The sequence below is a fragment of the Argopecten irradians genome, chromosome 1 (assembly GCF_041381155.1).
Source record: "Argopecten irradians isolate NY chromosome 1, Ai_NY, whole genome shotgun sequence".
NCBI classification, from domain to species: domain Eukaryota; kingdom Metazoa; phylum Mollusca; class Bivalvia; order Pectinida; family Pectinidae; genus Argopecten; species Argopecten irradians.
Window position 1 is genome coordinate 32662381 of NC_091134.1, and position 144179 is coordinate 32806559.

General features: G+C 35.9%; 4 protein-coding genes across 19 annotated transcripts; 1 reads left to right on the plus strand and 3 right to left on the minus strand.

The window, feature by feature from the left end:
- Positions 1 to 11283: 11283 nt before the first annotated feature.
- On the minus strand, positions 11284 to 11921 carry LOC138322882 (uncharacterized). Its single transcript, XM_069267123.1, has 3 exons — positions 11828 to 11921; positions 11536 to 11713; positions 11284 to 11455 (listed from the first exon to the last, which is right to left on the minus strand). Exons 1-3 carry the CDS (start codon positions 11919 to 11921, stop codon positions 11284 to 11286), a joined length of 444 nt encoding a protein of 147 aa, XP_069123224.1.
- A 4555-nt stretch (positions 11922 to 16476) lies between these two features.
- On the plus strand, positions 16477 to 81930 carry LOC138324628 (phosphatidylinositol-binding clathrin assembly protein LAP-like). Of its 14 annotated transcripts, none has more exons than XM_069269670.1 (25): positions 16477 to 16768; positions 38859 to 39001; positions 40396 to 40471; positions 45384 to 45486; positions 46024 to 46063; positions 46945 to 47001; positions 47523 to 47634; positions 50272 to 50378; positions 54924 to 54965; positions 55904 to 55927; positions 58138 to 58223; positions 58651 to 58768; positions 59217 to 59231; positions 63254 to 63292; positions 65583 to 65898; positions 67682 to 67753; positions 71337 to 71510; positions 72904 to 72936; positions 73478 to 73519; positions 73940 to 73990; positions 76233 to 76386; positions 76900 to 77029; positions 77143 to 77193; positions 77332 to 77557; positions 77917 to 81930. In XM_069269670.1, the coding sequence occupies exons 1-24, from the start codon at positions 16639 to 16641 to the stop codon at positions 77533 to 77535; spliced, it is 2319 nt and encodes a 772-aa protein (XP_069125771.1). In that variant the 5' UTR covers positions 16477 to 16638; the 3' UTR covers positions 77536 to 77557; positions 77917 to 81930. The 14 variants fall into 14 exon arrangements, with proteins under 14 accessions (XP_069125771.1, XP_069125772.1, XP_069125770.1 ...); XM_069269689.1 differs by lacking the exons at positions 55904 to 55927; positions 71337 to 71510 and adding exons at positions 56738 to 56791; positions 69486 to 69515 and having other exon boundaries at positions 16478 to 16768; XM_069269671.1 differs by lacking the exons at positions 55904 to 55927; positions 63254 to 63292 and adding an exon at positions 56738 to 56791.
- A 301-nt stretch (positions 81931 to 82231) lies between these two features.
- On the minus strand, positions 82232 to 93443 carry LOC138324708 (NADH dehydrogenase [ubiquinone] 1 alpha subcomplex assembly factor 4-like). The gene is made up of 3 exons (XM_069269769.1): positions 93249 to 93443; positions 83569 to 83666; positions 82232 to 82953 (listed from the first exon to the last, which is right to left on the minus strand). The coding sequence occupies exons 1-3, from the start codon at positions 93403 to 93405 to the stop codon at positions 82399 to 82401; spliced, it is 810 nt and encodes a 269-aa protein (XP_069125870.1). The 5' UTR covers positions 93406 to 93443; the 3' UTR covers positions 82232 to 82398.
- A 3277-nt stretch (positions 93444 to 96720) lies between these two features.
- Positions 96721 to 135129, minus strand: LOC138324709 (serine/threonine-protein kinase LATS2-like). Of its 3 annotated transcripts, XM_069269786.1 has the most exons (7): positions 134971 to 135129; positions 133672 to 134452; positions 111197 to 111242; positions 107482 to 110232; positions 103721 to 103903; positions 102601 to 102707; positions 96721 to 100467 (listed from the first exon to the last, which is right to left on the minus strand). In XM_069269786.1, the coding sequence occupies exons 2-7, from the start codon at positions 134089 to 134091 to the stop codon at positions 99997 to 99999; spliced, it is 3978 nt and encodes a 1325-aa protein (XP_069125887.1). In that variant the 5' UTR covers positions 134092 to 134452; positions 134971 to 135129; the 3' UTR covers positions 96721 to 99996. The 3 variants fall into 3 exon arrangements, with proteins under 3 accessions (XP_069125887.1, XP_069125908.1, XP_069125898.1); XM_069269807.1 differs by lacking the exons at positions 133672 to 134452; positions 134971 to 135129 and adding an exon at positions 122205 to 122911; XM_069269797.1 differs by lacking the exons at positions 133672 to 134452; positions 134971 to 135129 and adding an exon at positions 116518 to 117098.
- Between the last annotated feature and the right edge of the window lie 9050 nt (positions 135130 to 144179).

Here is a 144179-nt window from a genome sequence, read left to right on the forward strand (position 1 = left end):
AAGATTTTCAAAATTTCATTAAAAACAGTGACATGATATTAAAATGCTGGAAAAATCTCAAATACTAGTTTTTGTTCGTTCGTTTTTTGTTTGTTTATCTTAAAGGTTTACTACTTTTCAAAATCGACTTTTAATTTTTAAATGGGAATGAAAAACGAGATTGATAATTTTGTAGATTTGCAAAAGCTATAAGCTTTCTTTTTATACTACACTTATCATCACCCACTGAACAATTTTATTAAAATAAATCAAATGTTAATTTTTATTATGCGGGTCGTCTTATGTTTCTCCCGCCGTCCGAATTTCCGAGCGTTAGTGGACTCAATCTAGTAAAATTTCGATGTGCACTCACCTAACATAGTTTGCTATGGTGGCTGATTTGTGTCATTTTAGCATTTTAGAAAAAAAACACGCGAAAAAGCGAAAATCCAACGTTCCTTTTTAGCTTTTTCGCACTTTTTCCAAAGCGAAAAAATGCAAAGCGAAAAAGCGAAAAAACGAAAAAGCGAAAATCCAATCCATCGCTTTTTCAGGGTTTTATTTTGGCTTTTTCGCTTTTTCTTGTTAGAAATACGTGAAAAGCGAATTTTCGGTTTTTCGGTTTTTCAAATTTTCGCTTTCGGAAACTTGCTACATATTAATGATCGATCACAAACACATCTTTTCAGTTCCACGTATTTTTATCTATCGCTTTTTCAGGGTTTTATTTTGGCTTTTTCGCTTTTTCTTGTTAGAAATACGTGAAAAGCGAATTTTCGGTTTTTCGGTTTTTCAAATTTTCGCTTTCGGAAACTTGCTACATATTAATGATCGATCACAAACACATCTTTTCAGTTCCACGTATTTTTATCTACTTTAGATTTAAAATAAAGGGGAATAACTCGTATACAGTAAGACAATACCGCCCTTAGAAATACCACTAGAGTAATTTACTTAGCAACATGTGTTTGTATCTATGCTGTCTCTAGACTGTGAACATTGTTTATAGATGACAATCTTACTGTACAATGACAATTACATGTAGAGTTTGTTTGATATATAATTGTCTTTTAACTCTCGCCGTAGATGGTATGAATAAAAGAACACAAGCATGCATAGACATGATGTATTGAATGTATTGTTCTGTCTTGACCTGATAAGAAACAATATATAGTAATGCTGTCTGGACTGTGAACATTGTTTTATTGTGTCAACTTTGATATTGAACTTGGTTTTTTTATCATGATCATTATGACGTTACAATATAGAAAAAAATCAAAACTTCATCCAGTAGTTGCAGCTATGTTTGCTAGCAAAAAATTAAATATATTCTATAGTTTCTAAAGACTCTGTTAATGTCTTCGTGTATAGAAGTTTGCTCTATTGTTTTGGCTGCTTTTACATTGCTTGAGTCAAGAGAAATTTATTTCAGAGTTGTTCACCTGCTCGGGCCTCACTCAGTACCTTTAGCCATATTTGAAAATAATATATAGCCTAAGTACTATCGTTGTTTCTCAAAAGCCCAAAAGAAAGTAACAGCAACATCATCATCAGTCAACAACTAATAAATTTCAACAACGACACAATTATCTGCATATCTATAAGATAAGTCTGCTAATGATAAGATATCAAATGGAGAAAAGTCAGGCATTTTATCTGCACTTTCTGCTTAACTTCTGGATAACTATAATATAGATATGTTCCTTGCGTAATTATGTACTAAAGAAACTTAACACGTTTCAATTTCAAAAGGAAGTGCTTGTTGGATGTTTATACATATATACATGTACATGTTGGATGATACTGATGCATCATGGTCCCGTCATCAGGTGAATCCTCCTTCTTTCCTCATTGATGCCACCTCAGCCTTTCTATAGAGCCGACTATCAATCTTATCCTCTCTACCTACACAGCCACATTGATGCCACCTCGGCATTTCTACAGAGCCGCCTATCAACCTTATCCTGACCTCTTTTACTGCCATATTGATGCACCTCAGTCTTTCTACATATCCGCCCTATCAATCTTATCCTCTCTTCCTACACAGCAACATTGATGCCACCTCAGCCTCTCTACAGAGCCGCCTATCAATCTTATCCTGACTTCGTTTACGGCCACATAGATGCCACCTCAGCCTTTCAATAGAGCCGCCCTATCAATCTTATCCTCTCTTCTTACACGACCACATTGAAGCCACCTCAGCCCTCTACAGATCCGCCCTATCAATCTTATCCTCTCTTCTTACACAGTCACATTGATGCCACCTCAGCCTTTCTACAGATCCGCTCTATCAATCTTATCCTCTCTTCTTACACGGTCACATTGATGCCACCTCAGTCTTTCTACAGATCCGCTCTATCAATCTTATCCTCTCTTCTTACACGGTCACATTGATGCCACCTCAGCCTTTCTACAGATCCGCTCTTTCAATCTTATCCTCTCTTCCTACACAGCTACATTAATGCCACCTCAGCCTTTCTACAGATCCGCCCTATCAATCTTATCCTCTCTTCCTACACAGCTACATTAATGCCACCTCAGCCTTTCTACAGATCCGCCCTATCAATCTTATCCTCTCTTCTTACACAGCTACATTGATGTCACCTCAGCCTTTCTACAGATCCGCCCTATCAATCTTATCCTCTCTTCTTACACAGTCACATTGATGTCACCTCAGCCTTTCTATAGAGCCGCTCTATCAATCTTATCCTCTCTTCTTACACGGTCACATTGATGCCACCTCAGCCTTTCTACAGATCCGCCCTATCAATCTTATCCTCTCTTCTTACACGGTCACATTGATGCCACCTCAGCCTTTCTACAGATCCGCCCTATCAATCTTATCCTCTCTTCTTACACGGTCACATTGATGCCACCTCAGTCTTTCTACAGATCCGCTCTATCAATCTTATCCTCTCTTCTTACACGGTCACATTGATGCCACCTCAGCCTTTCTACAGATCCGCCCTATCAATCTTATCCTCTCTTCTTACACGGTCACATTGATGCCACCTCAGCCTTTCTACAGATCCGCCCTATCAATCTTATCCTCTCTTCTTACACGGTCACATTGATGCCACCTCAGCCTTTCTACAGATCCGCCCTATCAATCTTATCCTCTCTTCTTACACGGTCACATTGATGCCACCTCAGCCTTTCTACAGATCCGCCCTATCAATCTTATCCTCTCTTCTTACACGGTCACATTGATGCCACCTCAGCCTTTCTACAGATCCGCCCTATCAATCTTATCCTCTCTTCTTACACGGTCACATTGATGCCACCTCAGCCTCTCTACAGATCCGCCCTATCAATCTTATCCTCTCTTCCTACACAGCCACATTGGTGTTACCTCAGCCTTTCTACAGATCCGCCCTATCAATCTTATCCTCTCTTCTTACACAGTCACATTGATGTCACCTCAGCCTTTCTATAGAGCCGCTCTATCAATCTTATCCTCTCTTCCTACACAGCCACATTGATGCCACCTCAGCCTTTCTACAGATCCGCCCTATCAATCTTATCCTCTCTTCTTACACGGTCACATTGATGCCACCTCAGCCTTTCTACAGATCCGCCCTATCAATCTTATCCTCTCTTCTTACACGGTCACATTGATGCCACCTCAGCCTTTCTACAGATCCGCCCTATCAATCTTATCCTCTCTTCCTACACAGCCACATTGATGCCACCTCAGCCTTTCTATAGAGCCGCTCTTTCAATCTTATCCTCTCTTCCTACACAGCCACATTGATGCCACCTCAGCTTTCTACAGATCCGCCCTATCAATCTTATCCTCTCTTCCTACACAGCCACATTGATGCCACCTCAGCCTTTCTATAGAGCCGCCCTATCAATCTTATCCTCTCTTCTTACACAGCCACATTGATATCACCTCAGCCTTTCTACAGATCCGCCCTATCAATCTTATCCTCTCTTCCTACACAGCAACATTGATGTCACCTCAGCCTTTCTACAGATCCGCCCTATCAATCTTATCCTCTCTTCCTACACAGCTACATTGATGTCACCTCAGCCTTTCTACAGATCCGCCCTATCAATCTTATCCTCTCTTCCTACACAGCTACATTGATGTCACCTCAGCCTTTCTACAGATCCGCCCTATCAATCTTATCCTCTCTTCCTACACAGCCACATTGATGCCACCTAAGCCTTTCTATAGAGCCGCTCTTTCAATCTTATCCTCTCTTCCTACACAGCCACATTGATGCCACCTCAGCCTTTCTACAGATCCGCCCTATCAATCTTATCCTCTCTTCTTACACGGTCACATTGATGCCACCTCAGCCTTTCTACAGATCCGCCCTATCAATCTTATCCTCTCTTCCTACACAGCCACATTGATGCCATCTCAGTCTTTCTACAGATCCGCCCTATCAATCTTATCCTCTCTTCCTACACAGCCACATTGATGCCACCTCAGCCTTTCTATAGAGCCGCTCTTTCAATCTTATCCTCTCTTCCTACACAGCCACATTGATGCCACCTCAGCCTTTCTACAGATCCGCCCTATCAATCTTATCCTCTCTTCTTACACGGTAACATTGATGCCACCTCAGTCTTTCTACAGATCCGCCCTATCAATCTTATCCTCTCTTCTTACACGGTCACATTGATGCCACCTCAGCCTTTCTACAGATCCGCCCTATCAATCTTATCCTCTCTTCTTACACGGTCACATTGATGCCACCTCAGCCTTTCTACAGATCCGCCCTATCAATCTTATCCTCTCTTCTTACACGGTCACATTGATGCCACCTCAGCCTTTCTACAGATCCGCCCTATCAATCTTATCCTCTCTTCCTACACAGCCACATTGATGCCACCTCAGCCTTTCTATAGAGCCGCTCTTTCAATCTTATCCTCTCTTCCTACACAGCCACATTAATGCCACCTCAGCCTTTCTATAGAGCCGCCTATCAATCTTATCCTCTCTTCTTACACAGCCACATTGATGCCACCTCAGCCTTTCTACAGATCCGCCCTATCAATCTTATCCTCTCTTCCTACACAGCCACATTGATGCCACCTCAGCCTTTCTACAGATCCGCCCTATCAATCTTATCCTCTCTTCTTACACAGCCACATTGATATCACCTCAGCCTTTCTACAGAGCCTTCCTATCAATCTTATCCTCTCTTCTTACACAGCCACATTAATGCCACCTCAGCCTTTCTACAGATCCGCCCTATCAATCTTATCCTCTCTTCCTACACAGCCACATTGATGCCACCTCAGCCTTTCTACAGAGCCTTCCTATCAATCTTATCCTCTCTTCCTACACAGCCACATTAATGCCACCTCAGCCTTTCTACAGATCCGCCCTATCAATCTTATCCTCTCTTCCTACACAGCCACATTGATGCCACCTCAGCCTTTCTACAGATCCGCCCTATCAATCTTATCCTCTCTTCTTACACGGTCACATTGATGCCACCTCAGCCTTTCTACAGATCCGCCCTATCAATCTTATCCTCTCTTCTTACACGGTCACATTGATGTCACCTCAGCCTTTCTACAGATCCGCCCTATCAATCTTATCCTCTCTTCCTACACAGCCACATTGATGCCACCTCAGCCTTTCTATAGAGCCGCCCTATCAATCTTATCCTCTCTTCCTACACAGCCACATTGATGCCACCTCAGCCTTTCTACAGATCCGCCCTATCAATCTTATCCTCTCTTCCTACACAGCCACATTGATGCCATCTCAGTCTTTCTACAGATCCGCCCTATCAATCTTATCCTCTCTTCCTACACAGCCACATTGATGCCACCTCAGCCTTTCTATAGAGCCGCTCTTTCAATCTTATCCTCTCTTCCTACACAGCCACATTGATGCTACCTCAGCCTTTCTACAGATCCGCCCTATCAATCTTATCCTCTCTTCTTACACGGTCACATTGATGCCACCTCAGCCTTTCTACAGATCCGCCCTATCAATCTTATCCTCTCTTCTTACACGACCACATTGATGTCACCTCAGCCTTTCTACAGATCCGCCCTATCAATCTTATCCTCTCTTCCTACACAGCTACATTAATGCCACCTCAGCCTTTCTACAGATCCGCCCTATCAAATCCTCTCTTCTTACACAGCCACATTTATCACCTCAGCCTTTCTACAGAGCCTTCCTAGCAATCTTATCTCTATTCCTTCACAGCCACATTAATGCCATCTCAGTCTTTCTACAGATCCGCCCTATCAATCTTATCCTCTCTTCCTACACAGCCACATTGATGCCACCTCAGCCTTTCTATAGAGCCGCTCTTTCAATCTTATCCTCTCTTCCTACACAGCCACATTGATGCCACCTCAGCCTTTCTACAGATCCGCCCTATCAATCTTATCCTCTCTTCTTACACAGCCACATTGATATCACCTCAGCCTTTCTACAGATCCGCCCTATCAATCTTATCCTCTCTTCTTACACAGCCACATTAATGCCACCTCAGCCTTTCTACAGATCCGCCCTATCAATCTTATCCTCTCTTCTTACACAGCCACATTGATATCACCTCAGCCTTTCTACAGAGCCTTCCTAGCAATCTTATCCTCTATTCCTTCACAGCCACATTAATGCCACCTCAGCCTTTCTACAGATCCGCCCTATCAATCTTATCCTCTCTTCTTACACAGCCACATTGATATCACCTCAGCCTTTCTACAGATCCGCCCTATCAATCTTATCCTCTCTTCCTACACAGCAACATTGATGCCACCTCAGCCTTTCTACAGATCCGCCCTATCAATCTTATCCTCTCTTCCTACACAGCACATTGATGCCACCTCAGCCTTTCTACAGATCCGCCCTATCAATCTTATCCTCTCTTCCTACACAGCCATATTGATGCCACCTCAGCCTTTCTACAGATCCGCCCTATCAATCTTATCCTCTCTTCCTACACAGCACATTGCACAGCCTTTAGAGCCGCCTATCAATCTATCCTCTCTTCTACACAGACATTGATGCCACCTCAGCCTTTCTACAGATCCGCCCTATCAATCTTATCCTCTCTTCCTACACAGCCACATTGATGCCACCTCAGCCTTTCTACAGATCCGCCCTATCAATCTTATCCTCTCTTCCTACACAGCACATTGATGATCAGCCTTTCTACAGACCGCTATCATCTTATCTCTCCATTGATGCACCTCAGCTTTCTACAGATCCGCCCTATCAATCTTATCCTCTCTTCCTATCACCTCTATCAATCTTATCCTCTCTTCCTACACAGACATTGATGCCACCTCAGCCTTTCTACAGATCCGCCTATCAATCTTATCCTCTCTTCCTACACAGCCACATTGATGCCACCTCAGCCTTTCTACAGATCCGCCCTATCAATCTTATCCTCTCTTCTACACAGTCACATTGATGCCACCTCAGCCTTTCTACAGAGCCCAATATCCTCTAAGCCATCTCAGCCTTTCATAGACCCTATCATCTTATCTCTCTTCTACACACACATTGATGCCACCTCAGCCTTTCTACAGATCCGCCTATCAATCTTATCCTCTCTTCCTACACAGCCACATTGATGCCACCTCAGCCTTTCTACACCGCCTATCAATCTTATCCTCTCTTCCTACACAGCCATATGCTCAGCCTACAATGATTCCACCTTCTAGTTACAGATCCTATCATCTTACTCACACGTCCTAGCATCACTTTCACCTACTTCTCACACAACCACTTGGCCTACCTACCTTTCTACAGCCAGATCGCTCGATCAATCTTATCCTCTCTTCTTACACAGCCACATTGATGCCACCTCAGCCTTTCTACAGATCCGCCCTATCAATCTTATCCTCTATTCTCACACAGCCACATTGCTGCCACCTCAGCCTTGCTACAGATCCGCTCGATCAATCTTATCCTCTCTTCTAACACAGCCACATTGATGCCATCTCAGTCTTTCTACAGAATCTTAACCTCTCTTTTTACACAGCCACATTGATGCCACCTCAGTCTTTCTACAGATCCGCTCGATCAATCTTATCCTCTCTACCTACACGGCCACATTGATGCCGCCCTATCCATCTTATCCTCCCCTGTACCTGTTATGCCGATGGTCGGTAGTAGACTGTCCTACAAAACCACAGCAACCACTTACAATCCTCCCATGAATACACCAAATTCTCCCATACCTACTGGTGCAATACTCACATGCAATACTCTCGTGTCGGCTGAGGCTGTATTACATGGCTACCCATGTAAAACAAATTCGTGAAATTGGTGAAATTTTAACATTATTCACTTTTTTTCAGAAACTGGGCTGAATTAACAATAAAAAAACATAAACAACATAATTTGTGTTTAGATATCACACAATTTTCACGTCAGGTTTTTTTTTCAGAATGGCGGGATATCATCATTGCAAAATTGTAATAAAAACGTCGAGATATGAAATAAGAATACTCGTTTATATGTGGACATGAACGATATGGCGAGCCCCGGGTTTACAACATTTTGTGACCCTCTGGAAGAATATCCATATCCTTTATATGCACATATGAAAGAGATTTGCAATTCTCCATTATCGCTGCTGACAGTATGTCACCATATTGTATGTATCGTTGATACAGTCCTCCCTCCCATGGCACTGTCACCTCCACCATCAGCCTGCTTGGAAAACACAGAACAAATCACTTTGCATAGCCTTTGATTAGTAACTGCTAGATTTGTGGACACTTCATCATACGGCCATTCAGATCCGCCTTCCACTGTACCCACTCCACTGCACTCGCACTCCACTGCCTTCCACACTGCCATTCCCACTCTGATCTCCAACCTTGACGAAATTGATGAATTTCAGGCCGCATTTGTCCTTCTCTGGTCTCTTTCAGTATAGAGAAACCGCCAGGTGTACCGTCCATCTGCTACAGACTTTACCTCTGACGCTCCATACGCCAAATGTCATTTCATTACAATTTCTTTTAGCAGACGTTTTCCCAATTCAGCGAACTTACAATGTGGTGTCTTCTTGTGAATGTCACCATGAGTCCAATGCTTGGTGATTAGAAATTCACACCCTCCTTTAGAAATATAAGAACAATGTCGTCCTCATTATCAAAATAATTAATAATGTTTGCATGTCATTAAAGACATGGGCATTATTATCAAAAGATTAAGAAAAACTCAAATAGAAGTCTAGCAGGTTTTTGTTCTGCTTATTGTCAGGAACGATAAATGATAACCAGGAAATCATAGGCCGGTTATCTGACGTCAGTCACTTGTATGTGAATAATTGGATGTTATGCTTCGGAAGCATGTCAATTTTCAAACTAGCAGTTTGGGTTCAGATCTGGCATATTTCGGAGTGAAAGAACTAACTGAAAAATCGGATCAATGTTTAATATTCATTTGATTGCATAATGACCTTTAACGCAAAATTTCATCATAAGAAATATGTAAAGAGCTAATGAAGTTTTAATATTTCTATCATGAATTAAAATGAGAAACTCAAACTTTCTAATGGTGGTAATCGTGTGGAGTAAGTAACAACTGTACTGTGTCTTGCGAGCTCTGAGACAATAATCTACAACAGACTAACGCATTTGTTTTACCAGGAACCTACAATCTGCTACAGGAATCAAAGAATCGTGTTAAAAAGGAAGGAAAATTCTGAACTCCTTACTAAATATCGGTCTTGATCCACTTACGAGTGCCCAAATTTTTAAGGAGGATAGTCACGCCTAGTGTGATTAATGGATGCAAGGATCAAGCCAGCTTTCTATTGAGGGATTGCACCAATGCAGAATTAGATGAGTATGAGTGGAATAATCTGATGTTGGCAGTGGCAAAGGTCATCAAGCTATGTGTTGATAGTTCTCTCATTTTGTTTTGTTTAAATCATTACTATTCAGTTGTTGTGGTCTCTTATGAAAGAGGAAATACAGAATATCTATCTATTTGTCTCTTCTTTTGTAAGTTTTCGGCTTCTTGACCATCCTCATTTTATTGGTTTTCTGTGATACATTTCCACACAAACGAACTGTAGTCATAGAATTAATTTTAAAACTAAAGGATCAACTGCCTGTCTGATTTGAATACAATTTTGAGTTTGTGTTAATACCTAAGGACTGTGCATATGTTATGTGTCCCTTTTGGTTCCAAAATTCCCGAGTCCCGATATATTTGGAGGTAATTAATTCCTTTTTAGCGTAGATAACTTACAAACAAAGTACAAATTCATTATATAGTTTTGTAGAAAAAAAAATGTTGTTTGTAGTTGCTACGATCATCAGATTCATAAATTATGCAAATGTGGAAATTTTGTCAACTTTACTATAGTCCAGGGGTGTAGAGATCGTAGGTGATCCGAACCCATGGAGTATCGTGGATGACTTAAAGCATAAAAACAAGAAAGTTTAAAGCGCCATAATTCTAAAATGTAATTTAATCGTGTATTATAGCTGTTGATTATTGACTTTTTCGTATTATTATTGTAATAATTCTAATAATTTTGTGACTGTGTAGATAAGTATTTGCCTGTAGGGATCGCGATTTATATATCATGGTTTGCAGATTTCATTCGAGAGCTTCTATTATACTGGCATATGTTTTTCGATAATGGTATCTTATAAATCCACGAAAAATTAAATCCCAATGATCACCAACAATACACGAAGGAGCGGTAGTAATTCATGGACTGTGAAAGCTGCGTTTTTCAACAATAGATCATCCTTGATAATTCCGGGGGTTACTATCACTGTCGTGGATATAACGACAGTGAAAGTAACCCCTGGAACACCGAGAGATGACAATATATCATCGAAACTCTTTATGCAATACATAAGATTAAATTCTAACCAAAGACGGGAGTTTTTCTTGGTCCTTGATTAGAACGTTTCTCTGTTGGTTCTTGTCCATTTTGAGTTAAAAGATGCTTATTTGACTTTAGTAACTAAGTCCAGTTGAAAACTAGGCATCTTTGGAACAACCGTCGTAAATATGAGAACTCGAGAAGAAGACTTACGAGCGCAATACATGTAAGCCCAAATCTTTTCGCATTGGTAATTTCAGTCGATTTATAAAAGCACAAACATTAAGTTAATGACTGAGAAAATCACTATCTCCTTGATAGTGCATGGTAAATATACTAGTACTTTACCGAACGATCTACTGAAATGGCTAGTTTAAACTTATCTAACCATTCATCGGCACACTTTTTTTCGAACCATTGTTGAATAGCAAAACGATAAAACTCAAAATAATTTATAGACTTTTATTAAAACGAAAATAAATATATAAATAAAAAATAAAAGTTATTTTACAAGTCATGTTCTGCGTGATTTCTTTGTGCATTTTGCTTTCTTCTCTGCTCTTTTCCTTTCCCTGTTCTTCCTTTCCCTGTTCTTCCTTTCCCTGTCTTTTCCTTTCCCTGTTCTTCCTTTCCCTGTTCTTCCTTTCCCTGTTCTTCCTTGCCCGCTCTTGCTGCTTCCATCGCGGCTTTGTTAAGTGGGGCAGACGTCTGGGAGGAAGATTTCCGGACGGGAGCGATGTTTGAGAGTATATAGCGTACTGACTACCACACTCTGGGAAGACCGGATGAGGGTGAGGGTTCTGACATAGTGACAACAAAAGCAACGCCTCCGTTCCCTTTCTTGGGAACGATGCCCTCAGCTTTCAGTTGCATGAGAACCGTTTGTGAATCTTGCGCGTGCTCTTTCCCTATCCCTCCTCCTTCGTCTTCTCCTTTCAGCTCTTCTTAAAGTGTCAACCTTTCTCTGATATTTCTTCGAAGTTCTGACAATGCAGGTCTCTCTTCTTCCGTAGCACATCTGAATGATTTTGCCAGCCGTCTCAGATCTTTCCTCGTGCCTGTTATTTCCTTCTGCCTCCTATTCTTAGTGATAGCCTTCTTTTGTTGTTTTCTCTCTTCTGCACCATATCTATCAAGACCCACATTATACATTATTGATGTCATGCCTTCGATCTTCCTATCGACTCCTGCCAAAGATGCGTTATAGATCTTAAAGGGACAATTCAGTCTAAGAGAACATTAAAATTTGTATATATATCGGGAAAAATCCAGTTCTAATGGAAATTAGATCAGTCGGTTTTACTGTAATATGCCTGAAAAGCCCATAGTTGTGACATGTGTGTAGATGTTCAAACTCGCTCGCTGTCCGCCATTACACATTGTGGTCGAACTTCTTGTATGCCGAACCCTGTCCCTTGCTCGTAGAGTAATGCAACTTTTGTCTAGAACTGCTCAAATTGCTCTGAGAGGAGTGTGTTTACCTTATTAGGTGAATTGTCTTGCCTAAAAATCATTTTATCACCTTTTCAGTGGTTATGTAGTTTATTTGTTTAACACGCGTGACTTTGGCTCGGGTATAGGTACAGCGTCCATGTTGTACCTGCTTAATCGTATTGATCAACGATTTGATATTTCAACGATATTAATTAAAATACTAAACAATGACGTGGAATTTGTCAATATTTTATGTTATATGTTTCATAAGAAATGTAGAACAATGCATTTATTTATGCCATATTTTGCTTCTTGCTTATGTAAAAGAATTAGCCTAAGTGAATTGTCCCAAAGAAATTATAATTAGTTTGGCGTCAATTGTTTGTGTATCACCGGAGACTATACTGAATATATATATATATATTTATAAATATATATATTACTGGGTTCGAAATTGTAGATCTATACTTCATAACAACTTATAACTGTTTTAGATGGATGATCTGAAAAAAAAATATTAATCAATGTTATTCAATGTGATTGTATATCAATGGACTTTCACTAAACAGTTTGATGCAGTTGCACATACAGTAGTGGGCCTTTAAAGAGTCACGCTGAAGGATAAACTGTCTGACTGGAGAGAGGATTCATCGGGAGTTCCACAGGGGGTCTGTTTTAGGGCCGACACTGTAAGTTGCGTTAAATATGCGTTAATTTCTACGATTTTTTGCTTAATATCCAAGCTACATGTAGCAATGGATACAACTAGATCAACTTCACTAGCCAAGGGTATTCAATATGATACTTTCCCTGAAACTGAATTAGCGAAGTTGAATCTAGATCCGAATTTGTACTGTACCGGTTTGAAATGAACTAATTACAATGTAGCAGACACAAAACGAACAAAAGAGAAAGGGAGAAAACTCGAAACGTCTTTCAAAATGTGATACAATATGATTTTCCGTGGGAGATAACTCCTATGACTTTAGCGATTTAAGATACCACCTATCAGTGATTTTGATATATCAGAGTTACTTCCCTTTGTATGATTTTAAAAAAAATATCCTCTGACTGCCTCGACTAAAGAGTGAGAGTTTTTTTTGTCTAAGACATGTCTTAAAAAGATGAATAAAACTAACATCCGCGATACTTCAAATTGATCTTAAACGTGAACGATAAGGTAGCAAGCGGTAATTTATGGTAGATATTGTATAACCAGTTACTAATCTGATTGAAATACAAATCTTAATCACACACTTGAGGATCAGTGCGTTATTATCTTGCGAAATACATCTGGATCCGAACAAATCTACATTCCGCTAAGTTAATAGTTTTTAACAACACTCTATATTATGACGAAAGTACACAGAGATAATTACCATTTTCATTGAAATGACGCATTCTAATATTGCAACACTTAAATTTCGAAATCATTTCATATGTTTAGTTATATTTTGGTAACTTTTTCGTGAAGAACAATCAGAAAAGAAGAAGGCAAAACTCAAGTACCTAACATATGAATTTATTCACAGAATTATGAAAAAATAACAATCATTAACTTATTTTCCCGGTAAGTATTACTGCAATTAATGACTATTAATCATTAACCCCTGAAGACACATTTAGGCACTTCTAAATCAAAGACGAAGAACAGTCCATTATGAAATTACAGGGGTGAATGAGTTGAAGATTTTGTCGTTGGTTTGCTGACATTCGTCTGCCTTGTTTTCTCCGTGTGTTTAATGAATCGTGTTTAAATTTCAAGGCACGGGAGAAAGTCTTTGGGTTATGTTATAAATAAAAATGACCTTTTTTATATGATGATATTTTTATTCGTGATTTCATTCAATACAATATACAAATACACTAAATGGACTCTCAAACACATGCGCGCACACTTAAAAAAACCATACACTCATATATTTAACACATTCACATGCATACAATAGCTACTAAATATGAAGTTTAAATTTCTAGTACATAAGGGTAAAAATGATACAAATTAGGAGTTTGGAGGCGAGGGGAAAAAACAATTATATTGCACTGAATATTAATGAAAGGAATCAAAGACAGGATCAGAAGAAAAAGAAAAGAGTGATAGAGTTATAAAGAAATAAAAAGAAATATGAAAAAAAGGTTGAAAGAGTCAGGGTAGGAGATGGAGACGGAGGAACAATTATTACTGTATAAATTTTAAAAAAAAATGCAATTTCGGCTTTGTGCAAGGAACGGAGGGGGATTGGGGAAAAAATATAAATATGGATTTTAAAAAGTTTAATAAAGTAAATATGTGACAAAGTGCAATTATAACTTGATTAGTTTTTTTCCATTTTCTCCATTCATTTTCAAATTTAAGTTTTACTTTTTCATCTTTACTAGTTTCTATTTGAAATACATTTTTTAATATTTAAAAAAGACTATTATCAGTCATGGTCATCTACATAGCGATGTCATGCCTAGTAGGCGGGGAAAAATCGGAGTATCCGGAAAATGCTACCGATCTACAGCGAGTACTGGAAACTGTCTCACGTTGGCGGTACATCTCGGTTAACGTAGTCCCAGTAGCATTGATAATGAGCGATAGGCTGTGGTGTCGACTAAATACATGTACAAATGTACATTCACTAATAAAACAAAACAGATCTCGCAATCACAAGGAGACTCAAAGCTTGTTTACCGCGGTATCCTAAAAATAGACTTATCACAAACACACGCCAAACATACAAATCAAATTACCAACGTGTGAATAGAACTTATAACAAATATAAAACATACGGTCATCATATTGGTGATTCGCTTAAAAATCTACTGCACATGCCCCATAAATTTTGAACTTGTAAGTACGTTCTCGCCATTTATTAAAATGCATAAAACGCCTGTGAAATCGTCGTCATCGTCGCCAACATCGTCGTCGTTATCATCATCATCGTCATCATTGGCATAATGATATAGTTTTTTATGTCTTTAATTCAGATGATCTTATTGTAAGGCCAAAACAAAAAATATGTTTGTTTACAGGGTTACATTGGCAAAAAATTAGAGTCGGTCGGTCGGAAGTTTTTTTTTATTCGCCCTAAAACGATGGCCGAAACCGGAGTCTGAGATCGAAATCCCGACTTTAAAAAAAATCGTAGAAAAGTGGGAAAAAATTAAGGTCGGGGGTAAAAAAATAAAGGTCGGTCGGGTAACCCTAAACAAACATATTTGTTTTTTGACCTAATGATGCTGTTGGAATGGTAGTGGCGGCGGCGGCGTTGGTGGCGACGACGAATATCAAAGAAGAAGAAGAAAAAGAAGAAAGAAATAGAGGAGGATGATGATTATGATGATGATGATGATGATGATGATGATGATGATGATAAAATGATGACGGTGATGGTGTTGGCGGATGCCGGATGATGGTGGCGGGTAGTGGTGGCGGCGACAACGACGCCGATAGTGATGGTGGTGAATTGTGGTACATGTACGTTGTGGCGCCGACTACGACGATAATGATGACGATAATGGTGATGTTGATACTGATGGTGATGATGACGATGATGGTTATGATGGGTGGCATATGGTGGTGGTGATCGATGGTCACGTGGCGGCGGTAACGACGACGGCGTTGTTGAGTTGTGGTAATGGTTGTGCATGGCGACGACGGCTTATTGATGACGACAACGGCGACGTTATTGATGACGACGAGAACAACGATGCTGATGATAAATGATAATGACGACGACGGCGGCGGCGATGCTGCTGCTGCTTATGATGATGATTGCAAGTTTTATAATTTTAACGTTAGACACAGCTAATAAATGCATTATGTATTAGAATGATGAAAACATGAAAGAGGGGAGGGTTTTTAATGGGAACTGTAATTTAAGGCACTATGGGTGCATCGCCTGCAACTCTGCATATAAGTAGAATTAATTTTCTAAAACTAGACTAGGCCTATATCTACCAAAGTAAGATAAAAAATTCATGAATGTGAATAAATCTGAAGGATGCCAAAAAAGCGAAGGCTTATGTAATGCAGATACTGATATTTAACTGATATAACTGATATAACAGTTTAGAGGGGAAAGATGACAGTGCTTAAGCATTTGTGCGGAATGCATGTACTGTAGTTATTTTCTAAAGATCAAAACATAAATTCAAGCCAATGAAATTCCACGTTTTAACCAAACCGATATTTACTGCATCAAAAACGTCTGCCTAGTTTCTATTTGGAATGTATGCTAATTCATGCTAGCCGAACTGATTTTTGACAGTGAAATGAATGGTCCCTGTCACGTGACAATTGATGTTATTCAGCTCGGCCATCTTGGATTATTGGAAGACTCATCCACCCCTTTCCTCGGTATCGGAGGAGCGTCTATCACCCTTTTAGGGGTCAGAACTGACCCGTAACTGTTCTACTCCGACTGACATAACATAGACGACTTTCAAAATGTCCGGACAAAGCATCATGGACCGCATGACAGCGGCCAGACACAGCATAGCCGGGCAGGGGCTGGCCAAGGTGGTTTGTAAAGCTACCACCGAGGAGGTTATGGGCCCTAAGAAGAAGCATCTTGACTGTAAGTACATACTTGGATTTTATTATAATTGTTCGAGAATAAAGTTGAATTATTTATGAATCCAGTTGTAATTTAATGATAGCTGTTCTATATGCCGGAAGAGCGCATGCACTATCTCGCCGATGGGGTGTTGCAACGTTGTCGTGTTCGAAAACCAGGCTGCCCATGGCCTTATAAAATTATTGCGACATCGCCACCGGCACATGGAATCGTGTCGAGATTTCGCGATTACATGGTTACCAGACTTTGGTGTATCCAATGATGGTATTTGTTTATAAACTAAAATTATTCTTGGCTTATTGTGACATGTAACATGGTGCGTGACAACAGCCTACAGGGGCCTGTGTAATGTGAAACCGGCGAAAAGGGGGAGGGTCTTTAATCGAAACTCGTTTGATAGTTTTTTAACGTGACTTTGACGTAACGGCTACTAGGCTTTCATTTATGAATAAGATTGATATAGGCCTATATGTAGATGGAATTTTGGTAGATGGTATTTTGTTAGATGGAATGCATTAACGGAAGGCAATCGATCTCCAAAGTGAACTTTGTCAAAATTGGAAAATAAATGTTTTATTGATAAAATATGCATGTTCAATGAAATGGTGGGATGAGTCAAGGGGCATGCCATATGTTTGGTTTTGATAAGAATTTCTGTCTTTTAATAGGTAAAGAAATGATGATCATCTTTATTATCCCAATGAAATTATCTTTTAATTTACACTGTACACAATGTAATGTATTATTCAATTCACTATACTAATACATTACTATCTGACAAAGGTCAATTTTTGTGAATAAATTTGATTTTGGAGAAAGTTAATGACAAATGATTGGTAAAGACTATACAATCAAGGCGGTCTAGAAGCAAAAAATATATATAGTAATCCAGGAGACGAACTTAACATCAATACATAATTTCACAGAACACAATTAATTGCTCGTGAATTTTTAAGTTTACTTTGTTAAATAAGATATCATCTAGCTAGTGGTGGCAGACATATTACCACAAGCCCTCAACCTCGGTGTCACGAGTTTGAATCTCATGTGAGGCAGTTGACCGATACAGATACTGACCGCAGGTCAATGGTTTTTCTCCGGGTACCTTTGCTTTCCTTTACTATCAAACCTTGCACATCATTAAATGACCCTGATTGATAATAGGATGTTAACTAATAATATAAATAATGTTGATCTGATAATTGATTAAAAAAATTGATACCATTAATCAAATGAGATATCAATTTTGGTAATTGAATTGGAGTATAAACAAATGATGGACCAGTTAATGGTAATAAAAATGAAGTTTGTACAAGAATCCTAGTTTGAACTTTATAAGCCTAATTTTGCTTTTTAAGATATATATTTTGAAATTTCTTTCCCGAATTGGTTAACCATCGTAAACTTGTTGTAATCATCAATGCAGTGATATCTGTTTAACATTAGGTAATTTGTTGATAACCTTCTAAACTCCTAGTTATCTATGTATATACATTGTACACATATTATAAATAAGCGTATGTATAATGCTGATTGCACTGTAGCCTATAAATAAGCGTATGTATAATGCTGATTGCACTGTAGCCTATAGATCTGTATGTATGTCAAAATAGATTCTACAATACAAAAAATCATATGTAAGGTTAACCATGATCAGTAACAAGTCTCCAAGGATCGTATCACATTCACTGAAACAACACTTAACATGTTAAATATACATGCAGTGTGCTCATCAAGTAACAAGAACTGTTGAATCTTAGATACCGATAGCACAGGTTTGGAAAAATATCACTTTAAAATTTATTGGCCCTATTGACAGTGGTCACCATTTTTAGCTCACCTGGTCCAAAGGACCAAGGTGAACTTAGGCCATACCATGGCGTCCGGCGTCCGTCATCTGTCGTCCGGCGTCCGTCCATCCGTCAACAATCGACTTCTTCTCCATAACTGCTGGTCAGAATTCAACAGATTTGACTGATGGCATCCTTATGGGTAACTGACTGAAAATTGCACAAATGATACATAGGGCTGATCCCCCAGGGGCCTGAGGGGTGGGGCCAAAAGGGGTCAATTTGGCTATTTCCGTTTAAATAACTTCTTCTCTGAAACTAAGCATGGGATAGCACCAATAATGCAATGGTAGTATCCTTATAGGATGGGGACTCAAAATTGTACAAATGATGGGGCTGACCCCCAGGGGCCTAAGGGGCGGGGTCAAAAGGGTTCAATTTGGCTATTTCCATATAAACGACTTCTTCTCTGAAACTAAGTATGCGATAGCACTCATAATGCAATGGTAGCTTTTTATAGGGTGGGGATTCAAAATTGTACAAATGGTGGGGCTGACCCCTTGGGGGCCAGAGAGGCGGGGTCAAAAGGGTTCAATTTGGGCTATTTCCATATAAACAACTTTTTCTCTGAAACTAAGTATGGGATAGCACCCATAATGCAATGGTAGCATCCTTATAGGGTGGAGATTCAAAATTGTACAAATTTTGGGGCTAACCCCCTGGGGGCTTGAGGGGCAGGGTCAAAAGGGGTCAATTTGGCTATTTCCAACCCACTTTTCTGAAACTAAGCATGGGATAGCACTCATAATGTAATTGTAGCATTCTTATAGGGCGAGGATTCAAAATTGTACAAATGATGGGGCTGACTCCCCTGGGGTCTGAGGGGCGGGGTCAAAAGGGCTCAATTTGGCTATTTCCATATAAACAACTTTTTCTCTGAAACTAAGTATGGGATAGCACTCATAATGCAATGGTAGCATTCTTATAGGGTAGGGATTCAAAATTGTACAAATGATGGGGCTGACCCCCTGGGGGCCTGAGGGGCCAGGTCAAAAGGGGTCAATTTGGCTATTTCCATATAAACCCCTTCTTCTCTGATACTAACCATGGGATAGCACTTATAATGCAATGGTAGCATCCTTATAGGGTGGGGATTCAAAATTGTACAAATAATGGGGCTGACCCCCTGGGGGCCTGATAGGCGGGGTCAAAAGGGGTCAATTTGGCTTTACCATATTAACAACTTTTTGTAACTAAGCATGGAATAGCACTCATAATGCAATGGTAGCATCCTTATAGGGTGGGGATTCAAAATTGTAAAAATGATAGGGCTTACCCCCTGGGGCCATAGGCTACTATTTTCATATAAATCACTTCTTCTCTGAAACTATGTATTGAATAACATATATATTCGTATGGTATTTATAGCATCATTATATGGTTGGGATCCAAAATTAAACAAATCATGGGGTCAATTTGTCTTTGTGATTTTTTAATCACTAATTACAGAATTACCAGTACTCAAAAAAAAAAATAAAAAACCAGGTGAGCGATACAGGCCCTGCGGACCTTTTGTTTCTTGTAAAGTGAAAACATCTTTTTCATTTATTGCCTATTTCAATTGATGGTTTGAAAACAAATACAGCTGTCTTAAAACAATTAATGAGGCTGAAATTTCCTTTTACCTGCATCTCATTAACTTACCTGCAATTTTATAACCCTGTATAAATTCCCTTTCCCACCCAAACATGCATCTTAATTTGTTACGTTTATCACAAATGCAGGCAAGCTTATTAGCATAATGTGCAAGGTACCAGTCAACTGAAGCTTGCATTTGTTACCAACAGTTTCTACCTATACATGTATAGGTATACCTATACCGTATATCTCATCTAAGTAAATGATTAGAGGTCAAGGTCATGCAGGCGTGGCAGCCATATAATGCACCTGAGCCGAATGTAATTTAATAAAGATAGCAACAACAATTTTACAGGTGTCTTATTTAGTTTATATCTGTTTGAAGTTGTACATGTGGTTGTCCACTGGTATAGATCCTTTCACACAGTACCACTAGTGCACTGTACTAGTTGTAATGCTTACAGATGCTTCCACAGTAAAGTTTAAAAACTTTGTCATTTGAGGAAGTTCAAATTTCTGGTGAATAATGAGGAGTCCAGACTTACAGAGGGCTTTGTGACATCTCATTACACAAGAAACTTGTATGTTACATCAAGTTGTGCAAATTTGTTATATTTAAAGAAAATTTTAAAAATTCATGTCCACGAAAAGGTGGACTACAAATGCATACTGCAGAACCAGGAGTAAGGTCGCTACAGGTGATGATCCATCAACATGTGGACAGGTTCTATAAAACATCAGTAAACATACCGCATTCGACTCGATAAATACCCTGTCCCTATAAAATGCCCTTTCTCTTTTTGAGGCCTCATTCTTCAATACAGACTGAAACTATAAAAATCATGTATTTGATTTCTTTTGTAATGTTCAATTATTTTGTGTAAAAAAAAAAAAAAAAAACCCAGCCCAAATATAATTCTATTAAGCATCCCTTCATTTTTCAATTTTTATCCTCCAAGAGGACTTATTGGATTGAATATATGGTATTTGTTAAATGCAGTATCCAGATCTTTAGGTTACTCAAGTAAAATTGGTTCTCGATCATGAATATAAAACATGAAGAAAGGATGTTTATAAGAAAACGCTAAAAGAGCCCATATGCACTCTGCAAATTGATACTGTGTACAGGTTTAAATGTAGAGATAAGGAAATTGCTTTTGTAAGATTTATACAAATATTGATGGTATATTATTGTAATGAGAACTCCCAGAAAAAATTTAAGTGTGACAAGTCTATAAATATAAGTAAATCATGCTAGGGCTACCATGGAAAAAGCAATATGTTTAAAGTGGTTTTTGTATGTATTTACATATAAATACAAGTCTATTCATTGAGCCACTAGAGATATACCCTCCAGCTATTTGTGAATGTACAGGTGAGTAGATGAGTTGTTTATGGGAAAAACACACATTCAATTATACATCAAAATATAGATACATACTATAAAGCATATTTGTTCATCATGTGTACAGGGATATTTACATGTCTCATACTTTATGGTTATGTTAACGGTCATGACTGACTTCAAGATTAATTGGGAATATGCTTTTCCTATTTGCCTGTCAAAAAATTGAGACATATCATGACTTTAACGTTGCAATTTTCTGATTGTCTTCCCAACCATCAATCCTCAACTTGATGATATTTCAGATTAGCAATTATGTTTCCAATGAAAATGATTTTGTTTCAAAATCCGATTGTCCTTGCATCATCAAATAATTCTTTTTAAAGTTTAAACATACAAGACTTTTTCTATAGATATTACAATTGTCACATTGATGTACCATCACAGGACATCATAATTGAACTCCGCAAGACTCAAACTTGGCTGGCTTTCTATAAGCAGGAGACTTTGCCCACTGAGTGGTATAATTATATTAACCTGCAGTTTATTGAACTGTGAATGCCTGGATGCTACACACAGATCTTGTCTTCCCTAGAAAACTGATGTCATGAAATGGATTGGGTTGCCGGCTACTGGCAATATATAGTTTTAATGGGCTGAAGTGAACTGTTGTGTAAAGCAGGCTTTGAGCACTGAAGATTATCGTTAATTAAAGGCCCCCAGTATGTGGTAAGGTGTTATTGATGGACAAAACAAACAGCCACTGGAACCAACATTGATACAGATAAAGCGGAACAAAATCTAATGATTGGGCTATAGTATTGGGTATTTGGTAGTATGAAAGTAGTAGCTCACACACACACACACACATATATATATAAGATTGATTTTTGTGGTATAGAGATTTTCTGTTAGCTGCAGCGGAAGACATCGGAAGCTTTATTGATCACAGGGAGCTATGGTTTTCTATCAAAGGTGTGGGACATAGATTCATTGGTACAGTATGTACACAAAATCGAATCGAAGTGCTGGATATTGGTAGTGGAATTTAAAAGCTTTTCAACATAAAAAAATAGCACCAATAAAAATTAACTTATATTGTTATTTGTGAACTATAACATTTATATGTAGGTATTCTGTTTGACAGACAACCAGTGCTGTATCATGGGACCTCACTATAGACATGGAGCCCTGTTAGAACCATAAACACAGAGCTCTGTCATAACCATAGACATGGAGCCCTGTTATAACCATAGACATGGAGCCCTGTTATAACCATAGACATGGAGCCCTGTTATAACCATAGACATGGAGCCATGTTATAACCATAGACATGGAGCCCTGTTATAACCATAGACATGGAGCCCTGTTATAACCATAGACATGGAGCCCTGTTATAAACATAGACATGGAGCCCTGTTTTAACCATAAACACATAGCTCTGTCATAACCATAGACATGGAGCCCTGTTATAACCATAGACATGGAGCCCTGTTATAAACATAGACATGGAGCCCTGTTATAACCATAGACATGGAGCCCTGTTATAACCATAGACATAGAGCCCTGTTATAACCATAAACACAGAGCTCTGTCATAACCATAGACATAGAGCCCTGTTATAACCATAGACATGGAGCCCTGTTATAACCATATACATAGAGTCCTGTTATAACCATAGACATGGAGCCCTGTTATAACCATAGACATGGAGCCCTGTTATAACCATAGACATGGAGCCCTGTTATAACCGTAGACATGGAGCCCTGTTATAACCATAGACATGGAGCCCTGTTATAACCATAGACATGGAGCCCTGGTATAGCCAAAGACATGGGGTTCTGTTATAACCATAGACATGGAGCCTTGTTATAACCATAGACATGGAGCCATGTTATAACCATAGACATGGAGCTCTGTTATAACCATAGACTTGGAGCTCTGTTATATCCATATAGATGGAGTCCTGTTATAACCATAGACATGGAGCCATGAGCCCTGTTATAACCATTGACATAACTCTGTTATGTAACCATAGACATGGAGCCCTGTTATAACCATAGACATGGAGCCCTGTTATAACCATAGACATGGAGCCCTGTTATAACCATAGACATGGAGCCCTGTTATAACCATAGACATGGAGCCCTGTTATAACCATAGACATGGAGCCCTGTTATAACCATAGACATGGAGCCCTGTTATAACCATAGACATGGAGCCCTGTTATAACCATAGACATGGAGCCCTGTTATAACCATAGACATGGAGCCCTGTTATAACCATAGACATGGAGCCCTGTTATAACCATAGACATGGAGCCCTGTAATAACCATAGACATGGAGCCCTGTTATAACCAGACATGGAGCCCTGTTATAACCATAGACATGGAGCCCTGTTATAACCATAGACATGGAGTCCTGTTATAACCATAGACATGGAGCCCTGTTATAACCATAGACATGGAGCCCTGTTATAACCATAGACATGGAGCCCTGTTACAACCATAGACATGGAGCCCTGTTATAACCATAGACATGGAGCCCTGTTATAACCATAGACATGGAGCCCTGTTATAACCATAGACATGGAGCCCTGTTATAACCAGACATGGAGCCCTGTTATAACCATAGACATGAAGTCTTGTTATAGCCATAGGTATGAGGTTCTGTTATAACCATAGACATGGAGCCCTGTTATAACTATAGACATGGAGCCATGTTATAACTATAGACATGAGCCCTGTTATAACCATTGACATAACTCTGTTATGTAACCATAGACATGGAGCCCTGTTATAACCATAGACATGGAGCCCTGTTATAACCATAGACATGGAGTCCTGTTATAACCATAGACATTGGTCTTGTTATAACCATAGACATGGAGCCCTGTTATAACCATAGACATGGAGCCCTGTTATAACCATAGACATGGAGTCCTGTTATAACCATAGACATGGAGCCCTGTTATAACCATAGACATGGAGTCTTGTTATAGCCATAGACATGGAGCCCTGTTATAACCATAGACATGGAGCCCTGTTATAACCATAGACATGGAGCCCTGTTACAACCATAGACATGGAGCCCTGTTATAACCATAGACATGGAGCCCTGTTATAACCATAGACATGGAGCCCTGTTATAACCATAGACATGGAGCCCTGTTATAACCAGACATGGAGCCCTGTTATAACCATAGACATGAAGTCTTGTTATAGCCATAGGTATGAGGTTCTGTTATAACCATAGACATGGAGCCCTGTTATAACTATAGACATGGAGCCATGTTATAACTATAGACATGAGCCCTGTTATAACCATTGACATAACTCTGTTATGTAACCATAGACATGGAGCCCTGTTATAACCATAGACATGGAGCCCTGTTATAACCATAGACATGGAGTCCTGTTATAACCATAGACATTGGTCTTGTTATAACCATAGACATGGAGCCCTGTTATAACCATAGACATGGAGCCCTGTTATAACCATAGACATGGAGTCCTGTTATAACCATAGACATGGAGCCCTGTTATAACCATAGACATGGAGTCTTGTTATAGCCATAGACATGGAGCCCTGTTATAACCATAGACATGGAGCCCTGTTATAACCATAGACTTTGGTCTTGTTATAACCATAGACATGGAGCCCTGTTATAACCATAGACATGGAGCCCTGTTATAACCATAGACATGGTAACCATAGACATGGTAACCATAGACATGGTGACCTATCTCTATAACTACAATATTTCAACTTTGTCCTAGTCATTTTTCTACACAATTCACCATAAGGAATGGGTTGCACTACAGTTGCCTTTCTCAGTCCTATTTCAAAAAGTAGCTACTGGCATAATATTGATGTCAGTATAAAACCTATTTGTTTACGTATCATACATTAAATATCGACAGCACTGGTGAAAATTTTTTCCTGTCCAAGAATTCGAAGTTCAGAAAAACATAGGAGTGGTAATTTTTATATTCAGAGGATCAGATGAGATTTTCTTGGAAGCTTTTCAAAGGCATTGTATAAACAGGGACTTATTTTTGGTGTTGGAAGCTAGAGGCTTGGAATACTTGAGTGGTAGAAGATTCTCACATTATATCTGAGTAAGACAGAATCAATATCTAATCACACCACTACCGTTCTGACAGTACCCTACCATTGTCCTACACGAGGAGGAGGAGGAGGATGATGCTCTTGTCAGTGTCTGTCTACACACTGGTATAACACTAAGTAGATCAGGCAAGTCTGGTCAATGGTACAGCATTCTTTTTAGCTTTGAAACACAGGTGATAAATTAATTACTGTATTCAACCCAATAAAAATCCACATCCCTATAAGCCCCCTTCCCCCTTTTTGAGGGATCAATTCGCTAAGGTTGACTTTTAAAAACTGACTGAAACCATGAAAGCAGACATTGCGGAAGTTGAAAAAAATGGCCTGACATTCGGACTGGCAAGAACTGTGATTAATCCGGACCAAACAAGATTTTGCCGGACCGAACATTAATGTGAATTTTTTAAGTAAACATAACTTCCTGCTATAAGTATCCAGGCAGCTGTTTTCATGATTGTCTTATTCAGTTTACGTTTTTTCCAGGTTCGGCACTTGCATAATACTTCAGAGACGCCATTTCTACTGACATCCGGTACTCAATTTTCGCGATGTCTGTGAAAACTGTTGGTTTCTTTATTTGATTTCTTTGACAAATTGATTAAATGACATACTTACTGAGTGCAATAATTTGTCGAAGGTTATCCCTATCAAGTACCTCTTCATTTTTTCTCTTTTTTAATGCCCTGGGCACTTATTATGTTGAATACGGTATTTGATTTGAATCCCATTTTGTGTATCTATTGTTAGGGGGTAAGTTTTTGTTCTACCTGATCAATTCTTTTTCAATAGATATATTGCTGTTGTGACTGTCTTTAAGTTAAGTTAGTTTCTGGTTTTCCTCCTACATGACTTTTAGTTTTTGTCTCACTGACTTTTAAAGTCAATGTTTTATTGGCATTGTAACTGTTCTATTTTGATATCTTATATATTCCAATGGATTGAACCTGGTTCAGCTAAACAGCTGTATTGTGATTTGTGTGATTCTGAACTGATCCATGACGCACTCTGATGAGCTTACTCAGGGGAGTTAACCTATGTTGACATAATGTATACTCGGTACTTGATTGTTTTCCCAAGCCTTCTATGTCAATATTGTACAATGGCTGGGATCAATGGCTTGTAGAATATATCGTAGAGCTGTCCAATCATGCAAAGTCATTCCATGGCTTCAAGATTGTTTTATAAATTGTAAATTCAGGGTAAAGTCCAGTTTCCCAAATGAACTGTATAACATCTATATATGCATGCATGATGCATCAGCAGCATAAGAGGGGGAATGGGGGCATATACGCACTGATACTGTTATCTTGATATATATACATTTATGTATGTCTATAAAGTTCCTTCCCAACCTTTACATGTCCTACTTCCATATATTTGAAAGCAACAGTCATTATTCCAAGTGTCTTCATTATTTTGTCCCCAGCCAATATGCAGTTTCAACACTTCAACTTTTTCAACTCTTCGAAAAAAATAACCTTTGGTCTGTGGTAGTCTAGTAGTTCATGATTATTGTCTTGCTTTTAGCCATTCAGTATTGAAGCAAACTTAAGACCCATATTGAGTAGTAGCCAGCCGGTACTGAACCAAGTTTGATGGTTTTTCTTCAGGAACTATGACTTTCTCTTATTACCACCAAACTGGACTATTTCTCTTTAGCTACTTTATAGTGCAAAACACAAGCAAACAAATGTTTTGTTTAAGGAATCTTATTCCAAGAAAATAATACTAGAACTACTTGGACCTTCAAAGCAACCTAGGCCTCTTGGATGTATGATTGCATTAATTGATAACTCATAAAAAGGAGACCTTTCAGGTGTCATTTATTATACATTAAAATCATCTAAGAACACAACAGTTTATATTTTGTGGATCCTGTTGTAGCATGGTCAATAAGCCACAAGATTATATTATATATATTACACATGACAGAAAAGATAAAATAAGTATTGATATTTACATGGTAATAATCATTCCTACCGGACACTGTATGTAACAGTTCACAGATTTCCACCAGTAACTCTCATTGATTTGTAATGGATTTGTTTTTGTATCATTTTAGGAAAAAATTATTTGAGAAGGAAACTTTCAAGAGTTAACTAGATTTGTGCATTTTCTTGGGAATTGTACTGATTACATTAGCCACAAAACTCCTTGTTAAAGTTTTGGATATACTCTAAGACAATTATACATTAGTTCTTCTTCAATTAGCAACAGTACAACAGAAGCATTACCGTTGTAAGGGGTCCTGATGACAGTTAAGAACAACAGACTTGAGTTTGGAGAACTCATTTCCGCTGAAGGATTTCAAACATATATACAGCTTATACTTGTAAAACTGTTTGATTTAAAGCTAACGCTTTCCATTAGTAAGCAGGGTTAACTTTGTAGCACTCTGATTTATTTGTTAAAAAATATCTAGGAGTTATAAAACATAATGCTCTGAAACTAGTACATGTATATTGATGCATTGTTTTAATGCAGGTTCAGAGATGTTGATAAGGTGTCTTGTTTTGGGGTAGGTGTCTTGTCTAATCAAGCTTGACATAGGGAAGTCGTGTCTTGTCATAAAACAGCAGCCATATTTTATCAGAGGACAGATATGTCTTATTGAGGGGAGGTGTATCTTGGTATTGACCATGTGTCTTTTGTAGGGACAGATGTGTCTTAATGTAGGGGAGATGTATCTTGGTGTTGATCATGTGTCTTTTGTATGGACATATGTGTTTTACTACAGGGGATATGTATCTTGGTGTTGATCATGTGTCTTTTGTAGGGACAGATGTGTCTTATTATAGGGGATATGTATCTTGGTGTTGATCATGTGTCTTTTGTAGGGACAGATGTGTCTTATTATAGGGGATATGTATCTTGGTGTTGATCATGTGTCTTTTGTAGGGACAGATGTGTCTTATTATAGGGGATATGTATCTTGGTGTTGATCATGTGTCTTTTGTAGGGACAGATGTGTCTTATTATAGGGGATATGTATCTTGGTGTTGATCATGTGTCTTTTGTAGGGACAGATGTGTCTTATTATAGGGGATATGTATCTTGGTGTTGATCATGTGTCTTTTGTAGGGACAGATATGACTTACTATAGGGGATATGTATCTTGGTGTTGATCATGTGTCTTTTGTAGGGACAGATGTGTCTTATTATAGGGGAGATGTATCTTGGTGTTGATCATGTGTCTTTTGTAGGGATAGATTTGTCTTATTGTAGCAGAGATGTATCTTGGTGTTGATCATGTGTCTTTTGTAGGGACAGATTTGTCTTATTGTAGCATAGATGTATCTTGGTGTTGATCATGTGTCTTTTGTAGGGACAGATGTGTCTTACTGTAGGGGAGATGTATCTTGGTATTGATCATGTGTCTTTTGTAGGGACAGATTTGTCTTATGTAGGGGAGAGGTATCTTGATGTTGAGCATGTGTCTTTTGTAGGGACAAATGTGTCTTACTACAGGGGAGATGTATCATGGTGTTGATCACATGTCTTTTGTGGGGACAGATTTGTCTTACTGTAGAGGAGATGTATCTTGGTGTTGATCATGTGTCTTTTGTAGGGACAGATGTGTCTTATTATAGGGGATATGTATCTTGGTGTTGATCATGTGTCTTTTGTAGGGTAGTCATTTCCATTACATAATTTTTGCTTACCTATCTATTTTATATTTCTTTGAAAATTTTAGAATGTACATATCTTGAGTAATGACTTAAGTTTGTAGGTCAAGGTGATGAGATATATCACACCGATATGTTACAGTTTACTGGTAGAAATATTTGTAATGTAGGTAGATAAGTCATGTATGGATGCTAAGTAAATACAAGGTCGGCTTGTAAGCAAAGTATACTGTGTAGAAGGTTGGCTATTGGGCTAAATAAAGTTGTTTGATATTGGTTTTATTGCATCAAAATTTAACAGCTTAGGTCATTTAAAGATGGTCATGGTCATCTTTGTGTGTTTTGCATGATTTTGGTGTGTTGGTGGACTGGAATACATTTATTTGTCTCCTGATTGTATTACAGTATTGTTGTGTGCCTACTTTTATAGTGCTATCTCACTGAAATCTACTGCTGAAGATAATAGCAGCCAGTCACATTATAACTAACAACAGGTGATCTGGTCCTTCTCTGTTTCTATGTGTTTTAGGAGACAGCAGGATATTACTCACTATATAGTGTTGTCTCACCGAAACGTACTGCAGAAGACAATAGCACATCACACTACCCAATCATGTATAACGGACATCAGGTGCCAGTCATTTGTCAAAAATACTGAACATTATTATAACAAGAGTGTCTGCCATAGGCTATGATATGTCTTGTTCAGGGGATGATAAATTTAAACAAAAGGTCTGTACTCATAGGGGCAAACACTTTAAACAATGTGGTGAATAAAAAAAAGTTTTCAAGTTTATTGACCTCATAAATTACATATGTTCTATACTTGCGTTGGCTTTATAATTGTATTTGAGGTATATAACTATGACCACATGAATGACTATTATATTTGGATGATGTGCTCAGTCCTTTACTTCCTTCCTTCTACGTCCTTCCTTATAACTTCCTGTCTTTGTTGGGTACGTCTTTACTGTTAGCTTTTTGGGCAAACACGACTGTGTTTTGTTATATAATGATCTGGACCTGCATGTTAAGCTGAGACACGTTCATGTTACAGATATTGGTAAAAAAACGAAGCTGACTTTTCATTTTTATGTATACAGAAAAAAATTTCTTATCATATTAAAGATGTTTTAAGTAAAAAAATGTAAGAAATTAAAATTTTATATCTTCAATTAAAATTTCTTACTGATACTAACTCCATTTCTCTCATCATAACAATGTTTTTTTAGACATTTTTCTTTCAAAATTAAATTAGTTAATTTTACTATAACATGCGTTCTACACCTCTGTTGAATTGGCCAAACCGATGAAGTTCTTTTATTCAATATCTCTAAAAAGCTGCTTCTTGATCCTATAGCTAAGTACATATGACTAGGGCATCAATGAAAGCATATACTCACATCATTGTTATCAATGATAGAGTTGTTTTGGAATTACTATGCTGTTTACTATTGATGATTATTGTCATACGTTTTGTTTACTTACAATCAGTAGATATTTGATCTGGGGAAGAACAAATTGATCTAGATCTATTTGATTCCAATATATGCCAGTAATGAAAACATAAAAATATTGGAATACAGTCAAACCTCGATGATTCGAACTTCGATGAATCAAATTTCTCGCTGTATCAAACTTTTTGTTTGGTCCTGAATTTCTTCACTATATAACATTACTAACTTACCAATGTATGAATCAAAGTTTTATGAATCAAAGTTCTCGATGTATCAAACTTTTTTCATGGATCATTTGTTACAGAATCATAGGTAACTGACACTCAATGATTCGAATAAAAATTTACCTGTACAGATCAGGTGTTCGCCGATACCCTGCGGCATGCTGTCATACGTGCACCTAGCTGTCTTGCAACGGCCCTTCAGGCCGCCATCTTGGATTTTGACAATTGAACTTTGTTACAGCTATTTCTCAGAAAGTACTGAAGGGATCTGTCTCAAATTGCATGTGCAGATTCCCCTAGGGATCTAGTTGTGCATATTGCATTTTGGGACCGATTGATTTACAAGATGGCCGACAGGCCGCCATCTTATATTTTGATAGTTAAAGCTTGTTACCACTATTTGTTAGAAAGTACTCAAGGGATCTGTATCAAATTGCATGTGCAGGTTCCCCTAGGGGTCTTGTTGTGCATATTCCTTTTTCAGACCCATCGGTGAACAAGATGGTTGACAGGACGCCATCTTGGATTTTGATAATTGAATCTTGTTACCACTATTTCTTAGAAAGTACTGAAGGGATCTGTCTGAAATTTCATGTGCAGGTTCCCCTAGGTCTCTGGTTATGCATATTGCATTTTGGTACCGATCAGTGAACAAGATGGCCGACAAAACGCCATCTTGGATTTTGACAATTGAAGTTTTTTTCCGCTATGTCTAAGAATGTACTGAAGGGATCTGTCTCAAATTGTATGTGCAGGTTCTTCTAGGGGTCTAGTTGTGCATATTGCATTTTAGGACCGATCGGTGAACAAGATGGCCGACAGGTAGCCATCAAGGATTTTGATAATTAAAGTTTGTTACTGTTATATATCTCAGAAAGCAGTCAAAGGATCTTTCTGAAATTTCATGTGTAGTAATATGTAGTAAAAACTTGAAAAGCAGAGAAAAGATCCCTCTTGCCTTTTTCAGACAAAGATCGTTCTTAGGTGGGCGCCAAGATCCCTCTGGGATCTCTTGTTACAAGTAGCGTTATTAAATCATTATTACGGCAAAGATACAGTTAGTAGTTTTTGATGTTTGCCGCCGCCATTGGTAGCGGTTTGTAGAAATTACGTAACGGTAAATAGCGAGCCACATTATTATTAACTCATACTCAAAACTGTTACATTGCAAAACTTTGGCAAAAATACTGGGGCAAATCGATCATTCTAAATCGAAGTATTTTGTAGGTGTTGTAGCGCTTTCGGTTCCTCCTTTTTCGTGTTGTTTTTACAACGTGTTTTCGTTTCTATATTCATACCGTAATATTAACCATAGCTTAAATAGTCACCAAACGAACACATGTACATGGGTTAGGCCTAGTACACGTCTTGTTTATAATATACATATGTATTGCTAACGATAGCAATAGATGTGATTAATTGCATACTTCGTTTTTATTTTGTTTTGCTTGCGGTAAATACAATGATTATAAAGTTTACGGAACGGAGACGACATGTACACAACTACCTTAGTTTGTCATGGTAAAAAATAACATCGGTCTAATTTCAACCACGAATAATTCGAAGTCTCGATGTTTCGAAGTTTTTCTGACGGTCCCTTGAACTTCGATACATCGAGGTTTGACTGTAAATTAAACAGTTTGGTACTTGATATTTCTGGAAGATTGCTGGTTGCTGAACAGAACGTTTTAGATAAAGGATGTTTAAGCCTTGATCGAGACGTAAGGTTGCTCTCATATACCATATAACAGCTCTATCAGGAGTATGGGCTTGGGTCAGGCTAGTACAGATTACACGGAACTGAATGGGCAAAATCTAATTTCATTTGAAATTGAAAGGAAACTTATCTGGCTTCACTGGCATTACAGTGTGTGTCTCCTGAGAATATTGGAGTTTCACACCTAGGCTTGTTGCTGACTTCAGATACTGGTATATAGAAGATATGGTTACTGTGTTAGAGGGCTCACGTTGGATCAATGATAATTATAACGGTCGCATTAGAAAATCTCTTGTTTGTTATATTGTTGATGTTTGTATATCTAGGTGCATAGTAATTACTATTAAAAGATCAAAGATATTACACACATCTGAAGATAATGATAATAATGCATTAGATTTCATTGTAATTTTTGGGACTTTTATCAAGACTTCATCAGTATAATGTATGTGACTTGATCTTGAATTCATCAATTTTTGCATGTTACTGATACTGAAATCTTCTAGAATAGGTCTTAATTCCTGACCTTGATGACAACTAGCTTCATTTTAGTATTCCTTGAATTGATTGTCACATGCAATTCATGTCCCATTTTGCATTAATTCAATGGTAACTTTTCCAGTTGCCACGGCCCACGTCAGGACTTTTTATCCAAGCAGTTCCTAATAGGTTTTTTTTTTAAAAATACCATTATAACGCTGATGCGGTGATTTCTTGAATATCAATAGTTTGTGATAATTGTATAGGAAGATTTCACTCTTGGATCTTTACTGTCATTATATGGCAACAGGACCATATTTATTATCATTATAAAAGTACCGGTATCTATTGGTGTATAAAATGGTCAGACATTGATTGTGTGCAGGAGAGTTCCATAGGAGAGATGGTGAGTTAGATCAATACTCAGAAACCCTACAGAGAGGTTTAATTTTGTGTTGTCTTACTCAACTGGGACACTACCGGGTATACACAATGCTGTATTCGGCATGAAATTGGTCAATTAGCTTGATGCCAAATGAAATAGATTCGGTACTTTATTAGTGTTTGGTGTGGATATAAGCTTGGATATGTGTACATACTTAGGGGAATTTACTTACACCTTACTTACACCTTACTTGTCCCTGCAGATATTGTATTTCTAAATTGATTTATCTTCTCTGATGAATTACCGGAATTTGACAATGTCATTATAACAATGCATATATCTATACATTCTGTAGAGTGATTATGTATGTTAGAATTAGGATGGGAAATTTGACAGTTTTATTTAAGAGGGCATTCTGTCTGATGTCACAAAACAATATCTTTATTGTCTTTATTAGCCCACCAACGTCAGATGATATGATTTTCGAAATAATGGGATATGAATTCAAACATTTTTGTGGCTGAAAATTAAAAAGAAAAAGTTATCTAATGAATTTCTAAAACTGTCCAACACAAGCTGATTCTTTTTGTTCATTTTGATATTTTGGTGTTAGCATAATGATGTAAATTATGCTTTTATCTAAGTTGTACGTCATTGTGAAATTATCGTATTATTTTAGGACTTCAGAAGTATCTAAATAAAGATTCTAGTAGTCACATCCATTAAAACTTGACAGACGTAGTATAATAAATACACGGCTCACTTAACATCTTTAATATGTCTTACAACAGGTACATCTCATACAGAAGTACTGGACTGCCAGATATACCGGTGCATTATCAATGAAACGGCACATAGATCCGCACATGGGTTCGGCTATAGCGCTGCTCCCTGAGTTCCACTGTTAATAATTAATAGGTGCTATGATTGTATTAGTAGAAATCTAGACAACCCCATCCTCACACAAATACTACATTCTGAGTGATAAAACTAAAAAAAAAAAAAAAAAAAAAAAACATTTGAGAAATCAATAATGTGTGAGAGAATTAGTAGTAATTGTGGCTAAGGTTTATGATCCAACAACAGGCTGAGATGAGGGGGGAGTTTATTATGTGGTGAAGCCAGTTCCACCTTCCTTGGCTAGTATAAGGGACGTCTCCATTACTTTCCGTTCTTTGTTTATGGTCCCCCTGTGTGCAATGTGGCTCGTTCATACATCAGAGTGGTGCAAATGTATTTTTGGCAACTTCTGCTGCTGATGTTGTCAGCAAATATTTCTTTAAAAGGAGAACAGAATCAAGAACAGAAGCCAATGGCATTGCATATATATATTATCGAACCTGTCAATAAAGACCACCAAAGGGGCAATGAACAAATGGTCGTTATAGCCAAGTGGTCTTTATACACAGGTCAAAATATGTTGAAATTGTCCTTTTAGGATGCCAAAGAAGTTGGTCGTGGTCTTTATTAAAAGGCGTGGCTAATTAGGCATTGAAAAGAAGTAAAAATATCAAAGTGTTAAGGATGTTCTATCCAAGACTCTTATAATACACCATACTATGAAGGCAACACCAATCTACAGACAATGTGTATGTCTTTTGTCTGTAGACAGGCCATTTCCATTGTCTTTGATGTATTGGAGCCAATTTTATGTTAGAGTTGTCTGCAGAATTGAAGGCCTATGTCCCCCAAACATGAAGTATAAGCAAACAGCTGTCTAGACAATATCTACATACTCACTGTATTAGCTATAAGGAATGACCACAGCTACATTATATTCAGAGCAACTGTTTCATACAACTGCAATTTAAGTTTAGACCTCAATGTGTATTTCATAATGAAGATGATCAAAAGATATTAAATCTATACTTAGAGGCATTGTATGTGTGATCAGGTAGATTTACAACTAACTGTTTCTGATATAGATTTCATGTGTGAATTTAGTTATTTAATGATGTTCAGGGGTAAAAATTTGAACTGAATCGTCCTATCTGTGAAAATCCTTTTCAGAAGGATATCTAGCTAGCTTAATCAGTATACCACACAGAACTAGATGTAAAGTATGTTGTTGTCATTCGAGACTTTCTCTAAGTTAAGAAATGATTTACATACATCTATGTCTTAGCTTGCTTGGGAAGCTATATACTACCAAATTGACTCACTAATTATTCATGATATGATCAAGTGCCCTTGACACTCATAGGAAAGTGCTACTGAAATTGAGGTCCCCAGAGGTCCTTGATATGACTCCATATGTCTATCATGTGACCTCTCAGCTAACTGTCATATGACCTACCCCCCTGTGAGCCAAGTGGACAGTTTGTTGGACAACATGAAGATCTGATTTGTAGATCAATTGTTACCATTGATGCGGCCTGTATCTATCGTGACCGCGGGGCCGTGTTGAATGGCTCCTGTGTTGAGTGCCACATCAGAGTGGATATCTGAATGTATACCAGTGGATGGTATTGACTTGGAGTGGCATGTTTGGCTACAACCTTGCATTGGCTGTATATACGTATATATATGTAGTATACCCAGTGATCAATACCACCACAAATTTGATTACTTGGTTTCTTCCTGAGCTGGAATATTTTATTGATAGAACTGTCAAGTGCTCATTTGTAGCGGGAAAAGCTCCCATATTAATGCTGAATGGTACTTCGCTAAGTGTCACCCAGTTTCGCGTAGCAGACTTGGGTAGAAGTCACAGGTCGTATAATAACATTCACCAGTTCAGCGTGTTTCTGACATTTATAAAGACGATTGTAGGTTGTAATAAGCTGGTCGAACAAATCATTCTGCCTTTCTTTGAATGGTCAGTCTTCATTTACACTTGTTGGCCATAAAATGGTTGATATCTTTGACCTTTCAGCAGATTGGTCAGAAACATTTATATCTCAATATCAGCAGCGTCTCCGAAACCAATTGGGAATTGGGTAGAAAATGAAAGAAAGGTATAATTACTGATAAATTGTTTTAGTATGTAAAAGATGAGAATTTGATATACAGAGAGAGTTTTGTTTAATGTCCTGTTTCCGCTATGTAACAGGATATCTGCTTAGGTGACAGTTAAACATACCTAAATTAGGTGACAGTTAAACATACCTAAAACAAGGTTTTAATTAGGTGACAGTTAAACATACCTAAAACAAGGTTTAAATTAGGTGACAGTTAAACATACCTAAATTAGGTGACAGTTAAACATACCTAAATTAGGTGACAGTTAAACATACCTAAAACAAGGTTTTAATTAGGTGACAATTAAACATACCTAAAACAAGGTTTAAATTATAGGTGACAGTTTAACATACCTAAAACAAGGTTTTAATTAGGTGACAGTTAAACATACCTAAATTAGGCACAGTTAAACATACCTAAAACAAGGTTTTAATTAGGTGACTGTTAAACATACCTAAAACAAGGTTTTAATTAGGTGACAGTTAAACAAACCTAAAACAAGGTTTTAATTAGGTGACAGTTAAACATACCTAAAACAAGGTTTAAATTAGGTGACAGTTAAATATACCTAAAACAAGGTTTTAATTAGGTGACAATTAAACATTCCTAAAACAAGGTTTAAATTAGGTGACAGTTAAATATACCTAAAACAAGGTTTTAATTAGGTGACAGTTAAACATACCTAAAACAAGGTTTTAATTAGGTGACAGTTTAACATACCTAAAACAAGGTTTTAATTAGGTGACAGTTAAACATACCTAAAACAAGGTTTAAATTATAGGTGACAGTTTAACATACCTAAAACAAGGTTTTAATTAGGTGACAGTTAAATATACCTAAAACAAGGTTTAAATTATAGGTGACAATTAAACACACCTAAACCAAGGTTTAAATAAGGTGACAGTTAAACACACCTAAAACAAGGTTTAAATTAGGTGACAGTTAAACAAACCTAAAACAAGGTTTAAATTAGGTGACAGTTTAACATAAATAAAACAAGGTTTTAATTAGGTGACAGTTAAACAAACCTAAAACAAGGTTTAGATTATAGATGACAATTAAACATACCTAAACCAAGGTTTAAATAAGGTGACAGTTAAACACACCTAAAACAAGGTTTAAATTAGGTGACAGTTAAACACACCTAAAACAAAGTTTTAATTAGGTGACAGTTAAACATACCTAAAACAAGGTTTAGATTAGGTGACAATTAAACATACCTAAAACAAGGTTTAAATTAGGTGACAGTTAAACATACCTAAAACAAGGTTTTAATTAGGTGACAATTAAACATACCTAAAACAAGGTTTAAATTAGGTGACAGTTAAACATACCTAAAACAAGGTTTAAATTAGGTGACAGTTAAACATACCTTAAACAAGGTTTAAATTAGGTGACGGTTAAACATACCTAAAACAAGGTTTTAATTTGGTGATGGTTAAACATACCTAAAACAAGGTTTAAATTATAGATGACAATTAAACATACCTAAAACAAGGTTTTAATTAGGTGACAGTTAAACATACCTAAAACAAGGTTTTAATTAGGTGACAGTTAAACATACCTAAAACAAGGTTTTAATTAGGTGACAGTTAAACATACCTAAAACAAGGTTTAAATTAGGTGACAGTTAAACATACCTAAAACAAGGTTTAGATTAGGTGACAGTTAAACATACCTAAAACAAGGTTTAAATTAGGTGACAGTTAAACTTACCTAAAACAAGGTTTTAATTAGGCACAGTTAAACATACCTAAAACAAGGTTTAAATTAGGTGACAGTTAAACTTACCTAAAACAAGGTTTAAATTAGGTGACAGTTAAACACACCTAAAAAAAGGTTTTAATTTGGTGACGGTTAAACATACCAAAAACAATGATTTAATCTTGAAATAAAGTTAATCAACCTTGAAAGAAATTTCTCATTTTCAAATAAAGTTTTTATTCCTTGTTCTATATAAGCTATTTTGAGAATCATTTCTGTCATGTGAAATGTATGCAAAAAGGAAGCAAAATATCTAGATATTTTTATCAGAACACATTCCTTACCAGCTTACATGGGATTGCTTTCCAGGTCAGAAGGTCAAAGGTCAAGTTCATTGTTGCTTAAAATGGAAAATTTATTTCCATATGATGATTTATATTACCTACCTGGGACTGATTATACCCAAAATTCTTGAGGATTCTTCTTGTTAAAAGGTCATGTCATTGAAAGTTACAAAAGCAAAATGTACCGTATAAATGTTGATGGTACATAATTTCAATTGTGATTAAAAAAGTACATGTGGTAAGTTAATCCTTGGACATATAATTCAAATATTTTTCATTTCTTTTTAGATTTATTACAATGTACAAATGAACCAAACGTGTCAATACCCCAGTTAGCCGATTTACTGATAGAACGAACACAGCACCAGAATTGGGTGGTAGTCTTCAAATCCCTCATCACAATTCACAATCTCATGAACTATGGAAATGAGGTAAGTCTACTAGGATCTAGTTACATTACCTTGATCAACTACCAGAATTTTAGGAAAATTTAAATTCAATTTTGCTTTTAACGTCTTGTGTTTTGGTGATCTGACATTTGAACAAGTCAGTACAATGATAAAATATCACCATAAAAACCCATTATAGCAAATTTTAAAAAATGAGAACCCAATAGTCTATATATTTCAACAGATTCCTTGGAAGTAAAATTTCAAAATTGGATTATTGCTCAAATATGTCGGTTGTTTTAAGTCTTTTTAGGAACACTGATAAGTTGTTGTCAGAATTTTCGCTTTTTTGGTTATAGCAACAAATTGATTGGTAGAACCTTTTTAAAGAGACGGCCTGCCCTGGTTTTGTTTAAGTCTTTAAATTGTACAGCTGGAAAGAGGAAGCGGAAGAGTTTCTGGTTGCAAATTTAATCCAATATCTCAATTGTTTCCAAGGTTTGGCAATATCAATGGAGTTTATCGAGTGTTCAGGATAAATTCCTTTTAACTTGCAGTAGTGTAAGTGTATACTCCCAATTCGACCTTGGCAGTGTTACATTCTCCTATCAGCTAGATTGCTTCCCGAGTTCACTCTATCTAGTCTAGAATTGTACTCTTTGATAATTACTTCACAACTGTTCGGGAAAGTTCCACCAGCTGTATACCAATACAATCTGTTGTAGATGTAAAGGAAACATACATATCCTTGTCCTGGAGATGATATCATATATTGTTTGGAGTCATTGATAAGAAAAACATGCTACACATACTTTGTTGTATAGATAAAAACCATTGGTTTGTACTATTGATTATATAACAGTTCAGATGAATAGAGTATTAGACTTTATATCTTAACAGCAGCGTTTTAGGCCACATGTTTTAAACTATATCTGGGATATATAGTGCTTTTATGTCATTTTATAGTGCTATCTCACTGAACTGCCATATAACTGAAGCAATGAAGTTATATTCAATAGACAACATAGTCCAAAATAATCGAGATATGTAGATGTCATAAATACACAAGGATGCTCAATCATGAATCATAAAATTTAAGCCGATTTGTGGCACATGTAACTTTAATATGATACTGTTATTATTTCAATGGTGATTGTCATGAAATATAGATAATGTTAATGAGTGGTGGTAGGTTATTAATATTATATATTAAAATTTCTGCCTTCATAATGGATAAATTGCAGAACCAGCAGCTAAAAGCTTAACCAATCAAGGTAAATTGACCTGTCTACTCGAGAGAGAGAGAGATGTATTGTGGCTATTATTTACCAGGGTTTCATATAGATTTCAGAATTTTAGTATAACATTTTGAAAAACAATATGCTATAAATCTTTATAACAATGGTAAGACTATATATTTGCTATTATTTTCACAGAGATTTACACAGTACCTGGCCTCTAACAACTGTACGTTCAACCTCGGTGGATTTATCGACAAAGGAGGAGTACAGGGTATGTACACAATTCTAATTCCTGTATAGGAGTTATCTCCCCTTGGGGATAGTCGTTACTTTACGATGTTGTGAGTTTAACATCATTCCTTTGAAAGAAAATCGTATAATTTTTGCACACAAACGAATGACTTCATAATCAATATCTATCCACAAGGGCAGATAATTCTGTTATATGTAAAGGTGGAGTAACACCAAACTGCATTGTTCATGAGTAAATTCACTGAAATTAATGTTTAACCATTTACAAATGGGAAATGAAGTATAAATTGTACTTTGTGACAAGTATTCTCCTTGTCATGAGATCTCCTAAATATTTCTGTCCTTCAAGTACACTTCTCTGATATATATATAACTTATTGCATCACAGCTTACTTTTGTGGATTTCCTTGTTGACCCATTACAAGCTTTGTGCTAGAGTATGGTATCTGAATGTGTATGATACAGTTCTTGTGTAATAAAGATCTTAGCTGTTAGATCAACTAGACTATCTACAAGCACCTGTTGTCTTGTTATCATAAGAGTTTTACAACATCACGAAGCTTATAACCAGCTTAAAAAACCAGGGCAATTGTAAAATTGTTGGTGATGATAAAATAAGAATAACATCACATTTCTAAGTATTTTCTGATACTCGTTGTGCTTATTGATTCCTTCCACCTAAGTATACAAGTCAGTGAAAGAAGTTCTGGAGCTCAGTTTTACACAAACCCAGTCAACAAGCTCATGTTGGATGGGAGGTTAGCGATATACTGCAATGCTGCAACTCTTACAAGTCAGTTTATCTCTCAAATTTATCAAAATTTTATTCCTGAATGATGGCATGTTGGTAAAGCATTTCCACCCCTGTTGTAATAGCTGAATGTGTGAGAATTGGCAGCATCTCAAATTCTGGTGTTTGCTTTGTTTATTAAGGAAACTAATTGACATTTAAGTTTATGTAGAACATGAGGCCTGGTTTGACTTGGAATTGCGATGTTGGGAATCCTTCTTGCTATTGCAGGTGTGCTGGTGCCTTTTAAAACTGGTCATATATCACGTTAATTTAGGCAAAAGTTTTCTGAAACTGTCTAAGAAGTTATTTGTTAATGCTCAGCAGTTTAAGAGCAATGCACTTGCATAATTGAAAACCTTGCCATCCCAGAGTTTTGAGTTATGGCTTCTTTGGTTCTGCCGCCCATGCAGCTGTCCATATTTCTGTCTACAACCACCTTGTGCCTAATATTCTTTTTTGTGTCCATGATAACCATATTGCTGTAGAAATTGTTAAGAATTATAATAGAATTTGCCTTTTGTTTATTTGAATAACTGGGAATGATAACTTTAAAAAAAATAAAAAGTTATTGAATTGGGGTGGGGGTAGAGGGTGGTGGTGGGGAGACAGCTGGACCTAAATTGTTATACACCATACCCACTGGACGAATTCTCAGACTGACTCAGTGGGTATAGTACAGTAAAGTACATATGGTGCCATTTTCCATTGATGATTTAATTTGCAAGGGCCAAGAGAAAAACTTTCATTATGACCTGTTGCTAGTGAGGCTTATTTGCTTCAGGCATAACTCTATACTGCTGATATCTCTGTTAAAGTTGATTTACTGGGATTGAAACTTATTTATCCTGTTTGATGTCTGTAAGCAATATCAAAGCACAAACTATAGCCTTACATGAGCAGCAGTAGATGTATTTGTCCACTGGCTGTACTGTAATAGGATGATGGTGAGTTTGGAGTAATTGTGTTACCATGTTGTACGGCCGTAAGTACATTCTATCTCAACTGTGTAGGAAGTTCTGATGTCAGCTTTAACCTTTTGTCTGGTACATCTACCGAACCCATCAATAAAAACAATATAAACTATGTATAAACTATGTCAATTTATATGTGCTGGTCTGTGCAGAGTTTGTAATAGTGTGTTTCTCCTATGGTATATTGTGAACAACAAGCTGTAATATCTGTTATCTTTAGAAAGCCAGTCAAATCCTGTCTGTAAAGACCACCTAAAGGACAAGAAAGCAATTCTTTATAGCAAAGTGTTGTTCATGTACACAGGTCATATACTGTGTTGAAGTTAGCCATAGGGTGCCTAAGACCGTGCTGTCAGACCATGGCTTCTAGTCATGATCAAGAGATAGGTGGGGGAGCAGAAATTTATATTTTTATGTCTGGTTTATGTGGAATTTTATTTTAAAGTGTTTGTTTTCAATATAAGTTTAACATGTAAAATGAAAGTAGGCCATTTTCATCATATCCTAAAATCTATAGGAAAATGTATTATCATTCTGTTACAGTTTGTTTTGGTTTAAGTTTGTGCAGAGAAATTTATTTTCACATTTTCTTCATAGAAATATTTATACAAAATATTTTAGGCTTGTAAAAAAGAAAATTACCTTTATTTTAGGAAAGTTCCTTAAATTGACAGTTGCTACTTGATACCACATATCATTATTCTTGAGCCCTGTCATCAATCATGAATGTTAAATTTAACCCACACTGTTAAACCTAGAATACCTCCACACATAGCTTTTAGCTTGATTGGGTTATTATGGAAAAGTCAATGTAATGATGATTATGAACATCTGTAAACAACAACCTTGACCTTTGGTAACATCAAACAATATCTTTAACCTTGAATAACCTCTAAATCCACTGTCTACCTTGACCTTTGGTAACATCAAACAATATCTTTGACCTTGAATGACTTTTAGATCCAATGCCTATACCTTGACCTTTGGTAACATCAAGTAATATCTTTGACCTTGAATGACCTTTATCTTTAGTGTCTATATGACCTTGAATAACAATTATACAGTAACAGTATATGACCTTGAACGTATGGTTTCCACAAACCACCCAAAATTACCAGTGACCTTGACTGACCAATCTTACAGATTTACAGTCACAACTCTCTCTCTACAGCAGTTAATTGATTTGTTATTTTCTCAACCAAGTTAAATTTAGCGTATGACCATTAGGTTATTGGACCTGATAGAGCACACAAACACTTTGGACTTGGGAACAGTGGCCGTAAACATACATTTATCAATGTTAGGAACCTGACAAAGTGTTATATAGGCTGTCAGTTTTAACTAGCATTCAGCTTTATAGTGTTGCGTGTCCCCTGTACTGAAAAATGAAGCTAAAAGTAGCAGTGGGAGTCCTGTAAAATATCAACGATTTAGGATGAAGGCTTAAAACATTCAACCCTGAAGATGCAATAGGATTCTTTTAGTTCAAAGGCTGGAATAGTTCATGTTAGAATTTTAGGGGTGAATAAGTTACAATGAGTATAGTCCTTAGCTAGGCTGTCTTCTTCTGAATCAAATCTAATAGCATCATGTAGGTATGTTCAATACTGAGTTGTCAACCTTTATAACTTATATGTTACTAAATCAGATCTATTCTGTTGTAGCAAGTTGTTTCTTTAATTTTCTCACTGTATCAAGTCTACTGACATCTTACTACTTTACAGAGTTATTCCCCTTGGTGATGATTCAATTATATCTTGTATGAAAGTAGAAAAACTTCAGCAAGTCTGGATTTAAGTGAAGAGCTGGTGAATGTATTACTGTGTCCTCTTTACTGACCTACAGGGGAAATGGTTTTAATGGGAAATCTGAGTTTGTGTAAAAGGCTAGCTTAAGTAGGAGTTCTATATTAAGCACACAGAATTTTAATTGTTGATCTGTTAATCATAAGCCTACCTTAAACAAGACTCAGTAATTTTAGACACTCCATTGGTGTAAAATTGAAATTTTGTTTGCTGCTCAAATTGAATTTGGTTTTAAACATCTTCTTTTGTAATGTGCAATCCTTAATAAGGTTGAGTGTGATACAAAACCAGGTATAACTGGAGTTACCACATTTGTTAAGTTGTTAGGTCTTTGATATACTATCACTAGCTCTCCATCTAAGAGAAGCAACATGGGTACATGTGGGGCAATTAACTGTTACTTGCTGTATAGTTGGTCTATGCTTTTTTTCTAGAACTATTATCTTTCCTTACTGTTTTATGTTTCTGCAATTCATGGGCAAGGTTATCAAAACAAATAAGAAGGACTAAACCTTTACATCCAATAGATTGGCCCGAGAAATCTTTCCACTCGACAGGTGTTAAATGTTGATGTGATTGTATTAAATGATATGTCTATATATCTCTATCAGTGGTGGGGATTTGAATCATGAATGGCCTGACGACACCAGGTGAACCTTATCTGCTCACACTGCCTGAAAGGAATACTGTGCTATCCCTGTACTCCTCAGTGCTATTTAGGTCCTGTCCCACCATATCACTCCTGACTGTTTAATCCTCTGTAACAGCCAGCTAATTGGGTAAAACATCCTATTTTGTAATCACATCACCATATCAAATTCCTTTGTGTACTTGTTAAGGTTCTATTGACCCATATTGTCGTTTCTAATACATGTGTTGGTGTTGAAGTAATTGAATATGTCCCATAATGGTAACAGAAATTTAATCTAGCTCGCACCGAGTTCGTGCACTTGTGTGTATTGGACTTGATTGGGTTGCATTGATTAGTTAGACCTTTCTACAGCCAAGGTCACTGATTAACTTTACCTTTCTCCTTTCAAGGCTACTTTTAAAAATTGACCTTCAGTCAAGGTCCCTGAAATGGATTTATTGTTCTTTAGTCAAGGTCACGGTAACAACTTGATATTGCTATAGCCAAGGTTACTGATTAACATGACCTTCTCCAGACAAGGTCACTGAACAATTTGATCTTCTTTATAGTCAAGGTCACCAATGAACTTGACCTTTTTTAGTCAAGGGCAGTAATTACCTTTACCTTTTTAAGTCACACTTTCAAATTAACTTTTTGACATTAATTCTGTCATAGTATCTCAAGTAACTTTATTTTATTTGCTATTATTACAAGTCTTGCTTACTTTTCAGGTTATGATATGTCCACGTTTATCCGACGGTACTCAAAATACCTGAATGAAAAAGCATACTCCTACAGACAAATGGCATTTGATTTTTGCAAAGTCAGAAGAGGGTATGTATAAAACCAGGAGTAATGGCAACATCGATTTCTGTGAAACTAAACCCTAAATCATTTTAAATGTTTGAATATTCATGCAGTGTGTAGCTCCACATCATCTTTCATATGCAGTCTGTTGTCTATCTTTCGTAATTCTTATCATTCCTTCATCATCAAACTTCACTTGTAGGTTCCCTTCGTGTTCACTGTTCATATTTCTTGTACTAATTATATTAATTATATGTTGGAAATATTTTTTTCTGCATGCATTATCAAGATAAAAATTTGGATTGGATTCATCATATATGTTTAAAAACATCTTTCCTTAAATGTCTCCTTTTCTTTTACATGTGTTTGTACTTATATACATTGTATGTGTTTTTCCAAGGCCAAAAGGGCACACCTTTACCTTGTTTTGTTTTTGTTTATTCTGGGAAACTTTCCATTTGAAGTATTACTATGCATTTACAAGCAGAAAAAAATGTGGCCATAGACATACCTGTATGATCAAAAGATGTCATTTATTGATGATGAAACATTTGGTCCTTGCAGAAAAGAAGACGGTTTGTTACGCACCATGAATACAGAAAAAGTAAGTCCAGGAGATCATGTCTAGACAAGAGAAAAGTTTTTATATGATTGTGTTAGCTGAATGTAATTTTATCAGATAATAAATAGCAGGTGGCAAAACAAAGGAAGAGATATTGTTTCGCATGCAATAAGAAAAGAATGAAAGATCAAAGAATATGTGAATTCAATGATCATTTATGATTTTTTTTTCCCATAAAATGTTTTTGAATGTGTCTAACCAAGAAGCACAATTTTTCAATTGATCATATTACTGATTGAAAAAAGCCAGAATTATTCTTTGATATTTTGTTACATTTCTGCGGATATATTTGCATGTTTCGGTATACATACCTGCTGTTATCATAAATCATATACAGACCAGTGTTTTCTCAATACATGTGTTATGGCTGAGATGTGTCTCTCTGTAAAGGTTACAAGACATCAGATGCATGGTTGAATGATTCTGATGAGGTTTTGTAAATTGATGCTGTTCGTGATTTGTGTCGCTATTAGATGTTTAGACGGAGAAACAGAATCCGGAGAAACAGAATCCGTGTACAGGCCCGTCCCTGTAGTTATGACTCACAATATTCCAATCACTGGATTACCAGACAAATCACCTGTTTTATTTATGAACCAAACAGATACAGCATGGGAAATCTCAAACTGGATACATCAAAAGAAATGAGTCATTTTGTAAATAATTCTTTCAATTTCCCTCACAAATCAGATACAATAGTATAGATCAAGGATTTATTTAAAATCTTGAATGCTATGGAAACATGATACATCTTTGATCAGAATTTCAATACATTGTACTATATCTTTTTATCGGTATATGTATTACACTGCCTACTATGCCAATAAAACTACTGCTGTAACTTATTTGTTTTATCCTTTCAGCTATTAAAAACATTACCATGCTTACAGAAACAATTAGACGGATTGTTGGAATTTGATGTAAGTAAAAGGTTAACTTTAGAAAAATATGTAAAATTTTGAAGATATTATGTACTATTTATAAAAGGTATAAGCTTGACTTGTTCACTCCCTCCAGAATGTATTTTTCAAACTTTGTGAAATTTAGTGTGGTACATATCTATAAAAATAGTTAACAGATTGATTTCAAGCAATGCATAAAATTAAAAAAAAAAAAAAAATTATTTGGAATGTTTTTTTGTTTGTTAAATTTCCTGATTAGCAGCTAGGATTATTGATGTGCCAGGATTTGAAAGTAGGGAAATCTGGAGTAATGTAAGGAAAACTACTGACCTGTGGTCAGAACATAACACCTGCACCACATGGGTTTTGAACGTGAGACCCAGAGCTTGAGGTTTAGTATGTGGATGTCAGGAGAATCACTTGGCCAGATCATCTTGTTATTTTGCTCAACATCTATGATTTTATTTGATGAAGAAAGCACTATTAAAACTACATTAATGATCTTGACTTTCAGATAAAGATGTGTTTTGTATTTTCAGTGTACACAGAATGAATTAACAAATGGAGTAATTAATGCTACGTTTCTGCTGCTGTTTAAAGACCTCATTCGACTATTTGCCTGTTACAATGACGGTGTCATCAACCTTTTAGGTAAGTTTATGCTACGGACAGGCAATATGGACAGACTGTTACAGTCATGAACAGATCTATAATACAGGGAATGGATAGCTAAATGTTACTGGGAACACAATTACATGTTATGGGGAACACACAGTCACATAACACAAGGAACACACAGTCACATAACACGAGGAATACACAGTTGCATAACAAGGAACACACAGTCACATAACACAAGGAACACACAGTCACATAACACTAGGAACACACAGTCACATAACACAAGGAACACACAGTCACATAACACAAGGAACACACAGTCACATAACCCAAGGAACACAGTCACATAACACAAGGAACACACAGTCATATGACACAAGGAACACACAGTCACATAACACAAGGAACACACAGTCACATAACACAAGGAACACACAGTCACATAACACAAGGAACACAGTCACATAACACAAGGAACACACAGTCACATAACCCAAGGAACACACAGTAACATAACACAAGGAACACACAGTCACATAACAAGGAACACACAGTCACATAACACAAGGAACACACAGTCACATAACACAAGGAACACACAGTCACATAACACAAGGAACACACAGTCACATAACACAAGGAACACACAGTCACATAACACAAGGAACACACAGTCATATGACACAAGGAACACACAGTCACATAACACAAGGAACACACAATCACATAACACGAGGAACACACAGTCACATAACACAAGGAACACACAGTCACATAACACAAGGAACACACAGTAACATAACACAAGGAACACACAGTCACATAACACTAGGAACACACAATCACATAACCCAAGGAACACAGTCATATAACACAAGGAACACACAGTCATATGACACAAGGAACACACAGTCACATAACACAAGGAACACACAATCACATAACACAAGGAACACACAGTCACATAACACAAGGAACACACAATCACATAACACGAGGAACACACAGTCACATAACACAAGGAACACACAGTCATATAACACAAGGAACACACAGTTATATTTTATAGGGAGCACACATAGTTCACTCATACTTGTTACAGCTAATGTTGCTAACATTACGTATACAGCGTCAATGTTACACCAAACGACAGAATATTATAGTTTTGTGGAAGACCTTTTCTAAAGATTCGGAGGATGATAAGAAGTTATGAGACACAAATGTTGCTGAGTAATCGTGTTGGTGTGAGATAGAGGTATTGATTTACTGTGAATATCACAACTCTTATTTATCGACTTGTCACAGAGGCTTATCACTGCAGTTTTATAGTGAACAAGTAAATTAAATGATCTTAATAGATTTGTAAAATGCATTAAATTAGGAATTGGATTAGGGAATGGTTTCCTAAGGCGAGAATCAATTTTAGATACCATTATTTGGAGACATTTTATGGATTTCTATCTAACCAAGTATTTAAAATCATATTCAGTTTGCAGACTACTGTACCAATAGCGTGTCTCATTGTTTGACATTCTGAAGTAGGAGTTTATGGGTCCACAGTTTTGTCCTAGGTGTTTAAGACTTTTTGTCAAAAGTCAAAGTCATATTTACTAAAATAAATCTCCCTGTGACTTTTTAATTTGAATTGAATTGAGTTTTATTCAGTATTTAGCAAACAAGTATTTAATGCATTAACAGTTCAAGGTTATCAGGAAATGTCAAGGTCACTGATGTTTTATAAAATGCAATAATTTGAAAGCACAATAGTAAGACTTTTTTAAAAATATTGTTAATTCTTCTTTAAAATATAGCAAATTAACAAAAAAAAATACATATACACTATACACATGGATTTATTTATTCACTTGATCTTTCTTTTATCGCATTTAACCAAATAATTCCCCAGGGCGCTTAAAACATTGAAAAAATGAAAGGGTTTTTAATAGGACCAAATTTGGGCTTACATTTCATAAATTATTGTAAGCTATAAATCAATATTAACAAAAGAAGTCAAATAGAGAAACATACAGTTTTCATACTTTCATTCTGTATTTAAGTCAATGTAAGTCAAATTGAGGACTGACCAGGGATGAAAATCTTCAGCTGATTGGTTGATTTCAGCCTTTTTGACATCCAGAAAAATCCAGAAAATAGCTACTTGGTACATGTAAATCCATATATTTTTCACAAAAGAGTGAATTTCTGCCTTTTTTTTTTAGATTTTACATTTTCATCTCTAGGACTCAAAAAAGGGGGAAGGATGCTTATTGGGTCGAATACAGTATATGGTATTTACAATCTACTGCAGTATAGTTAAATTTAGAAGACATGCTAGATTTTACTTATCGCAGAAGAACCCTAATACCTGTTGCTGAGACGGTGCTCTTTCAGTTCTTAATATCCCTGAGTTCAGAAATCAATAGGCGTAGCTAGCCATAATGATATTATGGATGTCTATGTGGCAATTTAACAAGGATAGATTAGATGGAAGTGTTTATAAATTTCAGTTACCTAGGAAACTGTTGCTTTTATTGTTCCTAAGGCGAAAGCTATTATGATATACTATGATGTTATTAGTCGTTGTGGTGTTGTGATGTGTTGATCAAGGCAATGTGCAATTAAATGAAAATGAAAATAAATCGTGGAATGCCTTTTTTCTGTTTTCAGAAAAATATTTTGATATGAATAAAAAGCAGTGTAAAGATGCGTTAGATGGCTACAAAAAATTCCTGGTCAGAATGGACAAGGTGTCAGAATTCCTTAAAGTAGCTGAGGTAAGTTTTACACCTACTAATGCCATCCCGAAGCTGTACCTACTCAACGCTTGTACCAGTAAACTAGCACCTGTCTGGCTCTCATTGTAAGTCTGGTTAGCTTTACAGTCCGCTCAGTAATATGTTTGATACACATTCATGTTCTGCTAACAAGACTTTGTACATGATGCGTACTCACATACAGTTACTTATAATACAATACAATTCCACACAGATATCAGTATGCTTACCAGACTTGTTACACTGTGTGTGCAACACAGTTATGTAACATACAACATCATACAAATATTTGTATGCTAATCAGACTTTGTAAGTGCGTGTATTCACATTTACTTTTCATCCAAATCTACGTTGACATTAGTATGCTAACCAGACTTTGCACATTGTGTGTAGACTCGGGTACCTACAATACAAAATCACACATATACTTGTATGCTAACTAGAGCTGTTATCGTAGAGAAAATGTGCATCGCGATATCGTCAAAATTTGACGATATCGTCACGATAATATCGCGATTTTTGCCGTGTAAAATATAAAAGGAATTTATGGAAATATAGTCATTGAAATATGTCATGTTTGGGGGACCAATCATGAAAGTACAATATAGAGTGTAATTTGTAAATAAATAAAGTGAAACATTCATCAAAACGAACGTTTATTTTTACAAGTCAATCAGATTCTGTCAGACAGTGCAATGTTTTTGTTTAAGAAAATCAATTTGTCAACATTGTCTTCGGACAAACTAGCCCGTTTGTTTGTTAAGGTGTTCCCTGCGCAGCTAAAGATCCTCTCTGACGGCACGCTTGTTGCCGGAACACACAGATATTGTTTAACAAACACAGAAAGATTCGGGTAGATGATTGCCCGATCTTTCCACCATTGTAACGGATCGGAGTTTGTGTCGGGTGGTGATCTAGTGCACTCTGATATGTACCTTTCTATTTCCTGACGAATTATTTGTTCTTGTGTCAGGGATTTACGTTCATGTCTGATAAATAATATGTCACCCAGAAAATCTTGCAAAGTTGACGTGGTATCCATCTTCGCACGTTTTGGTTCAGGCTCCGATTCGCGGTCAGGCGAGTGATTGACAGTGTCTAGCTGAGGTAGTGGGGGCGTGGCCTCGGCTCCTGATTGGCTATCAGTACTAGTGTTGTCGACTGGTTCAACTTTCACCTTGATGGGACAGGTTTTCTGACACAAATCACGAGTGATGCTTTCCATTGTTTCGCCGTCGATAAAAATGTCATGAAATCGCGGATCCAGTAATGTACACGTGTTGATGAATAATTGGACTTCATCTGACTGATACCGAATATTGAAGTCTTTCAACATTTCATTTTTCATGTTTGCGATGATGTTAGAATCATCCTCACACGGTTGTAAGATAGCCGCGACTTTTTTCAACATCGGAACAATAATTGATGCTGTGGGGTTTTTTTCCGCGGACACGTACTTCGTTACGCTGTCGAAAGGTTTCAACAATTTGATCGCTTGATTGATAATGTTCATTTTTGTAGCTGTGAACACCATGCTCCTATCATCCTGTTTCCCACTGACATACAACACTGCGGAAACAGCAGGTTCTTGTTCCACGAAACGGGAAAGCATGATGAGCGTAGAATTCCATCGAGTTTCCACGTCAATCAGGAGTTTATGCTGGGGGATTCCGAGCTGTTTTTGTTTCTCTCGTAGTTGCTGTGCCGATATATGGCTCCTACGGAAGTGGGAAAATAGTTTTCTGACTTTCGCTGTCAGTTTTGAAATATTTTGAAGTTTAAGTCCCTTTTTCACCACTAGATTTAAACAATGCCCTAAACATCCCATATGAGGCCAGCCTAAGTGCGTTGAAAATGCACTCATCATATTAGCGGCATGATCAGAAACCGCAAATGGGTCACGTAATCCCCATTCCTCAACAGCCTTACTGAATTCATGAGCAATATTTTCTCCAGTGTGACTTTCGTGAACAGTTCTTGTTAACAACACATTTGAGTTGAGCTTAAAATCATCATCTATGAAATGTACAGTTATAGTCAAATAAGGATCTCCACTCGCACTGCTTGTCCAAAAATCACCAGTCACAGCATGTCGAGGAGAGCTTGCTAGTTTCAGTTGCAAAGCCAACTTTGTATTCTCATACTTCGGAAGGATGTATTTATCAACGATATGTCCTCGGCTTGGTATTTTATATTTTGGCTCTATTTGATGCAACATTGATTTAAATCCTGCTCCCTCCATGATAGAGATAGGCTTCAAATCTCCAACAATAAAATTGACGATTCCATTTGTGATAGACACTGCCCGCTGACTTTCGATTGGTAAACACTGCTTTCTGTCCAACACATTAGATAAGGTAGGTTGAAAACAAGTTCCTGTATTTTTCCCTGCAGCTGAATTTTGAGGATATCGAACGGTGTAATGATAACGGTTTAAGTGTCCATTTAAGTTTGTTGTATTGCCGCTATATTTTACAGCTGATTTACACACACGACAAATGGCAGACTTCTTATCCTTGTAACCTCCTTCATTATCTTTTTCAAAACCAAAATACTTCCAAACATCAGAAGTATTCCTTGACCAGAAATTTAAGAGATTATCGGCAGACATCTCTGATTAAAATGACACTTTTTTGACCTGGCTGCAGCAGACAAGCCCCTTTAACTGAAGTGGTATGACCCATATTGTATGCAGTAGCTATAGACGGATACCCGCGACCGCAGACATTTAAATAGGGGAGACAGGTTTAGGCTAAAGTGGACTAGTCCGACCGACTTTTCACACAAGTTGACACTACACAATGTATAACTGTGTTGCTATTTTAGTAAACATTGACTGATTTACCAACATTCGGCGGGATGCTTTCAAACATTGTTTAACTAAGTTGTCAACTTGTAATCAGTTTCCTTTCCAACTAACACATGATGGGTTACGTCTGACGACGATATCGTAGATATAAGTTTTTTTAACGATATCGTCGTCTCTTCTCTACAATCGTGATATATCGCGATGCCGATATATGATAACAGCTCTAATGCTAACCAGACTTTGCACAGTGTGTGTAGGCTCAGGTACCTTCAATACAAAATCACTATACTTGTATGCTAACCAAACATTGCACATTGTGTGTAGACTCAGATACCTACAATACACAATCACACATATATTTGTATGCTAACTGTTGCTTCTTTCCGTTCAATAGCTAATTATAATAGATGCACATGTCTGTTGTATGGTTAGTTTGATTATAATGGAATTTAGGTGGTTTCTGGTTGTACTAAAATGATAATTAATACCCTAACAAAATTGGACATGTTTGTATAGACTAGTATGTTTGAATTTTCTGTAGGCGGCCAGAAGCCTGAAAGATGAGGTAAACAAATCCATAGATATTGTTTTCGGCTGTGCATATATTAAGGAAACATGTAGAATGCTACCAGTTTTAATTTCAGCCTCATTTTTTTGCACATTTTCCTCACTCTTGATTTTAAAATACGACTAGCTTATACCTTGTACATGTATTGTCAAAATGTGATGTCAAACTGCTCTAAAGGAAATATATTTTCGACAAATAAAAAAAAAAGTATAATTATTATCAGTATTGTTTGTGATGTTATTGTTGTCCTATTGTTTGAAAACTCCGAGCATGTTATCACATCATATATCTGTGGGCGGTGTGTGTTTGATTCACTTCACATTAGTGTGTTTACATCAATCACAGAAACGGGAGCGTAAATCTTAGTCAGTCTGTCTAGTACTGTTGCTAGGAGAAACAGATGGTTGCTATGGAAGTAATTGGTAGTGAAATGTGCAAATTGTAATCAGAAGGTTATGAGTGGAATTCAGTTTCTGTATAAACTTATTTCTCATGATATTCAATTTCTCATGATATTCAGCATGTAAAACGTATGGCTTATGTGTAATACTGTAATAGTTGTATAATTCTGTCTCAATATCTGGAAAAGCTTAATAAAACTGGTAAAATTGATTGGTGAAATTTGGAGGAAAAGCCATTTAAAAGAAAATGTACTTGGAATGTGAATTCAATGGTGAAACATTCTCACTGACGAACTGTATTTACTCGGATATTCATTAGCGCTAAATCACATATAATATTGTGAGGCAACTACGGGTACTTTAAATATACAAACATTTATATTATATAAGATTTTTTGATAAGGCTCCTTAAATCGGCCTTAACTTCACGATCAGCAGGACCCAGTTTCACAAACATTCTTTAACTTAACAAAATTATTGTCTTAAAATTCCCAAGAGGAAAACATTACAGAAGTTTCAGAAAATAGTAAAGCTTTCTTATGGATAATTTTTAAGTAAGGGAAATGTTGGTAAAACTGGATCCTGACTGTATATGCGGGCACCATGTTGCATGTCCATCCAAACTCTATGAAAATGGACCTGAACAAATAAGTTGTTTTCATGGATATACATATATCCAAACTAATATTGTTATCCTTATGTCTTGTACAATAAGTTTGGTTGTATACTGCTGTAATCTAATAATATGTTTTGTTTGCTTATTTCAGAATGTTGGTATCGACAAGGGGGATATTCCAGACTTGGCTAAGGTAGGTATTAGTGTGGTCAAGATGACCGTGTGTATAATGTGGTCATCCTAAGGTTACTTCATGTCTTTGTGGTTAATATGACCTGGGGTATATATATATAGTCAAGATGCTTGTATATAAGGTCAAGGTGAATGTATATGTTCAATGTGACCTTGTATATATGATGTAGGTTACCTTGAAATTGTATGTATGATAAGTAAGTTTTTCATGCCCTTTTGATAAAATAGGGGGACCATGTTATGCAACCTATGTCCACCATATCCTATTTGGTCCCATTTTCATACATTTCAAGCAAAGGGACAGATACCTCTGTTATACATGTATGTTAATGTATGATTTTAATACAGGGACTTTTTCATACGATGGGTATTGATGTCTGACTTACGTTTCTACTGTTATGTATTTAAATAGCTAACAACACCGTCAAGGATTGTCCTATTTTATTGTTGTTGTGTTGTTGGTCTATTTCATGTGTCAGTATCGGCTGCTTTGCACAGATTTATATTTGGAACAATTTCTTCTCTCAGTAATATAAAAATATTATTTCCTTAACATCAATTCGCATCCTACTTAAGACTTCTAAAATGGCTTAGTTCTATCTATCAGAGTACAGAAAATTATGCTACAGTTGTTTCACGTTTCAACGTTTCACGCTGACTTGAGCTATATAACAAAGAACCATGGTTACAATGTGTCCACAGTGGTTGTATTTCTGTATAACGTATAATACTATCTGATTCTATTTAAATGTGCACTCATCATCGTACTGCTAACTAACACGGCGATAGTTTGTCCTTACTTACAGTGCTTCTGTCTCACCATTTACATTTTGCCTTGCTTACTTGTGGTTTTTGTACGATGCAAACTTTTCTGTTTTCTCTCCGTAAACAATTCAGTATGGTATACTCTCTGCATGTGTTGTTTTATTTTATCTCCAGGGGTTGAAGAATAATGTCCACGATGTAAGTGTATTATAGCCCTTTCAGAACAAGTTTTCTAGCCATGTTAATATTTTGCTTACAATCAAATCAAATGAAAATGAAAAGAAAAGTGAGCATTGTTACATTTGCCAGGCTACATAAAATATGCTGCCATGATACTTCGTCTTCCCTATCCCCACCCGGCATGTAAGGTGCTGACGCTAATACAGAGTCTGCTTGCTCTAACATCTAACGGTCTAGAGTTCCTATCTCTCATATTGCTATTGATCAAGTCCATGCAATTTACCTTATGACCTTTGGTGTCCTTGAAATTGATCTTGACCTTGACTTGCATAATGCTAGGACCATATTCTACAAAGCCTTTATAAAGCATGAAATTGTACAGCAGTCCTTAACACAAGCATTGAGCTTAAGTAAATGTTTCAATTAATTACCTGTCTGAATTTTAAATAACACAAGAAAATTTTTGTGTCTAATATTTCCACACAAATGAACTTGCATACCCGTACTCACAATACTCTGAACTTATATCTGCTTCCTGCTGGTCTTTCACCATTTAACTTTAATTTTCCAGTCTCTCTCACATCCAACCGTCACCAGCTACACTAATGCCCATCTGTCATAATATATAACCTTACTTTTCAATATCGTATCATATTAATCATCATTAACCCCATTGGTCGTTGCAGTTTATGTAATACTGAAGAAGGTAAAAGGTATTTGTGTTCTTGCCTGTGACAAACATATTTAAATAAATAATTAAAAAATGGAAAGAAAAAAAAAGAAAACTGAAATATTCACCTGGTTTTAGATATGAAATTATTTTTCTAGAGTCACAAATGCCAATCTACTTCCACACGATGTTCCAAAGCTAAGCAGTCTTTGGTAAGGTTGGGAATCTTGTATATGCTGTAACGGCTTTGTGACGTTTTTGTGTCACCCTAGGGCTGTCTGCTGTTTTATCTATGTCCTATTAACAGCACTTAGTATCCTACATTTGTAATTAAATCTTCTTACTCTGTGTTCACCCAAACTGGGACATGGCAAAGACCATGAATGTTTATTGGTATGAATAATTTGAAAGGTGGAACATTTTCTATATTCTCTAATGACATGTTATTTATTCTAACAATGGAATGTGTTTATTATTGATTTTGTAAAATTTCATGTTGGAAAAACAAATCTGAGCTGCATGATCCTTATCCAGCATTCGAAACCGACTAGTTACCTCCCTTATTCTGGTATGAGTTGTCTCCCTTGATAGATATTGATATTCCCCCTTTGCTTGAAATGATTCTTTCTTTCATAATTAGAAAATGAAAATCTATCGGAGTACTATCATTGATAGATAATTTCAAAATGTTTTTTTTTTTTTTTTTATCAGGAAGTGAAACTTTCTTAATAAACATCTGAGATCTGATTAATAATGTGCATGTTAGGAACCTTCCGAAGCTTGCAAGTATATGCAAGTTTGATATAGACCTAAAGCATGTCAAGTGACACTTTATAATATAATTAACCATTTCTCTAAATGGCATGCTCTATATCCATTGAAGAACTAAACTAGTACTTAATCCTTTACCTGATTAACATGAGGGAATATTACCTATATAGAGCTTATGAAATATACCTTTTTATTTTGTGTTAATTATTAAGTGTCGGGAGGGATTGGGTGTATTTCATCTTTGGATATTACAGTTATCTTCCTTGTGAGCGGGTATCAACTGTGACGTCATTTCTTTTTGAGCAAAAATACATTGATTTCTCTGAAAAATATGACGTTACACTCATAAAAACATGACGTAGGTGTCAATCAATACCTACCCGCAAGGGCAGATAACTCTGTTATATGTTAATACAGAATATATGTAATGGAACAGTATTTCCTCTCTTTAGAAAGATATACCTTATGACTACATGGATAAATCACTCCCTTCTATCTATCAGTATCTATCCCAAGTACCCACTACCTATTCAAATATGTATTGAAGTATTTTTTAGTATGAATGACCTCCCCTTTCATAAATTATGCATGGAAAAAAATATTTTTATCCGTATATCATGACACAGTTTGGTATTTTTGAGAGAGGTTCATTTACTAGTTTTTGTCACATGTTGAAAATTGACTGCAGATATTTCATCAAAATCAGTCAAAATAGCCTGAAGATTTGACTGAGAAATGTTTGATTTGTTACCTATATATTACTGTTAGTGTATATTGTATATTGCAGGCTCCCTCCAGTCTCCTGGATGCCCTAGAACAACACTTGCAATCCCTAGAGGGCAAGAAAGGAGCAACAACTCCAGTTGGTTCCAAGTACGGTTTTGCCTACATAGAGTTCTTCAATGAATATTAAACTAAATTTAGGGAAAACAGCGATAATATATGCATTACCGTATATCTTGAGTCATACTGTTAAAAATTTTGGTTGGACAGAAATGTTATCTTACAATTTTCTCAACCTTTTAAAACACTCCTTTCTTTACCAAGATAAATACAACTTTCTGAATATTTTTAATTAGGAAATATTACTAATTTCTCTAAATGCGAAGCCCTAAAACAAAGCTGTGATATTACAGAAGAATTCCTCATGGCAAGTTGGATTCATTTAACACAAGTTTTACTCTGATTTGAAGTATCTCGTGCCTAATTGAGTGATTAATGTGTCTCATTAAGATAGATGCTGCAGTCTCATTAGACATCTAATTATCCCTTATGTGTTGTTAATTACTTTCCTTTTCAGACCAGCAGGGTTTGCGTCCGCCATTAATACCATTTCCAACAATAGCAGCATACAAATATCTGATGAGGAAAAGAAACGGATATTAGATGAAGAAAACATGAAGTTACAACAGCTCAAGGTAGAATTAAGGACCTGAGGATTTAGTTTTGGGTTTGAGGGAAGGGGTATGTTTGGAAGGGCAATCATACCATATGTATAAGATTAAGGGCACTGGGTATTTTCTAACTTACAGGTTCAAACACAGAAGAATGTAGGAGATGAATTGAACTGATAGAGCATGTTGTTGTTAGTGGGTGGTAGATATGATAATTGATTTGCATTGGTATATGATTGCATATCATTTAAAAACTTATTATTTTTGGCACGATAAAGATTCAAACATTTTGAAAAGATACATGTTACAGTTCTGATAGAATAAAGATTTTCTGAGAGAGAAAAATTATAGGTTCCTTTATATCAATAAGTAAAGTAAAAAGAAATTATGTTACTTTGAATAAGCAATAATAATTTGGTATTTAACATTTAGTATGGTTGGTATTATGAAAAATATTATGTACTTATTTTAGGATGAAAGCTCTAAGGTAAATGATTGAGGGTATATATTGCTTTGGTGAGAGGCTGAATGTGGGTTATAGGTAAGGCATTCATTTTTAGTGGGGACAGAGCAATGGCATTCTGTTACGTTATGTCACTGTTGGGTTGTTGCCTAAGGTTCTGTCTGAGTTCAGGGTTGTCCCAAAGTTTTTTCTTTGACGTCAGAGATCTAGAAGTCATTCAGGGTTCTATCTTGGTACTTAGTTGATATTGGGTTATGTTAAAGCTACCTGTAGCTCTAAACTCTAAACATTTGTTGTCATTTCTGTTATTAAAAAATTCTCCTATAACTGTCCTTTTTGAGGATTTAAGCTTCCTCCTCGCACATTGAAAAGCTTTCTAATGATATAGATATTGCATGCCACACTAAGTTTGATATCATATTGGGTGTAAGGTTGTTTTACTTTCCTTATAAGGTGTATACATAATGGATAGTTTGCCCATCAACTTCTATAGTGAAAGTTTATATGTACTCATTACAAGTCGGGTGATATTTTACCTGTGTGCTTTATGACTTCTTGGCTGACAGCATCTTGGACATAGTTTCATTTGGAACATATTTTATGCATATTGTACACATAATGACTCTGATAGCCTTGCTTTATGGTAATTTTTGGGTCCATTTGTGAAAAAAATAAATAACCACAATAAATAACTAGCCATAATTTCCTGTTACTGGGAGATGTGATTGAAGGGAGGCTACTCCTGTTTAACTATTTCAAAATTCTAAATATTTAACAGAAATTTTTTACATTTTATGTACATTTGAAAAAAAAAAAGGAAAAAAAAACAACAGAAAACAGAATTTAAAGTACAATGTAATTAATTAATTATTCATTTTTTGCCTAATAGTTTAACAGAATTCCCTTGGTGAAGCTTTGTATTAACATTTGCATGTGGGTGGTAGATGTTAAGCTTGATTTGGATGTTTCACTGAAGGACAAACATTCAATCAATCAAGTTCATGAAATGTACATGCTCTGCTGTCTGGATATATTGTCAGCAGAATTCTTTTAATTATAGCATGGAATCGGCAAAAAAAAAAAAAATCATAAAGGGCCCATAATCCTAACATCAATTAGAAGTCACTATCAAACTTCCTAGGTATTTAACATTGATAACAAGAAAAATGTTAACAAAAATATAGTGTTAATTGCACAAAAGGCTAATTAAGATGATTATAGTTAATTAAGAAGTCATAAATCGTAAGGTTTGCTGAAAGTCCCTTTTGGACGAAACTGATATGTACCAAATTTAGAGCAAATTTGTTGAAAGTATTCCCTATTTTGTGTGAAAGAAGTGACAATCATATCAAAAATTTACAAAGAAGCTTTTTAGACTAATAAGATTGTATGTGGCCTGGGATGGTTAGTCAGTTTCTAACATGTCTTTGAATACTTTCATTTAACATGTGTTGTTGTGTATGACCAATGCTTTGTATATATAGACAGACTGAGGTGGACATTGGTATAGTTATGTAACCTAACATATTACATGGATACAGTATTGCATGTCATCGGGGAACATTATACCTGTTTATATACTAATAGGACCAATAAGCTGTTAACAGGATACATAAGGCACAAAAAGCTCTGTATTAACTATTACCAATAAGTTATCAATATAGGACCAGTAAGTTGTTATCAAGATATACTAACTGTAAACAATAAGCAGTGAATGAGAAATACAGGCTAGGACCAATAAGCTGACCATGAGACACATTTACTAGGACCAATAAGCTGACCATGATATACATTTACTAGGACACCGATAAGCTGACCATGAGATACATTTACTAGGACCAATAAGCTGACCATGAGATACATTTACTAGGACCAATAAGCTGACCATGAGATACATTTACTAGGACCAATAAGCTGACCATGAGATACATTCACTATAGGGCTGAAACGATTCATCGCGATACACATTGAATCGCGATATTTGTATGTCGATACGATTTTACGATACAGCCTTGCCGTTTCGGTTCGATACGATGCAATCTTTAGACTCACACTTAAAGCAATAAATCTTAGCCATATCAAGATTATCAGACACTGGGATCACACCTAAAAGAGGTGTAAATACTCTCTGAACATCTCTCCACCTGTTTTGATTAACAGCCTGAGCCTATTAAGCCTGGTAGTGAGCTAGTGTCACTATTCACGTGTGTCTGTTACAGAAGTCGACCAGCTGGTCGCGGCGGATTTGGAAACAATCTACCAATATTTAAAGCCCTTACAATAAATGGAATGACTACAGCTAGTAAGAATCACATCAATAGCAAACACTTTTCACATTTGTTAATGGTTTACTCACGTTTTCAGTGTTAAATAGGCCTACATTGGCTGATGGAAGTCATACAATTTGCAATCGTAATGGCCGCCATTTTGGCATTTGGTAATTGTAACAAAGGAGTCGGATAGGTATAACAAATTCGGATTTAAATTAAATTTTATTAATGTTATATGGCCTACTACTCAAATGTCAATAAATTTTACTAGTATAAAAACAATTTGTATTGAAATTTTATGAACACAGATTTTTTTTTCTCTTAAACATAATTAAATGTAATAATTTAATTAGTAGGTCAAAATTTATTTTATTAGTAATTTAATTAGTAGGTCAAAAGATTTTTTATCAGTATTTTAGGTATATAGCTAGTTGTTTTGAGAACAAGCTCACAATAAAATGATAATTATTTATAGTTTTGAATCCTGTTCAATTAATTTAAAGAGATATTTGAATATACTAATTAAATCTCTGATTTAAATAAGTATATTATTGCTTTAGAATTATTTCAAGTAGACATATGAACTTAGTATTATTATTTTTTGTTACAGTTAGATGGCTACATATACTTATACTCATGATCAAGTAATCAATTTTTTTTTTACCTTTTTTTGTAATAATTGGAAAAATTTATGTTTGTTTACATCAAACATAAAAAATGTCTCTTTTAGGTATGATTTATTAATGCTTTAGTTGTACATTTTAAAATCCAGATGTAAAAAAACTGTTGAAAACGCAAGATGGCACAAAACAGAAGTATCGTATCGAAAATAATCGAATCGATAGGCATGTATCGTGATACGTATCGTATCGGACTACTGGTGTATGGTTGCAGCCCTAATTCACTAGGACCAATAAGCTGACCATGAGATACATTTACTAGGACCAATAAGCTGACCATGAGATACATTCACTAGGACCAATAAGCAGTTAATTAGATGCAGTTAATAGGAATGATAAGCTGTTGATAAGATACACTTAGAACCAATAAGCTGTCCATGAGATTCACTTTGGACAAATAAACTGTTAATGGTTTTTCATGTCTTTTTATGTCAAATTCAGGAAGCATGCATGTTACATACCTAGCTATACCCATCATAGTGACAACACTGATAACTTTAGGAACTTGCCCTCTGTGTTTTCCTCATGTTGTTTAATTTTTTAGGTATTTTCCTCTGATGGTCTTATAAGCGTTGCTGTATCTGCCTTTATTGGGTCTACTGTCCATGCTGGTATAGCTTCTCAAAAGTTGTCTCCCCTACAAAATTCTTCAGTGCTTTTTTTCAATTTTAAAATCAAAGAAAAGAAATAACATCTCAAAAGTATAATGCTTAGTAACATACCAGGTATGAAATATATTCATTTAGCACTGCCTTCATAACATATTACTTTAAGTAAATATACATCGAATAACAAAATTCACAAGATTTATAATTTGATAAAAATTTGCCATGCATAATCATCATTTTAGTGCTGTACACATGACTTGTATAAATAACTTGAAATCCAGCATATTGTACATGGATATATTCTTTTGTTGCCATTGGTTACTAGGGAAGATATAATTTCTAAACATTTATTGCAGCTTAGTTTAGAGTCTACTTCACTCCAAATCAAGGGGAGACAACTTAATTGAGCTGTTAAACTTTTGATATTATATGTGAGCATGTGTGTATGTTCTTTCTCTTAATTCTTTGTTTCTTCACATGTCTTGAAGGATCAATGTGGCGCCAATCAACTTGATTTCGCTAACCAGGTATATATTGCTATTCTCTCAGTGTATTACGTTTGCTGTCCATCCCTGTGTATATCATGTCTTAGTCCAAACAATTATTTATGTCTATAAGAGAACTATTTACTATTTCCAACTTTATTTCACTATGTTGGCCCTGGTGTGATACACACACTGAATAATATAAAATGCTGAAGTATTGTTTTCTTCCTAATGTGTGTTGGACAGCATTCTCCAAGGTCTTCTGTTGAACATTCAACTTTTTAACTTTAAATATGAACTCTCATGTGAACTGATGGATTCTGAACTGTAACTGTTGACAGGAATCATGGAAAACTTCTATCCCATCCTTTCACACACAAGAAAATACTTGTCTACCTTTCTTGTAAGATTAATTTCCTAAAGACTGGCCATCAATGTTATGATCTGTCATAAATACAGTCTGTATTGAAGAACTCCAGACTTGTTTTAAGGGTGCATGATACATTAATAAAAGGTGACAATTAACCCACATTATAGTCTATACAAAAATTGCTAATTTTATTTTTTATGGAAGTCCTCACAGGGAACAACATTCCATTATGGAATAATAAAGAAACATTATCTAAGAACTTAAAGCTAGAAATTAATACATTTTTAGCTCATGGATACTGGAGCAAATTCCATGGTGCAATATCCATCGTCTATCAATATCACCATCTGCCACCATTAGCTAATTATCAAGAATCCAGGAGATCTAATAAAGGGATTGTAACTTAACATGTCATATTTAAGGGCTGCCTACCACGCTGGTAAGTTGGTTCAAATGAATGACCTCGATATTCAGTCAAGGTCACAGGGTCAAATAATATCTTATTATTCCTAACATAAGGACCAAGAAGCCTGATAGGATATAGGGCCAGTAGCATACACCAGGATGCCAGTGAGCAATTCAGGCCCATTGGACCAATGTTACACACTTGATTTATTTTTTAAACACAAACCACAATTTTCTTTTGTCATTTCTGTCCTTCATCCCATCAGTAACTATCTATATATATCTTTAGTACTATTTTCTGTCTTTGATGTCGGAACTGTCATCACCATCATCTTCTTTAGAAAGTTTTTTTTTCTATTTTTCCAACATTTAATGATAAAGTTGTTTATTTTTGTTCCTATTGTTACTGGTGTTAAAGGTAAATTTATTTGTATTTGTGTTATATTTAGTGACCATTCATAGTATAAAGTCTGTTGTTTTGAGTTAAGCTATTGCTGTTAACTGAAGCTGTAAATAACTTTGTTTTGGGGGAACTTCTGTTGATTTATGTTTTAGTCTAATATTTTCACAAATGAAATGGCCTTGGGTTTAAGTACTCATGTTGATTTCACAGAATGAGTTGCATGTTGGACCTGATATAAGAAATGAATGCCTGTCATTAGTTGAGTTTAACCTAACCTCCCCTCACCAGTTGTGTGTGTTTTTGGCATGCTGTGTCCTCAAAACCATTATGACCATCCATCAAGCCCCAAACATTCACAACATATCCATATCCTTGTTTTGTATGAATAAATACTTAATGCCATATTTCTGTTCAACTCATACATTCAGTACTTGATTTTTTATAAATGTGAATTATGGATATTCTTAACAAAAATATTTCCTGTACATCCAGTACTATTATTTTCTGTAGAGCTCAATCATCCTGTTTCTTTTTGTACAGGATGAAAGCATCGAATTTCATTTTCTGTAAAACTCATACCTATTACTTTTTCTGTTCAGCTCATTTTTGTTTTTAGAACAGATAAAAAAATTAACTGTTTTTGAACAAAACGAACATTATACATACCAAACTTGAATGGCATAAATACATGATAGCTGTTTTATCACTCAAGATACCCATTTTGCATTGATCATTGTTGTTAAAACATTCCATTGTTAAAATGTCATTTTTGTGCTATTTTTTCAATGCCTGCTTTTGTGGACGATATCCTGACTAGTATTATTGTGTAGATAATTTATATATATGGTAAAGTCTGTTTGCCCTGTTTTACTGTATCACATGAAATTGGTTTAACCCATTCACCCCTGGAATTTCATAATGGACTGGTCTACCATTGATTAAGAAGAGCCTAAATGTATTTTCAGGGATGAATGGGTTAAATGCAAATATTTCTCCACAAAATAATTTAACAGCTACAAACCACGAAAGAAAGTACCCACAAATATGTTGTACAGTATGCTGAGTCTAACAGAGAATGGAAAGTTGAATGATCCCTCTGAAGAAGACTTATTATCTATATCACGTGTTCATGCTATGCTATACTTGTTTACCAGGAACAGAGAATAAAAGAAGTAGGGGGCAGTCCTGTAGCTCCTCCAGCCAATGCTAACCAATCAAATCCCTTCGCCTCACCAACTTCGTCAGCGCCACCTGCAAGTAGTGGGGTCAACTTGTTTGGTTCTCCAACAAAAACAACACCCGCTGGCGGTGCCCCTAGTGATGACCTCTTGAACCTTTCAGGGAATCCATTCATAGAAAATGTGCAAAATGTGATGCAAATGAACAATGTCATGAATAACATGCAGCCAACATCACAACAGCAGTTTGCAACTCCAGGATGGAACTCCACGGGAGCCAATAATGTCCCAGGTAGGTTTAACTAATTGGCATCTCATGGAGAGAACAAAGAAAAAAATCTTTTAGGGTAAAAGGATTAAGAATTTGCACAGTCATAAAAGAATATTTCTTAATTTTTACAAAATCAAAAATGTTTTATCATTGAGTTTAACAAAGTAAAACTTGCCTAATCTGACACCTTATAGGACTTAATAATAGACACATCAGTGTCAAATTGTATGCTTTGGTTACATCATTCTTGTAGGCAACTATACAAAGTATTCAAGTATTATTTGTATGATAGAGTCAGATTAGACAAGGTTTCAGTTTACTCAGAGGGTCATGATAGGTAGGATGTTAGAATAGACAGGATGTTTTAGTACTCAGAATATCAGGATAGTTTGGATTTCATTTTAAAGTTTAAACACAGATTTAGCCTACTTGTGTTCATATAATGTTACAATGTATATGAGATAATACCTATTATTAATAACACTACCCTAGCGGTGTATTCCAGTGTTTTGATTGTCATGTAGTGCTTATGGTCAAATGGTTATTATCAATAATCTTATTTAGATATGTTATGCTTCATTTGTACATATTTACTCAGAAATATCCTTCCTGTATTATCTGTGTAGATTTGCTAGTCCTAATTACGATCTTTTAACATTTCTGAGGAATATATTTATGGGTTTTTTTTATTTTTTTTATTTCAAATGTCTGATAAAACTAATACCAAAGACCAAATTTTAATGTTTCTGTATTTTCAAAAAGTTTTGATGCTAACAATTAACCATATACTGCTATGTAACCGGAATTTCTATTCACTGAGTATCATGCTGAGTATATTAAATATTTGATGCCAGGCTTGCAGTTAGATTGGCTAGTTGTGTGTGACCCTTCAAGTTATTAGTAACATTCATGTAATAGTTTGAAGTGAAAAGCTTGATTAACATTCAAACAGTAGATCCATGGCATGGACAAACAGGAAATTTGATATTGGTATAATATCAAATTTTAAAGCTACATTCTATCCCCATCTCGTGAATGCTTCTCAATTCAAGTCCAATGATCACAAAATAGTTCATATTCATTCAAGGTAGAGTTATAGGTCAAAGGTTTCTATAAGGTCATATGTTAAAGGTTATTAAATGGTTGTAACAGGGCCATAGGTTATTACAGGTTCCTAAGTTTTAACAAGGTCATAGCTCTGAGTGTTATGGGATCACATGTTGTAACAGTTACTACAAAGGAAGCAATGTATGTGAAGAATTCAGAGAATGGGGCTAGAAGTTTCAGAATGCTGTGTATCTTCAGATAAAATAAAAGGTCAGATTGACAAAGTATGAAAATCAGAAATGGTAGAACAACCATGCAAATAATAAAATAGTAGGCATTTTATTATCCTTAAATTATTTAAGAATATATGTCATTGCTGTAGCAACTAAAATAGTACTTGTGTATGATATGAAACAGCTTAGGCTACTAAGATAGCTTTGGCATGAATCTATAGGGTCCGCTGTTTTGAGAAATACATTTGCTGTAGTTATAGAGTCTTTGGGTGGATTGGACCCAGGCTAACTTTAACAAGTACAAAATTTTGTATCCGTAGTGTAGAGTACATCAGTGATGATGGCTTGATCAGTAGATTTTAGTTAATTATATTCCTCGATTAAAACTTTTGTTAGGTTGTGACTACATGCTTGGGTATTGTAACCATTGCTGATAGTTGGAAGAATAATTAGGTTGATACGAGAGTCAGAATGATTTGGTAGAATGAACATCTAACATACAGATTAACTATTTTGCTGTACAGCCTCCAGTTCAGGGTTTACGTCAGAGGCCGATTTTGATAAGGTGTTTCACAACGCCAACACGACAACAACTGGTACGATCTTTATATCTACTGACGATGCATGCTAACTCTTTTCTTGAGGATAAACACCTGTTTGTGTAGATAGATTTTGTTTTAGCTATTCAAACTTGATTTTGTTGACACCTAACAAACTGATGAATGGGACTAACTCTGTCTCCCAGAGCTTTTAACACTAACACTGCATTTCAGTGGCAAAATTTGTGTCTTAACTTATCAGATTTTGTAGTCTTATTATATTTGCAGCATAGCTACAAAAACTATGCTATATCATAGAAAGATATATTATTTAAATAATAAATGGTATCATAGTAATTTTCTCCATCAGTTTGTCTCCTTGTTGTCTGCTTCAGTCATAACTTTTTATTACGGTGTTGGTTGAATTTCAATGCGAGATCTATCAAGATCAGTTATGTACATAAAACCATGGTGTCCGTTAGAAAGTGTCAAAATGCATTCTCACATGTGAGACGAATGTGTCAAAATGCATTCTCACATGTGAGACGAATGTGTCAAAATGCATTCTCACATGTGAGACTAAAGGACTTAGTTCAGAAACATATTATGCTGGAAGGAATTTGGGTCATAGATGTAGGTCAACTGTTAGGCTACGATGAATGACATAAAAGCATTTTAGGCTTGAAAGAAATAGGTCATAGAATTAGGTCATAGTCTGAAAACTGTCATCAAGTCATAAAATAGATCATAGGATTACCTTAGGCTGTAGCATTTTGGGTTGCAAGGAATTTGGTCATAGAATTAGGTTACATCTCAAAGTCTGCAAGAAATAGGTTCTTCAAGAAGTTAGGGCACAATGTTAGGTTACGACATATGAAGGCTACAAGGAATTAGATCATGATTTGCTAAGCTGTAGAGATGAGGTATTGTGGTGCCAAAACATGCATAGAAGAAATGAATCGGGGATGTTTTGGCTAGAAGATATTGGTAATAAAATGTAACAAAGGAAGAATAGGACTATAGCATAGCAAATCATAATACTGATGTATATATAAATATATTTATGTAGGTACCTACTCTCACGTTCATAGTGATTTCACATTTACTTATCACAGCTTTTTCAAAGTCATAACGAGTGTAGACTGGTGTTGGATTTTGTAACCATATTTTTGCTTGTTACTGTATATATATATATATATTTTCTGCATGCTTGCTAATATAACTGATGTATCATTTATTGCCACGTCGTTTAATGCTACGACTCAACCGACCCACCATATCCTGCTACTACTAATACTACTCAACTGTGCATGTGTTGTTATGGGTTGCCTCTCCTTGTTGCTGTGTGTGTGCAGCAGGTGGCGCCGCTGCTAACTCCTTAACTCTGGATGTATCTTTGTCACCTGGAATGGGTCAGCTTCTGACCCCGTCGCCGACTCCGACCTCTCCAGGTATACATTCACCCGTGAACAGACAACGGGGCTCTCTAGTAGCCACGCCCAATTGTTGTGTTGTTTTGTTTTAAGTGCTTATTACGATGTTGTATTTTGTGATATGTATACATAGTTTATGTTTGTATGCATCAAAGTATATTGCAAAAACATTTGTTCAGATTTTAATGGGTTATGAGATCTAACAACCAAAAATAATCAAATATGAAATGTAAATTTTATCCCAGATCTGAACAAATGTTTTTAAATTGATAGCATTGACATGTGAGATTCTGCCATTCACATAATACGTAATTAGATAAAGACGTTATATATGTTTGTTTATTTTTCCTAAACAGCACCCATGACTACCAGCCCTCAGTTCCCTTGTAAGTCGATGACTGCCAGAGCTAACTATCTAAAGTTTTCAAGTTGTGTAGCTTTGTACTGACAATCAGGTACTGCCTTCCGTAACCATTCTAAATCAGCTTCAGTTGATACTGTACAACATCAATAGTTAACGTAACGTAAGGCAGTACTTCTTCTCAGTGGCCAGTCAGAAACTATAATTAACATGCTAGCTCTACTGTTTTGCTGTGGGTTTCTCTATGGTTAACTGAAGAAACAGTTCATTGAGATAACCTTTCCTAATTTTCTTTAGATGTGATTTTTTTTGTAATATATATTTATATCTGTGTATAATATCTATTTTCATTTGTTGATTTGTCCCTGTTCACCATTAGAACAACATATACTGGTAATTTTGTGGACTTGCTGTTACAGTTGTTTGTTGAGATACAAAAGGCCTAATAATCCTGTTACACTCACATTTCTCAGATAATAACAAGACCTAATGCTTAATAAAATACATTACCGTAAAGCCAGTTATTTACATGTGTCAAACTTTTCACGGTTTTCAGCTAAAACTGAAATATTCAAATTTCATTGATTTTAATTTTTTGATACCTGACTTTCAGCATATTTATACGATTCAACCATTTCTCAATATTTCACAGATCAAATTTTCACGGTCATAGCAATGACCTGCAAAATTAGGAAAATATTGTCTTTGCAATAGCCAGCAGGTTACACGGTACTCCTTGATTTGAACAAAAACGAGAATACCCTTTTTGGTCTGGCTTAGGACTTGATAGATGTAAATGGCCGCCTTATTGGCCAAAGAAATATAATATGATATATATAAATAATACATATTTGGACTTTACCAATTCAAACACAGGAAGAGTCCATTATAACATTGCAGGGTAAAATGGGGTGAAAAATGTTGTTGTTTTTTTCTTTTTTTGTGTGGAATATTTATATTACTAGCTTTGACTAGATGTTCTTTAGTGCCTGTAGCTTGTCTCATCTGCAAAATAAAAAAATATCTATCTTCCTTAATTTCAAATAAAAATGGAAAAAAAAAATATCAGACAGAATTATTCAGTTAAAGGAATGCTAATTTACCGTAGTTAAAATTGGTAAAAATGTTGGTGTTCAACAATAGATGCTTAGTGTAGATAGAAGTATTGAGATACAATTTGTACTTTCTGTCATTGTATTGTCTTCCTTAACAGATGTACATGCTTTGACTCAAATCTTTCTCAGAGTACATCTTCATCATTCTGTCACTGCTGTCACAGTACCACTAGTCTGATGTGGTTGTTTCTCATAGTATCATAAACACATTCTTCTATTCAGTTTTTGTTTAGTCTGTTTAAAAAGATTATTCCTGAAAAATGGGTATATTAATGTATAGAGATTGCATCCCTTCAAATACAAGTACAAATATGTACATCTGTATAAGGTCTGTGTTAGCAATATTAACAGTATGGACAAATAATTTGTCAAATATTATGTGTAGTTTAAAGATGTTGGTAAGTAAAGAATGCTTTCCTGTACATTGTTACACATTAGATAATGTATTCAAAACCCAGATAGGTGTATTGGGTTTTTTCAGAGCAAACCATGTAAATTGTGTTATTTAATGGATATTCTTTTCAACCACCACTAGACTTATAAAGCTTTCAAGATTAAATATTGTCTTTTGTGATACTTACATGTAAAATCAGCATTTCTTCATTAGGCCAAAGAATCATTATAATATCATATTATGACCTTAGATACATTTCAAATGTCATATCTTTCTTGATACATGCTGGGTTGTCCAATACATTAGCCATCATCTGTTTTTGCCTTTCTCTGTTCAGCCCCTACGGTCCCACCCGAGGAGGAACCACTCGATCCCCTGGACTCTCTGGCCCTCGGGGGCACCACAAGTAGTTGTGGGGGCGACCTGTCCAGTTTAACTGGTACAGGAGGGGCTTTGGGGGGTATGCCAATGCAGATGCAAGGGGCACAAATTCTGGGCACCAGCCCACAAGGTTTGGTTATTATTGTCGTGAGATGTACCACGGTATGTAGATGTAGATACCTTACGTGTACTTCATCACAACATTCCTTTTGTGAAACTGCGGTTAATCTCAATTTGTATCATGAAAATGATTTGTATTCCAGACAGTTTGAGCTAATTTTCGTTAATTATTTCAAGTGTACCTTTGAGCTTAAACAATACAATTTAATATAAACTGGACACTAGGTTATTAGAGAATTTCACTATTTTAGGATTTTATTATTTAAGTAAAAAGAAAGAAACATGATCTTATGGTCAGTTTTAATGAGCCAACAAAAAACATTTTATGAAACTTTTATTTCAAGGAAAAAAAGAAAAAAAGGAATGTTGTGAAATTTGAAGATGGGTATATCAATAACTAGGAAGGTGTTTTTGGTATCTATTGAGTTTTGGTGTCCCTTTTTGATTTTGTTTGGGATTAGGAAGTCACCATGTCAGCCATGAGCACTTTCAGGGTCCACATTTAGTTCAAAGAGATGTTAGACGTTTTTGTTCTACGTAGATGAACTATATGCTTTAATGGTGTTTAGTTTGATGTTTTGATTTTATTTGAAGGATGTTCACAACAATTGTCTCTTCACAAGATCCTTATCCTAAATATAGTTTTCCTGATTTCCGTTTGACTTGTATCAAATATCTTATTTTTCTGAGTTTTCTTAAGACTTATATCAAATATCTATGGATATGCATGAAATGCTGAAGACAATCACTTGTATTTCTTTGTGTTTATTTCTGTATCTAACCAACACAGATTTCCAGGGGTCCATCTAGTTGTGTGTCACTGTATTCCAGCCCGAACTCCAGTCATAACTGGTGTGCCCTATATTTATCATGCATGTATTAATTTCAGGAGTCATAGTTACCTAGACTCTTGTGAATTTATGAAATCATATTCATCTTTACTCTTGACAATAATGGACTCATATTCATGCTATGTTTCATACTATATATCTTTGAAGTGTTTAAAATATTTGTTTAATCTTTTATTTCCTTTTAAATGCAAGATGATATTCCGAATTATCAATTTTTCTTGAAATTCTGCTAATTGTAGCTTGAATGCAGAAGCTGCTTGTCAAAAATGACAGGTGACATTGTCTATAAGTTGTCATATTGTTCATCTGTTTCATACATAAGCAATTATCTACTGTCATGTTTACGATTCAGTCAACAGAACAATATGTCATTTATACATATAAGTATTTGTGAAATTCATGGTAAAAATTAACCACAATGAGAAATATAAATTGACTTTCTCTTGCTACAAATGAACGTTTACAGTTCAATATGATATGATCTCTCCAGAACGAAAACTTTTGCTTTACATTATCTGATCTGGTAGTGACATTCTGTGTTTTTGTCACTAGCATTTCCTGAGATGACAATGCCAGCTAGCCCAGGTGGGTACTTTTAACTTCTATCAGTTCTGTTGGGTTTTTTTAAGGTTTCTTTTTCTGTTTAAAAGATATATGTTCATTTGTTTCTTTCTATGGTTGATACATTGTATGTATTGTACCTTCCAGTGGTTACACACTTTAGTTTTTGGTAATTGTTTAAAGAAGCCTAATGAAGGAACAATCTGGTATCAATGCTCTTTTATAAACTGGCCTATGAACATGGATGTGTCTAGTAATTGTCATGCTAATTGACAGTTTCATACCGGTAGTTATTTTTGCAGTTACAATTGCATGTATTTTCAGTGGAAGTACTTTTTTGTGAAAGTAGTGAAGAAATCTTGTTATTGCAGCTGTCTCTCCAGTTATGTACAGAGACTAAGATTGAGAAGTATATTGATAAAGTTATCTCCATTTATAAATGGTCTCCCATTGTTTATTATCTCTCGTATAAGATTGTGAAGTAAGTTATCTCCCTTCTAGATTACCTCCCTTGTGAAGTATTTTCACCTCTGACATTTACATGTTGTATATATATCTTTTCAAGCTCTCCAACACAGGAGTCTCACTCCAAATTTTATGGAACAAGGTAGGGCACTGTCTACAGGAATATAAACACATTTTGTGATTCTACTGTTCGGGTCTGTTTGGAAATAATATAACTAGGAACTAACCAAATATACACAAGTTTTCAGAGTGCAGTTTTCACAGCAGTGTGTACGTTGATTGTCCATAAAATTCATTTTGAGATTGATACGGGAACCTTCCTTCATTCCTTTTCACAGAATTACAATTGTCTAGATGAAATAGCAAAAACTTCAGTAATTAAATGTTGGATGCAAAATGTTAAATAAGATTTTCAAAACTGATCAGGATATGGATAAAAAATGTTTGATATTTCAGTCTTTGTAGATTTTTTTTGAAACTCTGTAAAACCAAAACAAATTTACAGACAACAGTGATATAAATATAGATGCTAATGCTTGATTGTTTCTTGTTTCCATGGCAGCTGTAGGTAGGACAAGCCCCTCCCCTTCGTCCAACTCGGACCAAGGATCAGGTGATCAAATAGCCCATCCCAGTTTTATTTTACAGTTATTTTTATCCAGAACAGAGATGTTTACTACATGTGTACCCTAATGATTTTGTTACAGTCACTCCCAGTTTAGTTGATTTTGATGTTTTTCTTTTTGTCATCAAATTATCCAGAGAAAACTACCCTGTAGTTGTTATATAACATGTAGACTGCCATCAATATGGATATATAACTGGTAGAGAGAGTAGTAGATAGAATATCTGTACCTAATTGTTGTGTTGTGTCCTGTTCATCAAAGACAAACATCACCAGCATTTCTTCCCATCAGGGGATATGACTCTTTCCCTTCAGGGGATGTTTCTTTCACATCAGGGGATGTAACTCTTTTCCGTCAGGGGATGTAAATCTTTCACATCAGGGGATGTAACTCTTTCCCGTCAGGGGATGTAAATCTTTCCTGTCTGGGGATATAACGTTTTCTTTTCAGGGGTTAAAATTGTATCCCATAAAGATGTAACTCTTTCCCAACAGTGGATATAACTATTTCCTGTCAGGGGATATAACTCTTAAAAAGAAAGCAGAATGCATATTGTTTGAAAAAATATTGCTTATTTTTAATGTGTTATTTTGAATTTTCATTTTAGTTTTGCTTTAAGGACCAATAAACAAAAATTCTAAAAATCTTTTGTATTACAATACATCTGGAAAATGACGAGAAAGAATGTGTTTATGTTTCACGTTTCCTATATTATGATTATCATGCTTGATATCACTTCTATATACACACCCACTGCATGTAGTTTGTACTCTATTTGATACCATTCATCAGGGGGCGTGGGATAGGTCAATTTTCATCAGGGGGCGTGGGATAGGTCAATTTTAATCAGGGGGCATGGGATAGGTCAATTTTCATCAGGGGGTGTGGGATAGGTCAATTTTCATCAGGGGGTGTGGGATAGGTCAATTTTCATCAGGGGGGCGTGGGATAGGTCAATTTTAATCAGGGGGTGTGGGATAGGTCAATTTTCAAAATCTTATGACTGTGTTATGATTAATTGCTGCAACCAAAATGGTACTATACAGCAGAGTTTACAGCAGATTGACACATATCCAAACTTCACATACCCAAGCTTCTATGATATTAACTAAAAATTTAAGTATATCAAATCTTCAAATAAATCTGTGATTTTGGATGTGAGCTGATCCTGAAGTAGGTTGTATTATTAAGACATAAACTAAAGGCAGTAACATCGCTGTCTTTATTCTTGAAACTGCAATGGAAATATAATGTTGTTGTTATGCATGTAGATGTAGCAGTATTGTGTGTCGGGTCTGTCCAATGCCAGCAGATATAGAATGGCTTAGTCAAGTAGAAACAAGCTATGCTTTACCAGTAATTATATAAGCATTATGTTTTACTTGTAACTATATTGACAATCTTACCTGTCACTGTGGACTGTTTTGGCAGGAACGGTAGACAGGGTTTTACCGATATATTTGACTTTTTCCCCCTGTAACTGTAGCTATCTTTAACCTGTAACTGTAACTCAATTTTACCGATAACATTTGACAAAATTTTACCTTTAAATGATTTCTTTGTTTTACCTAAGACTGTTATGTTACAATGGACTGTTTTACCTAGAAGTAAATATTTTAATTGACCTGTAACTGTGGATTATGGTTCACACATGTCTGTTGACTATGTTTTACCTGTAACTGTATATGTTTTACCTGTTACTGTCTGTATTTATCTGAACAAATGTACAAAAGTCTCCATGACATTTCATTTTTTCAGCAGGATTTTGCATGAACAGTTATCTTTATTTAAGAACATTTTACACTTTTTTGTCCATAATTAAGTCTTTACATGTACAAGAGTATACCTGTAGTCTTGGTTTATACATGTATTTAATTAATTTATAGGTACAAATGTAACTATTTTTGACAATGCTAGAATTTCTATGTTAAAGCTCAGAATTAACAGAATAAACAAAAACCAAGTAGTTTACCATCACAAAGTCTTTTAATGAGTCTTTGTGTTTGTTTCATTGTGTTAATCAAATGAGAAGGATAATTAATTTAGTATTTTGAAATATTTTATTTACATTTGTTAACAATTAAGATTATCCAGGTCAGCCAGTGTACGAATCTTCATTAGAAGATGGTTTCATACTGTCATTGTCTATGGCTGATCAGAACGAGTGTTCTCCCTTTGTATAGTATTGAGGCGATCCTATCATTACCATTGTTTGTGTTGTGTTAACAGGGTTTGATGCCTTTGGGGAAGTACTACAGCCCAAAGGACAGAATCAGACGGAGGAGAAGAAACAGGAGAAATTGATACAGCCAGATCTGAACACAAGTCTGGTCCAACTGGCTGGCAATCTCCATATCAATGGTCCTGCTCAACAGGTCAAAAAGTAGGTAGAAACGTGACCATAGAAGAGTTCAAAGGTCAGGGTCTCATTCCTGATCTCTTTGTGTGCCATCTGGCATATAATGCCTCAATTAAGGTTAAATATTGCCTCTGGTTGTATTCATACTCCAAAAATCTTCATTATAACACCTGTTTTAAAAAGACCATGTGATATTGTAAAAGTGGATAATTTATGTGTGGTTTAAAAAAATTAAAAAGAAATTGCCAACAGTTCATCGTTTGATTACTTTGAATTTGCGCTATGTATCTATTTTCTGATTATCTAGGTATCAACATTTCTATTTGTTGCACTTGGATGTATTTGCCAAAATTTTATGAAAGCGTAATCAGCAAGGCAACAATTTCCACAAAATGAAAAATTACACCTTTAAAAAATATTGTTTTTTTCTATTTTTAAAAAGATAAATACATAACGTTTGTGCAAGCATACACTTTTGTATGAAGATTTTGTTTGCATTTGTAAAAACAAAAATGTGATGAATATGATTTGTTGCAGACAACAACACGAATGGCAGCCGAAGGGTGAACAGAAGAAGACTGGAGGCGCTAACTGGCAGACTCAGCCAACAATGGCCTCCTCAACAACCACGTGGAATCAACCAGGCTTCGCTCCAAATAACCCAATGGTCAGTTAAGTTCAACAGTTTGTGGTCAATTAAACAGATTGGTCAGTTAATGAGTACTTTTTGTCCTGCCTTGTTTGAATCCGGAATAAGAAAATTATTGTTATACATTTCAGGCTCAGCCGAGTATGGGCTACAACATGGGAGCACAAACACAGCCTATGATGGTAGGTACACACTGTAGCATTTTGTTTGGTAAATAGGATAATTGTGATGTTTATATATGAACTCCTTAACTATTTTCCGTTGAATTACATCTTTCATTCATTTCTCAGATTTTTATTGAATATTGATTCATTTGTTAGCAACCAGTTGGTATGATGGGACAACCCCGCCCAATGGGAATGCCGATGGGTCAACCAATGGGAATGCAGCCAGCTATGGGCATGCAGCCAGCTATGGGCATGCAGCCAAATATGTATGGTACAGGAATGCAGCCAATGGGAATGATGCAGCAGCCGCGACCCCCGACTGGTCAACAACAAAATGATCCGTTTGGCACGTTATGAGATTAGTTTATTGTGAGAAGTGGTATGTTACTCTTACTAGCTATCCACCTGTTTTTACTCAAAAGTTTTGTTGGAAATGTTAAGAAATGAAATAATTGATAATTTATTCATTTGCTTGCCATAGGTTGATGATTCTTTCATTCTAAAAAAAAAATAGTATATAAAAGATAATCTCATAATGTCATCAATTGGAAATACAGATTTTTGGTTTAACATAACTCGCTTACCTCTGAAGGCACATTTAGGCTCTTCTAAATCAAGACTAGGACAGTCCATTGTGAATTTTCAGGGGTGGATCAGTTAATAGACAAAAGTCCTTTGTCACGTTTGTTTGCTGTATCTCATATTTTGAATGAGCTTGTACATGTGTCTCTCCCACAGGTACACTTCTTACAAACTAGGGAGGAAACAGGCTGTGACAGAGTTCAGTGGAATGTGACGTAGTGTGTATATAATGATGGGATCAAATTGTCGTCAGTGTTTCACAAACCTTCAATGTCTGTACATAGTAGTAATGTATTATTACCAAGAAAGCATACACAATGGCTACGTATTTGCCATTCAGACACGTATGCTCACCAGTGTAACCATAGAAGCTGCAACAGCACCTTGTATAATTCCATCGCCACGGCATCACGACTGTATACGTTCGACGATGGATTCGTCGCCACTCCTCTGTGTCATTATTTCTTTTTATAGGAAAAATCAAATTGCGTAATTATTAATGTAATGTGTGTGTATAGGTGTAATATAGACAGGCTAGGTTTTACTGTGTGCATCTGTGATTGGCGTAGTTTGACTTTAGTTTAAGAGTCGCCCAACATGCAGGTTTTACTGACGGGAGAGTGACATGTTGTACCAGTTACTGATACATGTATGAGAGACGTGCCAATCACACTACCAGAACTAGTCATGGGTGTGAGGTAACTTTTATAAATGTGCAATTCTGTATAACAGGCGAATGTCTCGCTTGTGGGGGCAGTGTTCAGTTTTAAATTCACCATAGGTACTTAACAATGTCACAAAAACAAAACACATATGAATGACCTTGGCGGTTGGTTATAAAACTGCTCAAATATGAACATGTTATCTGATTAAAGTTTATTATTGTACAGTTAGGGTGAGCAGTCGTATGCCTGGGTGGTTTGTGGCATACTCAGTAGGAACTTTGGTTAGGTATGCTTGACTTCGAGCACACCCTGATAGTGTGTTACTATAGAGATGAGGGGGAGCTCACCGTGAATAAATCATGATGATGTTTCAAATGTATATTTGGAATAATATTTGGTGATATGTTAAATGCACATCGGAACTTTAAGTAAGTACGCCCTGGTGGCATATCAGCTGTAAGGTTAGAGCATTTAAAACAAATTTATTCCCTGGTGTGGGTAGTTACACCCTGGTGGTTTGTAAACTGTAAGCTTTAACAGCCAGTAGGAACCCCCTAGACTGTACAGTAATACGCCCAAGAAGAATTGGTCTTATACCATATAGGGGTACGAGTAGATGGTGATGTGTGGACTGAATGATGTCCCCACAGGTCTGCGCACCTAACATGAACAGTATGAATGGTTACGAACGAAAGTGACTGAACTACTATGTGATACATATAATATATATACATATATGGTGTATGCGAGAATCATAATCATATATATATGGGTTGTGTTTATTTTGTACATAAATCTTTCAATTATTATTACGATATTTAACCGAATTAGTGCGAGGTTTCTGTAAACTCTTTGTTTTTCCTGCTTTGTTTTTGTCACCTAAGACACAAAATGCTAATTTTCTATAGAAAATTACTATATTTGTAACTCCCATCACCACTCACACTTATCTGCTTGTCTTGTTTTAAAGATTTTTCTTTTCTTCTTTTAAATAATCATGATAAGGCTTTGAAAACGCCCTTTAATTATATAATAGTTACCGATTAATTAGTAACGTGAGCGATCATTAAATTTGTGTCAAAATACATTCCTTACCCAACTGTGTAACAATATTTTTGTTTGTACAGAAGCACAAAATGTATAAGCAAAGCATATTGATAATAATGGTTATGTGATTGGATGCAAATATTTGGTTTAGTATATAATTGGTCCTATATATATACAGTTTGTGTACCTTATAATGTATAGCCTGACTACTATATATAGCTAACATCAGACCAGTTTGATGTTTATAGACATGAGTGTAAGTTATATGTGTAGATGTATTGGCGTCTTCAGTGTTGCGGAATTATGTGTTGATATTTACACCTATGAGTGTCGTTTTCAGGTAAACCATGGCATGTAAACCAACCACTAGTTACTGATTTGGTTTGTTATTCTAATTTGCATGGGAAATTGTTTTGTTACTGGTGTTATACACCAGAAAATCATGATGCAGGTAAATTATTGTAGTCTCTAGATCTGATAGCAGGTGAGATAAATTTACCCGAGATTTGCATCAGGTGTGCTATTACATTTTGTTGTAATTTATAAATGATAATTATGATTATCTTCAGCAAGTGCTTCAACAGGCAGAAAAATCAGTTCAGGTTGATTTCATTAATGATAATATTAATATGAAGTGCTATATCTGTAATTAACTCAAAAGCTTTCATGTACTATGTATAGCTATGAAATTTTGTAAAAATTGAACTGATATGATGTTATTTCAAGGAAATTGTTTCAAGGAAATTATGATTAATATGGATTTTACCATGATGTAAAGCAAGATTTATGGCATTTAGCATTTTGTTCACATAAACATTTGGTCATGGTAACCTTATTTGATATCATTTTTCTGAATGATAGAGAATTTCTCATTTGAATATCAGGATATTTCACATGAAATGCTATAATGACATTAATATCTATGTATGGATATATTAGTTAATGTTAGGTTAGGAGAGACTGTTTATATATGTGTATCTACTGCCATTTTTATCAACTCGGCTGCATAAGGAATCCTTACCAACATTCCATTCTTAAAACTCGAGCTGTTCTCATTGTTTGCACATAAATCGTCAACATCCTTGATCTCACCATATTGTTCATCAGTTGTGTGGTTATAATTAACCCAGAGGCGTGTATGCAATCTTCGAAGCCTCGTCCTTATCACTGTATTCTGCGAAATTAGCAACATGCATCATATTGTGCCAATTAAGTAATATTTACATTCAATCATTAACAGTAAATCTTGGTTATGACAAAATGTACTAACATCTATTCTAACAGTTTAGTTCCAAAATATTTGTAGAAGAGTTTGCTTTCTTCACCTGACTTTCTCATTAAGTTAATGAGAAAATCTACGGGATATGTAGTGTAATTGTCTCGTAAAACCCATCTTGAGAGGAATTTTTTTTTTTTTTGGCAGGGATTTAAGTTTTGCATGTGTGAAATGGTTTTATTTCGGGGGAGGTACATGTACAGGCAGGGAGATAGAAGAATTTGATGCAATATAATATTTTACTGTTAAGTGTTCCTACTGTTTGTCACTTACCTCCCCTTTGTAAGCATGTATTATCTCCCCTTATACACTGTAAACCTGTTATTTCCCCATTGTAAACCAGTTATCTCCCTGCCTATGGTATTCTCTTGCTTGTTCTTCCTATCTCTATAGATATAGGTCTCCCAAGACCTAGGGTGTATCACTTCTAAAAGAGAAGAAAATACATTTAACAGCAGTTGTTCAAGATTGAATCAAGAATCAAATTGTTAATGCTGATTTTGCGACAGTGTTAGCTATTCAAATTCTGGCTTCCATAGCAAATTTGATTGCGATTAAAGGTGACAGAATAAGTTTTTCTGTATTTCACAAATAGACAAAATATCCTATGGTTGATTCACCAAAATTCATAAAATGAAGGCAATACATGCATCATATTCGACATCGGACCTATTGTCCATGAATGTTTTATCATGGTGTTGTAGATAAATATCAACACATCAGAATGAATTGAACCAAATGATTACAAAAATATTCCAGGTCAAAGTTCATCATGTCATATAATCCAAAAGCAAACAAAAATGATTCCAGTGGTGGTAGTAACTGTTCTTCAACAATAGTAACCATTGACATAATATCCATTTATTGTGATAGATATATCAATTTAAGCGGATACCTATATTTAATTTTGTTGAATAAGTCCTTAGTTTCTCAGTGTTATTGTAAAATCTTTTACTAAATACATTTACAGTACGCCATCACTTTCCCCCTGTCGTAATGGGGCGACTGGGCACTGACTAGGGTCTGTAAGCTGTAGTTTGACAGTGTCAAATTTCTGATATACAATTCAATATTACAAGTGTGTACATTGTCTGCCTTGGTGTTAAATCTTTCTACATAGCGCTGTAGGAAAAGCAAGAAATATCAACGTGAAAAATAATAAATATTACAAATATAATTAAACTTGTTTGTCATTATTCCCTTACCATATCTTAAGCCTATCGCTACAATATCGGAGAACTACAAAGATTGTCTTATTAAAAGCCAGGGCTATTTAAGAAAACCAGAGTACCCTGAGAATAACCACCAACCTACAGCTAATACCTGGCAAATGCTGTGTTGGATTTGAACTCCCAGAGGTGGAGGGATAGTGGTAATGTGTCAGAACACCAGGACCACTTCTTGCAGAACATTTGTATATGAGTTTGTTGTGTCCTGTACATGCTTTAAAACCATTTTGACAATAAGAATTCAGATCAACATCTTGTACAGCTTCCATAATTCCAAATTTTAATGACAATTGTTAACAACTGTTCAGATATTTAATTAAACTATAAATACACATCAATGATATCACATCCATGAAATAATGATAATGTGCTGTCAACAAACTTTTCAAATTGTCAGTCAATACACTTTCCTTTATAACTATCAAGATTTATTCTTCGGTACATCAGAAACATTCCCAGTTGTCTCCCCTTTGTTACTTTGTTTACTAGTCGAGTCATTGCTTTCTACACCGAGCTCCCTTTTAGTTTCTGTCCAATCATATGTCTCTGAATCGTCCTCAATTTTTGGAACACGTCTGGTCTTTCTGGTATATTCAGCTTTTAAACTTCCTGCAGCCTCCTGGGACTCTTTTATACCAGAAGACCAATCATCCAAACTTTTAGTTGCAGCTTTTGCCAAATCGTCGGCAAGACTAGGATATTTCTTCTTTAAAGCATCTGGAAATTTCATCTCTAGAGATTTGAAATTTCTTAATAACTGTTGCACATGCAGTTGATCTAGTTTATATTCTTTCGCTATATCTTTTACTGCACTTTGGTCTGAAATGGGAGATTCTTGAACTCTAGTAAGGATTTTCATTGCGTCTTTAAGCGACAGTCTCCCCTCTGGTACACGCTGTGGATCTAGAAAACCTCTGTATCCTGATATTTTTGGCTCATTCATACGGTCACGTTCAGGTAGACGACGAGATTTTATCTACAAAGAAAAAGCATGCGGTATGCAAAATACAAATTCATGAAAGATTTCAATCTACAAAGAAAAAGCATGCGGTATGCAAAATACAAATTCATGAAAGATTTCAATCCAAATGAGAATTTGAATCAACATTTTTTTAATGATATGTAGGTAATAGAGCCAAGGCTGATAATGTTAAGTCGGTGAATATGAGGTTTCTCTACTACTTATGTTTTTTAATGAGCAGCTTGTCGATCTTCAGTAAACTCAAATCTAGATTTGAGCATATAATAATGTACAATTATGAATAATATTGATACAGAAAATAGATTAACATTGTGGAAATCAGCTTTGCTACCAAAACAGATCAAAACAGGAGTTTATCTTTCAAAAAATTCTTTCTTACATCAAAGTATACAAAATATTACAATGATTGCAGTCCAAACATCACCTTCTTTAAGACAAGGTGGATGCAACAGTATATTTAATGACAATCTGTGACAGTGTGATACAAACAAAGGCAAACCTGGATTATCTTAATAGCTTGATTATTCTTTTCATCTGAACATTAATTATCATTAAGAGCAGGAATAAAAATTCCCTCAATTTGGGTCCTTTTTATTATACAAAAGTTACCTCTGGTAGGTTTCCTGATGATTCCAGTCGAATCTGTTTTAGTCTTTCATGCAGATCTTCATCTTTCTTCTTCTGTTCCTCATACAGTTCAGGATTGTCTGTGATTACATTAAATAATGAAGATTACATAAGACTGAAATAATAATCAATTTTAATTTGCCTCAAGCAAAGAACACATATAACTGAGATGCTATGTACATCAATGATTGTTAACTGATTGATAATGATACAGTCATGGGACATAAGCATTCGTCACTGTTGTTTTATTTCCTATATATTCTGGGTTTTTTTTTAATTTTCCTGATCTCATCTATTGATGGAATTTAACCAAAATTGGCATGCCTATAGAGAATTGTCCACATTTTCAGCTCGTAATATTTGCATAATTATCCGTTCCATACTTTTTGAGAATTGAAAAAGCAGTGTTATTTTATAAGAAAGCCAAATTTTTTGTTGCCGTTTTGGTAAGAACAAAGAGGGAAATAACTTAATTCATAACAAGAGATCCCAGAGGGATCTTGGCGCCCACCAAAGAATGATCTATGTCTGACAACAGAAAGAGGGATCTTTTCCCTGCTTTTCAAACTTTTACTACATACTATATATGAACCTTGAGAAAGATCTTTTCAGTACTTTCTGAGATATGTAGCAGTAACAAACTTCAATTATCAAAATTCAAGATGGCTACCTGTCGATCATCTTGCTGACCGATCTGTCCCAAAATGCAATATGCATAACTAGGGTCGTAGGGGAAACTACATATAAAATTTGAGAAAGATTCCTTCAGTACTTTCTGGGAAATAGTGTTAACAAACTTTAACTATCAAAATCCAAGATGGCCGCCAGTCGGCTATCTTGTTGACCGATCACTCCCAAAATGCAATATGCACAACTAGGGTTCAAGGGGAACATGCATATGAAATTTGAGAGAGATCCCTTCAGTACTTTCTGAGAAATAGCGGTAACAAACTTTAACTATCAAAATCCAAGATGGCCGTCAGTCGGTCGGCCATCTTGTTGACTGATTGGTCCCAAAATGCAATATGCACAACTAGGGCCCTAGGGGAACCTATATATGAAATTTGAGAAAGATCCCTTCAGTACTTTCTGGGAAATAGCGGTAACAAACTTTAACTATCAAAATCCAAGATGGCCGCCAGTCGGCCATCTTGTTGACCGATTGGTCCCAAAATGCAATATGCACAACTAGGGCCCTAGGAGAACCAACATATGAAATTTGAGAAAGATCCCTTCAAAACTTTCTGAGAAATAGCGGTAACAAACTTTAACTATCAAAATCCAAGATGGCCGCCAGTCGGCCATCTTGTTGACCGATTGGTCCCAAAATGCAATATGCACAACTAGGGCCCTAGGGGAACCTACATGTGAAATTTGAGACAGATCCCTTAAGTACTTTCTGAGAAATAGCGGTAACAAACTTTAACTATCAAAATCCAAGATGGCCGCCAGTCGGCCATCTTGTTGACCGATTGGTCCCAAAATGCAATATGCACAACTAGGGCCCTAGGGGAACCTACATGTGAAATTTGAGAAAGATCCCTTCAAAACTTTCTGAGAAATAGCGGTAACAAACTTTAACTATCAAAATCCAAGATGGCCGCCAGTTGGCCATCTTGTTGACCGATTGGTCCCAAAATGCAATATGCACAACTAGGGCCCTAGGGGAACCTACATGTGAAATTTGAGAAAGCTCCCTTCTGTACTTTCTGAGAAATAGCGGTAACAAGAATTGTTAACGGACGGACGGACGGACGGACGGACGGACGGACGGACGGACGGACGGACGGACGGACGGAAGGACGGACGGACGGACGGAAGGACGGACGGACGACGGACCACGGACGAAAGGCGATTTGAATAGCCCACCATCTGATGATGGTGGGCTAAAAATTAAGTGTTGCACCAAAATAATGATATTTTGAAAAGGAAGCATCAGAAAATTTTGCAAATATTATGAGCTTAAAGTGTAGAATTATAGTCAAGGTTATACATGAACAAACTTATATGCACTTAATCCCAGGATGCCCGAAAAGGGGTCGACTATAACACGAAACGATACGATAGGGAACAGGAGTATACTAAATTACGGAACAAGATAAGGAACACGATACGAAGTTCCGATACAATACGGATAGTTAAAAATAAAGTAATGACATTATTATTTTAGTATATATATATATATATATATATAATTTTACATATGTCACTGTGTCACTGGATGCTTTGTGATGAATTGTTATGCTACGTCATAATTGTTTCTATGATGTTATTGTCGATATGGCTCAAGCTGAGATAGACGAGAAGTTAGTTGAATCATCATTATCGCCCGGAAATGTTCAATTATTATTGAAAAACGGATCCAGATATGTAGGAAATGTTCTTTTCTGTCCACACGGAGGTTATTGTTATGTATTTAGAGCCAATACACAGGCCGAAGTTAAAGCCCCGTTATGTTTTGGGGTGAAAAAATATCGTCATAAAGTACCAAACTTTGCTGAATTGTAGAGCATATATCCTTATGAAAATATCCGCTAATAAAAAATGGCCAACATTTCCATGTTTTTAAAAAACAATAGAAAACCCCTCTTCGGAGAGGGGGAAATCCGTAGTTCTGCCCCAGAGCTAAAACAATCTAGAACGCATGCGTAGGCACACAAAAAGTGGAATTTCCCTAACAAACTTCAACACTCGCCAAATACGTGTCAGCGAACACACATGGGTCCGTTCTTCACCACGTGCACATTCCTTCAAACAATGACAATTTAGCGGTCAAGTTGCATTGCTCGATCGCGATCGGCTGCACGTTACGAACCCATGCATTCCACGCGTGGACTTACAAATACATGTTGTACATGCATGTATTTACATGTAGTTTCTATATAAACATACATAGACTAAAACTATTCAAAAAGTGCAAAGCAAGCAATTAACAAAATTATAATTACAATGGTATTTGCTGATCTTATGTATTTTGTAATAAAGATTTTTATCGCACCTCGGACAGAAATGTCCCCAAATGATTGGCGGAGAGCCGTCACGTGGTGACCCCCTAATACTTTATAGGGGGTCAGTAAATTTTATTATGGTGCAATATGGCGGCTGTCGCCCTCGCTTCAAAATTTTAACACATTCTCTTCAACTAAATATACCATTTCTTTACCGTAAAAATATATTTTACTTATTATTGTTTAAGTAAAAAATTCATTTAAAATCGTTTCTATACTTCAAAATAAATGAAACGCATTTTTTTTAAATACGAGTTGTTTCCCCTACGCCAGTTTGAAAGTTGATGACCCGGTGAAAGTCAAACGTAAGAATTCAAGCGTTTTCTTGACTGCGACCATAAACAAATGGAGGGGTTCGTATCTTTAGATCTATCAACCCTCACTCTTCAGCTAATTTATCGGCATTACTTTACGTGATTATCTCAGCGAGAATGCAGAGATGATCATGTGTCTGCGCTATAAATGTTGGATGGATGTTTGTGTCACTTTTGTTTGTGATGCTTTCAATATACAACCAGTCTGATGTCGCATTGAGGTAGGCCTTTTATGCACTAGGAATGTCGAATTATTGTTCTTCAGGTTCCTTATACAGTTATTTGCAGATTCCGGAAAGAAATACATACATGTAAATAAATACGTAGGCCTACTGTATGCCAAATATTTAAAAATGCGGCGATGTATACTTCGCCAGCATGGTTCAGGTTTGATATCGGATTCCTGAGAAAACAAATAGGAAACAAAGATCTAATGAAACAAATAAATGGTCCTCGATGCGATAAATTCGTTATATAGTCAGTTACTGACCCCCTATAAAGGCATAGAGGGTCAGACAAAGAAAGTATAGGAGGCTCGGGCTACGCCCTCGCCCCCTATAAATCTTACTGACCCTCTATGCCTTTATAGGGGGTCAGTAACTGACTATATAACTAATAATAGATGCCTATAGGGTCTAATCTAGCTTTATTGAAATGTACATCGAAACCGAACACACGTTTGTGTACCATGTGTACATCGAAACCGAACACACGTACGTTTGTGTTACCTGATGAGGCCTCCCACGGGGTGACTCGCCAAACTAGTAAACAAATGAAAGTAAACACAAACACGCCATGTCGTTACCAGCTATATAGATATTACTTTTTGTTTCTTTTTATAATAATACAGCGATGTATTCATACATACATACGAAGTCTGGAAAGCCTACATGTTCTACTCCATCGAAGACCGATCGCGAACATGAAACTTAGACCAGTGTTTGAGACAACAGGGTCAACGACGATATCGGCATTATCGGATATATCAATGACAAGTGATCATGATCATGAATTACTAATTGAGTACAATCCACATTGTAGCATAAGATCATTATTATGAACATTGTAATTACTACATACAAAACATATATACATAATATACGTTTATGCTACATGTAAAGATACATGTATATGAACCACAGGTGTTTGGCTCTATAGACTTTTTTTTCTCTCTCTCTCTATATATATACATGTACAAATGTATATGTAATACTGTGTCAATATATAAAGAGAGAGAAAAATGTCTATAGAGCCAAACACCAGTGCATGAACCACATATGTATGCCAATGTGATTCATTTTTTATCTCATAATTCATTGCATGCACGGGACAGGAAAAGGAATGCATGTACAAAATGTAGAATAGTTTGGTTTAATTGAATAGTACTAATTAAGAAATGGAGTATAAAAACAGTCCGTTAATGATTTCTATACAGTTCATTAAGCAAAGAAGATCTGGTGGAAAAGTACCAAAAAAGCTAAAGAAAACCTGGATCAGTCCTTCATTAAAAGAAGAGAAAATGGGAAAAATATCCGTTTTAGTAAGACTGGTAAACTCCTAGCAGGCATCACGAACCTATTTTTTCTCACATATTTTATTTAGCGCATAAACTTTTAGACTTGCTCCATAAATCGAACTTTTCCTATGAAAACAAATGGGCTGAATGCTAATAAACATAATTCACGTTCAGCGTAAAATGGAATGCACACTCGTGAAATTAGAGAAATTTCAGTTTCAATTCCCTTTTCCTTTTTACTACGTACATGTAAGAATTACGTACCGACGGCAAATGATAATCCACCAGGTAGTATCAAGGGTCAAAATAATATATGTTGTATCTTTTTAATGATGAAACTCCAATAGTCTGACAATATTTATATCCCCTTAGTTCACTCTAATACTGACGTTTGTACTAATATAAATGCGAGTCTTTGATTAGTTTAATTCGCTCCGTGTACATAAAATTGTAGGACTATATTTAAAAATGCCCATACGATAATTAAGACTCATGCACCTGGTAATCACTAGTTGATGTATATACACGCATTCTCTGATGAAATGTATAATGATCCTTTTCTAAATGCACGAAACGTAATCGAGAAACATTTAATCAGTTAATTATACAGAAATGAAATCTTGACAGGTATCGGTATATAGCCCCCCCCCCAACCCGGTTGGAATATATACCAGAAAAAGTTTACATGTATACTACATATAGTAACCGTGTTGATCATAAGCAAAGTAATATAATACAGACATGTCTCAACATACAGATTGATGTATCTCGACTAGCGTCGATTCCAGTGATCTTTCATCTATATGTACATGCATGTACTATCAGATATTTCATAGACGAATATCGTTATAAAATATCCAAAGAATAAATAGAAAGCAGTTTTATAATACATGTATATAGTAAGCTATTAGTCCACCTCTTTACGTTTGTTCTAAGTATTTAGATATACTGTGCTCTCCTTACTCTCAAATTATGAATAGATTAGTAGTATCATAGTATTTATTTATCTATATATAGTTTTGGATTAATACTGTATTTATCTCAAATTATTACACGAGAGGAAAGAAAATCAACCGATCATCACCAAAATTGACACGGCCACGTGTTTATATTTATACGATAAAATACCCCATATGGTGCCCCATGTATGCATTTCACTATTTACATCCACTATTTTTCGATTAATACGTATTTTGTATTAAGCTTTATATAAACTGTATGTAACCTTTGACAGGACACATTTATAATCTGTGAAATCTAATATGTATAATATACTAAAACAATTATAGAATATGGTATTGCTCACCGTTTCCTCAAAACTGCCCTCTGTCTCTGCCATGCTTGTTTTGTTTACTATATGCGGGTATCGAACATATACATATACACGAGGTATTTTTAACTATGCAAATCAACCCGTTCTATTTTAAGAATTCTTTACTAATTGATTATTGCGTAATTATCTTCATTGGAAAGAAACCAAATGAAGAACCTTCCAAAAGGGATGTTAATGTATATTTTAGCAAAGTTTGGTGAAAGCATAATGGGACTTTAACGAATGGCATGCTGATGGACACAGATGGTCAAATGAAGGAAGTGCCAAACTGCCAAGAAAGAAACCTCTGTATAGGAAAACATACTTCTACTTGGTAACAGAGAATGGAAAATCAAAAGAATTTAAAAGGGAAGTTTATCAGCGTTTGGGTGAAGGAATACAACCAACGTTAATACATTACATAGGCGTAATGTACCAAGAGTGTTCCAAGGGCTCATGGGAATACAGCTATAGAGAAAAGGAAAGTTTTCTTCGGCACAAAGGAAAGTGTGATGAACACTTTAAAGGAAACAGTACAATATAAAGATCCACGCAAACTTTACAAAGAAACTGTAGCATAACCAAAAACCGCTAGTATCGCTGAGTTACCAAGAAAATTGAAGCAACTTCAAAATCTGCGATACAAATTTACAATGAGAAACGTTTAACAAGTGATGCCATATACAACTTACATGAGCTGGACTATTCGGAAAACGGATTCGTTTGGGAAATAAGAACTTTTCCGGACTTATTAGCAGTATGTGGTGAAAAAGGCATAATAGAAGAACTTGACAATCTTTTTCATTTACCTGGCAATGGGCAGCTTTTGTCCTATGATACAACATTTTCTCTGGGAGAATTCTATGTATTGCCGATACTATTCCGTCATATTATTTTCAAAGAGAAACCAGTGGTCCCAGCAGCATTCTTGCTAGCTACATGAGAGAAAATTTGAAAAACACCATCTTGTATTATTTGACTTGTTAAAAGAAAAGTTGAAAATGTTGACACGAAAGCCAGTACCAATTGTAACCGATGAAGAGAGAGGCATTATAAATGCTATTGAGAAAACTCTACCAAATGTGAAACAATTTGGATGTTGGTTCCATTTGTTTCGTGAAATCAAATGGTTCTTAACCAGTCATTATGGAAACCATGTCAATAAGAAAGTTTACATGGATGCGGTGGAGAATTTGTTTTCAAGCGACACAAAAGAAGAGTACGAAGATCGATTATTGAAGGTAAAGCCAATGTGAAGACGACCATTTGCTGAATACTTTGATTCCACAATAAACCCCCGTGCAGACGCTTTCGGAAAATGGGAGATGGATACCAGTAATCTAGATCTTTTTGACCCATACTCTGGAATCACCACCAATGCTTCTGAAAGTTTTAACAAATTGCTGAAAGATCTTCAGCAATGGAAGGGGGTGCCTATTGACACAATACTTTTGTCATTTCGGATGTTGCAGAAATATTATGCACAGGAAATCAAACGTGGCAGAGCAACAGTTGGGAACTACATGTTGCTACCAAAGTTTTACTCTGCAAAGATTGGAACTTGATGATATTACAGACACCGCTGACATTTCTCCAGATGCAATAATAAAATCATTGCAAAAGTCTTCTGAATCGAAACTATCCGATCAGTTTTAACCGATACTACTCCTATTTATATCAAATCAGACGGAAGTTCAAAACTCTCACAAGCTGACGAGATGATTAGGAATGAAAGAATAAGTTATAACTGCAAACTAGGAACATTCACAATGCTTGGTATGAATGGAAATCCCCATGCAGTCCCTAAGGAAAGATTTACATGTCCAGCCAACCCAAACTGTCTGCATGTAACTGCCGTCAAACTTAACTTAAAGATGGATGTAGGGATTGGAACAAAGTCTGTTTATAATCTAACACAACTACGCAGGAATGCAAGAGAAAAAAGAAAGAAGCCAGGAAGAAAAATACCAAGACCAGGCGATTATGAAGTGCATGCTGCGCCGGATGCCGCAGAATACAGTTCCGATACAAATGGAAACAGATACAGTCCCGATACAAAAGGATACTGATTCTGATACTGTCCCGATACAGATGGATACTGATCGCGATACCGTCCCGATACCGATGGATACTGATCGCGATACCGCCCCGATACTGATGGATACTGATCGCGAAACAGTCCCGGTACAGATAGACGAGGCTGATAAGTCGTTAGTTAGGGACATAGCAATAACACTGACAGAAATCCCTTTGGCTGGCTTAATTGAACAGTCATAGATGCTGCGATGTCCATCGTTCAATCAGTTTCCGAACATAGAAGGATTTGAGTCTTCATTGTTAGCAGTGCAACTGGACTTCAAAAAACATAAATTCGAGAGACTGGGGTTTCACACTGGCTAACACTTACTTATATCAACTGTCAGTCAGGAGAAATAGCTGTTTGTGACTTTGCTTTCAATGATATCCCAACAATTCAAACAATGGCTTTATGCAGTTTAATACACCCACCAGAACGGGAAATACAGGTGAAAATGCTCAACGTTTTCCCAAAGAACAATGGGTATGACTGTGGCCTATATGCAATCACTAATATGGTATCGCTTGCATTTGGACTCGATGCTGTCAAACAGCAATATGACAGAAAGAAGATGCGTTCGCATTTATTTAATTATTTGGAAAACAAAGAATTCCGACCATTTCCATCATTATATCCACAGAATGGGAAACGATGTAAACATGTACTTCATATTGAACTGTTCTGCACATGTAAAATGCCAGACACACACACTCTGTACGTGTTTTGTAATGGTTACAACAATGAGTTTAATCCTGCATGTATCGGTATGACCGACAAGGAGGCTCAAAAGGAAAATATATTTTGTCTTGAATGTGTGAAAAAGAAATCATTATGAATAAGTATTTATAAGTATTAAGTCGAAAATATGTCTTGTTCTTTAATTGACAAACACTGATTGTATGTGTTCCGTATCTTGTTCCGTACTTCAGTATTCTCCTATTCCGTATCATATCGTCTCATTCCATGTTTCCCGCTCGAAAAGAAGCTAGGTTTTCCTCTCCTTGCACATATTCTTTCTTTTCAAGAAATCAAAAAAGTATTAAATTAACTGTTATAGGCCTACGCATAAGCTTAACTTATAATTAACCCATAAAAGGGTTGAAACTAATGACTAGTAATGTTGACACCTGTGTACGTACTCCAACAATGTTAGAGGTATAGCACGACGAGACACTTTTGAACGTTATACAACAGTTATATAAATAGTATAGAACCTCAAGGTCAAGAACTGTCAAATAATGCTTTATTTAATTACCTACAGACGGGTTAAATTCATATGTATTCATCTTACATTATTCGTAAAATGTACAAAACGCTTATATTAGCATCTGATTGCCAACTACAGACGTGATTATCAGACTGGTTATCGCCGGAGAGTGACTCCGGCTTAACCGAAGTTCAAAACACAAGAATTATGTAAGTTTTCGTGACCTACCGGCTGCAAATTGATCCAAAATTTTCGTTGTAGTTTCGTGTCTTGGAGCTAAATCTGGTTTGTCTTTTTCGAGCACCTTGTTAACTCGATTCTCGAGGTTAAATCTCTTCACAAATCGGGTTGCTCGCTTAGCAGTATTTCCAATGACATTCCCCATCGCGAAAAAATCGAAAACTCGTGGTGTGTTATTTTAGTACTTCCGGGTCAAAGTTACATTTAAGGGGAGGTAACGCGCTTATCTCAAATGCTCGTTTTTAACGCGCGCATTTTTCAACTAGACCTACTGTCATGTTGTATGCATGATGACAAGTTTTCAATATTTTTCCAGGGGCGTAGGAAGCGTTATTCATTCTAAAAAAATTTCCGCTGCGCGGCGCATTTCCTAAAACGTTCAAGCACATAATGTTCAAACTTTTAACAGCAGAAATTCAATACACATGAACTACACTGAAAATGTCCATTAAGGGATTCTACATTGTACGTACTACATTTGTATTTCAAAAAATGTCTCTTAAAAGATTATACTTTGCTTATATGTCTTAGCAAGACAATTAATTCATTATTATTTTGAGTTCAGATCGAGCAGGGTTGCACAATGATATAACGACACAATTATCACAATTATCATTTCTAAATGCATGTTACTTAAAATCGTAAAATTACCATGGTAAGAACGCTTTAAAATCATTAAAATGCATCGTAAAACTCATCTCAGCCATTCTAAATCGTAATTTTTTTTCCCGGGGGAGACCCACGGACCCCCCAAACACCAAAATCTCGCGCCTTCGGGCGCTCATAAATTCATCCAAATGCATCGTAAAACTCATCTTAGCCATTCTAAATCGTAATATTTTTTTTCCCGGGGGAGACCCCCGAACCCCTCAAACACCAAAATCTTGCGCTCGCAAAATTATCAAAATACATTGTGAAACTCAACTCAGCCATTCTAAATCGTAATATTTTTTCCCGGGGTCGACCCCCAGACCCCAAAATCTCGCGCCTTCGGCGCTCACACGCTAATTTGACCAATTTGCGTATTCGTTAATTTCCTTTTAGCGACCCCACTGTCAATAAATGTGTACAAGGATTATATTTAATGATATATCAAAAAAGTATATAAAGTATATATGGTTGTGTGTTGAATTAATCTCCTCCTGTAGGTGCGACGGGTTGGGTTACAAAATATAGAGGACCTTTGCCCCCCCATCACGTTTCATCTTCCTACGCCACTGTTTTCTGTTTATTTGCTTTTTACTAAAGTTTAGTGGATATCAAATTACTATTCTCATTACACGTATGTTTTTATAACAAATATGTTGACGTCATTTTGTGACTATTTTGTCCTTTACAAATCAGAGCAAATCAGAGTCTGTATCAAAAACTGTAGGTTTGTAATTGAAATAAACGAAAACGGTCGTGGAAAATTTCTTAAAAACGTAGCGTGTTATTGGTGATCAGAAATTTTGATAATGTCCAAAGAATGTCATTTTTTTCTCCTGTCTGTTTGACTACCGGATGATGGTAGAAATCTATTTTTTATAGATTTTTTTTCTACGTGTGTAGATTACTTTATGCGTTGCATGAGAAATGAAGATCTATTGTGACGAATAATGGAGAAACACATGCACTGAAAAACAGAAATAGGCCTTAACAAAAATTAGTCCCATGCTTCAAATCCTTGATATCCTCCAACATCTTTAATGAATTAGGTCTACATTGACTGTCATTCTTATTTTAGTAAGTAAGATCTTTAGTGTTTAATTTCCTTTTCGTAATTTAGTGTTTAGTTTTCTTTTCTCTTGCTTCATTTCTCATTTCTAATCACGAATCCGTTGTAAGCATGTTCGTTATAAGCATATTTTACTGTACATGCCTAAGATACCAAATTCGAGATTTCCCCATGTTTAACCAGAGAGTAACCCTAAATCAAGTTCAATGTCATTCAATTGAACAAACTCGACAGGAGAATACTAATGTACGTCAGATTAGTTAATGACAGGAAATATCGTTCAAAGATTTTAGTCAATCGGAGTCTTGTTACATTGAATGGAGGTCAAGGACATCTATTTAAACTTACTTGGTATGTTAGTAGCCCTTCATTCCAACATGTTACAAGTTCAATATCAAGTTTCCGGGTTGCTACGGTTTACAGACTAGAGCTGGTCCGTTGTTTGACTGGTTGGACCTACAATGTAGTTGTTCGTTTATTAATTAAAGACGGACCTGGTGATTTCATATTGTTTTCAGACGAGCCTTGACAAAGCCCTCACTGGCCTGTATAATAAACTGCAGGTCCGTCAGGTTATATACTTGAAATAGATCTAATGACTTTAACCAACGGTCGAACGGCCGGTTGTTCCGAATAAACGAAAACGGCCTAGATGTACCAGCGTTTTTTTTTTTTTTTTTGTAAAGTTTGTTGAATTACCTCCCTTAGACCATATTGCACGGTGAACAAGCAATATCTACTTCTCTCGACTAAATATCAGTTTATTCAGTTAGGCACCAATGATAAGTCTCTGGCCAATAATCAAACTAAGGTCTAGAGTGAAAATAGGCAAACTGAGTCAAAGTAGGACGTCCTCTTAGCAGATTTTTTTTTTATTTCCATGTTTTATGATCATTTTTGTAACTTTGACTTTGTGACTATCATCTCTATTTACTATAATTCAATTTTGCTTGTTACAAGCATTTTCATTGGCTTAAAAATTTACTTATCAGCCCATAAAGGAAAAAATGGCGTCGCCGTTTGAAACATTGTTTCTGATTAGCTGAGATGAAGGCGTAATGATTTCATAGACAAAAGAGTCCTAAAATGAATTTTGAATATTGAAGAGATTATCTTTAATAAATTGAATTATAAGGATTAATTTGAATAGATTTTTTTTTTTATGTTATGGAAATATAACACAAAAATCTGATTGTACTCTCATCATAAACCGCTTCACGGTTTATTTAGAGTACACTCAGATTTTTGTGTTATATCTCCAAAACATAAAAAATCTATTCAAGTTAATCCTTAAATATAATAAGACACAATAGAAATGTACACATTGTAATGCATATGTTCAATCAAATCAACCAAAAAATCCAATTAAAAAATGTTTAAGTTGAAAGCATAAATTTAGATTCGAATTAATCTATCAATTAATTAAAACCACCAGAACAGTTCTTACATGTACAGAATAATCAACTAACTTTCTTTCCAGTGCGAATTACATTCGCGACCCAAGTAAATGAATATCTACATCTTTTATATTGATAAGGATTTTTATTTAATGTTTAACTTTGCGAACTTGTTTCGAAATGAAAATTGTGAAAATTAGTACATGTAGCTGGTTTGCAGTAGCTTTTCTACTATTTATTTTTACTTTGGTATCTCTTTAATGTGGACAAATCAGTTACCTCCCTTATGACAGAGAAATACAGTACAGTACAGATGGTTAAAAAAAACAAACCACAAACACATATACTATTTATGTTGACATCTTTTATTTTGAGAATATTGCCAGTTTTATCATACATATTCCCAGTTTTAGGCCTGGCAGTCGTTACCCCTGTTGTAAGTGGCCATCTACTATACTACCATTATAGGCAGGGAGAGCACACTAATATGTACATGTAGGCTGTGTGCAAAATCACATTTACAGACTCCCTCCGAGGTGTCCACACACACCTGTACACACATACACACACCTGAATGCACATTTGTCACACTTCATCACATACAGTCCTTTTTGTGTCCGCTCTCATATCCATATAAACGTTTAGTAACAGCTATTTATCATCCTACATTTACACATGCAACACACATTCAACGCACACACACATCACACATGTACACAACACACATTCCATGCACACACCACACTCTCAGAGGAAATCTTTATACTGTACAAAGGTTGCACCATGGGAAATCTTGGCATACAAGCTGAAAGCTCAAGCCCTTTTTTATTACTTGTTTTATACATAGCTATCATACATACGGGTAAATGAATTCTATATATATATATATAATGTATATATATTTACAAACAAAACATACAGGACAGAAGCATTAGCTGTGTTGTAAACATGTAACATACACAGACACTAAAACAAACAGTTACCTTGACAACAAGGTAAACAAGGTCGATCAACAGGTAAAAACTAGATAACACAAATAAACAGCTGCACTGCTTGTTAAAAAGCACTTTTAGGTGATACCATTCCGAATCGGTTATAAATTAGGATATACCCTGCAAATTAGAACAAGTTGGCTAGCGCTGTCACTATACCACAAGGGCCTGGCGGTTACCCAGCCGGGCATTAGGGGATAGCCGGAAAAACAAATTCTCAACAAACACAAAGCTGGAGGGATGTTTAACAACAATGCTTTAACAGTTGATTTGGAGAAAACATGCCCATGTTCTTTAATGGCCTTTCCAGATTCTTAGGTAGAGTATCCCAAACATATTTCTGCGTATCAAAAAGAAAAACATTTCAATTTTTTTTGGGGGGCCATTTTCAAAATTGGAGTTACCTCCCCATTATCTATGGCAAACCTTTGCAAACAAACACATATTTCTGAGTAGCTGGTATTGGACCTGATTTTTTTAAAATCAAAAGACAAAGAGAATAAATTTTGTCCAAACCAGGAATAAAAAAGTTGTGAATTTGTTTTCAACAGAAAAAAATTGTTGGGATACTCTGCCCGATTTCTCCGTAAAATAAATTGTGAAATAACAAAGTATAATTAGATGTCTTAACACATTGTGTTGGTATCTTTTCTCTTTTTTTTTCCTCATCAGATATTTTTGACCCCATCAGTGACCCTTCAGATCCAGAGTTTGTACTTGTACAATTCCCAACACCGAATAAACAAATTTAAAGGAGTCCTTGGTAAAATTCTCACCAAACAGACATTGGGAAAAGGTCAAGTCATCGGGTCATTTTACGTTTACATTAAAACTTGTGATTATGTTCAATGTTCAGAATATATGCTCCGTGTATTACCGGGTTGTGATGGTGTACTAATAGGCATAGAATGTTACTAGTACAAGACCACAACTCTAGGTAGCACTCTTCTATGAGACTTTGTCCAGACCGTCCATTCTCCTTCTATTCGAAACAGATGCATGTGTACGTAATATAGGACTTCAGAAAAATCTATTTGTGACAAAAGATTTGTTAATACAAATGAACCGAAAACATCTTGCATGAATTTTTCCACAATATGTTAGTATTATTGTCAAAATATTTCCTAAATCCTAAAGACAAGTTTGACAACACACCACACTTGTCGAAGGTAAGAATAAGCTCTGTAAATCAGGTGTGAATTCTATCAAAAAATACCACATACAGAATACTGGTAATTCCACTTTAATTTAATCATTATGCTGAATTCAAACATACATCACTGACCAGAAAATATACATACACAATTTGCATATCAATATTTCATCTCGTATAAATCAAATTTATTAAATACCCGAACCATTGATAAGAGCACTTAATTGTTGATATTGCACAAAATAATAAGTTTGTTGGAGGAATTGAAATTTATTTTGATGAATTCTGATCAGACATTTGTCCTAATGCCTGTGTACACAATGCAGATCTTCAATACATGGACAATATGATTATTGTTTCTTGTATTATTGAGTCCATATTGTTGAGGATATTTTGTAGTGTTCCATATAAGGATACATTTAAACCCTCTAATTTTTATTGACATGTTTGGGTATCTAGTTTTCACAGCGATCAAACATCTCTTTCAAGAAATGCATAGTTTTAATATAAGACGTCCACAAGTACGTGTTGTCATAGTTACGTGATTTGTACAATGATGAAAGACTGTTTCGATAAACATTATAAACATTGTTTCATTGGTACAAAATAATATCTTTTCTTTGGATTTGATCCAAAATGAAACAAAAATCTTAACAACAAAATGTCTCCCTCACTCTGTAAATATCTGTGTAAAATCACACTCTCTCTCTAAATTAATGACCAGTTTGTCAATCAGTCCACAGGTCAACGAGAAATACCGGTATAACAATATCCTACACTCACAAATATCATCAAACGAAGTCCTTTGAAGAAAACTGCAACCCAAATATTTATCAAAAATAAATTTATTCACACCTGAAATTTCAAATTGAACCATTAAATCCTAATAACAGAACTTAAAGATTTCAAATGTAATCTCAGGAATGAATGAGTAAATTGCAGACAAACTTTCTGTTAAAATTTGATATATTTTAATTTTCTGATGTTGCAGTTTCTACAATGTTCATTTAGAAATAATGATGGAATCGCAAAAATACGGTCAAACTGAAATGTATCAATGATATTTTATTTTGTTATAAGACGTTGTTGGATTTTTTCTTCTTCAAATAATGGTATATCATTTAAAATTTCAACCAGATTCTAATATGGAGAGACTCTATGCCTGGTATATAAATATCAGGATAAACATAATCCAAAAGTTGGTTGGTCACACAAGCTATTTTATGCAACATGAAATCAAAACAATCCTTTTCACTCACATTCCATTTCAATCCATTGCTAAGCATTTGACTCAAAGAATACTTAATTGAAATAATGAACTTGCATAAAAATATCTTTTGAAGACTTAAGCGAGATGTATTTGTGATTTTGACCGATACTTTTGTGATCCCAGTCATTATCTTTGATGACTTCTGTAGCGTTGGATCTCAGACTCGACTAAATTCCAGCGGACTTATAGTCGAGTCAGGGTGTGTTGTCATACGTAAACTGGAGCGTTTGATGACTCGGATTCTGATTCCTTAGCAGTGTCAATTTCTTTCTCAACACCCTGATCCCAGTTTTTCATGGGATATGGGTGTCCACCATCATCAAAAAATCTCCGAAATGTAAACTCAAAAAACGCATGCTCTGGATGTTTTCCGTTGACAGGATGATCTGGTTTTTTGATTTCCTCGTCCGGATCACTTTCTCGGACTCTTTCCGGGTCTATAGGGTCAAAGTTTGATGTATCCGTGGGATGACTAATTTTGGGTTTATACAGAGCCGTTTGCTTCCTTAACCCTTCAAAGTTCAGAGAATAGAAGAACGGATGCTCCTTGATTTCAGCCGCACCTTTAGCGCCAAGACGATTCTCTTGATCACAGCACAGTTTTAAGATCAGATCCTCTGCTGGCCGTGAGAGATTGGCCTCCCTTGGAATTTTCAAGTTCTGTTTCCAATTTATCACCTACAAATAAAGACAAGGATAGCATTAAGATTTGTCTCTAAAAATACTCCAGGTTCTTGTATTACGATTTATTAATTTCAAGTGTAGGTACAACTGATAAAAACATTCCTTTAACTTAATTATGATATTCAAAATTCATTGATTAGTAGCTTCTCATAGTCAACAACCATTTCTTTTTTCACATAATAATTAATCTAGGCAAGAACAGAGCTTCAAGCTTGAAATTTTGTTAAAGTTAATTACCAGGCAGACTATTTTTAGGTTGCCAATAAATTTCTGGTCATAAATTGCACAGTCCTGTTAACCTAATTATGAATGTATATTTTGCTGTCTGCAAAACCTTCACTTGTGATATCCGAGGGAACAGCTAGCTTTAATCACACATCTTAAACATTTAACACATCTTAATACATTCTTGCATTTCAATAGTTTTAACAATTCTGCCACATGGAAAATCTGGTTAGTCTTATTCTGTAAAGCGTAGTGCATACAAGTCATGCATGTAAGTCTCAATGTTTATTGCAGCTAGCATCTTATCAAATTAATTGTCAGCACCAAATCAGCTACACATGTACCTAAATTCTGTCCTAAAAGTGGAACGAATTTCTAACTTCACCTGATCACTTGACAATTTTGTTAAAACATCACCACTACGATTATCTCCTTAAGGTGTTCAGGATTTCATAAGTTCTGAGCAGGGGGTCTCCCTGAACACAAAACAAGAGGTTGTCAGAATGACATCACTGCTATAACAGACCACTTGTATTGGTGATAATTTTTCCGGGACAAAGGAGACAGCATTCAGGATAGGAATGCCACAGGTAAAGGTCAAGGTCATTCACCTGTCACCCTTTTTTATGAATTTGTGCCAAATCCTTCTTTCTACCTTTATATTTTAACATCTAAGCACCAGACAAAAACGTGTAAGTATCTAGGTTAGTGTCTCATCTTTGCTGATCCGTGACGACATGTCGCTTTATTTTGGAAATCTCGGTCACCTATCGCCTAGCACGCACCCATGCATACGTGCAGATGTAGCCGTTTCACATATAGGTGAAATGCCATCATCTTGGCACTTCTAATATTACAATGTAGTTCTTTCTCTGTTAGCAACAAAGCTCAGGTAGCACATTTACAATGCAATCGATCAATACTCAAAAATCTGAAGAGACTAATTATAGGCCACTACCACTGTCACTTTTGTGGATAGATCTTTGACATGTATGACTAATTCAAGAACAAAAACAGTAATCCAATACTGTTCTCAAAGAATGCCACTAGAGAGGAAATTAAATTATTAACAAACATGAGTAATTGGTCACTTGAATAGAAAACTCCATGAGCCCAAGTCGATAGATAACCATAACGGATATACCTGTGTGTACCCAGACTATACTACCCCAGAACTAGATCTCCCCCAGGTAACATTATCCTTTGTACTAGAGGTATAAACACAGCAGCTGGCAGCTGAATCTCTAATATTAATAAGGTTTGATAAAAATCGTTGACCACACAAACAACAATATCAGTCCCTATTGATTTTCAGCAGTCGTGTGTATAATTTTAACCGATTACCTGTATAAATTACAAAGACACAGCTTTGTGTTTGTGGCTGCACACAGCCAGAAATAATGTCCCACTATTGGGTTTATTGACCATATTTTTCTGGAAAATTGAGGTGATTGCCGGGAGGGTATAGAGTGCAGGGTAGAGATAAGCCGTGGCACAAGGCATGGATAACATGTCATTCAGTTTGTAAGTCGTCTAGTACAAAGCTTAGTCGAGTCATTGTTAAGGCAAAATGTCCAACAGCAACAGCTGGGAAATCCCGATCAGTATGTGTGACCATGACCTTAGTTTAACGTAAAAAATGGGAAATCCCAATAATAACATCCTGACCATAACTTAAATGCTTTTCTGACCCCAGCGAGAGAACCAACTCTGATGTCATGATTTTTTCTATCGTAATTATCACGGTCATGTCATTAAATGACATCATATGACTTCTAATCTATAATTTCACTCCTATGCGTATGACAAACCTAAGGAGGATAAGGAATCATGTATCGGTACACTCTTAGTGTCATGTTACTGGCAGTTATTAGGCTATAGATGCCATGGTACCATGGTTACCTTCATTTGTGTTTCCTGTGGCGTTGGGGCATAGAAGGGAGGCTGTCCCACCAACATCTCGTATAAAATCACGCCGACACTCCACCAATCACAGCACTTTGTGTACCCTGTAAATGTCATCAAAAAGCATTATCGTCAAGATCATATGTACCCTATAAATGTCATTAAAAATATTATCGTCATGATCACAAGAATTAACGAGAAAACCTTTTTCCTGGACACTGTGCTACTTTCTGTTAGATAAGTAGACATTAATTTTCCAAAGTACAGCTAATACTTGTTGGTTCACAAATATACTAGGACCCTTATGATAACCCACAATATATTGATTTATCTGTCCATAGCAAATCCTCAGAAATAATGACTATACTTGGTAGAAACAGAAGTACCATAATACACTATATGTCATGTTTACCTACGATACTTGATAATATCACAGGTATACTAGGCATGTGGCATTCAATACCTTATTGTTTCTTAATCCAATGGAACCAAGATATATTATTTGCATATTGGTCTCAATATACAAGTAATAATCACCTCTGTGAAATAATCAATAATGTGTCCTGGTATCACATTGAATGTTTATTTCCTTTTTTTTCGCAAGCATCTTATCCTACCACTAGACACCTAATTATTCTACCAGTAGATGTGTCTCATTTTACCATATAATGTGTGTCTCATTCGACCACTAGATGTGTCTCATTCTACCACTAGATGTGTCTCTTTCTACTATATAATGTGTGTCTCATTTGACCACTAGATGTGTCTCATTCTACCATTAGATGTGTCTCATTCTACCATTAGATGTGTCTCATTCTACCATTAGATGTGTCTCATTCTACCATTAGATGTGTCTCATTCTACCACTAGATGTGTCTAATTCTACCACAAATGTTTCTACCACTAGGTGTGTCTACCCTACCACTAGATGTGTATTACTCTACCACTAGCTGTGTCTATTTCTACCACTAGCTGTGTCTAACTCTACCACAAATATGTCTTATTCTACCACAAATGTGTCTAATTCTACCACAAATGTGTCTCACTCTACCACAAATGTGTCTTATTCTACCACAAACGTGTCTTACTCAACCACTAGATGTGTCTCATCACCTACCTGAACCACTGAGGGCGAGGACTTCTGGAGCGATATAGTTTGGAGTGCCAACAAGAGAATGTGCGAGGCATCGGTGGTTGTGGCGCTTTCTTCTCCTTTCGAGGGGTTTAAGGGGTAGGCTACATTTACATTCGACTTCTGATGTGAAGTTCACATCCATGGAGTCTTGTCTCAAGTGGTGTCCTGTAAATCAAAAAGAAATCTCCATTAAAGAACAATTCCCCTCCGTTGTACTGAACAAATTCAGGATTTGCTGGCTGGCCATGGGTTCATTTCAATGTTAGCAGTCCTGATACTTTTAGAGTACATGCATGTGTTAGTTAAACTGTAGTAGCTGATGGCTACAACAGTAAATAAACAATACAATTGTTGTATGTCATAAAGAGAAATAAATTAAAGGAATTATATGAAAGTGAGCAATCACAAGCTTAAGTCTATATAAGTATTCAGAGGTGGCACTTATAAGTGCTAATTTCCTATCAATTGTAATTCCCTAAATACCACATCTGGTACTGGTATACCTAACAATTAACCCAAATAAAGGAAACACCTGTCCCACTTTGACCTATATTTCGAGACTGAGAAATGAAGATTTAATTTGGCTTGGCCTGCATACCAGGAATCTAGGCTAAAGTGTATTGTAAAAATATGATTGTTTACCCCTGATAATGGCTGTCGCTGGAATGTAGAGACATGAAAGGCCTTACACCTACATACATTAGTGTATGGCTTGGCTGACAGAATTCTGGGGTATATATTATATTGCCTCACCATTGTCACCCCACAAAGCCAGCATTATATCCAATTTCAATAGCATGTATAAATGTGGAGGCCTGAACATCTCCTGTTTTAAGCTTAGCTGGCCTTCTATACCCATTAAGATGGCTCACCGAGGTCAGGTTAACCCAGCAAACAATGGTAGTCGGTTCCATTTAAATACATTTTCAAAATACATACATGTACAGCTCACATGATATCAGCTATGTGGTAATGTTTTAAATACCTCTCGGGACAAAGATAGGAAGCTATGTCATTCGGAAAATCCACAGTAATTCTGAAAATGTTATCACCTGAATAAAAAAAACTTGCTACTGACGACTAATTTTACATGCATGTTTGTTTGTTACACTAAGTGTAATGAATTTTAACAGAGATAAAAATCAACAAATATTTACTATTTACTCGATCGAAAAATCCAGGTGTGTTTACTGATTGAACTTTGCGATCGAAACAATCCCTTCTCTTTACCTCACAGTATGTGCATATATGCATGATTACCAATTCCTTTACATTTATACATTAGGGAAAATGTGTCTAGACCAACATCACCTTTAATGAACATCTATAACTTTAGACAGGTAGGCTATATTTAGCTATAGCCTATAGTATTACACTCAAATAAGAATTCCTCAAGGAAAGAGAAGATGGATACAAGACCGAAAAGGACACAGGAAATACCATAGAATTACATAATAGGCTGGGTGGCCTAAATCTACCTCAAAATAGCTACTTTAAGTAGATATAACAGAGCTATCAAGTGTATCAATCTCCACAGGTTTAACCTTATAAGGTCATTGGCAGCTTAAATGTAGGTCATTCATGATCAACTACTGGATGGGTCAAAGTTTTAGATTAAAATCTGACACTTGTTTGCTTGTTTTTGTTTTATATTCTAAATCTTTAAAATTACCAGGGTACTTTCTTTATAAGGACCGGTCAGGTTTAGAAGGTGGAGGAAAACTTGAGTATCCAGAGAAAAACCAACGACCAGGGGTCAGTGCCCAGCGGTCAATACAGCTTTTGGCCCAATGCAAATTGGATTCATTCAAACGCAAAATTAAACCAAAAAGTGGAAGCATTATTGCTAGGGCTGGTGGTGACTTGTCAAAACACATAATAATAACTGATTGATGTTTGAGATCATCTCTCTGATGTAACCCACTAATCAGAACCCTTAATTATACACATGTAATTACCATATCAGTGACCCTGAGTGTTAGGTCACATTCTTTTGTAATTTCCAATCATATTTCATCTCTTTACAAGGTGGTGGATGGGTGAAGGGTGTAGGAGGTTATAACTGTCCACTATCTACCAAACATCCTCAGGAATGTGACCTAACTGTTATCTCGGTCAGTTTGCTCAGTGGTCAACTTTCAGGTATACAGGTATAGCATTAATTCTACTGGAGACAGTGAGGCCTATCAATTAGACACCTACACAATGGGCCTGTCGCCCAGATACAGCTGACCTCCCCAACCATGTCCTGTGATGGAGAGTGTAAGGCCAAAACTTCTACAGAGACAGTAACATCTATCTTCTATACATACAGGTATATATATATATACAATCCTTGTCATTCTTCTTCATAAACAATCTTTGGAATTTCAAGTATTTTTGCCAAAACATACATTTTTCACAAAAATTGATCAAGATTAAGAGTTTTCCACCAAACAATGACTCCATGCATAAGAACTTGCAGTTAGTTCCATGTATTTCTATATTGGTAAGGTTTTTTTTTAACTTCCACAGATCTAGACCATTCAAATATAAATTGAAAGTACATGTATGTTGTACATATATATCCTCTATACACAATCCTATTGTACTTAGATAAGTTTTCAGTTTTCTCAGACTAGCAAACATATAAGTATTGGAAGCTATATATACTGTTAAATTTTTATCGAAAGACTTGAAAGGATTTTGAATTGCAATAAAATATATTTTGTCAATGTATATGGTTTCCATGAATGTGAAACAGTATGCATAGGAATCAATTAACCAGTACATTTCATGTAATGGCACTAGATTGCATCTGGTACAGTCCACAAGTCATCGATTGTCTTGCTTTATTTGTAGTTATGTTTAAGATGTCTGACTTAATACCACAAGCCCTTTCACTCTAGGTTTTTCATTTGTTAACCAGTGCGGGGCCATTGCCAGGTATTGATTACAGGTCAGAGGTTTTTCTCTGGTTACTTTGGCTTTCCTTCACATCCTAAACTAGGTATGTCGCATTCTTATATTAAAACAAGAACTAACACTAGTTCTGTACCTATCAACGATACATAAAATTGTTTCTTTTTTCTTTTAAATGATTCTTAATAATTCTAATTATTTTTTATAATGTTACATGCTTCTGTAATTACTGTTTTATTTCAACAATTCAACATTCACTACATTTTGTTATTAAAAAGGACCCAACTGTTTTTAACAATTAATAAGCCAAAGAATTATTATTAGATGTTTGTGAAATCATTAGACCAGAAAATTTTTAATAAGGCCATGGAAATTTCTTAAAATAGCTTTTAAAAGAGATTGAAAATATGTATTTTTAATACTGAAAACAATTTTAATCCCTGTTTCAAATGCCAGATTGAATGCGTTTAAATCCTGGGTATTGTCCTTGTGTATGATAAACATCTAAATGAATTCTGTAACAATGCCAGCCTTTATAAAATCTAAGTAATCCCTATACTAATAAACCTTACGTAAGATTTAAATGTCTTCTGGGACCAACACTGGTCACATTATAAACAAACTAAACACTTTAACATATCCTATAAACAATGGACCTTTGTCAAATCTAGAAATTAATTAACCTTACATACTGTCTCCACTTTAAACATGAATTTATAATTGTATATTAAATTTACATATATGGCGTCCATGTTATATTGAACCTGAGATTATCTAATTATTTTGAGAGATATATAATGACAATATATTAATACCGTTGTGACACATCAGTAATAACTTACCTTGGGGCTGGTAGTACTTGGAATTGTGTGTCCATCGAAATCCCGTACATAATCCAAAGTCTGTTAATTTCATGTGTCCATCTTTGTCAATTAAAATATTGTCCGGTTTGATATCTCTGTGAATGAACCCCATCTTATGCACACTTTCAATGGCTAGCACTAATTCTGCGATATAGAAAACAGCGAGAGGTTCGCTGAATATTTCCATTTTTATAAGAAGACCCATGAGGTCTCCTCCGGGTACATAGTCCATCACAAAATACAAGTTATCACGATCCTGGAAGGAGTAGTAGAGTTTCACAACCCACTCATTGTCCGCCTCTGCTAAAATATCCCGCTCAGCTTTTACGTGAGCCACTTGGTTACGTTTTAATACATCACTTTTCCGTAACATTTTCATGGCATACAGTTGGTTCACCTCTTTCTTTTGAACCAGTGCCACTTCACCAAAAGCTCCAACGCCTAGAGAATTTATTTTTTCAAACATAGACTTATCCATTTTGGCTCGTTTTAATCTGATGTAGTTGGACTCTTTCTGATGAAGCATGCGTCTCATTTGATGCTGTGCTTCCTCAGATAGTCCTACTTTTGACATTTCACGTTCTAACTGTAATCGTCTTTTTTCTCGCTCTTTGTGAGATTTTAACACATTTTCTATATGTTGTTCCATGTAGAATTTGAATGCCTGCGGTGAATAATTTCGCACTAAAGTTTCACCTCGTAAAGAGTCTTTTTCCTTTGCATCGGCTTTTCGTTCGGGCATTGGTGACGTGCACCTTGTCTTTTCAGAGTGACTACAACTGCTTGCGTCAGAAACTGTTGACGTTGTTTCGTCCGTTTCATCGTTTTGTTCATTTTTACTTGCACCGTTAATTTTTTGTGAACTGTTCCTAGTCTGTTTTGTGGTGGAATGGGGCGGTAGAGGTGGAGGCGACACTACGGTTCCTTTTGTTGGCACAGGTGGAGGTGTGTCCGAAGATTCAGGAGAAAGTCTGTGTATAGGCACACGTGGTGGTAGAGGTGGCTGCTCCTGATTTTGCGCTTGAATTTGACCAAAATGCACAGGATAATTCATTTGTAACTGTGATGGAGAGGGATGAAACGGAGTCACTATTTGCACATGTGGGGGTAGATGAGTCTGTTTTCCAGGGTAAGGAGGTGGGGGTTTGTCTGGGATTGTGTCTGAGAGTCTATCTGGAATATCAGAGTTACTCGTCGATGTTGTTGACATGGGTGACTGATTCGTTCCTCGTAAAGATATAGGCGAGTCTGACCTGGGTGTTGACCCGGGAGTGTCAAGAGGGCGCCTCATATAGTCGTACGGTACCTGACGCTGAACCACAACACTTCGAGCAAAGTGGGGGCCATGTTGTCCTTTTAGATTGATTTGAATCTGAGGCTGGCTCACATGACCTTGACCTACCATGTGGGGATGCATGTTGTCAGGCCGCATCATTGAAGATTTCTGTTGTCCAATATGTGGTTGATGTTTAATTTTTATCTGAACTTCAGGTGTTGGTGGTCGAGGACTTGGCACCCCCACTTTTGCTTCATAAGACGACACATAATTTGTACCAGGCGACTGCGTCGTCACATAATTTGTACCTGGCGATTGTGATGTCACATAATTTGTACCTGGCGATTGTGATGTCACATAATTTGTACCTGGCGATTGCGACGCCACATAATTTGTACCCGGAGACTGTGATGTCACATAATTTGAACCAAACGACTGTGAGGTCACGTAATTTGTACCACGAGTCTGTGCAGTGATATGGTTAGGCCCCGGTGACTGTGACGTTACGTAGCTAGTGCCTTGTGCATGAGAAACATAGTTTGGCCCTGGAGACTGGGCCGGGGACATGGGTATTGTAGCTGTCATTGGCTTAGGTTTAGTCACTTTTTTACTCTTTACTGTTTCAGACACAATTTCTGGTTTAGTACAGTATGCCATTGATTGTGCCGGAGAAATACCAGTCTTTTTGAGAACATTATCTGATCCCGTCACAGACCCCGGACCAGTATTATTAACAGTAATCTGAGTCTCATACCGCGGCGTCGGCCGATACACCGGCGGAACTGTAGATGATATAAGGTGTGACTGTTCCGTATGACCCGTTACGTTAACTCCTGGGTGCTGACTATAAGGTGGCGGCGGTTTGGAATAACGAATGGTTATCTGCCCCTGACCACCGGAGCCCATCCCACCAGGGTTTGATATGGTCACTAACTGGCCTGAAGGACTTTGTACGATGACAGGCTGGCTGACCGGACTCCTGCGTTGTTGTGGTGTAATATGCCCCGCGTGTGTCAGACCCTGCGCCTGCTGCTGCGGATGATGATGATGATGGGGATTTAACTTGGTACTGTGCTTGATATGTGGCTGTCCGGGTGTAATTTGCTGAAGATCATTGGGCGATGGGATCATGTTTATCGGTCGCTGAGACAACTGTTGGTTGACCATTTGATGGTGGTGGTTTATTTGCGAAGGTTCCATCATTATTGTTTTATTCATTGGTGGCGTTTGGCTTATCCCGGGAGCTGAACTGCTCGGAATTGGTATCCTTGGAGGCACAGGTGGCGGAACCTGGTCACCATTGGTTACCGGTGTTATGTTGGCCACCGTGGTATCATTAGGTAACGTCCGACTAGGCAGTGAACACTTAGGACTATCTGACCTTTCACTAGTACTGTCTGTATATCCATTCTGTACTGGCATTTCAATACTCTGCTTTCGATTCTGGAGAAGTTCTGAAAAGAGAAAGAAAATTAATTAGTTTAACCTATTGAAATCTTATAAAATTCACGGAATTGTCAATTTATGAGTGCTCATTGTACTTAACCAGCTATAAATGTCTGCAAGATATATAAATACCCCACACCTTCATAATACATCTCCATACATCTATAAACAAGATATATAAATACCCCACACCTTCATAATACATCTCCATACATCTATAAACAAGATATATAAATACCCCACACCTTCATAATACATCTCCATACATCTATAAACAAGATATATAAATACCCCACACCTTCATAATACATCTCCATACATCTATAAACAAGATATTACTCTGCAAGATATATAAATACCCCACACCTTCATAATACATCTCTATACATCTGTAAACAAGATATTACTCTGCAAGATATATAAATACCCCACACCTTCATAATACATCTCTATACATCTATAAACAAGATATTACTCTGCAAGATATATAAATACCCCACACCTTCATAATACATCTCCATACATCTATAAACAAGATATATAAATACCCCACACCTTCATAATACATCTCCATACATCTATAAACAAGATATATAAATACCCCACACCTTCATAATACATCTCCATACATCTGTAAACAAGATCTGCAAGATATATAAATACCCCACACCTTCATAATACATCTCCATACATCTATAAACAAGATATATAAATACCCCACACCTTCATAATACATCTCTATACATCTATAAACAAGATATTACTCTGCAAGATATATAAATACCCCACACCTTCATAATACATCTCCATACATCTATAAACAAGATATTACTCTATGTCATCAGGGACTAATGTCAACACAATTTCCATCAAACATAGTAAACAGAAACTAGCTTTAAATTGCCATTTTCTAATAAACAAAGAAAATTTAATCACAACAATTTAAAACAAGTAATCTGATGAGACACTTACGTGACTTGTCGATCTTGATATATCCATTATGGCCACCAATCGACTCCTACAACAAACCAAACAATGCAATCAGACTTACAGAAAGAATTCATACAAGTTTATTTCTCTTATTTAAAGTTTTAATTACAATTCAACAGATTTTAATGCAGTCTGAAAATATCAAAGCTATTGGTTTCTTTATTTGATTTCTTTTGTAAATAGATTTTTTATGGCTTACTTTGAGCAATAATTTTATGAAAGGATAGTCCAAATTTTGTCCTATTAAATGGGCAAGCACCCCCTCCTTTACACGAATATCACAAGAGTGAATATATGTACCCTTCACCAAGAGAACACTGGGCCCCCTATTTGAAAATAGCCTCCCTCCCCACTCATCTCCCCTCTCTGCCCCATATATATAGGATATCCCATTTTTGGAATACCCTTACATTATGCACCTATCCCTTTTGTAGTTTCCTTCCTTTTTTCTATAGAGGGTATTATATGATTCTAAAGTGTCTACTCAATGACACATAACTAAAATATGTTTCTGTACAGTTCATATTTTCTGTTATATTCCAGATTAGAGATATTCGAGTCACACGTAAGCGTTAAAATAAAATAAATCATTTTTGATAATAAAATTAAGTAAGTAAACAAATCATGAACTTTGAATTTCTATTCCAACAATGACAATATAATAGATAATGTTGAACAAAGGAACCATCATTCAAGACGTCCTTTCTATCAAGACATCATTTTATTTCTCTGTATTTAGTAGCAGAGGTGGAAAGCTATATGTGAACATTGACCCTTTGGTAATAAAAGACTAAAGTACTAAAGATCCATTCTTAAAATATTTTCACAGGTTTAAAGTAGGCCCACTGGCCAGTGATGGGCCTAGTACCACCTTCAGTGGGATATGTAAGCCATGTAACTCTAGGTGGCATCAGGCCAAACTCTTACTAACATTTCCAATATTGCACTAGCACACAGGATCTCACTACCAAACTCAACCCATTGGAGCAAGGTCAGGAATTCGCTCAGCTCAAAGTAAAATCTACACCATTGAGAAAGTTTCTTTTATGAGTTGTGTATGAGCAATGTGTTGGGTTTGATTAGTGCCGATCAATAGATCTTATTGTACCAAGGTTTAGGTACACTTACTGCTTATTACATATAGACAAACTCCACATAACTACAAATCTAGACACACCAAACTCAAGTGTGAATGCAGCAATTTATATTTAGTACAACCACATGTTCTCTTCACACTTGTATCATGCATCGGTCAATCGGTCAATCTGAATTGGGTAGGTGCTCAACTTGAATCCACATTCCTTCACATTTGTTAAGTGGTCAATGATCCTAGTGAAAGTTGTAGGAATTCCCCTACATTCACCCCTTTCAGTAGGATAGCTATAAATAGATGCCAGTAAAAGTTGGGGAATCACTCATTTCCACATCTATGATATTCTATAATAGTCCCAGTAAAAGTTAGGAACTCCCAATATTTGAATCCTCTTTAGGTGAGATGTAGTTATAAATATTCCCAGAAAGGAATGGAGGATACCTTATTTTCATCGCTTTGATATTATACAATTATTTAAAGTTGGGAAATCCCATATTTTCATCCACTTTAAGTGAGATATGTCCCCAGTAAGGGATGGGGAGTCCTTAGGTGTATATGATATCTATATTCATGCACAGTCCCTATATACATTTCCTTTGAACAGTAGTGTTGTTTGTGTTCTCCCATCACCGTCTGGCTTCCTGGTATGTCTGAGCTAGCTAGTGTTCTACTACAGACATGCCCAGATACACAGACAGTAGTTAAAATTGTTGGGAACACATTTCACTTATCTAAGATCTTTACAATATCTTTTTTTCTAGGATATCTCTACTACTTATCAGCTGTTCTTAAAAGGAATGTCTTCAACTGCCCAAACCTGGCCTCATGCTGGTCACATACGCAGTAAGATGAAAATTCCCAAATCACCCTATTGCAGGACTGTATCTGTTCTTATACTCAAGACTTCCTGATATATCTTAAATACCTCTGAAGAATCTATAAAATTGTGTTTTGTAGGATTACGTAACTGTTCTACGTTTAACAAACAAACAGGAAAAACAAAAGCGTAATAACAACAATATGGACAGAAATAAACAAATCAGCATGCTTCACCGATATAAACGAGACTGATTTACCGATTCTCAACTGCATAGCCAGATTATACAAAATCAAGAAATGGATCGATATCTCTTTTAATACATGATGTTTGTGCTTGAGGCTTGATGATATAGCTTGCCACCATAATAGCATCCATATTTATACAGACTCATAGAATTCTTATAATTATAAGGTCGTCACAAGTTAAAATTACACACTAACTCTTTAATTAAAAAATACAGTTATAACGAACCTTAGGGAATTAATAAAATTACTTTGTTATATAGGAACCTTGATAAGGCCAGTATACCTTAATCTGATGAAGAACCTTTTTGTATTACCGGTAAAACATGCGTACAGTATAACATGTTTATAATGAACACACTTACAACAAATTAAAACATGGTTACTAGTGAGTTTCATTCCCGTCAAAGCTCCTATAAGATGTCTCTAACATGTGTTTAATATAATGTAGTGTGCTTATAACAAAGTGATTTTGTTGGTCCCGAGAGGTTTGTTATATAACTGTGTTTTACTGTAATCACCATTTCTACATCTGTCACCAAAGCAAGGCAGGTATCCAAAACATGCGTCAACACCACTACACCTGTCACTAGAGTAAAAACATGCGTCAACACCACTACACCTGTCACTAGAGTAAAAACATGCGTCAACACCACTACACCTGTCACTAGAGTAAAAACATGCGTCAACACCACTACACCTGTCACTAGAGTAAAGTATTCCATATATGCAGACACCATTGGAATGTATAGGTATGATGGATTTCATTAGGTAAGTCTACACATGTACAGGTAACATGTACAGTTTGACCACATACAGGTGAGAATTGAACACCTGGCGCCCTAGCCTTGTGGTTTAATTGGGCTGCCTTAGTATGGACAGTTGTGGTTGAATTACTCTTGGTAGCATTAATGCTACTGTGCATATCCTCATATTTGTCCATTTTCAACAAGTACACCAATACATGTATTGGCAGAAATACTGTATTCAACCAAATAAGTGCCCAGGGCGTTTAAAAAAATAAAAGGTGCTTAATAAGACAAAATTATTTAAAACCTTTACAGTTTTGTGTAGTTTTGGTCTTTATTTGTGCCCATGCAGGCAATTTTAATTGAGGCCTAAAAAAGGAGGAGGGGCGCTAATAGGGACATGGGCACTTGTTGGGTTAAATACAGTATATACCAGCCAAACATCAAATACAGACACTATAGCCACCAGACTAGGATGGGTAATACAGGCCCCGTGGACCTTAAGAGGAAGCATGTGTCAAATCTATAGATAGTATATGCTTCACCAGTTCATCAACCACGACTAACCACAACATTTTCATCATCTTCTAGGCTTTAGTATTTTTTAAAATTTAGGAAATATCCAGTTTCAGTAAGAATGTGTCTATAAGATTACAAACTACATGTATCTCTCTCACACTCCTCAAAAACAGCCAGCCTTCGCTTCCTAAAAACAACATCTAGCAGCCACTCCTAATTTTCTCCTTTCTTCAATTAATTTTTCAAGTACATGATCCCTGATATTAGTTTTAACATGATGTTGTGAAGCAATTATTGAAACACGTAACAAAGTCTACTGTTATATTTCCCACCGGCCCCCTCATACCATTACATACCTAATGTGAGAATCACAACTTTATCTATAAGTAAAGAACAAGTCTGATATATAACTCAAAGCCACTGTCTCAAGATTTTTTTAGTTACTTCAATTCTGCCAACGACGAACCAAAATGCACAATAATTAGATATACCGAGTATCTATAAATAATTACATTATGTTAAGATTCATTAGATTTCTGATTTAAATTTTTACAATATCCCTGCTGTTAACTTTGATATAATGATCTATGCCTGTATCTTGGAACATTTTGGATCAATATTTCATAATTTTGCTAATTTTGTAATGAAAACACATTTGAAATACATGTACATACAGTCTACACATGATTATATGTAATTACTCTGGATAGATCTCTAGGACCTGAGCCAACACACAAGTTTAGTCTTCCATGGGGGCTTTATGCATCATGGGTAAAAAATGTGTTGATATATACATGTATATATAGATCTAGAGTGAAAAATAATTAATCCTAAAGTAAATAGCCACCAGACATATACAATGCATTCCTGATATCACTTGTCTCCACCTAAATCAAGAACCACCAGTGCAGTAATCTCATTTGTAACATGCTAATTACTATAGCTCTGAATTATTTTTCTACTCTTATGTCATTAATATTAATTATAAAGCCTTCATGATATATAAGGTATAGAAAATTTTAAATTCAAATCTTCATTGTATATACATAATGTGGATCTGAATATGAATCTATAAATATCTAAATTACAAATGACACCTGCTTCAAGTAAATTTTTTTCCTCTTTACACTGAAGATATATATAGATGTCGTAGACAGATCTTTTGTTTTAAGTGACATATATATATATTCACCAACTGCTATTCACTGACATACCAGGACGAGGTACTCGTTTTTTTTCTTCAAAATCTTGAAAAAAATTAAGGATTCCAATATAAATATAAATTATTGATGTTCTCAATGCTCTTAACTCATTAACCCCTGAAAATTTATAATAAACTGTTCCTGTCTTTGAATTAGAAGAGCCCAAATTAAATGTATCTTAAGGGGTGATTTTGTTAAAGATGCTCCACCGCCGACATAGCATAAATGATATTTATTATTTGAACAATTATTGGTGTATTATCATGTATATATATGTCTAATTAACACAAAAAATAATATAAAATAATTTATTTTGCCATTGGTGCATGCGCAATCAGTTCTTCATTCCATATAGGATATAGTGCCACGGAATTTTTTTGGGATGCAATTAATTATTTTTCATATTTTTAACTTTAAGTAAAATTAGAAGCTCATACTTTTCAATGTTGGTAATGGTGTAAAGTAAGTAACTTTTGAAACTGAACAAAAATACTAAATCGTCTTCTCCTGTTTTTGATAGTGAAAAAATACCATATGTGGGTGGTGGAGCAACTTTAAATAATGAGTCCCAAAGTAATTAAGGCATGAGTCCGGAGCTTGTAGATATCTAAGAAGAAAATCACAAATAAATTCAATCAATACTGGCTTTACCTTATGATTAATACATAAAGGACTTACAGTAATGATCTGACCACTGGTTTTTCTGATACTTAGAGCAGATTTCACTCGACCATGCTTTCTTCTGGACAGAGTAAACACAGGCAGAGGTTTTTGTTCTGACCATCTGCTACTGGACAAGCAAGCCAAGTCTTTTGGATACATTCTGATGTAATTACTAGTAAAACAACTTTCTTCAAGTATGTCAACATGAACATCTGTTTCTAAGCCTCAATTCCATGTTTCCATAACAACTTCTTCCGGAATTCCGTTCACTGAACCAGTGTATGTGGTTACTGGACTGAAATAATCCCTTTATAGACTCTGTCAACACATGATGTTACAGTAGATACAGCCTCCAATCTCAAGTTCAACCAGGTAATCTGTTAAACAAATTCTAACCAACACATGTTTCTATCCAGAAATATTTTTCTGTTCACACACAAACTATTTTGTCTGCAGCTAATCTGTGTTCCTATAACCGGCCTCTGATCATGAATTCATCAGGTGTCTTTCACAAATTCTGGTCCCGCATCCCATCACCTGAGGGCAAATTTTCTTTATAAAATAAATCCCACTGTCCGGTATATACTCCCTATAGAGGCGAATGTTACAGGTAAACTGAACCTACCTGGCTTTACAGTGGTTAAACACAATAATAAAAATTCCGTCTGAAATATTTCCTCCTACGTACCCAGCATTCCACTACTGGAATGTCCGATCAGATACAACTCGAGTGTAGACTAAAGACCACGGTAACCAAACGTTACCCACCCTTTCTCCCAGCTGTGTGATCCACATTAACAATTCCTTTTCTACCTGTGATCCCTCTGCAGTACAATGAACTGTTATATGTGTGTTCAGTAGAACCAGCATCTCTGCCCTCTGTATACATTCTTGTGTGTCTAGGATTCTCTCCATCGCCACACCCTTCCTATCCGCTGATAATCTGATAAGGTAGGCCTAATTAAAACTGTTTACCTTTTATTTATTAGTAGGACAGAGGTACATAAATCTGTAGACAGTTGAATGTTCTATGGAATCCCCAGTCTCCCTCGAGCTCTCTTACATTATACAGGTGATCAGCTGCATGTAATTTTTACAGTAGCAGTATCACAAAATTTTCCATCTCAATATAACTTATTCCCTTTCAGTTGTGGACTAATGGTGGCCCATGAACAACGTTTTAGTTTCAAAATAATTATATAAATCCAAATAATGCTGTTAATTGAACTATGAAATTTCAGCTGGGCAAATAATGGCAGTCAGTTGCCAGTGTTTAATTGACTAAATACGACAAAATGTTTCAATGGTTGCAATATACCTGAGCTGATATAATTAACCCAGTTTTCTTGTCAAGATGGTGATCAAAATAAAATTTAAGTTGCAATGATAGTGTCATACATGAATAATAAGTTCAAATGAAGACATTAGCATTACAACATTATTTCTTAATTTGATCAAATTATTGTAACTGGATTTTTGGTATTTGAAATTTGTCACTTTCAAATTTCACTCAAATTGTTGTTTTAAATTCAATATCATTTAATTGTTAGCTATGAGCAAACACACTAAAATTCCAAATATCACTGATGCATTATGAAATACTCTTATCAAGATGCAAACATATATATGTAGCCCATAGCATGATTGTAAAATTATGCTGTGTCACGACTGATGCCAGGAATACATATACAGTACACTTAATCAGAATGACTTGAATGTTGTTAGTCAGACACTACCATTTAACCTATAAATCATCGACCATAAACTGACATTATATACATACAATTGACACAGTATATATATATCTATAAACTCAATAAGTTTGAAATGGAAATCGGTAGGTAGAAAACATTCTTCGCATACTTTAACAAATGAAGATGAATTTGTAGAGATAAAATTGGAGGTGAATGATCTAGATATCAAGATTTGTTTCTTTAACTTGTTCCATATGTCTTCAGGCCAGTGTGGCTAAGTGAACATCCTTTAGTAGTTTTAAAACGATTTTTTTTTCACTATCAATAAATTGATTAAAACATCTGTCTATACCATTTTGTTATAAAGGATCCACAGACTAATAGGTAAAATTCCTACAATTCTTAATCTTGTGATGGCACATATGGGATTCTTAAAAGCTAGAGCCTCCTTTTGAAATATCAATATTTGCTAATCTTAAACAAGCAATCCATATGAAGTACATGTAACCCCATCCATTAAATTTACAGAAAGGCATTAAGACCTTGATTTTTTTTGATTTTTTTTTATTTTCCTCATATTTCTAATTTATGGCAGTCACAGCAGATACTGTACTCAACCCAATAAGTGTCCCCATCCCTATAAGCAACCCTCCAACTTTTTTTGGCTTTAATTTAACATACTTCAAATTAAATGCAGACTGAAAATATTAAAACTGTGTAGGTTTCCTTACTGATATCCTTTGCAAATTGATTTATGGCTTACTTTGAAGAATAATTTTATGAAAGGCTAGTCCAGACATGGTTCTATTAAGCACCCCCTTATTTGCTTCGAATTTTAAGCGGCCTGGGCACTTATTGGGTCAAATACGGTGTATGTTGGAATGACATCTACATACTAGCTATATGAGTACAAGTATGAATAGTACAAGTATGAATGCCCTTTCCTTTTTATTTTTTTGTCGAGATGAAAAAATGCCATGTCAAGATACAATTTATCATGTAATTTGCCTCATCAAAATTATTTTTTACTCATCACAGACTTTTGTAATACTGACATTTCCATGGGATATTAATGAATTAACATGTCTAATAACATTTGCTAATTACCAAATATATGTCTTATGATTGGAACAATGCTATTTGCTAATTAGCTTTTCGTTTCCTATGAACAATGATATTCTGTGATGAGTTTATGATGAATCTCTCTCACATTCCAGATCCAAGGACTAAAAGACTTCCAGCTCTTTTGGGAGCATGCCTGGAATTCCTGGGTAATTCCTTTGGATGCTAATGAGAATCACAATGCCCTAATACATTGGCTACATCACAAGTAGCGCTTCCATCAAGGTCTTGTGGACACATCTTCTGACGAACATTGCAAAAACCTTAAAGCACATGTTTACATATATACACAACGGTGACCTTCGATACAAGAGCAGCTGTGACCCTGTACATATGGAAATAATTCCCACTTCTATATATATTACAAACACACATTCCATATTTTTTTCTTAAAAAATTCCTGGTACAGATAAGTGGATCTTAATGACTCTACCGTTAACATATCTGCACTCCGTAACAATTCTGATCATGTAAGTACCATAAACATTTGTTCTGGATACCTTTCTTCTAAACATCTTACAAACATTGACCAATTTGTCATCAAGCTGTATATGAATAATGATTGATGGTCAGTTTAGTTTTACTTTATGGTGTCTATGTATGCAAAGCTTTGGTCAGGTTGAGGAAAGCCTGAGTTTCCAAGCAAAAAAAAAAAGCTTTATGTATACCTCTACTGTCATAAAGTAGACCTGCAGGTAGCATGCAATAAAAGGTTTCTGTTGGTATATGTGACCCCCCACCCCCTCCTCCCTCATTTTTTTTTTCTTCTCCAGATTAGATGGTTAGACCACAATGTTGACAACCTTATTACCAGTCTGGAGTAAAATGTCTCTACTGAAGGTAGCTCTATTAATACTAGCTGTATTATACTGGACAATGACTCCATGGCCAGGCCATCAAACCTGTAATACACACAGAGATGAAAAGGAATACTTTTAATGAGGCTTCACCTGGATGATCCAATACATCCACACAGGGCCTAACATGACCTTGTGGGGCCTAAAGTATGGTGTACATGTCCGTAAGGAGATAAACATCCAATACATCCACACTGGGCCTAACTTGACCTTGTGGGGCCTAATAATGTATATATGGTGCCCATCAGGAGATAAACATCCAATACATTCACACAGGGCCTAACATGACCTTGTGTGGCCATTAATTTGGTGCCCATCAGGAGAGGAACATCCAATACATCCACACAAGGCCTAACATGACCCTGTGGGGCCTAATAATGTATATATGGTGCCTATCAGGAGAGGAACATCCAATACATCCACACTGGGCTCACATGACCTTGTGGGGCCTAATAATGTATATATGGTGCCCATCAGGAGATAAACATCCAATACATCCACACAGGGCCTAACATGACCTTGTGTGGGGCTTAATGTTTAATTTGGTGTCCATCAGGAGATAAACATCCAATACATCCACACAGGGCCTAACATGACCTTGTGGGGCCTAAAGTATGGTGTTCGAAAGGAGATAAACATCCAATACATCCATACAGGGGTTATGGGGCCTAATAATGTATGGTGCCCATCAGGAGATGAACATCCAATACATCCATCCACACAGGGCCTATGGGGCCTAATTCATCCCGCCTCAGACAAGAATCTTGTATTCCTATTGGTTAAAATGACGTCACGTGATATCAAATATATAGTCGTATCAGGTTAGTAGAAATTGTATCAGGTTTGGACGATAGAGTTATCGTTCTTTGCCCCTAACTTCATTAGCAACAAGATGGTGGTCAAGTAACGCTTAGCAACGATGGCAATCAAAAGAGATGGAGACAAAATGTTTGAATGATAGCGCTGATGACCACTTTCAAAGCAAACCGAAATCGGCAACACTTATTTAGGATTATTTAACAGAAATGGACCATGACAACACATTCGAGTCTTCAATGAGGTGAACATTGTTTTAAGTTTTGAGTCATTTTGGTTTCCATACTCAGTACATAATGCATTTTGTAGTTACTTCGTTGAAAGGGTCTTCTACGGGATAAATTTGTTACACAGTTTGTTAGTGTCCTAATACCAAAAATATTGGGTGTAAATTAAACATGTATCAGGTTTAAATAGATACAAGTTCATTTTAGACCCAATATTTTCCCATATTAGGTCACTAACAAACTGTGTAACTAATAGTATGAAGCCCATCAGAAGCCGATGGACATACAAAAGTCAGAAATAGACAGAGATTGTCTGCAGACACACATAAAGATAATTAATGGGAATAGACAAAGACAATAGGAGATGACTTGAGAAAACTGATAAATGAAATTTGACTGTACTTTGACGGACAGAGATATCGATATAGAGAGACATGTGCAGACAGAACAAAACTAGACAGCCAATTGCATGAAATGAATGGAAAATGACAGACAGAGACAAACACTACAGTACACTTCTACAAAATATTAGGAAGCTAAGTTCCAGAGGGGTTGGCACTAGATAAGTTATAAATTAAACCTACACATCCAAACTATACTTGCATACTGGTATATATATATGTTTTTAGTCGGAGACAAAAACATTGAACAGCTAGAGCCTAGAGTGTACAATTGTATACAGGTATCACAAGTTTATAAACTAGAGCACATACCTTGTACAATATGTATACAAAGTGTACATATGGCAGTAGATAATCATGTACACTATATAGGGCAGGGCTATTTATAGGTCAGGTAGTGGTAAATATTGATTGATTTGTGTGTGGAAGCCATCTACAAGTGCAAATATTTCAGCTAATCTTGTATGAAATGTAATGTTCATAAATTACAGGTAAACTTGGACATATAAACTAGGTATTCCTATATATGCATTGTCATTATGTCACCTAGACATGTCCACGATATATATATATATACCAACTCACCAACTGTCTCTGACGAAGGTCCTCCAGCTGGGCAGCTGTTATGAAACGTCGCTTAAACATGACAAAAATTCACAAAAATACCACAAAAATATAAAATCTGAGTGAAAAAAATAGGTCAATCCACGTCACATATGTTTGTCAGGTAAGGCAATATCGATGGAAAGGTAAAAACTCAGCCATATCATCCTATAACACAAGCCTCCATGTTGGTGGTTTTACATGGCACATGAATACACACAGGTGTCATTAGACCATATGTAGACACATATAACAGCATGTGTTGTTTAACAAACTGAGAGAAATTCCCCAGAAATAAATCAGTTTCCAGGTAGATGTCGACTCACACTATACAGGGGAGAAGGCCTGCCAACTGTTAGGTTTTACATCCACACACACAAACATGGCTGGCTTCCCCTCGGCCCATCCTCGGGACAGGTGAGGCGAAACATAATCCACAGGTATGGTGTAGTTCTTACGCACAGAATTGACAATACTGGGTATAACTGTGAGGCCTTTCTCTCTCTGTCCACATTAGAGTTCAGTAGTGTAAGTACCAGGCTTATCTCTCTAGCTGAGGTAGGTATTGGAAATGTCGACGAGCAGCACACGTCATCGCGCGATAAAAGCGACCTCACAAATCTTACAAGGACATATCGCTTTCATTCAATATTGCTACTTCACTATCACTCGACAAACGCAGTGTAAATAACTGCGGCCTTATTCATAGAAATCCTCAAACATTCTCGCATTACAATCCGACTTCCCAATCTACTTTCTGATCTGTATATCGATATGTTGTTCAAACCTGACGATCAGTATATACCCATATGTCTGTCTGTCACTGATCTTACCTGCTGATCATGATCAGTACCTACATATATATGCATGCCTTTAACTTTTCTGTTTATACATTCCTTCCTTGTCAATTTCAGTATTGAAGAGGGGTTGCTCATGATCTGGCTGTTGGAAAAGCTTTCAGTCTGTGTGTGATATAGACTGATGTATGCCACTGCTATGTCTATAGATATCATATGTACATGTATATGCAAATTATACCAATTTCCATATACTCAAGACTAATTTTAAAGTTAAAGTAAGATGTGTATTGAATCTGAATAAAAAAATTTGAAGATGTTTTTAAATTCCAAACTTACGCAAGTACATACAAGTAGCCATTTCATTCAAATATTTACTTCTCTCGAGCTATTGTGACATATGGATACATAATTAAAAGTCATAGAAATGAAGAAAAAAAAAAGAAAAAAAAAAGACAGATGAGAAGGACTAAAAATATTCTAGGCACGTTTATAGCATTAGTATCATTTGCCTATATATACAGAGTTTGACATATCTGTTATGTAAATTACCTTCCCACATAAATATTCATGAAATTTTGCCATAAATATCTAATTCTTTATGCTGATGGCAAGAGGTATACTTACTTTTGAAATTTCATTTCATAAAGGAAATTAATATTCATATTCATCAAGATTCTTTATATTAATTTTGCTATTGTTATACACGTGCACTAGACATCATGGACAAAACATGAATAAGACACAAAACACTAGTAGCCTTAAGCTTTCATCTCTAGGTCGTGGTGTCCGACATTCTACCACTAACCCTCATTCTCTAGGTCATAGTGGCCGAGTGGTTCGGGTGTCTTGACATTCTACCACTAGCCCTTCTTTTTCTAGGTCATAGTGGCTGAGTGGTTAGGGTGCCTTGACTTTCTACCACTAGCCCTTCTTTTTCTAGGTCATAGTGGCTGAGTGGTTAGGGTGCCTTGACTTTCTACCACTACCCCTTCTTTTTCTAGGTCATAGTGGCCAACTGGTTACTAGTTAGGATGTCTTGACATTCTACTACTAGCCTTTCTTTTCTAGTTCATGGTGGCCCAGTGGTTAAGGTGTCCAACATTCTACTACAAGCCCTCCTTTTCTAGGTCATGGTGACTGAGTGGTTAAGGTGTCTGCAATCCACTAGCCCTCCTTTTCTAAGTTATGGTAGCCCAGTGGTAAATGTGTCCAAAATTCTACCACTAGCCCTCAGGTTTAGGTGCATGACATTCTACCACAAGCCCTCCTAAATGGTTAAGGTGTCTTGACATTCTACCACTAGCCAGCCGTCTCAAGGTCATGGTGGCTAAATGGTTAAGGTGTCTTGACATTCTACCACTAGCCAGCCGTCTCAAGGTCATGGTGGCTAAATGGTTAAGGTGTCTTGACATTCTACCACTAGCCAGCCGTCTCAAGGTCATGGTGGCTAAATGGTTAAGGTGTCTTGACATTCTACCACTAGCCAGCCGTCTCAAGGTCATGGTGGCTAAATGGTTAAGGTGTCTTGACATTCTACCACTAGCCAGCCGTCTCAAGGTCATGGTGGCTAAATGGTTAAGGTGTCTTGACATTCTACCACTAGCCAGCCGTCTCAAGGTCATGGTGGCTAAATGGTTAAGGTGTCTTGACATTCTACCACTAGCCAGCCGTCCCAAGGTCATGGTGGCTAAATGGTTAAGGTGTCTTGACATTCTACCACTAGCCAGCCGTCTCAAGGTCATGGTGGCTGATCATGAGTTGTAAAGGATTCTGACATTCTATCACTAGCCATCCTCTGTCTCTTATGTCATGGTGGTTGAGTGGTTAAGGTGTCCAACATTCTACCACTAGCTTTCCTCACCTGGGTCAAAAGTTTGTGGTCCATAATTATAGCAGTTACTAATTACTTAGTAGGATACATTGGTGTGTGGTTTTTCTCTGGAACTTCGGACTTCTATCACTTCCAAACCCTGAGCAATCCTTAAATGACTAAAATTGTTATATAATGTAAAACACAAATACAATTGGAGTAATTCCCTCCTTACCACTAGGGGGCACAACAATCAGAGTTGTTCATGAGTAATCCTAAAGGTATTACAACATGCGAGACAAAAATTAACAACAGAAACCTGTAGAAACGTATAATTACTTAATTCATCAGCGTATTTATAATTCTGGAGAACTTTATGAAGATAAATCATTCATTCTGAACAAGATGTCTTCCATGAATTGTCAAGGACAATGGCAACTTTTACCTGTATTTCAAGAAACTTGAGTTGTGTTTTACAAACATGTGTGCCTATGAGTCACAGATGGTCTGAAGAAAGTTGCTTCCATGAGCAGGGTATAGATATATATACACCTGTATCTAAGATGTTCCTAGTCTTACAGACACTCAATAATTTATACAACATATATTGTAAACTCCTTTGTGCAGCCATGTGTGGCCACTCAGATGAATTCCAATACATTATACACCATACCAACAAAAAACATTTAAACTACATATACACAAGTGTTATTTCCCAGGCATTCTTACTATACAATTTAAATATATATCTCTCGCATAGCTGAAGCTCAACCATGGGGCACCTCAACCCATACAGGCTACTGATACTACCTGTCCCCCCTCAACTATACTTCCGACCATATTATCACCACAGGGTTGGCCAGTCCATCATTTAATTACGGGGTGGGTAGGTAATATCTCTGTATGCTACTGTTGTAAACAACATTTCTGACTTTAATTTTGTCATTATTATGACTTTGACCTTTCTATTACGAGCTATCAGGTTTATAATGGAATGCCTACCTATCAGCCTGAATCCTCGTAAACTTCTATGAACCAATCAACATTTAGTTATTACAAAACTGGTGAAATTCATATGCATATTTTATTGGTAAATAATTCGTTCAGCTTTATGTACTTACTAGTACCTACATAACACTAGATGTTTACAATTGTTGGTACGTATGCACAGTGAATCATCCATTTATAAGAAGCTATACTACTTATTAGTGGAAAAATTCAAGAATTCATTTTAATTTTAACAAGCAAACACCTTATGTCGTAAGCTTTGACCAAAATGTACATTTTTTTAATCTAATGGCTGACCTTTCAATAACTGGTCTAGTTCTGACCACAACAATGAAAACAATTTCTGGGAGATCAAATGTCTTTGAGATGTATGGATAGAAATATTGGGTACATGTACTGTATATATCAGGTAAAAAGGTCCTTATTCCTACCGTTACTTGTTATTATCATGACCTTTGACCTATGAACTTTCTATAATTTGGTCACAGCGAATATCAATATAAGTTCCTCTTCTAACCATAAACTGGGTAGATTTTTCTAAAGACCTTGAGATGTTTGCCTTGAAAAATGCAGAAAGCTTATTGGTTGTGATTGGATCAGGTAAAAAGGGTTCCGCCCATGAGCTCCTCGTAGTCAAACATTCCTGATGTTGTGGTCCTGTAGCTAATATACATTCATATGTATTCGAAGTACAAAGCAAACTTCCTCATGTTAAAATGATAATTGTACTTGTACATGCTGCTCAAATTTGTTCTGAAGAGCTGTGGAGGTGGGAGTAGAAAACGACACATGATGTCTGGAGAATAAATACACAAGTTAAGACATCTCTAACGCATTCCTTCAAGTAACACCATCATACAGCAGGAGATATATCTACATGTGTACCTGTACACAAACAATGGCCGTCCCCCGCTAGTCCCCCTATTAATTAGTGGTGGCAGTTTTAAGGGACTGAGTCAGCATGTACTACAACAGATCTAAACGCACGTGAGAGGCTCCAAGCAGACACAACCTTCCCACAAATACATCCCTGCACACCTGTAGAGCAAAATCGTGAGGGACCAATTATCAGCTTCACCATAATCTTGGCAAGGTGTGTGTGGGGGCGACCTGGCCAAGACCATATAGATCACTGTTAATTCTAAATCAAGAGACATAGACAAGATATATCATCATATAGATATTTTAGACAAAAAAAATAACATTAAAGTTATATGGCCATGGAAAATCACAAACACAAGTAGTACTGCTCCCTGCTAGAATTTTGGATACTTATGATTTTCTTAAGATTCCACATATGACAAGAAACAGATCCTGATCAGTTCCCTTTTTGTTTGTATACCAGCTGTTCTATAATACTTCCTGTTTACAATATAAGATGATATCTTGGCTGAGATAACTGTGTTGTATCTCATCCTTTTTCTATAGCCTGATGCTGAAGCCATCATACATACAGCCTCTTATAAACATTACACATAAATTGACATAATATTAACACAGATTCTAATACTGCATCCTGTCTTTAGTTTTGAACATAAAACATCTCAAACCAATGTCAACCAAGGTTTGGCAACCAAAATTACTTCCTGTCAACAAAAATTTGGTACCAAATTAAAGGATTGAAAACAAAAAATTTTCCTTTCATGATATACTTTTTACGATATGTCTACTGACCTTATCCCTTAACCACTTCCTGTCAATAGACTTGATAACTTATCTACTTCCTGTCAACATATAGACTTGTTACCAGTCTAGACTTGACAATTTATCTAGATCTACTTCCTGTTAATATAGACTGGAAAACCAAACTACTTCCTGTCAATATAGACTGGAAAACCAAACTACTTCCTGTCAATATAGACTGGAAAACCAAAATACTTCATGTCAATATAGACTTGAAAACCAAACCACTTCCTGTCAATATAGATTGGAAAACCAAAATACTTCCTGTCAATATAGACTTGAAAACCAAACCACTTCCTGTCAATATAGACTGGAAAACCAACCTACTTCCTGTCAATATTGACTGGAAAACATATCTACTTCCTGTCAATAAAGTTCTAGACTAAAGAACCATAACAACTTTGAATTCTTATCCGTCTAGACTTGACTTTTAATCTATATATATATATACAACTTCCTGCCAAAACAGATGGGAAAACCAATCTACTTCCTGTCCATATAGCTAGACCATCAACATATCTAGACACATATCTACTTCTTGTCAATATCTACTACTATACTAGAGAACCAAACGAACAATCTAGATTATAATTATTTATATTACTTCCTGTCAATATAGCCCAGAAAACCAAACTACATGCATGTTCTGTCAATAGATATGGCAATTTACCTTCTTCCTGACAATTAACCAAATTAAACTGCTTCCTGTCAATGTTAACTTTACATGTGTTTATGATTGTAATGATATTGTAACTCAAGGTCATGACTCCTGTCTATATAAACATAAGGTCATCCCCAGTCAATATTAATAGTCAAGGTTATCATATGTTTACTTCATGTAATTCTATTGTCAATGTTATATAAATAAACCTCCAACATTTATGCTATTTTAAACTACAGTCAAAGGCATCCTCAGTCCATGTTAAACATCAAGGTCATTATACATTAATCAGCCTATATCTTTAATCAAGCATGGTCATTCTCAGCCTAAATCTAGTTCTGCAGTCAAGGTCAACCTTAATTAGTAGCTGTATGTCACAGTCAAGGAAGGTCATTTTCAAGCTGAGCCTATAGGCAAGGTCACCCTTATAATCTGTAGCCAAGGTCACCCTTATAATCTGTAGCCAAGGTCATCCTTATAATCTGTAGCCAAGGTCACCCTTATAATCTGTAGCCAAGGTCACCCTTATAATCTGTAGCCAAGGTCACCCTTATAATCTGTAGCCAAGGTCACCCTTATAATCTGTAGCCAAGGTCACCCTTATAATCTGTAGCCAAGGTCACCCTTAACTTATAATCTGTAGCCAAGGTCACCCTTATAATCTGTAGCCAAGGTCATCCTTATAATCTGTAGCCAAGGTCACCCTTATAATCTGTAGCCAAGGTCACCCTTATAATCTGTACCCAAGTAATCTGTAGCCAAGGTCACCCTTATAATCTGTAGCTAATAAGTTCACTCTTATAATTATAAGCTATATAGCCAAGGTCAGATCATCCTCAGTCTATATCAAAACTCAAGGTCATCCTCAGTCTATATTAAGTCAAGCAATTGCATAGTCATCCTTAGTCTACATCTCCTGTCAAGGTCATCCTAAATAGATAACTAGTCAAGGTCATCTACAGGCTATATATATATAGTCAATGTCAAATGTTATATATATATCTCCTTATTCAGCTACAAACAATACATTCTTTAAAACAGAATATAACCCAATGCATACATATATCACCGAGACAGCTCAAAAAAGTTCCTACTCATCAGGAATGCACATGCACTGGGTTCACCCCAACCCAAAAGCTACCTTTACAGGAAAACCCCCTCCCCTCACACTCCCATCAGAATATGTATATCTGCTGTGATTCATTGTCTACCTGAACATCAGGCCATGTGTCAAACAAAGGGCCTTTGTCATTAGATTTCATTGAGTAAATTCTCTATATACGGCTTTACTTGTTGACTGATAATCTATAATCCTGATAACAATATAACACAGGAGTTGGTGAGGGCTGTGCATGCAATCATATGGAATGTTCACTTCGTGATCAATGTAGGCAAGGTTTTATAATAACTGAAAGGGGGAGAGGGGAAGGAATGGCATGGGGAGTCAAAATATAGGAAAAGTGAGGATTAAATTAGAGGAGTAGGGAGACAAAAGAGGTAACATGTATAAGAGACCAGCAGTTGGACATGGTCAGGATCCCATAAGGGACATGGAAGGAGCTCAGGTCAGGGGTGGACACATATGAGAATGATTATATGAAAAGTAGCTAGGAGATCGCATGGAACATAGCTATATAGGAGATCTAGGATCAGAGTTGTTTGTTTTATTATCTTCACAAATATTAACAAAAAAGGTAATTTAAGGACAGCCTGATATGTATACAATGTGTTGTGTGTACATGTTTATAGCCTAGGTATGCGTGTTTTGGGAGACTGTGGTATGTGTTGGTATATCGTCCTTGTAATAATCTCGCTGATTGTCACTGACTGACACATGATCATGACCATATTCACATGTACATTATACTGACAATAGGCAAACCAGTGAAATTCTAGAAGGGATAATTATAAATAAAGATGTAGCTATACTCCTAATCAACAGAACCCAAAAGATTGTTAAAAACTGTAAGTGGTCATATCACAGGGAGAACAAGATTAAATGCCTTTCAATTATCATAAAATAGGATGGCAGCTGATAAAAAAAGAAAGAACTAAAACATATGTACCAGTTACATGGTATATGAAATATGGTATATTATAATTTCAAACGCAAAGGTTTAAATATTCATGAAAAAGGTATTTTTCATCTATATCAAATATATTTGGTGGCAAAAAAATAAATAATTTTAGATTTTAATCAAACTATATTTGTTGGAATAGATTACTGATAATCTATTTTGAAACAGGTGTGTTCATTATTTGCTGGCATTCCATAAAATTTTTCAGTATACGTGCACATTACACAGAACATGTAAAGTTGAACATTTTAGACTATTTCTAGCTAATTACTCCTGTCACACACTGACTCTGACCAATTATTTTAAATTATATCCCAACGTATTTTGTTAAGTACAAACAAATTTGTTCACAATATATTTAGAACAGTTATAATTCACATATCTCAAATTCTCAGTTATCACCCCCAAGCTCTGTTAAACATATATTACTGAACATATATTAAACATATATTAAACTGATATTATTTACGAAGCAAATAAAAAAAAAAAAAAAAAGGTAAACTTTTCTCTATTTGAAACTAAATGATAATATGAATACACAACATGTATTTATATAAATTCTTCAGCACTTATAATTAATTAAAATGAGCAAAGAAAATGTCTTTTGATAAATTATTTTTATGCATCTTCCCCGTCACATCGTAATTATTTTTGCAAAAATCATTATTTTCAGATTAGACACATTCCTATATTTTTGTATATATATTCCTGCAAATCTGAGAAATTATTTATGGTTTTAATTATATTTTAAGCCACATGTCTATACATTTAGGAATAAAAATAGCACAAAAGTAAAGTAGCATTCAGAAAGGCACTGCAATATAACTTTCAATTTTCAACAAAAACAAGTCCAAATTTTGTAATAAATGTAATACATTTGACCAACATTCTCTGAATTCCATTAAACAAAGTATTCTGTGATGTAATCAGGACTAGATGACCTACTGACTTATTGATAACATTGTTCATTTCCATATATACACACTTTAATTTCTTTCCTATAGTCATAGACCTAGTTTCAAACAATGTTGTACAATGTTGACAAACTGTTATACAATATCTCTATCTTTGAATTCTTCACATTCTTGTGATTTCTGTTGGAGAAATCTGGCTTTTATTGCTGTAGGCCAAACAGTACCTGGTATGTATACACTGTGTCCAGATATGGCACCAGCTGGTCAAGCTGGACATACACACATCACTGATAACATTCACCATGTAACTTCCATGTCACCAGACAAACATTTGAAAACCAATTTAAATCAGTCAAATAATTCACAATGTCAGTGCCAGGGAATTAGGCAACTATTCTACTTCAATTTAAACATACTTCTTCATTTTTTAATCATCTTTATCAAAATTTCTGTCTGCTTCTTTTTCAGCCTATAGACGGTAGCTTTGGCATTGTCAAAACTGTTGATCATATTTATCAATATTGTTAGCTTCTACATAAAACAATATTTGTTTACAATATCTACTTGTTTTATCATAGTTTTAACTTTCTAATAATTACAGAACTTGAATTTCCAATACTAAAAGACATACAGCATGATAATATAAACAATCAAAAATCATGGATAATTCTAAGATTTTAAATATTCTTAAAGATGCTCCACCGCCGACAGAGCATAAATGATATTCATCACTTGAACAATAATTGGTGTTTAAAAGTGTATATATATATGGCTAATTAACAGAAAAAGTAATATAAAATAATTTATTTCGCCTTTGGTGCATGCGCAATCAGTACTTCATTCCATATAGGATATAGTGCCGCGGAATTTTTTCGGGATGCAATTAATTATTTTTTGTAATTTTAACTTGAATTAAAATGAGAAGCTCAAACTTTTCAAAAGTGGTAATGGTGTAAAGTAAGTAACTTTTGCTACTGAAGAAAAATACTAAATCGTCTGCTCCTGTTTTTGACAGTGAAAAAATACCATTTGTCAGCGGTGGAGCATCTTTAATTAACAAAGAAGTTCAAATAAATTTCATAAAACATAAGGAATTAATGAAAAGTAAGGGATAATGGTCAAATGTACCTTCTAAAATTATCTCTGTAAAATAGATATCATGTTGAAAAAATGCAAATCCCATAGGATTCAAAATGCATAATAATATACGGCAGACTTCTTTGTATCCACAAAAAAAAATAGTTTACCCAGTGTTTTTCCTGGGCATTTTGGGAAATTGCCACCTGGTGAAAATTGGGAAATTTTGTGCGATAAAAGTATGAAATGAAAAAATTTTAACGGTGTTTATGGAAATTTTGGAAAAGGTAGAAATAAACAATTATCCTTCTCTAAGAATCAAGTGTAAGAATGAATACTAAAATACCACGTTCAGACTTGGGATTTCCAGAATTTTTTTGTTTCGTCACACAAAATAGGCGTCATCTCACTAATTTGGGAAATTTAGACATAAATTTGGGAAAAAATAACAAGAAATACAATTGGGAATGGGGCCTTATTTCGGCCCAAATATATAGGCAGGAAAAACACTGTCACCACATTGTGGCCTTTTGGAGCCGATTAAGCGCCTCATTTCAGTGGGAATCTTTTCAAATTTGTGCTAAATTCACAAAAAATACAGTTCACTGGAGCTCCTGGAAATCTCTTTCCCACTTTTAGAACACATTTAACGGAGTTGATACTTGATTATACGAAAATTGTCAATCAAAAAGTATTCAAACTTCAAGTGTACAACATTTTATGTAAGTCTTAACAATGAAACATTGACATTTTGTGGGAAATTCCTAAATTTTAGATATCTAAATAGCATGAAACTTTCATAATCTTAGTGATATAACAATGAAAAGTGTTTATTTGCTAATACTTTTTTTCTCTAAAGCTATTACCGTTTTTTTTCCTTTTATATTTGCCATGGCTACTCAACCAAGAAATTAAAGTAAACAGAAAACATAAATTTGACTGTATTGAGAGTTTTCATACACATGTGTAGTTTATTTGGTTTTTTTTTTTCATCTACATGAGTCCTTGACTCCTGCTTTTCTGGAATCTGCATTTTGGACTTGCCTTAATTTAAAAGCATTAATTATTAGATAAATTTTTTCTTAAGACTCTTGTCATGAGGACAAATTTATTTTCATTAACACAGTAACGGTTGCCTTAAAAATAAGATTTTTGGGTGTTTAATGCTTTAATTAAAATTTCTTTTGTATTCCTTTAAACACACATCAGAAAATGGGATATACATGTTACCAAATTTAGAAATATCTTATTCACTATAGACTATAAACCTAGTCTATAGACTTGGGTTTCCGTTACCATTATACACGACAGTCACCAAACCTCTGTAAACACTTGACAATCTGAAGTGTTCATGTTGAAATATTATCAAAATGTAATCGCACATTAGGAATCGAGTAACCTGCACATGTTTTACTTACGAGAGTGACTTCATCACTAAGGTGCTTGCAGATGCTGTCCCCATCTTCGCTACCCTGCGATGACGTACTAGCACTTCCCTGTTGAATCTCATTTCCATCTGAATTTGGCGAATTTTGGAACGGTCGAAGACGTTCTTTGATATTCTGTAAAGCAATCTGGTGGTAGACGCTCCTTGTAATTTTGTTAGGGGCTCCCGTAGGTGTCCCAGAACCGCTTTGATTAATATCCGGTTTTAAAGGTATGTTAGGTGACATTTCCTTACCAGATTCGTCACTTTTGAAACGATTATGTAAAGTGTCCCTAATTTTGATCAGCATATGCCGACCATCTTGATCCGGGAGGAAGGGCCGGCGTCCGGGAGTTGCCCCAGAACGGCCGACATTGGTACCACCTCCCGCGGTATTTTTGTCCCTTTGCATTATAAGAATGGATGCACATGTGTGATAAATTCAATAATCAAGAATTATCCGCCTGGAATGGGAGAATACACACACATTTGTCGTAAATCCCAGTACAGAAATTGACTATCACAATAATTTACTTACATTATTATTATATATTTATGATAACCACTATGATAAATTGAACTGTAAATCCCAACTGAGAATAACCACCACAATCAATTATTTCATTTTTGAATTAATAATAAATCCATCTGGTGTCATTCACTTAAAATGGGGATTCAATGCCTGTCGAAAATGTAGTAATTATATACTCCAAACCGGTCTTCAAAATAATCCGAAACTTTGGTTCCTCTCCCGATGACCTTGACCGTGTATTCTGTAAGGGATACACAAGCAGAAAGACATCATCATTTGCTCGATATTTTCACAAATACAAATAATAAATGTTATTAAAACCATAATTTTGACATACTACGTGTCACCTTTATTTAATGACTTCTATGAGTACTAAGCGCGAGTTTATATAGACCCCCAATTTTTTTCCTACGGACACCGACCGACGGCAACATGTTGCTATCCAAGATGTAATGTATGTGAAATAACACTTGTTGATAATCATGCCGTCCTCCAAGATTGTGCACGAAATTACATACGTTTTTGTTTACATTATCGTTAATAGCGTACTCTTGACATAAAATAAGTATGTATTTACAATCGTTATGTGTCAGAGCGGCCGCCATGTTGCTTCACAATATACGTAAGTTTCGATGTACAGTACAGAGAGTGTATAAAGCCCAGACGGTGCACCTGAATCAGTTTCAGGCAAACGTTAGACACCCAGAATTTCAATCAACAATATTATGATATAAAATTACACTAAATGTCAAAACTTACCCGAAAATCTGTCTCATTTTGGCCATAGGACTCCTCTAAATTTGAATACCACGATCGGGGTGCGAATGTTGGAATTTGAGTGAAGGGGAGGGCAAGGTGGAAACTGTGACCTAAATGCCGTTTGAGCAAAGATACATTTTACAATCGTTAATATGTTTCTAATCTTCTCATATGTTAAATTGAATTCAATTAAGATCAATTAGAGTGATGCCGTTACATACAATGTTCAAATTAAACAAAGTTGTACGGAGAATGCTGAAAATACCACCACCCCTACAAATATACAACGTAATGGAACAGTCCTAGATGCCAAGTACTGTGTATGATTGACATACGCTACGCCCATTCGCTACATTGTTGACATTCCACAGTGATCACGTGACGTGATAATACAGGCCGTACACTTAATAAAACAAAGGCTATTTATAATATCAGAAGATCTAGCCAAATGGATCAGTTTGAAGATCAACAAGGCAGTAGCCAAGTAAACATAACGTTGTATTTTTTAAACAATTTCCCTGAAAATAGGAAAATAAAGACAGAAAGTGAACGGTTTAGAGCAGTGTGTAGGCCTCGAACACCTGTATGTGGGGAGAGGTGAATCGTAGCTATAGGTGAATAGTTATCGACTGAATATATAGCATAGCCGGTATCGGTCTATTTAGATTCTAAGTTTCGCTATCATCAGATATATATATACGAACGCTAAAACTAGGACAGGAAGGAACACTCCCTGGTGATACGTAAAAGCTGATCAACAATATATTATTTTGAGGTAAAATAATAAATAACTGAACAATGTAGACAAAGTAAAACCCACTTTCTCATTATTGATTTCGTTTGTTTTATTTAGAAACCGAAATCAGTGTTACGATGTTATTTCAACTGCCACGAACTAATAATTAATATTCATTGCACATTTTTTTTCATTTCGTTAATCATCTAACGGTTGGAGACTTTTCATTAAAATATTTTGTATTTTTTTTCTGTCCGTGACCACTGACCGTAACAAGTAATGACGGCCATTCAGTCGCCAATAATCACTGACCGTGCCGTCTACAGACAGACAAATGATGCTCGGGCCCCGTGACCGCCTTATGGTAATTAGGTACACACGCACCTGTGCGACCACGTGTGCGCGGCGGGGTGGCGAGGTGCCGTCAGGTCACGGCGAAGTACCATACTGTCAATTCATCCATCAATCAAACGACTGGAGACGCCCATTCATATTGTACCGTACACGAATTTAGCATCACGGAAAAAATAAACGTATGGTCAAATTCCAAACAAGATAATACAAGGATATCACTTTACGTAGACCGGACACGCATGCAATTTCATGAGCACGTGCTGGACACAATACACATCTAAAGCCAACGGGTAGATAACGGATCAATTCATCTAACAAAATTCAATTTAAAGGGAGAAAAGTGCATCTAACGAATGGCGGAACCGAGATATTTCCGACAAAGCATCATACGTTCTTCTTCGTTGAACGTTTCCGTAGAACAGTTTCTCGACGGGACCGATAACCCCTCATATGGAAGGAGAAAACTGCTAGTGTCTGTTACTTTCGATTAACTAACTGAATTTCGAATAAGATTAAACAACAGCGAAATATTATGGAAATGATGTATTTCTCCCATGCATCCTTTCCATCAAAAATGAATTAATTTGGGGTTCTTACATTGACTTGAGGAAGTACTCTTTCAAATTCAAGTACGTAGGCATGAAAATAATGATCTGGACTCGAGGTCTAAAGGTCCGCATACCTCATGAATGTCATTGACATTAAACATTCCATTGAGTACTATATGTCGGATAAGAAAATACGATCCCGGTCTCCACCTTGACGAGTTAGGCCACGAGTCCCTCATTAGGGCCGCCAAGTGGCACACACTAATATGTAAAGGAATATAAACGTACAAAGTTTGGAATCCAAATTAATATAAGTGTGTACATTCCATTGTCGGTAATTTGTTTCATGCTTTAAATGCCTAGAGGTCGCCATTTGTTACTATAAGATACAATCTTTGTACGTATATTGCGCTGTTCCTCTACCACTTCAGTTTCCTACAAACAAAGGAGAGCAGAGGAAGTTATTGTCCGTATACTTACTTGGCCTTCTTAAGAGATTATTCCGGGCCATTGAAACAATTCTACACGATTAATTAGAGCAAAAACACTTCTACTAGAGGGGCGGTTAGAATTCCGGAAAATACGCGCGTCCGGTTTACCCTTAAATGCGTTACAATCACCCTCTTGATGTTCCCGCGAATTAGAGTGAAATAATGAGAAAGAAAAAGCACTTCGGGAAAAAATGATTGAAAAGAGGAAATGATGTAGAATGATATAAACCATAGCAGAAATTGTTCTGATTAATCTTTAGTTGGAATCTTAATATGTCAACACGTTTTCGGATATGACATGAAATGATAAAAAAGAGATGAATATCAACTTTAGTTTGGAACGTTCGTGAAATTTCAGTTAGATGTTTAAGTCCTCATATTCTTTTCAGATCCTCACTTAGACTAAGGTTGTGACAAAGTTTTGATTGGATAAATATCGCTTCTATTATATCACTTTTCAAGATAAATTATCAGTAATTTGTCCAAATATTCCAACTTTGAAAAGAATTCATGTTGTAAATCTTCTGTATGTGTTGCGAAGTTAATAATTATATTCTAACAATGCGGCTATGCAGAGAATGAATAAATGATGCCTTGGCACACGTCAAGATGAGTAAGCCTACAAGGTGGCAACCATGTAATGCTGCCAAGGAAGCGCTTCTTTGGATCACTCAGTCACGTGACGATGGCAACATAACCATTGGCTAAAGTAACAGGTTTAATCTCCAAAGGCACGAAACACATCAATTTACATACGAAACTTCAAACAGACTGACCCTGCACGTTTTAAGTGATTTTTATAGATATATATTTTATAGATACGATACGATACGTCACGCAAGAAACATTCTTTCTGTCAAATCGAACATACAAGCTAGCTCGGATAGTTATGTGACATGTGTGGTATGAATCTGTTTACTATGGTCCAAATTTCCTTCCTTCTTCCCATTCCTGGCGAATAGTTTGGACCTACCCTATCCAAGTGAATGTCTGTAGGAAGTACACCGTACACATTAAAATTGGCACAGGATAAATAATAAGATATTAGACACAAACGAGGAGGCATCTTTAGACATAATGATTCTGTTGTAATGGTAGTTTAGACTATGTCAACAATGCCTTCGTTATTTAAACACCAGCAAGTCTTGCAACGGTGGCTGTTTTTGAAAGGGTTATGGGTGATACAAAGCACCAAAAAGCAATGTAAACCACCGATATGAAGGTTTGGTATGGCCATACCAATGGAACTTCTTCGAAACCCTGAGACAACACCTATAAAAGCCCCTTTGAAACCCCGGAAAGTTCATGGCAATTAGCCTGGAACGCCATCCCAATAAGGAAATGACATACCAATAAGTCCTTTCGTAACATCGGTAAGGCAACATCAAGAAGATGAAAAAAAAAAAACGTCAGGAAGAGCACAAAAACACGTTTTAAATATTAGGAAGACCGTACCAAGAGGCCACCTTTATAGAACACTACCGGGAACGTTTGGGAAGTCACACCAATAACTCCTTTTATAATTTTAAAAAGGTACTACAAGTTATCATTTTTGAAACGTCAGAAAGACGATATACATTGTACAAGTATCATGGAGCGCAAATGCAGTTTTGGACTTAAAGACGTCTATGAAAAAAACCACACATAATACCAGAGAGGCCATGACAAAGATATTTTTTGTGAATTAAGAAAGGTCACACATAGGGGTTTTACAACGCCCGAACAGTCATGCCAAGAAGTGCTTTCTGATTTACATCAAGATGGAAGGTCTGCACGGCCTAGCCAAAATGGCGTTTCGAGACACCATTATAAAGTCATGAGTTCATGACATTTTGTAGCTATTGTAACGTCATAGGTCATGTTTAGTAGATTACATTCCCGGTGTTGGAAAGATATAATGACGAGAAGGCATGTTTAAAATGTGGCCTCCACAAAAGGTGTTTTCTAGAAGGTGTTTTGTGGTGTCGAGAAAACAATATGCAGTGTCTGGAAAACTTTGAGAAGTGTATCAGAAAATTGACCTCCCATTTTAGAGAGATTATTTAATTTGGGACATTTGATTAGATGGTCAATTAATGAATTAAATTTCCTTTCGGTGTCACTAATAATCTATCCGTATCATGCCTATCTTTGAAATCGATATTTCCGATCCGAATTAAATAAATGCCATTCGAGGTAATTGAATGTAGTGGATTCATCTACATAATTGAATATTGTGGATGATTCGGAGATCAATTACCAGAACATAAACTTAACACTGAATTAATGAAGATAGTATTGTGTGTTCGTGACTGGCGAGACCCGGGCCCACAAGAATCCGGAGAATGTCACGGAAGGAACTTCTCACTTTGTTTAGATCTGGCTTGGAATTTTGAGTGATATTAATCTTTCTCTCTTATCATTCCATCGTTATTGTCCGTAAATAGCCATTGTTTCCTAACAGTTCTAATATACAATGTATTCACACCAGTGTAAAAAGCGATACTTCCCGCACATTTCACAAATCTGACAGCATAATCGCATGGAATTCGCATTGATATAAATCTGCTATATTTACCCCTAAGATACGCACAGTGAACATTTATTGTCCAGAGTATATATATCTCCATTGCCTTTTTAAATCAATTAACGTGATTGAAACTGCCCGAGTAATGTGTAAGGTAGATCTGAGGAATGTTGGCTATGTCAGTCATTTTCACAGCTATCGGACACTAGCCCGATGTTTACAGACAGAAAGTCGGCCAGTCGATGTAAGCTGACGGATTCTTGTATCCGAAGTCTTATTGTCTCAGAAAACATTACTGAATCCCTCACGTGCATTGCGTACATACCATCCATTTGGTGCCTATGGACAACCTTAAGTGGTCCAGCACGTGATTAAGGACAATTCACCAAATAAAAAGTGATGTATTTCCACAGACTGGACCTATCCTCCCCCTTCCCAACAGACCGCCTGAAGGTTTGACGGGTTTTTCTCTGGGTACTGCGAAACTGAGCAATTTTCAGCAATTATGAGAAATGGACCGGTTTGAGCTGATACGATTGTGTTAAGAGCACTTCGCCGAAATAACAATCCGTTGTCTATACCCTCCGCCATAACAATATATTTTCGATGCCACTGTCTGTCAAAAAACAGCACATTGTCAATATCAGCGCCACGTCTTCCATCTATAATAGAAACAATTAAAAACATGCACCATCGAGGAAGCGTTCGATATAAGCCTTATTATACTTGTCTATAGAATTAAAGTTTTTAACTGGGTTTTAGAATTAATTGAAAACGGGGTTGAATTATTGAAACAATGTGTATTATGCACAGAGGCCTAAATTCGGAGAGATTGGAATCCATGGACAATCGAAAATTACTTCAAATTTACCCGGAAGCAAAAACAAGACAGGTGAACTTGAATTCTGTTACGTTTCAAAATATGTCTATTCAAGTTCATATTAAATGGATCTTATTGTATTGTTTTGGTTAAAGTTCCCCTAAATCGAGTCTTAAGATACACTGCCTCTTGCGTAACATCCATGGCATTTTAATCCTGCTATATCTCCTTTTCTTTTAAAAACTTATTATTTTTCAGGAACATGTATCGCATTATCATCGAAGGAAAATATAAATGACAAAAGATTAAATGATTCAAATGAGTTTTTTGTGAACTTAAGCCACGAATGATGTAATTTACGCAAATCATGGAGCGATCGTCCGGAAATAATTGAGATTTACTGAAATACGGTCAGTACCCGGCAGAGACAATCCTAGGATCGGGCACTGTCCATTTCGGACGTTAGGTGACCACAACACCCTGAGGACACTACCCTGTGTTTGTGTTAGTAATTGTCCCAACTATGCCATTCATTTCCGTTTTTGTTATTCAACGCCAACTCTATTTCCCATATCGACTCAATAGAAACACAGGGACGTGACAATCAGCCCAGTTTCTCCAAAAAGACAGCAATGGAATCACAGGAACTTGAGAATCAGACTATAACTAAAGGAATGTGTGGATCAATTTCACAAAAACGCAAAGACCAACTTTTTTGATCATAGTTTATAAAGTCACATGGGCATGGGGATCAAATTCAAATTCATTGATGAAGTATAAAACAGAAAAAAAATCACTGTGATATGACGATCAACTCCATATTTCAAATAAAATATTAAAATCAATTCAATAACAATAGGAACAAATATCACAGGGCCACGTGGATTAGTATCATACTTGACGCACAGGGCCTTGTTACTATTGATGATATATATATAAGATAGGTCACGTCTATTTACATACAGATATATCATCAATAGTAACGAGGCCCTGTGCTTGACGTGAGATCACACTGTAGTTTTCATGTCATTATTTGTTTTAGTTTAAACGTATTTTTATTGCAAACAAATTTACAAAAGGATCGGACACAAGTTATTACAACTTATAAAAGCCCTTTCCCAACAACATTGACATATAAATAATTACAATTGCTTTAAATACATATAAAGTTAGATAATGAATAAATATATGAATGTATTTTGAGAGAGAGAGAGAGAGAGAGAGAGAGAGAGAGAGAGAGAGAGAAGAGAGAGAGAGAGAGAGAGGGCGAGAGAGAGAGAGAGAGAGAGAGAAAGCATAACATTTTTATTATGGATGGGCAAAAAATAAATATATATATATTGTGCAAAATAATACAAGCAACAATAGTACATATTCAATAAAGCATATACTGTGTAACGATATTGATTTCTCAAAACCTTTTGCTGCCCTTTATAAAATTTTGAACACATATGAATAGTTCCGAATTGGTATTTGAAGATAGTTCTTGACTACCAAGTAGCAGTAAGTCAAGATCTAAGGGAATATTCAAATTTAAATTATTTAATTTCTGAACTAAAATGTTTCTTTCCATATCAAAAAGGACACAATCAAAGAAAAAATGATAAGCATTCTCACATAAATGTCCACACAAACAGCTCGGAGTTTCTGCAAGGTTCACTCGAAATAAATCATAATTTAAGGAACTACACTGGTGCCTGAGCTTAGTATGAATAATATTAATTTTGCGGTCGCCGATACCAAAGAAGGAAGGAGGAGAGATATGGTTAAGAGGTTTTAGATAATTTTTGAAAATGGTAATTGAAGCTGACGATCTGACAGAATTGTCTAGGGAGTTCCAACAACGAAGTGTTGACGGTAAAAATGAAGATGAAGTTGACGATAATCTATAATATGGGATTCTATAATTATTTACATTTCTCAATGGATATCTAACATTATCTTGAACAGTAGGAGGAAGTAGGGAAGAAAGATATTCTGGAGTTTGATTGTTATGCATCTTATACAAAAGTTGAAGTTTTCTTCTCTTTCTTCTATCCGATAAAGTTTCTAAACCAGTTTCAAATTGTAAGGCATGAACACTTGCATAAGATGGAAGACCCGTGACAATTCTTGCAGCTTCGCGTTGAGCTTTTTCTAACTTTTCAGCTTCTAAAATAGTACAACCATCCCACAATTCACAAGCATACTCTAAGATTGGTAAAATAAACGTTAAGTAAATTCTCAAGAGAGCATCTCTTCTTAATATAAATTTCAATTTTCTCATAACATTTATTTTCTTCATAACTGAAGAGTATATAGCTACGACATGGTCCCCCCATTTTACACTAGAGTTCAAAGTTACACCCAAATGTTTATGACTATCCGTAAAGTCTAAAATATTTCCGTCAAACACAAGTTCTAACATTTCATCTATTTCATTTCTATTTGAGATAAAAAGTACGTCGGTTTTATCAGGGTTAAAAGTGACCAACCAGGTTTTGGCCCACGTATTCAGAGCTTCAAGATCTCTATTTAGGATAGTTTGAATTTCAAAACAGGAAGATGAGGAACATTGGAGAGAGGTATCATCAGCGAACAGACGAGATGCAGAATAAAAAATATCGGATATATCGTTTATGTATATCAAAAATAAAAGAGGTCCTAGGATAGAACCTTGCGGAACTCCGGCATCAATAGAGCTCAAATTGGAGACGGATTCATTTATACAAACCATTTGCTGCCTTTGATTTAAGTAGTCCTTTAACCAAACGATCAGTTCACCACCAATTCCATATGACTTTAATTTTACTAATAGACCTTTATGCCATACACGGTCAAAGGCTTTAGAAATATCACAAAATACAATACAGGTATGTTTTTTTTCTTCAAGCGATAAACAAATATTATGATACATTTCTATTAATTGATAAACAGTGGAGTGACCTGGCAAAAAACCCGACTGATATTTATAAAACAAGGAGTTGTCATGAAAATAGTTATAGATATGCTTAAAAATGACACGTTCAAAAACTTTACCCACAGTTGATAATAGAGAAATTGGACGATAGTTCGATGGAGAGTGCTTGTCACCCTTTTTAAATAATGGCATAACTTTTGCTAGTTTCCATGACCTGTCATTATTTGTTATTGTCTATGGGAATTTCTGGAGCCGCCAGGTTTTGGAGAAGGGGGTATATTTGTAGTTTTTTTTACCGTTTGGGGATCTAGATAATATCCGGAAAAAATCATACTCTATCTGCTGTATAATAGGAGAATGGTTGGTATACAGCTTCCAGAAGGTGATTTTTACCAATTTTATCTACATATACCTGTAAATATGGTATTTGGACATTCGGGTAGGTTCATATAACAGTGTTACTCTTAGATCCTTGTGGCTTCATGTCAGTCATGCGCCACGTGAAACTTGAAATAGCGCTATTGTCTAACAAAAATCGTTTATATAACTAATTTCGTACATCATCAATCAAACGGAGCTATACTATTGTGAATAATATTATACAATTTTTAACACATAGCATTGTTCGGACGACAACTAATTGTGGAAAGATTGATTTTTTAGTGTATACAAAATTTTTTTATGCAAATTGATTTAATTAACGCTTTATACACCCTTCTGTACCTGTTTACCGAGAGCACTAGCACTCTTTTTTTGTTACATTGCATTGTCTATCGTTATCTAATGAAGTACATAAACAATGCCCCGGACGGACATACGCACATCCTACTGACTATTTAATATTTGTTTTTATCT

Excerpts from the sequence above, each read along its gene's own strand:
- LOC138324708 (XM_069269769.1), bottom strand. The coding sequence starts at position 93,405 with ATGGGGAATGTCATTGGAAATACTGCTAAGCGAGCAACCCGATTTGTG. Across the intron at positions 83,667-93,248 it reads TTTGGATCAATTTGCAGCCG|ACAATCCTGAACTGTATGAG; the intron begins GTAGGTCACGAA and ends ATGTAATCACAG. Across the intron at positions 82,954-83,568 it reads CATCAGGAAACCTACCAGAG|ATAAAATCTCGTCGTCTACC; the intron begins GTAACTTTTGTA and ends TTTTCTTTGTAG.
- LOC138322882 (XM_069267123.1), bottom strand. The coding sequence starts at position 11,921 with ATGTATAATGTGGGTCTTGATAGATATGGTGCAGAAGAGAGAAAACAA. Across the intron at positions 11,714-11,827 it reads GAGGCAGAAGGAAATAACAG|AAGAGCTGAAAGGAGAAGAC; the intron begins GCACGAGGAAAG and ends TGACACTTTAAG. Across the intron at positions 11,456-11,535 it reads TCCGGTCTTCCCAGAGTGTG|CCGCGATGGAAGCAGCAAGA; the intron begins GTAGTCAGTACG and ends CACTTAACAAAG.
- LOC138324709 (XM_069269786.1), bottom strand. The coding sequence starts at position 134,091 with ATGCAAAGGGACAAAAATACCGCGGGAGGTGGTACCAATGTCGGCCGT. Across the intron at positions 102,708-103,720 it reads CCTCGCCCTCAGTGGTTCAG|GGTACACAAAGTGCTGTGAT; the intron begins GTAGGTGATGAG and ends TGACATTTACAG. Across the intron at positions 100,468-102,600 it reads CACAGGAAACACAAATGAAG|GTGATAAATTGGAAACAGAA; the intron begins GTAACCATGGTA and ends CTTTATTTGTAG.
- LOC138324628 (XM_069269669.1), top strand. The coding sequence starts at position 16,639 with ATGTCCGGACAAAGCATCATGGACCGCATGACAGCGGCCAGACACAGC. Across the intron at positions 46,064-46,944 it reads GCACCATGAATACAGAAAAA|CTATTAAAAACATTACCATG; the intron begins GTAAGTCCAGGA and ends TTATCCTTTCAG. Across the intron at positions 58,769-63,253 it reads TGAAGTTACAACAGCTCAAG|GATCAATGTGGCGCCAATCA; the intron begins GTAGAATTAAGG and ends CATGTCTTGAAG.